The 109,188-nt window shown below is 46.5% G+C and overlaps 1 protein-coding gene and 1 non-coding gene across 2 annotated transcripts; both read right to left on the bottom strand.

The window, feature by feature from the left end:
• Positions 1 to 14,966: 14,966 nt before the first annotated feature.
• On the bottom strand, positions 14,967 to 101,834 carry RIN3 (Ras and Rab interactor 3). The gene is given in 12 exon segments (XM_029071473.2): positions 14,967 to 15,398; positions 17,933 to 17,956; positions 17,958 to 18,044; positions 18,046 to 18,078; positions 18,080 to 18,099; positions 24,119 to 24,250; positions 38,432 to 38,740; positions 40,782 to 42,380; positions 46,457 to 46,548; positions 51,482 to 51,554; positions 84,831 to 84,945; positions 101,621 to 101,834. Coding segments are annotated over 12 exon segments (3,003 nt in total). The 5' UTR covers positions 101,774 to 101,834; the 3' UTR covers positions 14,967 to 15,032.
• On the bottom strand, positions 99,963 to 100,035 carry TRNAT-UGU. The gene has a single exon. It is a non-coding gene; the product is annotated as a tRNA-Thr (tRNA).
• Positions 101,835 to 109,188: the final 7,354 nt, after the last annotated feature.

Below are 109,188 nucleotides of genomic sequence, written 5' to 3'. Positions count from 1 at the left end.
GGTGAGACAGACATTCTCCTTCAACTCTCACAGATCACCCCATCCCCAAAACCCCATTGAAATCATCTCTCTTTTAACAAGCCCAATCATTTTTGCTCTTTCCCAGGTTTTATTCCTGCCACTGATACCTCAGCACTTGTGATACTCCACATATGCCCTCCTGTAGCAAATATTGTACATATCTTATGAACTTCAAGCACTAATTCACAATCATATCCCTATTTTCCTTCTGTCTGTAAATTAATGTCAGTGTGTCTCCCTGGTTAGACAGAGAACTTCCTGAGGGTAGGGTCTGAGTACTACTGTATTGTCCCACGGGCCTTTAACACGTGCTTTGTACACAACAGAGGCTCAGTAAGAACAATAGATCAATGAACATTAATTGGATCATAAGGTTATTAGCAATTCCATGACTGAGTCAGTCCAATGACCCATTCATCCGGCCCTATGTGCCTCTCTGACAGTGTCAAGCAAGAGGTGTGGAGGAAAAACATGATAGTCCAGTAGAAACTGGGACCCATTCATGAGTTAATAGTGGGGGTGACTGAATTCTGTGGCTTTTGAATTTTCCATATATACTTTCCTTCCAATAGTCTTAATTATTTGGTATCACCCACATGTAGCTGAATCTTGCCTTGGGGAATTCCTGCTCTAGGTAGAGTCACAGATCAACGGCTGGGTGAAGTGAGGGTTGGGGGTGTGCCTAACATTGAAGGGTGCAATGTCTCCCAACCATCAGCAACCCCTCTCATTGCCACCTTCTCTCACACACACACAACACACACACACAGCTGAGCAGAAAAATATTGTAGAACAAGAAGTAGGTTGAACATAAAATCACCTGCTATAAAGAAGCAGTGTGGCCTACTGGAAAGAGCATGTGCCTGGGAACAGAGGGCCTGAATTCTAATCCAGCACTGCCACTTGTTTGCTTTGTGACCTTGGACAAGTGACTTCTCTGCACCTTCAGCTACCTAATCTATAAATGGGGATTACAAACTGAGCCCTATGTAGGACAGGGTTTGTATCCAACCTGATACACGCCTGGAACAAAGTAAATGCTTAACATCATACAAATGAAGTACAGCCCCATTCACAGCACTTACATTATTTATATTAATGTCTGTCTCCCCTCTAGACTTAGTTCTTTGTGGGCAGGAAATCCACAAACTCTTATATTGTGCAGTACTCTGCACACAGTAAGCACTCAATAAATACAATTGATTGATTGTTCTCAATCTGGTGAGAGATATTTATGCTTTCCTGCTCAGCAAGCATAAGAGCAGAAGGTGAGATAGTGTTAGATTACAAAATTGTGATACTTTGATAACTCCTAGAAACTCTTATTCTAAGTTAAGTATGCTGGAGTCCATCAGATTTCTGGCACACAGGATGGTCTCCTGACACTGGTTCATAATAGCAGAGTGGAAAGATCACATGCCTGGGAGTTAGAGACTCAGTTCTAAATTCTGATTCCTCCTGCCTGCCTGCTGTGAACTATGACAAGTCACTTAATTTCTCTGTGCCTCCATTTCCTCATCTGTAAAATGGGGATTTGTGATGCTCTTCTTTTCCTACTCCCACTCACTGGAATTTGGATAAGCAAAGCATCGCGTTGAGTGAAACACGTCTCTTTGTTTTCTCCTTTGAGACAGAGAGCTTTAGGAGAGAATCTTGCTGAGTTACACACTGTTCTTGACAGGGTTACATCACTGTTCTCCCTCTCCCTCCCTGGAAATCACTAGATGTTAGCCCCCATTTGGGACAAGGACTGTTTTTGATCAGTTTACCTCAAAGTTTAATACAGTGTTTCATCAATCAATTAATTGTATTTATTGAGTGCTTACAGTGTGCAGAGCACTGTGCTAAGAACTTGGGGAGAGTGCAATGTAACAGGGTAGACACACTCCCTGCCACACGAGTTCACATTCTAGAGGAGGAGACAGACGTTACTATCAATAAATTATTAGGGATATGTACTTAAGTGCTGTGGGGTTGAGTGAGAGGTGAATAAAGGGAGCAAATCAGGACAAAGCAGTGGGAAAAAAGGAAGTGAGGGGTTAGTCAGGGAAGGCCTCAGAGTAAGTTGTGCCTTCAGTAGGGCTCTGAAGGTGGAGAAAGTAATGGTCTGTCGGATAGGAAGAGGGAGGTGTTCAGACCAGAGGCAGGATGTGGGGCCAGAGGTCGGGTGGCGAGATAGACGATATTGAGGTACAGTGAGTAGGTTGACAATTAGAGGAACAATTGTGTGGGCTGGTTGTAGTAGAGCAGTGGAGGTGGGGTAGAAGAGGGCACAGTGACTGAATGCTTTAAAACCGAATGAATAATAAGCCCTTAAATACTATTATTATTCATTTCATGCCGTATTTGAATTGCTTATTGTGTGCAAAGCACTGTACTAAGAGCTTATTACTATTATTTTCATAGAAACTGAGCAGTGTTCTGCTTCAGAAGTTCCCTTATCCTTCTAAGTGCTGAATGTGGTGACATTGTCTAAGCAACCCCTGGAAATTCTGTCCAATCTGAGTTGGACCTCAGGGTGGATTGCCTTACCCGGGGTGGCTCAATCTCAGGATCCAATAGCTGCAGACCCAAACCAAAGCATGGCCAAGAGAAGACCTAGATAAAAAGAACTCGTCTAGCCAGAATGGTGACCAGTCATGCGGGAGAGGTGTGGGTGATGAGCGAAGGAGATCAGAGATAGCTGGGGCTAAGGGAGATTACAAGGTGCTGACTGCCTCTGCAAGCCAGGCACTTGAGGACAAGGAATGCCACTGCTGAAAAGACTGGGATAAATTAAGAAATAATGAAGCCTAAGGAAGTGAGACACATGACCACGGAAAAAGACTCTATTGTGGCCTGCAAACCTCGGCTTTGTACTTTCTTCCCAAGCACTGTGGAGAAACAAGAGTGGCCTAGCTGATAGAGCCCCGCCCTGGGAGTCAGAAGGTCATGGTTCTGTATCCCAGCTCTGCCACTGTCTGCTGGGGGCCCTGGCAATCATTCACTTCTACTGAAGCCTCATTTGCCTTCATCTGTAAAATGAGGATTGAGACTGGAGCCCCACGTGGACAGGACTGTGGTCCAACCCGATTTGCTTGTATCCAGACCCCGCTCATTAGAACAGTGCCTGGTACATTGTAAATGCTTAACAAATACTATAAACATTATTATTCTAATCCCAGCTCTGCTACTTATGTCTGCTGTGTGATCTTGAGAAAGTCACATAACTTCTCTGGGCCTCAGTTCCCTCATCTATAAAATGGGGAGTAAGACTGCAAGCCCCATGTGGGCCATGGACTTTGTCCAACCTGATTAGCTTGTAGCTGCCCCAGTGCTTAGTACAGTGCCTGGTACATAGTAAGTGCTTAAATACCACAATTATTATTACTGTTATTATTTAACACTTAGTCCAGTCCAAGAGGGTGTTCGCTAAAGATGAACAAGCCTTCTACTGCTGCCTGCTCTAAGCCACCTCTGGCCTAGGCGTGGCAGGGGAAGCCACTTTCTTAAAATTCACTGAAAAAGAGGGCATGATATTCATATACTTTAGCAAGTCAGTAGCTGAGCCTCATTTTTATTATAAGTAGTAGTGTTATCAATCATAATTATGGTATTTGTTAAGCTCTTACTAAGCACCAAACACTACACTAAGTACTGGAGAAGATACAAGATACAATAGGCTTACAGTCTAAACCTGGGATATCTCAACTGAGAAGCAGTTTCTGAATAGTGGATAGCGCACGGGCCTGGACATCAGAAGGACCTGAGTTCCAATCCCACCTCGCCACTTGTTTGCTGCGTAACCCTGGAGCAAGTTACTTCTTCTGTGTCTCAGTCACCCTGTAAAAGGGGGAATCAATATAAATTAATACTCTGAGCCCCAGATGGGCATGCGCTGTGTCCAACATGATTGTATTAATAATAATTATGGCACTTAAGTGATTTTGTGCCAAACACTGTTCTAAGCACTGGGGTAGATACAAGTTTTTCCAGGTGGATACAGTCCCTGTCCCACATGGGGCTCACAGTCTAAGTAGGAGGGAGTAGGCTTTAATCTCCATTTTATGGTTGAGGAAACTGAGGCATGGAGAAGTTAAGTGACTTTCCCAAGACTACACAGCAAGCAATTGGCAGAGTTGGGATTAGATCCCGGATCTTCCGTCTCCCAGGCCTAAGCTGTCTTCACTAGGCCATGCTTCTTAACATTAATTGTGGCTTGATTATCCTGAATCTACCCCAACACTTAGTACAATGCATGTCATATAATAAGCACTTAGTAAATACCATAAAAATAACAGACTAGCCCTGAATAATCCAAGCATTTCTGGTATTTCGCAGAGAAAGATTAGGTCTGTTTTACATTTTCTGGGGTATAAATTTCCACTTCTTTCCCAGTGTGGAGAGCTGTTTCCCTCCAGGGATAAGGGAGATAAGAGCAGAGTGTTGCAGCAGTGCAGAGTATAAGGCACTAAGGTAACTTCTTCTTGTAGTCTCATTTCCTCCCTGGGGTAGCCACTCAACAAATAATAAATGAGCCACCTCATGAGGAATGACTAAAATAAAACCTTCTCCACCCCAGGGCTACCAGAATCCTCTTTCTCCTTTTAAGGCAGTGGTCAAGGACCGTGAACACTGAGACACTTGCAAAAAAAAAAAAGAACCAGAGATGAGACACGATTTGACATGTCCAAAAGTCAAAAGGAGGCTTCCAGGAGAGGGGTGTGTCGAGAGATAAGGGAGGAACATCCTAAGTTTGGGAGTTCTGGGGACTTCAGCATGATATCATTACATCATGCAGCAGCATGGAAGCAGCTTGGTTTAGTGGAAGGAGCACGGGCTTGGGAGTGTGAGGACATGGTTCAAATCCCAGCTCCACCACTTGTCTGCTGTATGATCTTGGGCAAGCCGTTTAACTACTCTCTGCTTCAGTTACCTCATCTATAAAATGGGGATTAAAACTGTGAGCCCCATGTGGGACAGCCTGATTACCAGCGCTTAGAACAGTACTCAGATAGTAAGCGCTTAACAAATACCATAATAATAATTACTATTACATTACACACATCACAATGTGAGGACATTATGTTAAGCAGGAGGGAGAGACAATGACTTAGCATTGTCAAGGGTCTGAAGCCGACCCCGCAAAAGTCACGGTTACCCTGCTCTCAGGTAGCCCACTTCAGGGAGGGGAGGTGCGGGCTGGCCGGAGCCCTCTTAGGGCTTGCTCCCTGTTTGGGAAGAGTTGCCTGCCCACCACTATCTCCTCTCCACCCAATCTGAGGACAGACAGTGCCCTGGTACTAGATACCAGCTCTAAACCAAGAGTTCTCCATCCAAACTGCTATCTGTGGCTTAGTGGATAGAGTACAGGCCCGGGAGTCATAATGTCATGAGTTCTAATTCCTACTCCACTACTAGTCCACAGTGTGACCTGGGGCAAGTCACTTAACTTTTCTGGACCTCAGTTACCTCATCTGGAACATGGGGATTAAGAGTGTGAGCCCTATTCATTCAGTAGTATTTACTGAGTGCTTATTATGTGCAGAATACTGTACTAAGCGATAGTCCTATGTGGGACTGTATCAACTGATTAACCCTAGTGCTTAGAAAGTGCTTTGCACATAGTAAGTGCTTATAAAGTACCATTATTATTATTATCCTTGGATTGAAAATCTGGGTGCAGGCTGGGTTTAAGGGAGGTGATTTGGGTCGGCATAGGAATACTAACTGATCCCACTGTCTGCAACTGCATTCACCTTCCCAGGAAGCAGAATGACCTCCTGGTGCTAAATTAGGGTCAGTCGTCGCAGGGGTCAGATGTGAAGGAAAGTAGAGCACCTGTATCGCCCATGTCTCATTACAATACGGTACCGGATGGAGACCAGGCCTTTTGTTCTGGAGTGAACATGAACTTCTAAATGAAAAGCATCAATAAATATGATTGGCTGATTGAATGAGAAGGTTAAGATCAGTGACAGCTTAACAGTTGTCTGCAATTTGTTTCACTACAGGCAACCCACAAGCCCATGCACCTACTGAAGTGCTTAGTACAGTACTCTGCACATAGTAAGCACTCAATAATTACAATTGGCTGACTACTGAACTCTAAAGCATGGGCTATTCTTTTCAGACCTTGGAATCGCTCAGAGCTCAGCCTGGAGAGTCCGACTTTGGCTGGGAGACAAGATGTTTCATTAAGTTGAGTTTCTGGACAGTGTCTGGGGGGTGGGTGGATGTGTCTTTTCTCTCAGGATTGGGATGTGGTCTTCCAACACAGATTGGGAAGGAACAAGAAACACAGGAACTAAGACTTCTCCTTAGTTAAATTCCTAGTAGCCCACAGTGATAGTGGCTAGAGGAGACTCAGAAGTTGGTGACATGCTGGGAGAGAGAAAAAGGGGGAAAGGGAAGGAAGAGGCCTGGACAGCCAAGGAAGAAGGGGAATTGTGAAGAGAAGAGCAGAGGGAAAGATGTGGAAGAGGCAGGAGAGGAAAGGAAGCTGGTGATAAGAGGAGAGCTGGGAGTTCTCAAATAGGGAGCGGCCAAAACACTCGTCTTGCCACCAGGGACCAGGATGTATGAGCAGGGATTCATTCCAACTCTCTCTGTATCAACAGAAATTCCTCCTTATTGACTTCAGTTAATTTATTGACTTAATGAGTCAGAGCACTGTATAAGCCTTGGGAGTGCAAATAAAACAGAGTTGGTAGTGTGTTCCTTTCATATTGAGCTTACATCTAGAGGAGGTGGGACTCAACGAGATCAGTCAGTTCTTCCCATTACACCTCAGCACACTTCCTCTCCAACCTAACCTACTCATCTCCCATCTTGCATACACCTACTCTGTGGACTGCTATGCTGAAACTTCTTAAAATAACATGTCTCCAGGAAGCTTCAAGTTAATTATATTCTCCCACCTCTACTTTCCTCCGAATGTATCATCTACATACTTAGGTCCCATCACCACAGCTCTTACGTAGCTATCTTTACACTGCTATAACTTGATTATCTTCACCGATTACTGAATCAGCTCCTCCCTCCAGTCGTACTTCACTCTGCTACCTGGATCACTGATTCTAAACACTTTCAGCCTGTTCATCTCCTGTTCCATCTCTTAAGAAATTCCAGGTTGCCCATCCACTCTGAATCAAACAGAACATCTTATTCTTAGCTTTAAAGCCTCACATTTACCTCCTACTCACTTGCTACTCTCTACTGCACTCAGCCCTCACAATTGATCCTTTTAATGTCTAACTACTCATGTTACCTTGATCTCATCTACCACCTGCTGACCCCTTGCTCAGTCCTGCTCTGACCTGGCCTTTCATATCTGATAGACAATTACTGTCCCATCTTCAAAGCCTATTGAAGGTACAACTCTCCAAGAGGTTCCTGACTAAGCCCGCCTTTCTTCTTCTCTCACTCCCTCTGTGTCACCTTTGCTCTTTATTCACCTCCTCAGACACACGCACTTTATATATGTATCAGTAATTTTTATTTATATATTGCCTAGTCACCCTCTAGACTGTAAGCTCACTGTGCGAGGGGAATATTTCTACTGTTACATTATACTCTCCCATGCTTAGTACAGTGGTCTGCCCAGAAAGTGGTTGATACAATTGACTCACTGATCTATAACCTATTTTAACATCTGTCTCCCCAGCTAGATTGAAACTCCTCGGTGATAGGGAACCTATCAACTCTATCGTAGTGTGATCACTCAAGCTTTTATTACAGTGCTCTGCACACAGTAAGAGTCACTCTTGATTGTGAGCTCCTTGTGGTCAGGGAATGTCACTGTTTATTGTTGTATTGTACTTTCACTGCTTAATCCAGTGCTCTGCACACAGAAAGCACTCAGTAAATATGATTGAATGAATGAATTGAATGGTGAACACCATTTGACTGGATAAATAGGGGAGACTGGGGAACACTGTGTGTCAAATGCCTGGGAGGGAAGGATGCCCTCAGGTACTACCTCCTGGGCTGAGAGAACAGAGGCATGGGGACTTTCTAGACTGGAACCTGCTCACACCCTCCACCCCCTCTCATTTCTCTACTCTCCCTACTCTCTTCAGTATTACCATCACCTCCCTGCCTCCTCACAAGACCCTCTCCCTTCTGCTTCACCCTGACTTACTCCCTCAGTGAAGCAGCATGTTGTAGTAGATAGAGCACAGACCTGGGAGTCAGAAGGTCATGAGTTCTAATCCCCACTCTGCCACTTGTCTGCTATGTGGCATTAGGTAAGTCACTTCACTTCTCTGTGCCTCAGTTACCTCATCTGTAAAATGCAGATTAAGACTGTGTGCCCCATGTGGGACAGGCACTGTTTCCAACCTAATTGGTTTGTATCCACCTGTTTTTAATACAGTGCCTGCCACACTGTAAGAGCTTAAATACAATAATTATTATTCATTATTATTATTCAACACCCCCCCAAGCCCCATAGCATTTATATACAAATATGTAATTTATATTAATGTCCTTCTAGACTGAGCCCGTTGCTAGGTAGGGATTGGCTCTATCTGTTGCCAAATTGTACTTTCCAAGTGCTTAGAACGGTGTTCTGCACAGTAAGAACTCAATAAATACGATTGAATTAAGGAATGACTGTCTTTCTCCCTTCTCTAGACCACCAGTTCATCGTGGGCAGGGACTGTGTCTATTTATTGTTATTTTATACTCTGCCAAGTGCTTAATACAGTGCTCTGCACACAGTAAGCATTCAATAAATGCAATTCAGTGAACACACAGTAAGCATTCAATAAATGCAATTCAGTGAATGAATAAAGAGGGGAGAAGGCAGCATCAGTAGGAAAGGGGATGCTGCTTTTCATGCTTCCTTCCTCTCCACCGCTGGGCTGTGGGTCCCTTGGTTTAGGCTCAGTAGCTCAGCCCAATTCCTTCCCTCAAAAGGGATTCTTTCTCTCCTTCTCTCCCTGGTCCAGGGCTAAACTGGCAGCATCGGGGACCCTGGGTTGCAGGAAAGATTTTACCTCAGGCCTGAAGGGGCAGAACTAAATTCTGTTTTTCTTCTTATTAAGACTGCCTAGGTAATGTCTTAACTGGCTTGTCCTACTTTCAGTTGTCTTCTCTCCATCCTAACCTTTGGCCTGCTGTACTCATTAGCAGGAAGTTAGATGGTGAAAAACTGACTTGATTAAGCCCAGCCACCAGTGTCTACCTCTCCAGAGTTTGTAGGTCTCCAGGCTTAAGCTGGAGAGGCAAGTCAGGTAACTAGGAAAGCATCAGGAACAGCAGGTTCATCTTTGGACTTTCCATCCTGCTCAATGGACTCGTGGCTTAAGGGCATTTCCTCCGGCCTGGTGCTGGAAGAGGAGGGGGATCCTAGGGATATGATACTCCCGGCTGGTGTGAGTGGCCAGGAGCAGTGTGGTGTACCGGGAAAGAACACGGGCCTCGGAGTCAGAGGACCTGGGTTGTAATCCCAGCTCTGCCACTCTGCCAGCTGTGTGACCTTGAGCAAGTCACTTAACTTATCTGTGTCCCAGTTTCCTCAACTGGGAAATGGGGATTAAATGCTATTCTCTCTTATTTAGGTTGTGAGCCTTATGTGGGATAGGGACTGTGTTCAACTTAATAAATATTTATTTATTCAACTGTATTTGAGTGCTTACTGTGTGCAGAGCACTGTTCTAAGTACTTGGGAGAGTACAGCAATATCACAGCCACATTCTCTTCCTACAGTGAGTTTACAGTCTAGAAGGGCAGGTAGATATTAATGTAAATAAACTACAGTTATGTGCATAAGTGCTGGGGGAGGAGTGGTGGTAGGGAAATGAATAAAGGGAGCAAGCCAAGGTGATGCAGAAGGGAATGGGAGAAGACCAAAGGAGAGCTTAGGAAAGGCCTCTTGGAAGAGATATGCCTTCAATAAGGCTTTGAAGAGGAGAGTAATTGTCTGTCAGATATGAGGAAGGAGGGTGTTTCAGTCCAGAGGCAAAGGTTTGCTGCTAGACAGATGAGATCAAGGTACAGTGACAAGGTTAGCCTTTAGAGGAGCAAAGTGTACAGGCTGACTGTAGTAAGAGAGTAGTGAGGTGAGGTAGGAAGGGCCAATGTGATTGACTGCTTTAAAGCCTAGGGTGAAGAGTTTCTGTTTGATGTGGAGGTAGCTGGGCAACCACTGGAGTTTCTTGAGGGGGAAATATTGTCCTGAATGTTTTTGAAGGAAAAGAATCTGGGCAGTAGAGTGAAGTATAGGCTGATATGGAGGGAGACAGGAGACTGGGAGGTCAGCAAGAAGGCTGTTACAGTAATCAAGGCAGGATGAGATAAGTGCTTGGATTAATATGATTGAGTGCTTTAAAGCCAACAGTGAGAAGTTTCTGCTTGCACACTGTAAGTGTTCCATAAATACGACTGAATGAATGAGCACAGGTATAGAATTCCCATTTTGCAGACGAAGTAACTGAGGCAAAGTGAAGTGCCCAGTCACACACAGCAGGAAAGTGGCAAAGCCAGGATTAGAGCCCAGGTCCTCTGACTTTCAGGCTTGTTCTTCTCCCACTAGACCACATTACTTCTCCCTCTAAAAAATACTCCACACAAATCTCTGCAGCCCCAAGTACTCACTGTTTCTTGATCTTCTCAGAAGCTGAAGCACACCAAAACATCACTAAAAACTCTCCCCCAGCACTCGTGGTCCATCCACTGGGAAAGACTTAATGGTAAATGATGGGTTGGGGAGGAGCCGGCTTTCATTCAAGCCCCCACACTCCTAGCGGCTCAGAATGATTGGCAATTGAGAGTTGATGAGAGCCCAGCTGGTTGCAATAGCCAGTGAAGTGGGGTAGAGCAGGAAACCTCTGCCTCAGCTCCCATTGCCCTTTGGGCCTCAGTTACCTTATCTGTAATGTGAGTAAGAGGATGGGTGTGAGCCCCGTATAGGACAGGGACGGTGTCCAGCCTGATTAACATGTATTTACCCCAGCACTTAGAACACATGTTAAGCACTTAACAAATACCATTATTATATCTGACAGCTCACCAGTCTGCCCTCCTTCAAAATCCTCCTAAGATCCCATTGCCTCCAAGAGGCCTTCACTAAGGCTTCATTTCCCACCTGCCCTCCCCTGTGTCATCTATGTACTTGGATCTTTACCCCTTAAGTGGCCCCAAAGTACTTGGGTACTCTTCCTTACCCTCTGCCATTTCTCCTTTCTGAAATTTATTTTAGTGTCCATCTCCCCTTCTAGACAGGTCTTTGTAGGCAGGGACTGTGTCTACCAACTCTGTTGAATCACTTTTCCCGAGTATTTAGTATAGTGCTCTGCACACAGTTAAGTGCTCGAAAAATACCATTGATTGACTTTTTAAAAATGGTATTTATTAAGCGCTTACTATCTGTCAAACACTGTTCTAAGCGTTGGGGTAGACAGAAGCGAATCGGGTTGGACACAGTCCCTGCCCCAAACGCTGAGCCCCCAGAAGCTGCCAAAGGTCTGAGCCTGAGAGACGTCCGTTGTGTATGGTTAAAGCTTATGCAGAAACCAGTTTTTTCCTACTTAATAAGATGTATTATTTGGGAAGTCATTATCTCCCTGCTGCTCGCTCCATTGGACAAACATCTTCACGTTAAGTGAAATTTGGAGAGGTGGAAGGACAGAAGAGCAGTAAGGGGCAGGGGCAGAACCACCGCCACTGAGTCAGGCCCCTTGTCTCCTGCAGGGCCACGATGGCTGGGGAAGCCAATCAATCAATGGTATTTATTGGGTGCTTCCTGGGTGTAGAGCACTGTACTAAGCGCTTGGGAGAGTACAACATAACAGAGTTGGCAGTCACGAGCTTATAGACTAGAGATCTTAGAGTCTAGAGAAATGGTATTCGTTGAGGGCTTACTATGTGCCAAACACTGAGCACTGGAGTAGATACATGCTAATTAGGTTGGACCGTCCTTATGCCACATAGGGCTCACAGTCTTAATCCCCATTTTTCAGATGAGGTAACTGAGGCACAGAAAAGTTAACCGACTTGCCCAATGCCACACTGCAGACAAGTGGAGGAGCAGAGATTGGAACCCAGGTCATCTGACTCCCAGGCCTGTGCTCTTCCCCCTAGACCACATATGGAGAGACCTGCCCCCTGGCGGCTGGATGAATTAGACATGGAAATGATATTTTGCAATTTAGATAGTTTAACGGAGAATAATAATGGTATTTGTTAAGCGCTTACTATGTGCAAAGCAGTGTTCTAAGCTCTGCGGAGGATAGCAGGTGATCAGGTGGTCCCACGTGGGGCTCAGTCTTAATCCCCATTTTACAGATGAGGTAACTGAGGCACAGAGAAGTGAAGTGACTCACCCAAAGTTACACCGCTGACAAGTGGCGGAGCCGGGATTAGAACCCATGACCTCTGGCTCCCAAGCCCGGGCTCTTTCCACTGAGCCACACATTTCTGGCTTTAAAAAAATCTATCTTCAAAGTCTTTATAGCCTTCTTGAAGGCACAACTCCAAAGGCCTTCCTGGGCTAAATCCTCATTTCCTCTTCTTCTGCATGGTCCTTGTATTTGGATTTGTACCCTTTATTCACCCTCTCTGAGCCCCTCAGCACTTATGTACATACTCATAATTTATTTACTAATGTAAACGTCTGTCACCGCTTCTGGACCATAATCTTGTTGTGGGCAGGGTATGTATCTACTATCTCTGTTTTGTTGTGCTCTCCCAAGTGCTTCGTGCAGCGCTTTGAACACAGTAAACACTCGATAAACACCACTGATTGATTGACTGATCATCTCCTGGGGAGAATAAAGTCGTTTCACTATTCACAAAGAGTTTTCCGGATGGTGGACTATTTTAGGGCTTCTATGATATTCCCTGTAGACAGTAAGTTCGTTGTGGGCAGGGAGAGTGTCTTCCAATTCTCCCAAGTGCTTAGTACAGTGCTCCGCACATAGTAAGTGCTCAATAATTGATTGCTTGATCCCCCTTTAGTGAACTGCATGCCATTCAGAGCAGAGAACGGCCAATAATCCCACACTGGTCTCTTGAGACAGATGCCAATGTGATACTATCCCTAAGTGGAGAATGCAAGAAGCCCTGGTCCTGAAGGTAAGTCTATTTTCTGACCTCTCCCAGGCGGAAGGCATTTTCCACCACAAGGTTGCAAGGACTATGCCAACACATACATGTTCGCCCCACTCGAATGGAGTTGCTTATAAAGATGGGGAGGACAGGAGGGGGGAGGAGGAGGAAATGCCGGCTGAGATGATGATGCCAACATTCTCCTGTAGCTCCCTTGCCCACACGCTCCTCCTCACGAATTGACCCGCTCATTGGCTCGGAGAACTACTACATCACAGCACTCTGGTATTACATAGCTATAAATTATTTATTTATATTAATGTCCATCTCCCCCGCCAGACTGTAAGCTCTTTGTGGGCAGGGAACGTGTCTGCCAACTCTGTTGTATTGGACTCACCCAAGCGCTTTGTACAGTGTTCTACACACAGTGAGTGCTCAATAAATGCCATTGATGATGATACATGGTAAACAAACCGCACAGCCTTATTTCTGCCCACACTCCCCACATACGGGGGTGGGTACGGTTTCTCTGGTGAGGGCGGTTCTGGATGCTTTCTCCCATCAGCAGGGCTGACCGCACCTCTGGTCGAGGGCACGGCTCCAGGAGTAGCCAACGGTCTCCTCTCTCTCCATTCCCTGGGCATTAGCCTGGAGAAGGGGAGACCAGAGAGGGTAGTGGAGGAAAGCACCCGTTCTTCCGAAGAACTCCACACACTTTCACATCTAACATCTTATTCTGCCCTTGTGGCATCCCCGGCTAGGACTGGGAAAGGCACAGGTCTTGTTGTCCCCATTTTACAGATGGGGAAACTAAGGGTCAGTGATTCTGAATGATGACGGTGAAGATGAAAGTGGATTAAATGGATTAGATCCTCTGTGCTGTCTTGGCCGCTACTGGGTCAGCCGAAGGCCATTCCCACGGCAGTCTGTCAGACACAGGAAAGGAAAGGTTTGGGGGGCATGGCCTCTTAGCTGAGAGCTGGGAGCTGGCCATGGCATCCAGGTTGGTGTGGTGCCCTGCCCTCAAGAAAGGAATTGCGTGTTTTGAGCAGGGACAAAGAGACAGAGGTGAAAAGAGCACCAGCTACACGGCGGCATAAGAAAAAGGACAGTGAAATAGTTTCAACTTCTTGCTCCTAACATACGGACTGGGCTTGCCGCTCCCCAGTTCCAAGGAGGGGGATGCCCATTATAAATGGATAGTTATAAAAGGCACTGTAACACGGTAAACAGCGCTTCCATCAGTGGATTTCAGAAGTCCTCGGGAGTTGATTACAGCTTGGGAAAAGTGCTTGTTGGGATTCTCTCCTGGGGTAGGGAGAGTTTGGGTGAACAGGGAGATAGGGTGGGGGGGTGGGGTAGAGTTCTGAGGGGCTGGGCCCAATCCTAGGGCCCGCATCTGTATGGTGGTGGTGGTGGGTGTGAGGGGAAGCAGGTATCAAGTTGGAACGGCTGAATTCTGGGGACTTTGGTCCACTGGACCCCACCTGGGCCCTTCATTGTCTAGTTGGGCGTTCTGATGTGGGAGAAGGCCAGGTCTGATGGGAGCCAGCATAGGACCAATCACATCTGATTGGTCCTGGACAGGCCCGGGACCTGAGGGACCCGCCCCCACCCCCAGCCGGCCAAACCACCCCAGGGGTCTGGTCCCTGTTTCAATTCCCCCTCTAAAGCTCTGCTGCATGCCCCTGCCCGGAGGTTGGGGAATAGGGGAGGCTTTCTTCATCTATTTCCCTTCTGGCATGTGTGAGGTCTGGATATTTCTGTGGTGATGTGATGTCAAGCTAATGTCCAGAGTGAAACGGTCAATGAGTGCCACCCTGCGTATTGCATAGGAAAAGCGGGGCTGACAAAAAGCCCGATGAGAGCTGTGTGTGTGTGTGTGTATGTAACACATCACAGTAGGTTTCCAGTCAGCCACAGGTCTTTGGAAAACACTGCATGTTGCTGAGATGGATGGCTCATTTCCCAGTGTCATATCATATATAACATATACACACATACACACTCCCATAGGTAAGTACAGAACCAGCCTTTGCCCTTATAGGAAGTTTGGTTCCTTGACGACAGGAGTTTGGGTTTTCCAGGTCCACTGTCTTATAAATAAATTGAAAATCGATCCTGGGCTCGTGCTTGAGCAAGTAGGCTTGATGAGGTGCGGGAGGGCATCGTCGGCGCCGGAAGCATCTGTCATCGACGAGAACGAAGAGGCCGTGATCCTGGGGCTGGGCCACCTCGAATTTCTCTGCACATTGAGCGCTCAGCTGCAGAGCCTGGGTGTCAGGCCGAGATGCCAGCGTCCGCAGCTGCTTGCCGGGCTCCAGGAAGGAGATGGAGATGAAATCCTGCCAAGAAGATGCAGGTTACTACCTGGGTCAGCGAGTCAGAGGCAGGGAAAGGGCTGGAGAGAAGGGGGCGGGGGAGATGTCTGACTCCCCTATTTTTTGGGTGCCTCTTCTCACCCACCCACCCTGCTGCATTTGTGCCAGGACCCTCAGCACAACCTGGGAAGGAGCGATTGGTCAGTGGGACCGACTTCCCAGTTCTGGACTTGGGAGTTCTGTCCTACCACTACCAGATTCAGAACACATCCCATTAGAATCCCAGTCTTAACTTGGGTGGCAGGAAGGAACCTGAAAGACATGGTTGTGGCTTGGCAGCAGAGGGTGTGGGGGAGGAAGAGGAAGAAGAGGAGGAAAAGAAGAGGAGGAGGATGAGGAGGAGGAGGATGAGGAGGAGGAGGAGGAAGACAAAGCAGAGTTACCACTTCTCTTCTGGGGGGACTGCAGTGACCCTACCACCATCCCTCTGACTGAGCTGGTTCACCCCGAGCCTATACCCTGGCCAGAATCCTTCTGGGAACCCCCACTGTCTGTTCAGAAGGACCAGTCCAGCAGGGCTGGAAGCTGCTGTTGGGGCCACCACTCTTGACTGAGGTAGCTGTTCCTCCCTTCCCACTGGTAAAACCGGTCCTCCTGGATGTCCCTGCTAGAATCAGCCCTGCTAGGACAGGCGGTAGCCCCAGGGAGGGAGGAGGAGGAGGAGCAGTGTCAGAAGGCAGAACAGTGTCACCCTTCCCTCTCTCCCTCTTCCCCTAGATCCCCTTCTCGTTCTTTCTCTTTTTTGCTCTCTCTCCCTCCCCATATTGCCTACCTTCACACCCCAAATAGGCCATCCCAGTGGGCGGTATTGGTCCCTCTCCTGGAATGCTCAACCCTCTCTCCGGGGCCAAACGACAAAATAGCTGGGAGTGTCTCTGCAGGCTGGTTGCCTGGTCGTCCCAAACACATGATATGAGCCAGTCGCCCTCTCCACTCCCTGGCCCTTCATGCAACCTGTGCAGCAAGACCACCCGGAAGTGTTCCGGTGCAAGGAGAGGGGGCGTGCGCAAGCTCAAATTCACTCCCAGACATTCCTACACTTTTTTTCCTGGCAGCAGGAGACAACGTGACCCACAGAATCCGGCAGCTGAACATGGGGCAGTGCAGGATGCCACCGGTGGATAGAGAAATTATTTCCAGTCAAATCTACCCAGGGCCCATATAATCCAAAGAAAATGCCCTTTTCAACTCCACCTCCTTCCCTATCCAACTGTAATATCCTCTGTGGTATTTTGCATAATACTCTAGGCAGTGGATACTGACCAGTCATTCCGAGCCCTAGAGGTTAATTAGTGTCTTTGTGTGGGCTTATTGTTCATTGCCCAGACTTCAGTGTACAAGCCAAGTTTATGACACAACCTGCGGCCTTGCTTCAAAGTCATGTCCCATCTAAATCTAGAGTGTGCCTGGGACGAGGCCTTTGATCCTCCCGCCTTGCTCCTACCACCTCTGCGTTCCTTTCTGGAGGTCCTGTAAGCAGGCACCGCTACTGAGCCATGCAATTCAATGGCAAGATTTACAGCTGAGGGACGCTGTAGGCATTTAAAACTTAAAAGACTGCTCTTAAAGGCTTTCAGTGCATAGTGTAGGGCAGAGATAGATCAGCACCCTAGCCAGACTAAGATCCCAGTCTCTTTCCAGCCTCAACTGGGCCCATTAATTCATTCAATCGTATTTATTGAGCACGTACTGTGTGCAGAACCCTGTACTAAGCACTTGGGAGAATACCATATAACAATAAACAGACACATTTCCTGCCCACACAAGCTTACTGTCTGAGGATGTGTTTCTATTTCATGCTTTTGTTACCAAAGTGCCTTACTTTAATTATTTACTCCCCACAACACCCCTATGAGGCAGGGTTCAAGTATTATTATGCCCAATTTACAGCTGAGGAAACTGAGGCACGGGGAGGTCAATTGGCTTGCCCAAGGCACACAGAGAACGGTGTCAGAGCCGGACTTGAACTCGGGAACTCCGACTTCCAGGGCGGCTCTCCCACCATCACGCTGTCTCCCCTGGCCCATTTGGTTGTTCGGTGGAGCCATGGAGGGTCTGGTTCAGGCTCATTCCCAGATGCCAGGCAGAGCCACCTGGTCTATGGGAGGGTTTCTGTGGTTTCCCCAACTCCGGGAGTCTCCCCACAGAAGGTGACTCTCCCCTCCGGAGCTGAGGGCTCTGAGCTCAGCAGAGACTCAGTGATGAGAAGCAGCATAGCGTAGAGGATAGAGCATGGGCCTGGGAGGCAGACGGTCATGGGTTCTAACCTCGACTCCACCACTTGTCAACTGCATGACCTCAGTTACCTCATCTGTAAAAATGGGGATTAAGACTGTGAGCCCCACGTGGGACAGGCACTGACTGTGTCCAACCCAATTTGCTTGCATCCAACCCAGTGCTTAGATATAGGGCCTGGCACATAGTAAAGCGCTTAACAAATTCCTGCAAAATTATATTAACTGTTATGACGAGGAAGCCGCTGAGGACGATTCACTGACCTGCACAGACGAGCGGGAGGCCCGGGGCCTTGTTGAGGGGTCCTCCTGCGTCCCAGCGGTGGATGGAGTCTTGAACCTCCAGGCTCAGCTGACGGGTGACCGTGATCTTGTCAATAGTTCCGGATGTGCTCCAGGGCCCCGTAGGTGGGTGGTTAAGTAATAGGAACCTGTTGGGGACAAGGGGGAGTTCATCACTCAGTGGCCCACGAGGAGCTCCGTGGGGTCAGGCTGCTGCTTGCCAAGCCCGATCACCCGCTCTGGGACACAACAAAAAACCAGGGCTTGCCAGCTTTTCTGGGCTTTGCCATAATCAATCAATGGGATCTGTTGAGTGCTGACGTATGGGAGCAGAACACTCTGTTTAGTGTTGGGGGAAAAGAAAACAGAAGTGAGCTCATTATTGGCCGGGAACAAATCTGATAACTCTGTTGTATTATACTCTCCCAACTGTTTAGTACAGTGCTTTATACATAGTAAGCACTCAATAAATACCACCGATGATGGTGATGATGATGACGAATAAAGTAAAACACACATCCCCTGCCTTCTGAGAGCTTTCAGTCCAGTGTGGAAAAACAAATGGATAAAAACGATTTACAAACCTACATGAGAACATAAATTCCCACATAGCCAGTGGGTAAGTTGATTTTTATTGGTAATCTTTATGGATTTTTACTGGGATACATTTGAAGCAGTCAGGCAACAGTATGAATGGAAGGGAGAGAGAGAAATAGAGGAAGGGTGAGAGAAAGACAGATATAGAGAAAGAAAGAAAGAGTGATAGAGGCAGAAACAGAGAGAAAGAGGCACCCAAAACTATGAATGGACCCAATATAGCCAGGTTTTTAAATAATGAGAAACAGGGTGGCCTACTTGAAAGAACATGGTGCTGGGAGTCAGGGGACTTGGTCAAGTCCCAATATCTTTATGCCTCAGTTTCCTCACCTGTAAAATGGGGATTTAATTCCTGTTCTCACTCCCTAGATTGTGAGTCCCAAGTGGTACAAGGGCCTGTTTTGATCAGTTGGACTTGAATCTGTCCCAGCACTTAGAGGGAGGTTTTTTTAAGGGCAGTTCCAACACTGCCTCTACCCCCACCTCCCAAACAGCTGTTCAAAGCCCTGAGCTCCTCTTTCAGGGTCAAACATTGCTTACCCAAGTCTTTTTCCCCCTGATCTCTCAGACAGGTTCATGCTAATGGAAAGAGCATGGGCCTGGGAATTGGAAGACCTGGGTTCTAATCCTAGCTCTTCCACTTACCTGCTGCATATGACCTTGTGCAACTCACTTAACTTCTCTGAGCCTCAGTTCCTTCATCTGCAAAATGGGGATTCAATACCTGTGCTCCCTCCTACTTAATCAGGTCACCGTCTACAGTGCTTGGCATATAGTAAGCACTTAAATACTATTATTATTATTACCAGGAAGTTAATAGTTCTTGGATTGTTCTTTGGAGGAAGAATGAGCAGAGCATCAATGTGGGAGAAGCAAAGAGTGCCCCTCTCTTATGAATCAACGCCTTATCGTGGCAGGAGAGTTGGCATATGCCTTTGAAGCTTAGAGCTATGCCACTGAGAGATATCCTCTCTCTTGGGTTACCCATAATGGAAAGGTCTAAGATGAAGCGTCAAAGTAGATTCACCTGTGCTGGACAGCAGTGGCATGGAAAAGAGTCAAAGGCAGATGATCAAGTGATCAAAATGTTGATCAAGGACAATGGCAGAGACTTAAGTTTTTACTGCTTGGAAGAAGACAATGATAAAGAAAATTCTATGGATTAAAAAAAAAAATCCATAAAGTCGCTATGAATTGGAAGAGACTTGGTGGCATTTGAAGAAAAAGAGTGCCTACTGGCAAGGAGGAAGGCCTAACCTGTCCAAGAGGAGAGCGGCCCTGTGGCAGGATGTCACCTGTGGAGGGTGGGTCAGGCCTCTTTACAATTGGTAACTCTGTTCTCACTCAAAATACATGCATGATGGTATTTGTTAAGCACTTACTATGTGTCAGCCACTGTTCTAATCACTGGGGTACCTACAAGTTAATTAGGTTCTCCTGCCTCCACCCTCTCACTCGGGCTTCCCTATCCTATCTGCCTTCTCTTCCTATGCTCAAACCCTACTGAAACCCCACCTCCTCCAGGAAGCCATCCCTGATTAATCCACGACATTATCTCCCTCTAGACTATAAGCTCACTGTGGGCAGGGAATGTGTCTTACCAATTCTGTTGTATTGTACTCTTCCAGCGCTTAGTATAATGTTCTGCACACAGTAAGTCAGAGAAGCAGCATGGCTTGGTGGAAAGAGTATGGGCCTGAGTGTCAGAGGACCTGGGTTAACCCAGCTCTGCCAATTGCTTGCTGGGTGACCTTGGGCCGGTCACTTAACTGCTTTATGCCTCAGTTCCCTCATCTGTAAAATGAGATTAAACCCTCCTCCCTCCAACTTCGACTGAGCTGCATGTGGGACAGGGACTGTTTCCAACATAATTATTCAGTATCTACCCCAGTGCTTAGAACAGTGTTTGACACATAATAATAATAATAATGTTGGTATTTGTTAAGTGCTTACTATGTGCAGAGCACTGTTCTAAGTGCTGGGGTAGACACAAGGGAATCAGGTTGTCCCACGTGGGGCTCACAGTCTTAATTCCCAAATGCTAAACAATTACATTAAAAAAATGCTCAATAAATGCCATTGATGATGATGATGATGACTCAGTAGGGAACAATACAACGCCCACCCTTAGCCTTTAGGTTTCATTTCTATCCTCAGCCCTCATGATCAGATGTGTATTTTAATGTATATATTTAGTGACACATTGAATTATTCATTCCACTGTTTTGCTGTGATGGGCTTGTACTGCTTCCCACCTTATCCTTCTTACTCCTGCTTTCACTATCTGTATATTGTTTTGTCTGTCTTCCCTGATCTTCAAATGTCAAGCTCCTTGAGGGCAGGGAGCATCCTCTAGATTGTGAGACCCACGTGGGACAAAGGCCTGCGTCTGATCTGATCATTTCACTCTACCCCAGTGCTTAGCAGAGTGCTTGGTACATAGTAAGAATTTAACGAATACCACGATGATTATTATGTGTCCAGCTACTGTTCTTCAAGGTGCTTAATGCAGTGCCTAGAACTCATTAGGTAATTATTATTATTATTATTAGCTGTTCAATAAATACCGGTGGGTAGCTGACTGATTTTCACTCACACTTGCCTATGGAGGGATGGGAGGCTTGCTTGGCATTCTGGGATTGAGAGGAACTCTGCTGAGGATGTCCTAAACAAAAGGCCTCCCCTTTGCTAACCTCGCCTCCCACTCCCCCTTTACCTCTCACTCTGACAACTAAGGATATTGGGGTTGGGGAAGGGGATTTGCCAGCCTGCTCACTTACTGCAGCATGGTCTAGTGGATAGAGCACAGGCCTGGGAATCAGAAGGACCTAGGTTCTAATCCTGGCTCGTCCATTTGTCTGCTATGTGGCCTTGAGCAAGTCATTTACTTCTCTGGGCCTCAGTTCCCTCATCTGTAAAATGGGGATCAAGACTGAGCCTCATGTGGGACATGGACTTTATCCAACCTGATTAGCCTGAATCTAACCCATTTCTCAAAACAGTGCCCGACACATAGTAAGTATTTAACAAATACTACTAAAAATACACACATACACCTATTGTGTGGCCCTTAATAGGCCACCTTTTGTCTTGTGGTTGAATAGGGTGGTCAGGACACTCACTTCTTCATGCAAGAGAGGGGAAAGCACTGAGAATGCTCTCTGTCTGGAAAGATATCCTGTAACATTTGATTTAAAGAACAAATCTCTCTAAAGTCTGGTCTGAGAGTGCTACTGGTTTGAGAGTTTTATAATGACTCCAAGGACCGCTAGATGGCATCTTGGTGCTCCCAAACCCCCCACCACATTTTATTTGGGGAAGGCAAGGAATGCACCTGCTGTTCTATCTCGCATAAGGGCCCGGGGGGAGTCTTGAATAAATGGGGGTAAGCAGAAATGTGGGTAAAGTTGTCGGCCCTCAGCAAAGGTCTTAGTCCGCCAAAGAAACGATCCATCATCGAAGTGTCCGCGAAAACCCAGCCTTCCCTTCCGGTTGATTCAAGTTCTCTCCTAGCTGGGTTTCCTGTTTTTCCAGGCTCCAGGGATCACTCCTCAACCGAAGGCCATCCACAGCCACATCTGTGCCCCTCTCAGAATGTGCAGCTGGGTTCATTTCCCCTCTCTCTCTGCTTCTGCGTTGCCCTTCCATGTGGATTTGCTTCCTTTATTCACCCACCCTCAGCCCCACAGCACTTATGTCCTCAGCTGAAATTTACTTTAATCGGTCTCCCCTTCTAGACTATAAGATCCTTGTGGGAATACAAATGCCAACCCTGTCGTACTGCCTCTCCCGAGCATTTAGTAGAGTATTGTGTACATGGAAAACACTCAATATATACCTTTGATTAGTTGATTGAAACCCTCTTGGATAAATGGGTCCCGAATCTGGACAGGTTAGATGGGAAGAAAGGGGCCCAAAAGGGGCAAAAATGGGGGGATCAAGAGAAAGGAAAGGTGGGCGGTAGGGGAGGAAAGGGACTTGGACTTTCTGGGCCAAGCACCTGGGCAAGGCCAGGAGCTGCTGGTCTCAGAAAGGATCCTGCCAAGGACTGGGCAAACAGAGTCTTTGGCCTTCCTTCGGCCACCCACACTTGGACACAGAGGGCTTCCCTCCTTGCCCCAGACATGCTGACACATCTTTTTTATCTTCAGTTTTTTGGGGACATTTGCCAGAGAAACTGAAATCCAGAGATGGAAGACCCCTGAATCCCACCTCAGTGGGGGTTCCGTCCGCCTAGGGAGAGGTATCCTTGCTGTGATGCCCCTTTCCCTGGCACCCCAAGAGGCCGAGGCACATAGGCAGCCACGCAAAGGTGGCACTCTGCTCAGGGGATCGAGCTAATGCGTATGCCTGGATGTTCAATACTTGAGCTCTTTGAATCAAACCGAAAGCCCAGATTGCTCAGCTTTCCTGCTACTCTTTGGTGGGAGCAGGAGCCTCAAACCCTGCCTATGAAAACAGCTATTGCTACTTGGAGATTTAATCACTAACAAATCTTGAAAGCAGGGGTTGGGGGAGTACCTATTAAGCCCAGAGAAGGTCAATCAGGTGATTACTTGTGTTGCGGGTGCCGGGGGTGCTCAGTGGTTCTGGGAAACCCAGGACCTTAGGCTGTCTGATGCAGGATGGATGCCTGACGTGGGTTAACGGGGCCTTGAGCCTTTACCGAAATGAAATGGGGGCGACGATTCCTTCTTCCATACCAGGAGAGATGGTGCGGGAGGAGAGATGGAAGTGATCTAATAATAATAATGGAGCTTATTAAGTGCTTACTATGTGCCGGGCACTGTACTAAGCGTTGGGGTGGGTACAAGCAAGCTGAGTTGGACACAGTCCCTGTCCCATGTGGGGCTCACAGACTCAATTTCCATTGTACAGATGAGGTAACTGGGGCACAGGGAAATGAAGTGACTTGCCCAAGATCACTCAGCAGACAAAATGGCAGAGCCAGATTAGAACCCATGACCTCCTGATTCCCAGGCCCATGTTCTATCTATTGTACCATGCTACTATTACTGTCCTTTCAAAGCGGGCCTCAATGCCCCATCCTTTCAAAAAGCATTTTCTACCACCACCAAGACTTCCAGAATGAATGTTGGCTCCCCTGATTTGGTCCAATCATCATCACCATCTGTACTGTACTAAGTGCTTGGGAGAGTGCAATAGAGTGTATTTTCTGCCTTCAAGGAGTTTACTATCTAGGGGGATTCCCTTGGCTTCTGGCTATTTTCATGGAATCATAGGATGATTCTCACATGTTACGAGTAAAGGGTGGGGTGAATGCCCGCCGAGGTAACCTTCAGTGGTCGTGGCCAATGCTCTGCTAGAACCTCAATCTGCCCTCCTAATTATTCTAGTTCCAAGTGTTCAAAAATGTTCACTTCAGTTTTAAAATTGCCAAGTATTCACCTTCCAGCAATGCTGCCTTGGGCCTCGGAGGCCGGTAGACCAGATGCCCGGGGCCTGGGTCCGGACCCGGGCTCGACACAGAAAAAACACTGAAGAGAAACAGGGAGAGAAGGTGGGGAGTCCCCGGAGCGAGCTCGGGGGGGCAGTCGATGAGTCTCTTACCTTCCCCCAGCTGCAGGGCGGGGTCCATGAGTTCCATCATATACTCCACGTTGAGAAGCATCTCGGTCAGGTTGCTGCGGGCCAGCACATACATGAGCACGGGCAGGAAGTCATCTGCGCCATAAGGTTTCCCTGGAACACAAAGGCATCGGTCCCGTCACTGGCTGCCTAGGGAGAACCAGGCGTTCCTGAGGGAGGGGCCCACCTCACCCCCAGCCTGGACCTCCCATCCACTGACTTTGGGCACACAAACACAACAGCCGGGAAACCCTCTGTGGGCTTGCCAACCACTGTTCCCTTTCAGAAATACCCTAAGCTCATTGCTGAAGTCTTTGTTTTGGTGGCAGTTCAGGGAACAGCTGAGGATATCACCCAGATGCGGAGGAGAAACATTTGGTATTTTTTTCCTTTCCCTTCCCACCCACAACCTGTCCAACGCTTTCCAGCTTTCCCTTCCATCAAAATTTCATCTCTAGAGGCACACTGGGCCTCTAGATTCACTGCTAGATTCTAGATTAAAGATTCTAGAATTCCTGATTTTCTAGACTCCCCGGCTGTCTAGTCACCCCACTTTGCTAGACTGCCTTGATGTCTAATACTCTGTGGCTCTCTAGACTCACTAGTTTTTTAGACTCACAAGTTCAGTCCCCCACAGGCTCCTTTGGGAACGGCCCAGGGGTTTATAATTCAGGACAAATGGCAAGTCCAATGATGGGCTATTCTTCTCACTAAGGACACATCTGGCCACAGAAAATTATTATTACAGTGGTATTTAATTGGGGGTATTTATTAAGTGCTTACTACAGGCCATGCAACTTATTAAGGGCTGGGGCAAATACAGTATATGCAGATCAGTCACAGCCCCTGTTCCACACCGGGTTCACAGTCTAAGTAAGAGAAAGACCAGGTGCTGAAGCCCCATTTCACAGATGATGAAACTGAGGTACAGAGAAGTTAAGTGACTTGCCTAAGGTCACACTGCAGACAAAAGGAAAAGTCTGGATTAGAGCGAACCCAGGTCCTCTGACTACCAGACCCGTGCCCTTTCCACTAGGCCATGCTGCTTCCATATCTAAGTGTTTACTATGTGCCAAGCATTCTGCTAAGCCCTAGAGTAGATAAAAGATAAGCAGATCAGACATAGTCTTTATCACACACGGGGTTCATAAGAGGGAGAACAGGCAACAAATCCCCATTTTGCAGATGAGAAAACTGAGGCACGGAAAATGAAGTGACTTGATCTAAGTCCCACAGCAGGCCAAAGGCAGAGCTGGGATTAGAACTCAGTTCCCCTGGCCCTCAGGCTTGTGTTCTTTCCACGAGGCCGCTCTGCTCCTCGGGATGGGAAGGATGATGTCCAGGGCAAGAACGGGTCTTTGAAGCCCTACTTCTCTACCACGGTCTCTTTCTGATGGGGTCCCCAGAAGGGCTGCCCCAAGAGAGGATCTCCTCACTTAAGAGCTGCTGGTGACTTCAGGGTTCTCCCGGGACCCTCCCAGCCACTGGGCCTCTTTCTGCTCCCAGACACAGGGACCAGAGACCCTCCACCTGGTCCTGGGTGGAAGCCGCTCTGAACCTCTTGGCTGTAGGGTGAAGGATGGGGCTGAGAGAAACCCCCCGGGCACAGCAAGGACGTGGTCAGCTGCAACTTACTCCCTGTCATAGACCGCAGTCCGGCATAGCCCGTCCTATCCAGCTCTCCTCCAAGGGAGCAGCTGCCTGAATTCATCGACTCAGAGGTCATGGGTTCTAATTCTAGCTCCGCCACTTGTCAGCTGTGTGACTTCAGGCAAGTCACTTCACTTCTCTCTGCCTCAGTTACCTCATCTGTAAAATGGGGATTGAGATTGGGAGCCCCACGTGAATACCTTGTATCTATCAGAGCATTTAGAACAGAACAGTGCTTGGCACATAGTAAGCGCTTAACAAATACCATAATTCTTATTATTCTTATTATTATTACTCGAGCCATTCCTGTCACTCTATGTGGTTTGTGTTATGATGGAGATTCCATAGGATTGGATGCAGCTTTCCTAGTCAGTCACGCTCAATAAACTCTCTCTGCCTTTGACCTGAGGGAGGCCTGGCAGGCCGACGGACCTCATTTGGAGGTCTGGGTTTTATGCCTAGGTGGGCTTAGGACAGTCTGGGGGGAGGGCGATGTGCACGTTTAGTCAGGAAGAGGCCAGCTTACTTTTCGACATCCCAGGTTTTATCCTCGGGGTCATTTTGCTATGAATTGTATCCAGGAGGGGAGGCAGCCTAATTGAGTCATTTCCCTAGCACCCCTGTGCCTGGCTAAGTGGCATCAGTACACTCTACTCTCGTCTAGTCTGTCCTTTTTAAAAGTCTTTTTCCCCTTTTATTTTAATAGGATTGCAGTGTTGAAATAGCACATTAGTCTCAAAACTTTAAGTTCTACTTCTGGCCCCAGAAAGGTCTCTCCGGGCACCCCTTGCCGCAGTCCCATGGGAGTATCTGTAATTTATTTATTTATGTATATTAAAGTCTGTCTAACCCCTCTAGACAGTAAGCTTATTTTGGGCATGGAATGTGTTAATTGTTGTACTGTACTTTCCCAAGCGCTTAATACAGTGCTCTGCACACAGTAAGCACTCAATAAATGATTGGTTGGATGAATAAAAGAAAGAGAGAGGGAAAGAAGGAAAAAAGAAAGAAGGAAAGAAAGAAGAGGTGGGAGGGCAAGGGAGAGAATAGCATAGTGGCTAGAGCATGGGCCCGGGAGTCCGAAGGTCATGGGTTCTACTACTGGCTCTGCCACTTGTCTGCTGCATGACCTTGGGCAGGACACTTATCTTCTCAAGGCCTCAGTAACCTAATCTGTAATTTGGGGATTGAGAATCTGAGCCCAACGCAGGACAGGGACTGTGTCCAATCCAAGCTGCTTGAATTCACCCCATTGTTTAGAACAGCACCTGGCACATAGTAAAGGCTTAACAAACACCATCAATATTATTATTATTAGGAATACGCTGCTGATTGGTCTTCAGTCAGGCCCACCAGCTGTGGGGTTCCTCTCTGCCCAGGATTTATATCATGTCACCCCTGATGCTAGCAATCTGTCTGCAGTCTCCTTTGTGGGGATGGGGAACTGGGAGAGGGAACCTTGACTCTCTGCCCTGTGGACCTAAATCTGTGGTTATCTAGGGGAATTTTCCCTGCTGCCTTTTGGGGAAAATTCCTGAGAAGAAACTGGCACTGCAGGGAAAATCCCTGAGAATTCAATTAAATTCAAAAATAAAATATAGGGAATCTCAGTGCTCTTCCCACACTGATGGAAAAGATGTGTCACAACACCTCTGTATGATGATGATGATGATGATGATATGGAATTTATTAAGAGCTTACTATGTGTCAAGCACTGTTCTAAGCACCAAGGTAGATTAAAATTAATCGGGTTGGGCACAATCCCCGTCCCACATGGGGCTCACAGTCAAAGTAGGAGGGAAAAGAGGAATTGAATCCCCATTTTGCAGATGAGGAAACTGAGGCAGAGAGAAGCTAAGTGACTATGTGCCAGGCACTGCATTCAACTCTGGATAGATACAAAATAATCTTGTTGGAAACAGTCCCCTGTCCTACATGGGGCTCACAGTCTTAATCCCTATTTTATAGATGAGGTAACTGAGGCACATAGAAGTTCAGTGACTTGCCCATGGTCACACAGCAGATGGGTGGAAGAGCTGGTGTTAGAACCCAGGTCCTCTGACTCCCAGACCCGTCCTCTTGCCACTAAGCCATGCTGTTTCTTGAGACAGGAGTGGGACTACCAAGGAGAAGAGATGTGATTAAAGAATCACTTGCTCAAATTTCTGGGTCAGATTGAGGCCAACAACCTACACACCAGGACCCCAGGACATTAGGAACTTTGCAGAGAAGTGGCACTCTGACTTGTGCTTAACGGTAATGATAATAATAATTATGGTATTTGTTAAGCACTTACTATGTGCCAAGCACTGTTCTAAGAGCTGAGGTAGAGACAGGTAATCAGGTTGTCCCATGTGGGGCTCACAGGCTTCATCCCCATTTTACAGATGAGGTAACTGAGGCCATGAGAAGTGAAGCAACTTACCCAAGGTCACACAGCAGACGAGTGGCACAGCTGGGATTGGAACCTACAACCTCTGACTCCCCAGCCCGTGCTCTTGCCACTAGGCCATGCTGCTGGTACAGAGAAAGGGAAATTTGGGAGAGATAGCTCCAATGATATACTTCCATGGAATGCCCAAAGTTTTTGACTGAAAAAGTAGATCATTTTCCCAAACTCACATCTATCAGCATACCACAGCAAAAAATCATACAGGAGTGGTCTCTCCAACCGTCTGCATGGCTGAGTGGAAGATCACAGGGCAAGGAGTCGGGAACCCAGGTTATAATCCCTGCTCTGCCACTTGCCTACTGTGTGACCTTAGGTAAGTCGCACTGCTTCTCCGTACCTCAGTGTCCAACCTGACTATCCTGTGCCTACTCCAGTGGTTAGCATAATAATTGCTGTAAGATCCTTATGGGCAAGGAATGTGTCTATTAACTCTGTTACATTGTATTTTCCCAAGTGCTTAGTCCAGTGCTCTGTACATAGTAAGCAATCAATACGATTTGATTGATTGATTTGCAAATACATTATTATTATTGTTATAAACGGATTCTGTGCCAAGGAGCTACTTGAGTCAGAAAAGAGGCCGATGCAGTAGAAGAGAAAGAACTTCTCATATCCTTTCAATCCCCACTCTCAAAATCCTTGCTGGGGTTTTCCCACTTAACAATGCTGAGGCACCTCCAATCTAGATCTACTCGGGGCTTCCCACCAGCTACTACAGCCCTGAACTTTGTCAAGACAGGGGCATTCCCTGCAAATACATGCTGTGCACCCGACACTACAGAGAATTTCAGTTTCATTCTTTCATTCATTCAATAGTACTTATTAAGTGCTTACTGTGTGCAGAACACTGTACTAAGCACTTGGAAAGTACAATTCGGCAACAGATAGAGGCAATCCCTACCCAACAACGGGCTCACAGTCTAGAAGGGGGAGGCAGATAACAAAACAAGTAGACAGGCAGTTTGCAAAGGAGAGCAGAGCCTGTTTCCTCCTATGGCTTTGGGAACACCTGTACCCTGCGCTTGTTAATCACTAGTACTTCCTGAGCACCTCCTATGTGCAGAGCACTGTGCTAAGCTCCAGGAAGAGAACAATGGAGGTAGAAGACATGATTCTTTCCCTCAAGAAGCTTATAGTCTAACTTTGGACCTAGCTTCTTGCTAGTTTTCTAGGATTGTCCGTAGCAAAACATCCACTCCTCTGCCTCTGGTAAGAAAACTGAAGAAGAAAGATGGGACAGACTGGCTGCCTAGAAGTACAGTGTAACAGAGTTGATAAACAAGTTCTCTGCCCCCAAGGACCTTATATTCTAGATGGGGAGACAGACGCTAATATAAATAAATAAATTACTGCTATGTACATAAGTGGTATTAGGCTGAGGGTGGGGTGAAAAAAGGGTATAAATCCAAATGAAAGGGTGATACAGAAGGGAGGGAGAAGAAGAAGAAATGAGGACTTCGTTGTGGAAGCCCTCTTGGAGATGTGACTTTAATAAACTTGTGAAGGTGGGGAGAAAGACGGTCTGTTGGATATGTAGGAGGAGGGAGTTGCAGGCCAGAGGGAAGACATGGGCAAGGGATCAGTGGTAAGATAGTTGAGAAAGAGGAAGAGTGAATAGGTTGGTGTCGGAGGAGCAGACGGTAGTAGAAAATCAGAGGGTTTAGCTATGAGAGGCTGAGCTGATTGAGGGCTTTAAAGCCGCTGGTAAGGAGCTTCTGTTTGATGTGAAGGTGGGCAGACAACCGCTGGGGATTTTGGGGGAGTGAGAAGACATGGACTGAATGGTTTTGTAGAAAAATGATCTGGGCAGCAGAGTGAAGTGAGGACTGGAGTGGGGAGAGATAATAGGCAGAGAGGTCAGCAAGGAGACTGATGAAATAATCACTGCTGAATAGGAAAAGTGTATTAGCAGTTTGGATGGAGAAAAAAGGGTGGCTTTTCTTGATGATATGAAAGTAGAACTGTTGGGATTTGGTGACAGATTGGATATGTGGGTTGAATGAGAGAAATGAGTTGAGGATAACGCCAAGGTTATGGACTTGTGAGAAAGGAAGGTTGGTGGTGCTGCCTACAGTGATGGGGAACTCAGGGAAAGGACAGGATTTGGGTGGGAAGATGAGGTGTTCTGATTTAGGCACATTTAGTTTGAAGTGTCAGTGGGACATCCTAGTAGAGATGCCCTGAAGGCAGGAAGAAATACAAGATGGTAACAAAGGAGAGAGATCAGGGCTGGAGATGTAGATTTGGGAATCATCCACATAGAGATGATAAGTGAAGGCATGGGAGCAAATGAGTTCTCCAGAAGGGGATCCTAAGCTGAGCCTTGAGGGACTCCCACAGTTACAGGGTGGGAGGCAGAGGAGAAGCTTGTGAAAGAGACTGAGAAGAAATACCCAGAAAGATAAGAAGAGAACCAGGAGAGGACAGGGTCAATGAAGCCCAGGTTAGATAGTGTTAATGTTAATAGAAACATTTCCACCACTCCTGGAGCCCACCAAAGCTGAACTCAGAACTGGACATGTCCCCTTCCTCCTGAGGCCTGGAGAGGTAGATGCTTGTGAGGCGTCTGGAGTTTGATTGCCAGCATTTACCAGTGTCCAGGGCAAGTTGTGAAAAGGTGAAAAGGAAGCACTGGATCCCTAAGAGTTGGAACCAGGTGTCAGCGTTTGGTTTCTGGAGTGGAGCTGGATGCAAGGACCTCTCTCAATAATAATAATAATTGTGGCATTTGTTAATCACTTACTATGTGTCAGGCACTGTACTAAGTGCTGAGGTGGATATCAGCAAATTGTGTTGGACACAGTCCCTGTCTCACTTGGGCTCACAGTCTCAATCTTCATTCCACAGATGAGGTAACTGAGTCCCAGAGAAGTGAAGTGACTTGTCTAAGGCTACACAAAAGACAAGTGGTTGAGCTGGGATTGGAACCCATGACCTGTTGACTCCCAGGCCCAAGCCCTATCCACTATGCCATGCTGCTTCCCCAGAGGCAGTGGGTTAACCACCCAAAGACAGAGACTTCTCTGCCCCTTGCCACCTGAGCCAAATTTCCCATCCTGGAGAAATTCACTGGGTCCCTGAGGTTGGTGTTCACACTGATAGTGGCAGGACCTCAGATCCACTGTCTCCTTGAAAAATCCCCCTTCTGTCCGTGGCCCTCTCACCCGTCGCTTTTCCCTCTGACAGTGTCACCTTGTTTCTTCTCTTTGGAGGCTGGAGGAGCCTACAACACTGGGGCTGGGTTCAGGAAGTCCCTGGGTCACAAAACTAGGACAGAAGACAGGGAGGTCAGCAAGGGGACGGATGCAGTAATCAGGGTGAGATAGGATAAGTGCTTGGATTAATGTGGTAACAGTTAAGATGGAGAGAAAAGGGTGGATTTTAACAATGTCGTGAAGGTTTAACTGATAGGATTTGGTGACAAGTTGATTATGCGGGTTGAATGGAAGAGATGTCAGTGATAACACTGAGGTTACAGACTTGTTAGGCAGGGAAGATGGGAAAGTCAGGGAGGATGTTTTGGGTGGGAAGATAAGGTCAGGGGCATTGCATAACTAGTTGGTGCGTCAGAGTCTCGTTCGTTATCGGAATCCCTATATTATTGAATTATTGAAGTTATTGAAGGCCTACGGATGAGATAACTGAGGCACAGAGGAGTTAGATGATTAATTGCCCAAAGTTATACGGCAGTCGAGTGGTAGAGCCACGATTAGAATCCAGGTCTTTTAGAGCCTGTGCTCTTTCCACTAAGCAACACTACTTCTCCATTAGAGTGGGACAGTGAGAAGTATTTTCCGTGACCCCAAAGTATATGTAGAATGGACCGCTGTACCCCTCAGTTGCAGGCCCAGAGCAGTGACTCCACTGCACTATGATTAGTCTGACCCTGAGGATGGTGTTTTGCCTCCAATCAATCAATCGATCACATTCACCGAGCACTTATTGTACACAGAGCACTATACTAAGTACAATTTAGGAGTACAATTTAACAGAATTGATAGACATGTTCCCTACCCACACGCCCACCTATCCAGAATTTAAATAATCTCTGAGACTGTATTGTTCCTCTTTTGGCTGCTGGGAGTGCTTCAAATCTAGCTTTTTATTGGCCTAGAGCCTGGTTCAGTGCCAGGGGTGTGTAGTGTAGAAGGCTCACTCAGTAAGTTCACTCAATAGCTGCTCTGTTGGCTTCCTGGCTATCGGGCTCAACCTAGTACATTTTAACCAGTCAATCGATCAATCAGTCATATTTATTGACTTACTATATGCAGAGCACTGTACTAAATGCTTGGGATCATACAGTGCAACTGAATTAGCAGATACATTCCCTGCCCATAATGGATAACTTCTAGAGAGTAGGGGAAGGCAAGAGCCAGGTTTATTATTTAACATGCCCTCTTGAGTGCTATGATAAAAAATAAATCTCCTAGACAATTTACTTGATCTTGACCAGATCTAAGAAGAGCACAGTATGCATGTGGGAGTTACAAATTTTTTATGATAAGGTGTGAGCAAGGGGCCAGGAAAAGTGGCTCCTATTATTTTCATGGATCAAGTATACACTCGTGCAAGAGACACTCTCTCAGATGTGCTCACATTCATGGATGCAGGCTCACTATCAACTGTACTATCTTTGAGTCAAAGGACAATGCTACAGTATATGAGATGGGGGGGGGGTGTACACATACCAACACACACACACACACACACACACAGTAACTGTGAAGGTTCAGTTTTCAATAAATCCACTTTTTACCCCAAATGATTAGTCTATTTCTCGAAGATACAAGTTTTCCACTTTTAAAAAGCTTGGTAAAGCCTTATGCCCAAGACTAATAAAAAGTTCCATGTCTCTGCTTCCTTTCTCCCTAACCCCCAATAACTTATTCTGCACCGAAGACTGCCAGGGGCACTTTAAGGAGAACTCTCCAGCTCAAGATTTTCTGACATGCCCTAATTCACATTACCAATAGCTTGCTTTTTCTGGAAGCCAGAACATTTCCCCCCTTATAAACTTCCATAAGAGGCTTACTTTAGGCCTTCTCCTCCAGAACAAATACACCCTCTTGCAAGGGACGTGAAATATTCTCGCCACCAGCTGCTGGGTGGATGACTGTTTAAAATGGAATTGGGATGAATTCAGTGCACGATCTGAACAAACTGCCTTTCTGCCTGTGTCTCCATAGAGGAATTAGGGTGGGTCTGCCTTTCTCTGCAGAGTGTCTGAATGACAGAACGAGGCCAAGGGAGGAGCAAATGACTTTTGGAGCTCAAGGCTTCCTTTTGGCTTCCTTTCGATTGGTTCAAAATTCAACCCATTGATGATTCTGCCCAAGGTCCATTCTGTTTGCTCCCTGAAAGCAGGGGGGCTGCTAATCACATTTTCCCCAGGTTAAAAAAAAGAAAAATAAGTATAAAACACACCACAAGAAGAGTTATGTAAGGTAGAACAGGACTGGAAAGTTGTTCAGCCAATATAGCTTCAGATGGATGGATGGGGCACATGGTGTTTGTATGTACTTCCATGCTCCTGGGGCCAAACCCAGAATATCAGAACCATTGGCTAAAACATTAACAGGACACATATTGGGTGCAGGGCACTGTACTAGGTACTGTTGGTATTCCTCAGGATATGAATTTTTTCAGTTTAAAAAAATTATGAGGTTTAATTTTTAAAACCTGAGCTGAAATTGGATTTGCCTTTCATTTTAGATTTCCCAAGATGATTTTCTGGTCCAGTAGCTCACCACAAAGAGAACCAGCCAGGGAGGGTGGCACGGATGCCACTTACCCGAGGGGGGAAAGATGCGGCTAGGGAGAGCGTAGCAGAGGCGGGGTCTGACACTGCTGGGACCTCCCGTGGTCTGGGCCACCAAGCCGGGGGAGAGTGGAGGAGGAGCAGGAGGCTCTGAGGCTGGCGGCAGCTGCAGCAGCTGGATCAGGGACTGGATCTTATTCTCAACTCCTCTATGATTCATCACTAGATCCCAGCCAAGTTCCTCAAAGTCCCTACATTCATACCTAACGAATTCCCACATCAAGCTGGCCTGGGCCGAGGACCCGGCCGAGAGCGCTGCGAAAGGTAGACTGAACTGAGGTTTTCCCAGCCCCCAAGAAAACGCAATCCACTCTCCAGGGATGTACCTCTCACTTGAAGACAAAACATCACTCTACCACTGGGAAGGGAGGGAGGTGGGGCAGAGGCTTTGTGGGCTGGTCAACATTTTGGGAGTCCCTGAAGAGGTTCTGGACCCCTCTGCCGGGCACTGCTGGGGCCCTGGAGAAGATTCAGAAGTTACAGTCCGGCCCTCGAGGAGGGCACAGTCTACAGAAGCGCCCTGTCCCCTACTTAGAATGTGGCAATCTACCAACCTCCTTTGTTGTCCTGGGGTGGCAATCCTTCCCCTAATTTAAAGGTTTCGAGGTCTTCAGATGAAAAGACGCTCTGAAAACAGCTGAAAGAATATTTGCCTAAATACAATGTTTTCACAGAAATGGGAAGAAGTCCTTTTAATGATACTCTTTGTTAAGCGCTTACTATGTGCCAGGTACTGTACTAAGCACTGGGGTGGATAGAAGCAAATCAAATTGGACACAGTCCCTCTCCTACGTGGGGCTCACAGTCTCAAGCCTCATTTTACAGATGAGGTAACTCAGTCCCAGAGAAGTGAAGTGTCTTGCCTAAGGTCACACAGCAGACAAAGGGCAGAGGTGGGAATAGAACCCAGACCCGTACTCTATCCAGTATGCCACGCTGCTTTTCTAAACTGAGGAACTCTATAGGAAGTGGGATTATTACAGCAGGCACAACTTTTCCTTGAGGGAACATTTGGATGGTCTCCCTCAGTGGCAGGGGGAGCCCTGCCCCAGAGAGCCAACACTCTGCTTCTTTCAGTACTTCTGTTCCCCTGTCCCCAAGAGCTCAGAGCTTGCACCCTGCAACAGCAGGCCATGTTTCTGGCAGCCACACCCCAGTGGGGGTTTGCTACTTAACTGAAACCTGCCTCCCAGCCCCAAGAAGGTATGTTCTTGTAGACCACGCTGATTGGCGGGCATAGGCTGTTTGTGGGTAGTGCTTTACTTCCAGCCGGCAGGCTGATCTCCCGTGGGCTGATCTGATCAGCAATCTCACAGGATTACACACAAAGGATTTGTCTGGTCCAGGGTTTGTACTGAGTTTTTGAAAATTTAAAATAAATATGAGAGAGAGAGAATCTGAGTCCTTTGTACCCGTGCAGGGGAAGGAGGGAGGAGAAGACCTGCTGTAGAGAAACCCCAGAGCTCAGTAAACCCAAATTTCACCACAAAAATCCCCCATTGGGTGTAGAACCTCAGCCCTGAACTCTAAAACCTTGAATTTGTATAGTGTTATTCCCCACCCACCACCAAAACACTTTTGTGAGCACCCTTCTGCCTCTAGGGCAGGGAATGTATCTGTTAATTCTGTTGTATTGTGCTCTCCCAAGCGCTTACTAGAGCTCTGCACATAGTAAGTGCTCAATAAATAACACTGATTGATGAATTGATTGATTGTATTAACTATGCATTTGGATCTGTACCCTTAAGCATTTGATATTCACCCTACCTTGGGCCTCTCAGCACTTATGCACATCTTCACAGTCTCCCATTTCCCCTCCCAGTTATTTATTTCATTGCCAGTCTCTTCTCTCCAGCCTGTAAACTCCTTGTGGGCAGAGATTTTGCCTACCAACTCCATTTAATTATACTCTCCTTACTGCTTAATATAGTACTCTGCACACAGTAAGCGATCAGTAAATAACACTGATTGGGCAGGTCACTTAATTTCTCTGTGCCTCAGTTACCTGATCTGTAAAATGGGAGTTAAGATGTGAGTACCAAGTGGGACAACCTGATAACCTTGTATCTATCCCAGTGCTTAGAACAGTGCTTGGCACAGAGTAAGTGCTTAACAAATATCATCATCATTATTATTAAGGTCACACAGCAGACAGGTGGTGGGGCCAGGATTAGAACCCAAGTCTTCTGACTCTCAGGCCCGTGTTCTTTCCACTGGGTCCCACTGCTTTCCACCTCAGCCCTCAAAGTCATGTGAGTCACTGTACTAACAGCTCATGTGCCATGATTCCGTGTCTGTCATGCTCAATGAGCTCCACCTGCTCTAGGAGACCGGGACACAGCACAACGCTTCCAGGTTGGTCAGGACCTTCCCTCACAGAACTGGGGGGCTCCTGCTTTCATTTCCTAGGGCAAGAGGCTGTAGCAATAGGAAGGTAAACCAGATGTCTGGCTTTCCTGGTCCCCAGTGCTGCTAACAGACCCTGTTTCATTTCACAAGTTGATGCCCCCGTGTGATTTATTTTTAGCATGTTATTTCGAAGTGATGTACAGTGAGCTCAGAACTGTTGGCTCCTAGGAAGGCTGTTAGTTCAGACGGCCATCAGCCGTGCTGGCTGTATTATTCATATTCTGGATGGTGACTCGGGGACAAAAGAGATGGGCCTGCTTCCCTACAGAGGGACTCTTTGGAAACGAACATAGTGGTTTACCATACCGCCTTATTAGTTTTTCAGCTTTTAGAAATGACCTCAAGCAAGTCACACATTAACACCAGAGAGTCCGCTCGGCTCTTGCAGCCAAGAGACATCTTGCCCCGAGAGTCTGAAAACTGAGTTTACACCATAGAACTAACCCAGGTGTTTCAACCTTTTTTGAGAAATTCTATCCTTGCCGTGTCGGGGTGTCCCCCGAAGCGCCCCCGCCCCTCATCTCGTCCCCTTCATTTCCAGGCAACCTGTGCATAGTCTTCCCCACCCCCACACACCTGCACCACCCACAGAAACAGTCACTGGAGGCAGAGCCAAGGTGGGGAGCAGGCACGGTGCAGCGGGGGGGACAAGAAGCTATTTCAGCAGCTGCAGCAGCTGCCATTGTCTCCCCACAAGGCCTTCCAACTTCAGGCCGGAGGGGCAGCTTCTTGCTGAGTGCCTGGCAGGGACAAGACTCGGGGGGAACCACGGCAGGATCAGGGAGGAGCTGTCATCCTCCTACCTGCTCTGCCTGTTGCTGATCCTTTCCTTGTCAGGCTCTGTCACGAGGAGTCTACGGCTCGGCCGCGTAATGGCCCGGCCCCTGGGGAACTTGTCCCTGGTTGAAAGAGCACGGGCCTGGGAGTCAGAGAACCTCTTTTTTTTTTTTTTTGGTACTTTATTAGACCTGGATTCTAATCAGGGCTCTGCCACATACTTGTTGCGTGACCGTGGCGTCTCTGACTTAACTTTTCTGGGTCTCAGTTCCCTCATCTGCAAAATGGGGAGTCAATCCCTGTTCGCCTTCTTTCTTAGACTGTTAGCCCCATGTGGGACCTAATTATCCTGTATCTACCCCATTGCCTAGTACACAGCTTAGACACAGTAAGCACTGAATAAATACCATAGCTTTATTATTATTACTTTTTCTTTATAGCTTACTGACCACTTTAAAGATTTCTCACACACAACACCAGAACTATGGCACTGGGGACAGAAATCTAAAGCGGCTGAAGACCCCAGTCATCTGGAGGAAGGACTGAAGCTGACTGGAAGAGAGAGTGCTGGGAAAATTTTAGAACACCAGCCAAGGGAATGGAAGGTTCGCTTCGGAGTCTAGGGTCCTGAGTTTTAGTCTGGGGTCCGAGCTCTAGTCTCAGATGGCTGGCTGTGAGGGGCTAGCCAGGCTATCAAACCACTCTGTGTCTCAGTTTCTCCCCAGTGCCTCAGCCCTCTCCCACCTCCCAGGTATTTCATGAGGAGACAGGAGACCCCAGAGGTGAGACAGCAGAGCTCTTCAGAAAAGAGGGAAACAGTGTGGCCTAGTGGATAGAACACAGGCCTGGGAGTCAGAAGGCCTAGGTTCTAATCCCTGCCCCGCCACTTGTCTGCTATATGACTTTGGGCAAGTCACTTCACTTCTCTGTGCCTCAGTTCCCTCATCTGTAAAATGGGGATGAAAAACTGTGAGCCCCACATAGGACATGGACTTTGTCCAACCTGATTATCTTTTATGTACCCCAGAGCTTAGTACAGTGCCAGACACAAAGTAAGCACCTAGCAAATAACCCCAAATAAGGGCCGCTACAAGTCCAGTGGCCGATCTTAGAAACTCAGGGAAACCAGCTAAAGTGGGACAATCTGATCCCAGTCCAGAATGGGGAGGAAGCCCCCACCCTTTCCTACCTGGGTTTCCGAGTGCCATGGAGTCGTAGATGAGCTTGCAGGACTTCAGCAGAATGGCGATCTTCTTCTCAGGGGAATAGGCCTTGTGCATGGTGGTGAACTTGTGGAGGATTTTGTCCATGATCGCCACCTCAGGAACACTGGTGGTGACCCCGAGGTCGGTGGTGGTCGTGGCCAGGATGACCAGCTGGTTATCCTTCAGGAGCTGGAGGGTCCCATCCTTGTGGTGGATGTCCTTGAGGAACGAGTAGATGGCTTCTTTCAAAGGCTTCAGGACGCATTTGTACAGTGCTGACTCCACGATCGCTTCTGTGGGGTAGGGGGAGGAGAAAAATGTGGAAACCAAGTCAAAAGGAAGCCAGTACAATGATCTTGTTTCTCAATCTCTCCTTGAGCAACACCCCATATCTTCTCCCTGCCACCTTCCACACCCCCTTGATATCTATCTATCTGCATACAGATACACACACATATGGCCCACCTTTCAGCTCTCAGAGGACCAGATGTTGAGGACTGAGGCCTGGGAGGTATGACCAGTAGGCCTTCATGTGGCCTCAGGCTTGTGGGAAGGGAGATGCCTGAAGCCTCTGAGTCCATCATCTTCCTGCCTACGGCCCCCCGGGCCTCACTGTTAGAGGCTAGGGATCATTTCTACCAACACTACTGTCCTTTCCCACAGCACTTGGTATGGTCCTCTCTGCACAGAGTAAGTGCTCAAGAAATATCACTAATTGAAAATAGTGTGGCACAGCCCTGGTGCAGAGGGAAAAAGGAGCTCTGTGCCCATGAAGAAGGGTGAGTTCTCAGTCTAATGCCCAGGGTAGCAATAATGACCATGCTGGAAAGCAATGGCCACCAAGCCTATATGTAGATATATGCAGATGCACATATGTTATGTCTTCGTACACACACACACACACACACACACCTGACCCCAAGTATGATCAGGCTGAACAGTGCAAGGAATCGGGCTGAACAATGCAAGAAAGGAAGGCATGCCCTTTCCCCCACTGCAGGTAGTTCACTGTGGCTGGCCCATCAGGGATGCTCACATTAGTGCCCACCTGAGGCTACCACCACTTTTCCGCCTCTGGGACCCCAGGGCAGGTCCTGAGGTGGGAGGTTTACTGCTAGGCAAACCCTGCTGACTCTCCAAGAAGATCCCATTCACAGTCTGGGGTCCAGGCCCTTCCATAGGATCTGCCTGTCTCCATGAGGAAGGCCACCTACCCTCCGGCTCTCAGGGGACGCGGTGTCGAGGACTGAGGCCTGGGAGCTATGACCAGTGGGCCCTAATGAGGCTACAGGGCTGGGGGATGGGAGGAGCCCGAAGCTTCCGATTCCATCACCTGTCTGCTCAAGGCCCCCCAGTCCCCACTGTTAGAGGGTAGGGGTCATTTCTACTAATACTATTGTCCTCTCCCAAAGTACTTGCTACAGTGCTCTCTGCACAGACTGAGTACTTGATAAAAGTCACCGATTGAAAATAGTGTTGCCCAGCCTTGGTGCATAGGGACAGAGGGAAGAAGGAACTCTGTACCCATAAATAAAGGAGGGTTTTTGCCCTGGAGCTCAGGGTGGCAGTAGTGACCACGCTGGACAGCAGTGGCCACCCAGCAGGTCTGCAGTGGCATCAGCCCCCACCCAGCAGGGCCTTTGCTAGGGATCTTTCATCTCGAGATTGGAAGTGGTAAAGGAGAACCAGAGGCAACTCTCGCACCACAGGCTACACCATCCCCCTTGGATAGAGTCGGCAGCGGCGACTTGCCAAGCTTTCCCGAGGTGACAAGTCCCCAAAATACCCAGAGACCATAAGCACTTTCCTCAGCTCTCTCCCAGTCTTTGTGGGAAGCTCAGAGGGAGGAGAAGCAGCATGGTATAGTGGATACAGCGTGGGCCCGAGTGTCAGAAGGTCATGGATTCTAATCCTTCCTCCCCTGCTTGTCTGCTGTGTGACCTTGGGCAAATCATTTTACTTCTCTTGGGCCTTAGTTACCTCATCTGTAAAATGGGGACTGAGATCAGGAGCCCCACGTGGGATAGGGACTGCGTCCAACCTGACTTGCTTGCATCCACCCCAGTGCATAGTACATTGCCTGGCACATAGTATAAGCACTTAACAAATACCACATATTACAGTTATTATTATGGAGCCTGGCACAGGGGGAACCATACCAGTCCCCACGTCAACCTAATGCCAGCCCTGCTCGCTGGGTTAAGATTTCCAGCTCCGGCTTCCAACCCCACCCATCGTGGCATGAACCAGACCCTGCCTCCCTCCCGCCACTGGTCATCTCGCCCCCCTCCCTCCCTAACAACAAGGGGACACGACTGGTTTACGGACACTGACCCAGTCCCTCTTCTGAGTGCAGGGCCGGATCGACCAGGGACTTCAGCTCTGTGCTCTGGAGCAGGTAGCTCTTCAGCTGGGTCATCATCATGCGGATCTCTTGGAGCATCTCCGTGCTGGAGCTCTGCTTGGACATCATGTCCAGGCTGTATACCCTGTAGTCTTGCACCAGGTTGCCAAAGTACGAATTCTTCTCCTGGGCCAGCTCTACGAGCTTCTTGTGCAGCTTGCGGTTGTGGGAGAGGAAAGCGGAGAAGACGTTGGAGATGTTCGCGAAGGACAGCCGGTGCTTGGCCTTATCCAGAATCATGGAGGGCTTCTTCTTCACCGAAGTGCCCAGGGGGTCGGCGTCTTCTTCCGTGCTGCTGGTGGAGTAGGAGTCCTGCTCACTGGCGAGGGCCAGGGTCCCCAGGCTGTCTGTCAGGGACAGGGCAGAGCCCTGGAACTCCGGGGAACTCCAGCGCTGGGGCTCGGCTCTGCCTCTCTCTCGGGCCGAGCCCACGGTGGGCTGAGAGCCACTTTTGGAAAGGGCCTGAGGAGGCCGGGCTCCAGGCTGCACAGGGGTTGGGGGCAATTCTGGCTTTAGAGAGGGGGTCAGGGCGGGGGCGGGGGCCAGCTTCTGGGTGTTTCTCTTCTTCCTCGGAGGTGGGACTGGGGGAGGTTTCGCTGCCTTCTCTGGGGCCTGTGCCTGCGGTCCAGAGAGGTCCCTCGTCCCAGAGACCCGGGCCTCCATCTTGTTGTCCTTCCCTGCGGCCCTCCGGTTCTCATCCCCAAGGGCGGGGGTCACCTTCCCAAGCAGCAGGCTGTTGGGGGTCTCCTCGGAACGGCCGTCTGGTTCCCCTTCCCGCTGCTTCCCTCTGGCCGGAGGTCCCTCTCCCGTCCCGATGGTGTGCCTCTCCTCCGAAGACCCTTTCTCGGACAGCCGCCTGCGTGGTGGGATGGCAGGAAGGGAACAACTTTTCTCCAGGGCCGCGGGGAACTGGAACAGTGGGCCTGGCTCCGGCCCCTCCTCCTTCTTCATCTCCTCCTCCTGGACCTGTCCTCCGTCCTTGGAAGAGAGCTGGTCCCTTCCTCCGGCCGTCCCGGGCTGCTTGCAGAGTTCGGTGGGCAGTTCTGGGGCATGAGAAGGGATGAGGGGGGAAGCAGGAAGAGCCAACGGAGGAGAAGCAGCAGGAAGAGAAGCCAGGGGAGAAACTTTAGGAGGAGAGTGAGGAGGAGGAGGGCGGGACAAAGGAGGAGGAGCCAGCTGGTGGGGAGGAGGAAGAGGTGGAGAAATAGGAGGGGTGGGAGGCGGGGGAGGGGGCCGCTGGGGAACACACTTCGAAGTCAATGAGGTACAAAGGGAGAGATCAAAGTTCGTGCCGCTTCCTTCAGTGGGAGGGTCCTCTGAGGGGAACGAACTGCCACAGTCCTCTATAAAAATAGGATTCACAAACCACAGCCTGTCATTTCCAACTGACAGCTCGATTTCACATGAACAGTTTGCGTAATCTGGAGTGGATCTGAGGCTGTTGGCCCGGGCACCGGCAGCGGGCTCTCTCGGCGTCTCGGGGTCTTCTCCGACTCTTCTCCGATGGTTTAACGAGGAGTCCCAAAAGCCTGCGGAAAAAGTAACAGGGGTGAGAATGGACCCAGTTTCCCCTAAACTGCACCACCGAACTGAGAACTGAAGCGGCGGTGTGACGGTCTCTCCAGGGCCGTGGGTGGGGACAGGGTGGGTGGGTGGGGCAGGGCGGGGTGCCCGGGGGTAGGGCGGGGAAAGGAACTTTGACAAACGACTTGCTTGACTTGCTTCACTTCGCAACTTTCTTCAAAAACAACCCTGTCACTCACAGCACTTCCTGTCCTTAGAGGTAAGTCAGAAGCAGCCACCTCAGGCAGAGCATCTGTGGGGTATCCAGTTGTGGAGTGAGAGTGACAGCATAAAACAGAGGAGGATGCCCTGAGTTTCATACAAAACACCTTGGGCCCGCTGACCCTGAATCCCAGAAAACAGCAGCTCAGAACTTAGTGGGGGGAACTCTTCCACAGTTGATACTGCCCCTTCGCCAGTCCCCTGCCGGGGGGGCTGTGGAGGGTGGGGTCCACCCCCTTATCCAAACAGCCAGCCCCGTTCCTCAGGTCTTCTCCATTTCCAGACATCCCCAGGAATCTCAGGGGGCCCAATCCAGTGCCCTACCGGTAAATCAGGTAGATCTGACCTGTACCTGCTCTCAGTAAAAGCGAATCCACGGTCTTCCTCAGAATGCCAACCCAGTGTCTGTGGCGCCAAGAGAATATTGGTACTGAGCCATCTCAATGGGGCACTTGCGCAGACTTAACTTTCTTGCAACCAGCGCCAGTATGCTAAGCCAGGCATGCTGGGATGGACACACAGGCTGGAAGGTTCATTCAGTCGTATTTAAATTATTTACCCATTACTTCATCCTGGCATTTTTTACGCTATCTTTTTTATCTGTGTTTAATCGAGCCATCACTCGTATTTACTGAGTGCTTACTACGTGCAGATACTGTACTAAGGGCTTGGGAGAGTACAACACAACAACAGAACAGACACATTCCCTTCCCACAATGAGCTTGTTCTTTCTCCTGCTCCCACTCTTTATAAATGAATTAGGCCCATCTTTCCCCAGTAGATTGCACACTCCATGAGGGCATTTTGCTTCTGATGTACTTCCCTCAGCAGCTGGTACAGTGCTTGGCTCACAGTAAGCTCTCAATAAATACCGTTGATTGGCTGATAGACAAAGGGATTATGGGGTGTAGCCAGTGGGGGCCACCAGACTGTGATGCTTTTCTTGGAGCAGGTGTACACCAGTTTCAAAGGTATTGTCAGTATGGAAAATGGCAGAGGGAGGGCCCTGTTCTTCAGAAAGCCTCAGCTGGTGGAATCAGGCCCAATGAAAATCCCAGCTTGACAGAACCAAAATCTACTCTTTTAGATAATCTCTCAGACTTTGTTCTAGTAACAATAATAATAATGATAATAAATTGTGGTATTTGTTAAACACTTTGCGCCATGCAGTAACCTCATCTGTAAAATAGAGATTAAAGCTGTAAACTCCATGGGGGACAAGGACTGTGTCCAACCTGATTAGCTTGAATCTACCCCGGCACTTAGTACAGGGCCTGGCACATAGTAAGCACTTAACAAATACCACAAACAACAACAAATGAAAGGCCAAGAACTAATGGCCTAAACCCCAAACTCGAAGGGTTATATAATGGGACCTTGAGCTTAATCAATCAATCAAATCAATTGTATTGATTGAGTGCTTACAGTGTACAGAGCACCGTACTAAATGCTTGGGAGGGTGCAACATAACAATATAACAGACATGTTCCCTGTCCACAACAAGCTTACAGTCTAGAGCTTAAGCTGCATGACTGTTATGGGAGAAAATGAGGGTCCAGTTCATTCAACCTGCTTTGGCACAAAAATAATTAGCTCCTTACCAGAGACCCCAGGTATCCCAAGACAGCTGGCTGGCCCACGCTGAGCCTTCCTCCTCTTTCCCAGTCTTCGCCCTCACCACCTCCAGCCCACAGGAGTATCGGGGAAGAGGCAGTAGATCCCTGTTTAACCTTTAGCTTCTCTTGGGCTGGGAATGGGTCGTGAGTTTAGCGCTTTGTACAAGGTGCTCAGTAGGTAGTAAAAGTAATATTAATGCTACCACTACCTTCAGGATGCCCCCGGACGTCATTTGCCATTTTGCAGAAGTGTGGCTGGGCCCCCTCAGACTTGAAGTGCTTCTCCAGGAGACTCTGACCCCACCTACTTGTTTTAGAGAGACATCGCTTTCCCTTCCCAGGGCTGTGTGAAAACAGCCACCATTTCTAAGGATGAAGAGGGTGACCGCTGCTTTGGGCTATGCAGCCCCCTGCTGACTCAGGTTTTCCAGCCCCACTGTAGCCCAAGTTGAACCCCAGCCACGTCTGAATCGTGTGGACAGAGCCAAGAAGGGGTGAGTGCGACTGCAGAATGCAGCTGATTGGCTGGAAGCCATGAAGCACTTCTTGCAGCCCTTCATGGTGTGGGAGAGGCGTGTCTGCGAAGTGATCCACAGCTCTAAGAAAGGGGAAGCTGGTGGCTTTCCTTCCAGAGGGGAAGCAGAACAGCACCGTATTCTATAATGGGCACTAACAAACCCAACACGCAAAGGAGAAGGCGGCCCAAGAAGCCTTTGATGTTGGCACGTCAGTCTCTCTGGCTGCCGGACTTCCCCTTGGCCACTGGCCACCTCAGTGCCTCTCAAGGAATTCCCAGGACACCCTGCACCTCCAAGGGCCCAGAGGCTTGGGCATCTCCATTACATGGCTTCAATGCACCCCTCCTGACTCCCCTGGCCGGCTGGAGGATTGTGATGAGAGTTCTACCGGGCAGGCAGCCCTGCTGATCGCAACTGGAAGGAGGGAGAAGGAACAGCGTCGTTCATGACTCGGTGCCCGGGGCCATCCAAAAGGTTCAGCTCCCAGCTAGGCATTCCCTCTCTCCCCTGCTCTCCTGCAGCTAGCCTGGCACGATTCAGGTCACAGGTCCGTTAGCAGAGGGGGACAGGGATTTTAGGGGGGTGTAAGGACCAGGAGGGGACAGACCCTCAGAAAAAACTTCCCTTGGAATTCTTTCCCATTAGGAAAATAAATTGCAACCTGAAGGTTTTAGGCTGGCGATGAGGAAGAATATTCTGACCAGTACGCTTGGTTGAAGGATATTGAAATGGGTGATTTTTTTTTTAATGGCATTTATTTATGGGAAGAAGCATGGCTTAGTGGAAAGAGCACAGGCTCTTGTCAGAGGACAAGGGTTCTAATCCTGGCTCTGCCACTTCTCTGCTGTGTGACCTTGGGCAAACCGCTTAACTTGTCTGGACCTCAGTTACATCATCTGTAAAATGGGGATTAAAACTGTGAGCCCCATGTGGAATAACCTGATTACCTTGTATCCACCCCAGCACTTAGAACAGTGCTTGGCACATAGTAAATGCTTAACAAATACCGTAATTATTATTAAGCAGAATGCCCTAGTAGAAAGAGCATGGGCTTGGGAGTCAGAAGACCTGGGTTCTAATTCTGGCTCTGCCATTTGTCTGCTGTTGAACCTTGGGCAAGTCACTTAAATTCTCTGTGCCTGGGTTCCCTCATCTGCTAAATGGGTATTCAACATCTGTTCTCCCTCCTACTTAGACTATGAGCCCCATATGGGACTTGATTATCTTGTACCTAACACCACTGCTTAGTACGATGCTGGCTTGGCACGTAGTAAGTGCTTAACAAATACTATTATTATGGGGTCTTTAAAAGCAGGTTAGAATTTCCTTCGTCTGGGATGGTTTAGACATGGTCCTGCCAGCGAGGTAGGGAAATGGATTCGCTAACTACTCGAAGTTCCTTCCTGCCCTATCATCCTGGGACTCTTTACCCACTTTCAGAAACAACAAACACGACCATCCAGAGTCTCTAGCTCTCTCTAACCTGGATTGTGCGCCCCAGCAATTCTGAGCCCTGAATCTAGAACCTATCTTTTAAAACTCCCAAATACATCTTAAGAGCAAAGCTACCCAGGGGCAACAACAAATCTAGTTTATGGCCCTTGGTCCCACTAGCTGGACACAGGGTCCTGGAGAGGGAGAGTCTTTTTCTCCATCTGAAGCACCAGCTATCTCCAAAAGACTTACCTATTCCCAGATTAGAGATGGTTTCAAGGTCTTTAAAGCTGTTGGCCTCCAATATGGCTTGAGGCAGCCTTAATGTATAGGGCAGCAAATCCCTAAATAATCACAGTGGAGTAAAAAGATGAAGTGACGTCAGAAACTCAGACACTCAAAAGTGGCACTTTCATTCATGCTTACCGTGTGCAGAACACTGTACTAAGTGCTTGGGAGAGTACTATGCAACAATAGTCTCATCTCGTCCTGTCCCTTCCTCATCCAGTTATCTCTTTTCCAAAAATCTGCTCTGGGTGGGGTGACTCCCACCATCCAAGAACAACTAAGCCCTGACTTCTGCCTAAGGAGACAAAAAGATGAAACAGGATTTGCAGGAGTGTTCAAAACCTGTTGGCAGGGGTGCTCCTACCCTGCCTAAAGCCCTGAATCTTTCCAGGGGAAGCTGGGCCCTGTGAATCTTTCTGGATGTTCCAGCATCGGAGACAGGAGCTGCAGCTATGTTCTCTGCGGTCCTTAGTCTTAGAATTTCTGGGCTGGGAAGGCAAATTAGGTGGAGAAAGGGGTCATGGCATCTTGCCTCTGCCACTATTGCTTGTCTGTGGAGACAGTGCTCACCCTGATTCCGGTTCCATCTCTATCTGTGCTCCTTCTCCTCTCTCCCCATCTTCCTGGGGACATGCTTGGGATTGACTCCTGTCAAAGGGCTACTTTATCAACTCTGGAGTGGACATGCAATCAGTCAAGTAATGCCATGCCATCACCCCAAAACCCACATTCTCACAGACCTCTACTGATTTTCTTTTTTAAATCTTTACTTGGAACTCTCCATAGGCTCAAGAGGATTCCGGTAAATTCATGGATAAATTCACAGAAGTTATATTGAGTGACTAGAGGGAATGTTAGGGATTTGATGTGGCACTTATCTCCCTAACTATGAGGATGGATGTCATGGAGGGAAGCCTTACACAGTATCACTTGGCAACCATCCCCCTTGAATCCTGTTGCCATGGTTGGAGGCAGAGCCCTGAGATATTGGCCCAGTGATCTGACCCAGCATTGGCTCTGCTGAATGAGTCTCCTGTTCTAACCAGCGCCAGCCCAGACATAAGTCTGCTGTAACCCTGATGTGCCTGGAAGCGGTTAAAACAAATTCCTCCCTCCCAGTTCCACCCAGATCTGTGCCTTATGGTTTGTCAACCATCAGAAACTATTGGTTCATTTCCTCTTTTTCCACTCCTCTCTGAATCATCCTGACTTGCTCCCTTTATTCACTACCACCCCCACTTCCCAGCCCCACAGCACTTATGTACATATCCATAATTTATATATTTATATTAATGTCTGTCTCCCTCTCTAGACTATAAACTCATTCTGGGCAGGGAATATGTCTGTACGTGTGGGAATATGAATGGAAATGTGTGTTGTACTCCCTTAAGCGCCCTGCAGACAGTAAAGGCTCAATATAGTATGAGTGAGTGATTGACTGGTCAGGATTTTTTTTATATTTAAACCTGAGAAAAAGCGTGGCCTACCTAGTGGAAATAGCGCAGGCCTGAGAATCAGAAGGACATAGGTTCTAATCCTGGCTCTGCCACTTGTCTGGTGTGTGACCTTGGTCAAGTCACTTCACTTCTGTGCCTCAGTTCCCTCATCTGTAAAATGGGAATCGAGACTGTAAGCCCCATGTGGGACAGGGACTGTGTCCAAGCTGATTGCTTAGAACAGTGCCTGACACACAGTAACAAGTGAAAAAAACTAACCATCTGCCAAATGGAGGAGATGGGGGGAAGAAAGTCAATATCTTGTTATTATATTAGTGGAGAGTTAGATCTGGGAGAAAGTTGATGGAGCTGGTGGGCAAGGGAGGTCAAAGTGAATTACAGAAGGAAAAAACGAGACAGAGAAGGTTGTAGGAGGGGGCCTTCTGTTAATAGAATAGCCTGCTTGTCAGACCTTGTCAGCCAAGATGGCAGGATTGTGCTCACTGAAACTTGCATGAGAGTTATTGTCTCAGCTAGCTTGCCATTTATGCTTTTAAGGAAACAGACTACATCCCATTCTCCCCTTCTTCCCCACACAGTTTTTGGTTAAGGGTAAACAAGAACCCCTGATTTTCTTAGGGAGAGAGGGGGCTGGGGAGAGGACAGGAAGGTGCTTTACTACAATGATTGGCAATCCTGGAAAACCCTTCCAATCCCTTTGGTTAGGTCTTAAAAGACACAGAAGAGGTCCCAGTCCTGTTCTGTAATTGAGACAAAGGCACAAAAATGCAGGGGCAAGAGTGAGAGAGATTCTCCAAAAGTGGGTAAGGTGAATTTGCAAGGCAGGCCAGAAGGAGACTAGTCGTTCCCCTTGGGGGAGGAAGACAGTCTGGCTCTGGCACCTCCTCTCCCAGGAACGATAAACTTTTCCTTGTAATTTGTAGATCATCATTTTTCAGAGACTAAGCAGTGGTCCCTAAATCCACTTCCTGGGGCCTCATACTGCTCAGGTAAGCCTTCCCACAGCAAGGAAACAGTCCATAGCCGGTGTTTCTCCTAGCTACCTTTGGAAGGCAATCCTCTCTGTCTAGATCCTCCTCGGGGGTGCCGTGGGAATCCAAGGGAAAAGCTATGAAATTGAAAGAGGAGATTTTAGGCAGGTGGAGGTTTCACATAAGAAAGGGCTTTCCAGGAAAATCTTTCCACATACTTGCATTCTGGACCTCTTGATGACAGGGTGGAGAGGAATAGAGTTGAATGGTGCCTCATACTGGGACTGGACTGCGTTTCCTAACAACCCCCTCTCCCGTCGCTTCTTTCCTTATCCCCTCCACTTTTTCATTTTGTAAAAATTGTTATGACACTATACTAAATGCTGGGGCAGATATCAGCTAATCGGGTTGGGCACAATCCTTTGTCCCACTTGGGGCTCACAGTCACAGTTCCCATTTTATAGATGAGGTCACTGAGGCCCAGAGAAGTGAATTGACATGTCCAAGTTCACCCAGAAGACAAATGGCAGAGCTGGGATTAGAACCCAAGTCTTCTGATTCCCAGGCCAGTGTGCTATCCTTCAGGCCATGCTGCTTCCCCTTTAAATATATATATACAATATAATAGTAATGTATTTGTTAAGTTCTTACTATACACCAAGCACTGTTCTAAGCACTGGAGTAGATACAAGGTAACCAGGTTGGACACAGTCCCTGTCCCACATGGGGCTCACAGTCTTAATCCCCATTTTACAGATGAGGTAACTGAGGCATAGAGGAGTTAAATGTAGCCCAAGGTCACCCAGCAGACAAATGGCAGAGCTGGGTTTAGAACCCATGACCTCTGACTCCCAAGGCCTTGGTTTTGCCACTAGGTCATGCTGCTTAAATGAAAGTTTGCCCTCCTGGACCAAAGGCCCAGGGGCACCTAACCCCAAGGAAACTGGCATCTGTCTCAGCTACCCTTTAATAGAGGGCAAATCCCTTTGAGTAAAGGCTGATGACAGTGAAATCCTATCTACAACGAGGCAGACTGGGCTGGCGCTGAACTGGCAGCAGGTAGGAGGGAAGAAAGGAAAAAACTTCTCTGCCACTGATTCCATGGAGTGGGTAAAGTCCTCTCTGCCCCATCCCTCCTCAGATGCCACACTCTCTGGGTGCGCACTTGAATCTTAACGGAGCCCACATACTTCATTCATTCATACAATCATATTTATTGAGCGCTGACTGTGTGCAGAGCACTATACTAAGTGCTTGGGGGAGTAAGATATAACAATAAAAAGACACATTCCCTGCCCACACGAACTTACAATCTAGAGGGGGTGGCAGTGGTAAGCATGTGGCTCACTTCTACCCACTGGGTCTGCCTGACTGCCCAAGGTGTCCCCTGCCTGTTCCTTTAGACAGCGTGTGAGGAGACAATAGGACCAGGATCCTGGTCTTTGAGCCATGTGCAACTCCTACCATCTACCTTTCCCTCTGTCACCAAGAATGGAGCAAGTTGTTTTTAACTTTGCTTTTTCCAGACACCAAAGTGGCCCAACCCCCTTCCAGTTAGGTGTGGCACTACCTACAAGCAAGAGAATGAACCGGTTTATCCTGAAACCAGTTATTAATGGATCAAGCGGCATGGCCTAGTGGAAAGAGCATGGACCTGAGAGGCAGAGGACCTGGATTCTAAACACAGCTCTGACACTTGCCTGCTGTGTGACCATGGGCAAGTCACTTAACCTCTCTGTACTCCAGTTTCCTCAGCTGTAAAATAGATATTAAATGCTGCTCCCTTCTTGTCTGTCCGTCTCCCCCGATTAGACTGTAAGCCCGTCAAAGGGCAAGGACTGTATCTGTTACCGATTTGTACATTCCAAGCGCTTAGTACAGTGCTCTGCACATAGTAAGCGCTCAATAAATACTATTGAATGAATGCTTATATTGTGAGCCCCATGTGGGACAGGGACTGCATCCAGCCTGCTTAACTTGTATCTACCTCAGGACTTAAAACAGTGTTTGACACATAGTAAGTGCTTAACAAACATAATAATAATAATATTAATGATAACAGTAATAATACTAATCAAGACCAGCCAGAGTAATAGTCACACAAGTACTCTCTCCCTAGGTTGTTTCCTGAATTGGTCTCAGACATATAGAGCTACTTCTCCTGGGAGAAGTGATCTTAGATGCCCACCAGGAATTTATTATTCCTGAAAAACTATTTAGATTGTGAGCCCCCTGAGGGACAGAGACCATGTCTAATTCCCACCTGTGTATTCTTCCCTAGCGCTTAGCACAGTGCTCTGAACATAGTAAGCACTTAATATGAACTATTACTACTGTTATTCTGTTGGCTGACCATTATCGATGCAGGCATGGTTGTCCCCCAAGCTACTAAAGAACTGCTTGAATTTGATTGCCACGATCATCATCATTAACATCAATTGTATCTATTGAGTGCTTACTCTGTGCAAAGCACTGTACTAAATGCTTGGGAGAATACAGGTCAACATAGTTCTAGACAGATTTGATGCCTATCTAGCCCGAAACAGTCGAGTTCCACTCACCTACTGACACAGTAGAAAGCTATCAGTTTGAAGACATCCTCAAACACGAGAACGGATCCTTCCAGGTACAGTACTGGAGAGAGACAAGAGAAGCATTTCAGTGACAGCCTATGCTATGCAGGGAGGAGAAGGGCTTGGGGGCTTGCCTTTCCTCTTCCTGTTAACACCAGAACCACTCCTGCAGGCTAGAAGGAAGTCCAAGCTGATTGGCTCCCTGCAAACTGATTTCTCAGAGAAACAGAGAGGGGAAGCAAGTGTGTCTTCATTTTAGATAGTTAGGCCATGGATGGATTTTGGAAAACAGCAAGAGCTCCTGAAATGAAAAAACCTCCTTGAGAACTGAATTCAGAACTGGATTGTTCAGCCTGCCCAAAGAACATCATCTGGACACAGAAGCAAAGGATTCCGGGCTTGGAAGGGAATGCCCCAGGGTCACATCACCCAACTCTCTTGGCTAGCTAGAATAGCACTTGTAAAGCCCCCCGGCAAGGAGATTCCATCAAGTTCACTGGGTGCGCATGGCTTGTCAGTCAAGATCCTCAAAACCTAGCATAAATCCAGTGTTCTCTAGACTTCATATTAGTTCTGCCTCCTTTACTTTGCACAGATGGAGACTGAGATGAGCCCACACCTCACTTACAGCAGCTTGTTAATAGCACAGGTCTCCACCATTAGTTGGTTATGGCATTTGTTAAGTATTTGCTACATATCACACAGTACACACCCAAGACAATACAAGGCATTCAGATTATATACAGTGATGGAGTGCAGAAATTGAAGGAATCAGGAGAAATGGAATAGTGGGGAAGGGACCATATAGCCATAGCCATGAGAGGGGAAGAGATGATCGTTAAGAATGTAAATCCCTCCCACCTCCTGCTTCTGTTATGGTATTTGTTCAGCGCTTACTATATGCCAGGCACTGTACTAAGCACTGGGGTAGGTGCATGTTAAGTCAGTGTGGACATAATCCAAGTCCCACATAGGCCTTACAGTTTTAATCCTCATTTTACAGATGAGATGAGGCATAGAGAGGTGAAGGTGAAGATTTGCCCAAGACCACAGAGCAGACAAGTGGTGGAACTGGGATTAGAACCCTGGTCCTTCTGATTCCCTGCTGACACAACCTGTCCCGGTCCCACATGGGGCTCACAGTCTTAATTCTAATTCTAATACTTAATTAATATAGTAAGATTAGACTGTAAGCCCGTCATAGGGCAGGGACTGTCTCTATCTGTTACCGATTTGTACATTCCAAGTGCTTAGTACAGTGCTCTGCACATAGTAAGTGCTCAATAAATACTATTGAATGAAAAAAATAAATACTACTGAATGAATTCCCCATTTTACAGATGCAGTAACTATCCACCAGGCTATGCTATTTCTAGAGGGTCATGATGTGCATTGTGGGGGTAGTTTTCAGTGGCCAGTTTGTCCTTGCTGAGGTCGTTAAACTCTGAGAGGGTAGAGTGATGGCCAGAAAAGAACCAACATCTGAGTCGATCCCAAAGAGGCTGGACATCTGAGTAGAATCTTCTCTAAGAATCTTCTCTATGCAGAGGCCTTGGCCAGCTTGGGCTCACGGCTGTGCCCTGAGTAGGATTAAGCACAGGACAGGACTAAGGATGGGTCCTCTAGAATGTAAACTCATTATGGGCTGGGCAAGACTTGCTGGATGCAGAGCACTGTAATAGCTGTAATAGTGTTACAGCACTGTAACTGTAATAAATAAGCTCGTTGTGGACAGAGAATATGTCTGATACATTGCTATATTGAACTCTTCTAAGCGTTTAGTACATTGCTCTGCACACAGTAAGCACTCGATAAAATATTGTATTCTACTCTCCCAAGAGCTTAGAACAGTGCTCTGCATATAATAATTGCCCAATAAATACCATTGATTGATTGACTGAGATGAATGGATGTAGAGGAGATACCCAGCTTTAAAATAGATAAGAGATTATGTGTTTTGACGTTTGATTCTGATACATCCTTGCGGGAAGCAGGGAAGTGGTTCAGATTTAGAACAAAATGTCATTGGCAAAAACCAAAATCCCTGCCCCACCCCTGGCAGAATGTTTCTTCTCATTTGTCTCCTCTGTACTTCTCTCTTCCGCCCTCTCTATGTGTCTATCCCCTCTTTCCTCTTCCTTTCCATATTATTTCACTTTATTCATTTTTGTTCTTTTTCTACTCTGCTCTATCTCCCTTTTCCCTTTGCACTACTCGTCTTTCACTTCACATATGGGGGAGGAATTCATCAGGAGAGGCCCTATGAAGGAGATTTGATTTTAGATAGGCTGTGGAGATGGGAAAAGATTAGCTTGGGAAGAACACAGTGTGAGCAACAGTGTGGAGTGGGGGAAGAGGTGGATCAGCAGAAGAGAGAGGGCTGTTTGAGTGTCTTAAAGCCAAAGGTCAGGAGAGTACTTGATGCAGAAAGGAATGGGCAACTGTTAAAAGCTTCTGTGGAGTAGGAACGTGTGTTCAGAATGACGCTTTAGAAAAATAATCCAGGGAGCAGAGTGAGGTATGGATTGCAGAAGGGAGAGACGGGATGAGGCAGGGAGACCTGTGAGGAAGCTGATTTAACTGAGGAAGCTGAGGAAGCTGACCTGAGGAGCAGCATGATTTAGTGGATAGAGCACGGGCCTGGGGAATCAGAAGGACTTGGGTTCTAATCCCAGCTCCGCCCCTTGTCTGCTGTGTGACCTTGGGCAAGTCACTTCACTTCTCTGGGTCTCAGTCATTGCACCTGTAAAACGGGGATTAAGACTATGAGCCCCATGTGGAGCAGGGACAGGTTGGGTCCAGCCTATTCATTCATTCATTCAATAGTATTTATCGAGCGCTTACTATGTGCAGAGCACTGTACTAAGCGCTTGGAATGAACAAGTCGGCAACAGATAGAGACGATCCCTGCCGTTTGACGGGCTTACAGTCTAATCGGGGGAGACGGACAGACAAGAGCAATGGCAATAAATAGAGTCAAGGGGAAGAACATCTCACAAAAAACAATGGCAACTAAATAGAATCAAGGCGATGTACATTTCATTAACAAAATAAATAGGGTAATGAAAATATATACAGTTGAGCGGACGAGTACAGTGCTGAGGGGATGGGAAGGGAGGGGGGAGGAACAGAGGGAAATGGGGGGAAAAGAGGATTAAGCTGCGGAGAGGTGAAGGGGGGGTGGTAGAGGGAGTAGAGGGAGAAGGGGAGCTCAGTCTGGGAAGGCCTCTTGGAGGAGGTGAGTTTTAAGTAGGGTTTTGAAGAGGGGAAGAGAATCAGTTTGGCGGAGGTGAGGAGGGAGGGCATTCCAGGACCGCGGGAGGACGTGGCCCAGGGGTTGACGGTGGGATAGGCGAGACCGAGGGACGATGAGGAGGTGGGAGGCAGAGGAGCGGAGCGTGCGGGATGGGCGGTGGAAAGAGAGAAGGGAGGAGAGATAGGAAGGGGCAAGGTGATATAGAGCCTTGAAGCCTAGAGTGAGGAGTTTTTGTTTGGAGCAGAAGTCGATAGGCAACCACTGGAGGTGTTTAAGAAGGGGAGTGACATGCCCAGATTGTTTCTGCAGGAAGATGATCTGGGCAGCGGAGTGAAGAATAGACTGGAGCGGGGCGAGAGAGGAGGAAGGGAGATCAGAGAGAAGGCTGACACAGTAGTCTAGCCAGGATATTAACAAGAGCCTGTAGCAGTAAGGTAGCCGTTTGGGTGGAGAGGAAAGGGCGGATCTTGGCGATATTGTAAAGATGTATCCGGCAGGTCTTCGTAACGGATAGGATGTGTGGGGTGAACGAGAGAGACGAGTCAAGGATGATACTGAGAGACAGGAAGGATGGTCATGCCATCCACGGTGATAGGGAAGTCTGGGAGAGGACCGGGCTTGGGAGGGAAGATGAGGAGCTCAGTCTTGCTCATGTTGAGTTTTAGGTGGCAGGCCGACATCCAGGTGGAGACATCCTGGAGGCAGGAGGAGATGCAAACCTGAAGGGAGGGGGAGAGGACAGGGGCAGAGATGTAGATCTGTGTGTCATCTGTGTAGAGATGGTAGTCAAAGCCGTGAGAGCGAATGAGTTCACCGAGGGAGTGAGTGTAAATGGAGAACAGAAGAGGGCCAAGAACTGACCCTTGAGGAACTCCAACAGTTAAAGGATGGGAGGGGGAGGAGGCACCTGTGAAGGAGTCCGAGAATGACCGGCCAGAGAGATAAGAGGAGAACCAGGAGAGGATGGAGTCCGTGAAGCCAAGGTGAGATAAGGTATGGAGGAGGAGGGGATGGTCGACAGTGTCAAAGGCAGCAGAGAAGTCAAGGAGGATTAGAATGGAGAAGGAGCCATTTGATTTGGCAAGAAGGAGGTCATGGGTTACCTCAGAGAGAGCAGTCTCGGTAGAGTGGAGGGGACTGAAGCCAGATTGGAGGGGGTCCAGGGGAGAATGGGAGTTAAGGAATTCTAAGCAGCGATTGTAGATGACTCGTTCTAGGATTTTGGAAAGGAAGGGTAGTAGGGAGATAGGGTGATACCTGGAAGGGGAAGTGGGGTCAAGAGCGGGTTTTTTTAGGATGGGGGAGACGTGGGCATGTTTGAAGGCAGAGGGGAAGGAGCCATTGGAGATTGAGTGGTTAAAAATAGAAGTTAAGGAAGGGAGGAGGGCAGGGGCGATGTTTTTAATAAGGTGAGAGGGAATGGGGTCTGAGGCGCAGGTGGAGGGGATGGCTCTTGCGAGGAGGGAGGAGATCTCCTCTGAGGATACTGCAGGGAAGGATGGAAAAGTAGGGGGAGGGTTGGTGGGGGGGAGGGGAGAGGCAGAGGGGTGACTTTGGGGAGCTCAGACCTGATTGAGATGATTTTTGTGATGAAGTAGGTGGCCAGATCATTGGGGGTGAGAGATGGGGGAGGGGGAGGAACAGGGGGCCTAAGGAGAGAGTTAAAGGTCTGGAACAATTGGCGGGGGTGACGGGCATGGGTGTCGATGAGGGAGGAGAAGAAGTTTTGCCTGGCAGAGGAGAGGGCAGAGTTAAGGTAGGAAAGGATAAATTTGAAGTGTGTGGGGTCGGCTTGGTGCTTGGACTTTCGCCAGCAGCGCTCAGCAGCTCGAGCATAGGAGCGTAGGAGGCGGACAGAGGAGGTGATCCAGGGCTGTGGGTTAGTGGAGCGAGAGCGGCGGAGGGAAAGGGGGGTGAGAGAGTTGAGATGAGTAAGAGGGTTGAGTTGAGAGCGGAGACTTGATCGTCGAGAGTGGGAAGTGAGGACAGAGCGGCAAGGTGAGGAGAGATGCTTTTGGAAAGACGGATGGAATCGAGAGAGCGGAGGTCTCTGTGGGGCAGTAGCGAAGATTTGCAGGGGGAGGGAGTGTGAGAGATGAGGCAGGTGGAAAGGTTATGGTCAGAGAGAGGGATTTCAGAGTTGGTGAGGGAGGAGATAGTGCAGCGGTAGGAGATGACGAGATTGAGGTTGTGACCGAGTCGGTGAGTGGGCGCGGTATGGTGGAGCAGGAGGTCAGCAGAGTCGAGGAGGGATAGCAGGCGGGCGGCGGAGGAGTTATTGGGTACATCCATATGGATGTTGAAGTCTCCGAGGATCAGAGTGGGCAGAGAGAAGGAGAGAAGGAAGGTGAGAAAGGGGTCTAGGTGGTTGAAGAAGTTGGAGGTGGGACCAGGAGGGTGGTAGATGACAGCGACAAGTATCTGGAGGGGGTGGTAGAGGCGAATGATATGGGCTTCTAAGGAGGGGAAGGAGAGGGAGGTGGGAGGAGGGATAGTGCGGAAGCGGCAACGGGGTGAGAGGAGGAAGTCAATGCCTCCTCCCTTTCCGGTGAGTCTGGGGGTGTGGGAGAAGGAGAGGCCTCCATTGGAGAGAGCAGCGGCGGAGACCGTGTCTTTGGGAGTGAGTTTCTGAAAGGGCGAGGAGGAGGAGAGAGCGGGAGAGGAAAAGGTCATGGACGAAAGGTAGTTTACCTGTAATGGAGCAGAGCCTATTTAACTTGGTATCTACCCCAGCGCTTAGAACAATGTTTGGCACATAATAAGCACTTAATAAGTACCATAATTACTACAACAGGATATGACATGTGCCTGGGCCATTTGGATGGGGAGGAAGGGACTGATCCCAAGATGTTGTGAAAGAAAGCCTTCACAGTAGTTAGAGGCAGACAGACAATTGGAGCCAAAAGTACCATTTTATTTTTCACTCTCACTTTTCTTAACTTGTTTATCCCCATTTAGATTGTGAGATCTTATTATCATGCTTAGCACATAGTGTTTAATACACTTCACCACAACTAATTCTACTTAATAAACTGATAGATTGCTTTGGTAGTCTGTGTTCAAGAGTAATTTAGACAGAAAAGCACTTGTAAGCATCTACTGTCTCATTTCTCATTACAACAACTTTGTGGGTGGGGTAGTAGATACTATTTCCCCTATTTTATAAGTGGAGAAACTGAGTCCCAGAGAGGGTAACGGATTTACCCTAGGGAACCTAGTAAATCAGAATTAGAGCTCACATCTCATAACTTGTATTCGGGGCTTGATTCCCAGACTATGTGAGTCTAACTTTGAATAAAGGGAAAAAATTCAGAAAGGTGTGGTGGTGGCGTGGGCCTTTTCTGGTAGTAATGTGACTTGGATTCCAACTAATCAGTCAATCAGCGGTATTTATTGAGGGCTTGCTGGGTGCAGAGTACTGTAGTAAGTAAGCTCGTTGTGGGCAGAGAATATACCTTATATATTGCTATACTGAGTTCTTCCCAGAGCTTAGTACACTGCTCTGCACACAGTAAGCACTCAATAAAAACGATTGAATGAATGAATGAACATTACCAAGAATCAATCTATCATTGGTATCTACTGAAAATTTACTGTGTGCAGAGCACTATACAAAGTACAATAAATGTAAAGATTGGAAAAAGCATCTATTTATTTATATTTATTATTTAACAAAAAATATTTGGTGAAGGAACCCATAACCATGTTTACTCCAAATTACCTTCCCTGGAACAAAATGATGCTCAACACCACCCTCTCTAGTGAACTCAACTCATTCGCTCCCCTATCCCTTCGTCATTCTCGTACCACTAAACCACAGCCTTGGATCACCTGCACAGTCTACCTCCTTTGCTTTTGTGCATGAACTGCAGAGCGTTGCTGCTGAAATCTAAATATCAGGATGACTTCATCCACTTTAAGTTTATCTTTGCATGCATTAACTCTGCCCGGCAAAATTATTTCTCTACTCATTAACACCTATGCCCATCACTTTTGACAGTTGTTCCAGATATTTAACTCTCTCCTCAGGCCCCCTGCCCCCGACCTCCCCCATCCCTTACCCCTAGTGAATTGATCACCTACTTTATTAAGAAAATTGACACCATCAGGTGTGATCTCCCTAAAATCTCCCCGTCCCTCCTCAGTCCCTCCCCACTGCTGCCCCTTCTTCAACTTTTCATCTTTCCCAGCAGTATCAGTAGAGGAGATCTCCTCTACCCCCACAACCTGAGCATCCAACCCCACTCCTTCACACCTTATCTTCAACTGGTCGCTCTCCAATGGCTTCTTCCCTACTGCTTAAAAACAAGCCCATGTCTCCTCTATCCTCAAAAAAACTCCCTCCCTTGACCCCACAGCTCCCTCCAGTTATTACCCCATCTCCTTCCTATCATTCCTCACCAAACTCCTTGAGCGAGTTGTTTACACCCACTGCCTTAAATTCCTCTCCCCCAATTATCTCCTTGACCCCTTCCAATCTGGCTTCCATCCCCTTCACTCCACAGGAACTCCCTCCTCAAAGTCCACCAGTGATCACCTTCTTGACAAATCCAACAGCCTCTACTCCATCCTAGTCCTCCTCAAACTTTCATCCGCCTTCGACACTGTCGACTACCGCTTTCTCCTGGAAACATCCAACCTCGGTTTCAGTGACACTGTCTTCTCCTGGTTCTCCTCTTATCTCTCTGGCTGCTCATTCTTAGTCTCCTTTGCAGGTTCCTTTTCTGCTTCCAACCCCCTAACTGTAGGGGGTCCCTCAAGGTAGAGTTCTGGGTCCCCTCTTTTTTCCATCCACACCCACTCCTTCAGAAAACTCATTCGCTCCCATGGCTTCAACTCCTATCTCTATGAGAATGATACTCAAATCTACATCTCCAGCCCTGACCTCTTCCTCTCTGCAGTTTCACATTTCCTCCTGCCTTCAAGACATCTCTACTAAGATGTCCTTAAGCTTAAAATGTCCAAAACAGACTCTGTCCTTCCCCTGACATTCCCACCACCGTAGGCGGCACCACCATCCTTCCCGTCTCACAAGCTGGTAGCCTTTGCGTTATCCTTGAGTCCTCTCTCTCATTTAACCCACATATTCAATCCATCACTAAATCCTGTCAATCCCACCTTTATAACTTCGTTAAAATCTGCCCTTTCCTCTCCATCCAAGCTGCTATCACATTAATACAATCGCTCATCGTATCCCGCCTAGAGTACTGCATCGGCCTCCTTCCTGACCTTCCAACCTCCAGTCCATACTTCATTGCTGCCCAGATCATTTTTCTACAGAAATGCTCAGAACATGTTTTCCCACTCTTCAATAACTTAAATACCACAGTTCTTAAGGCAGTAAGGCACTTCTGAAAGCTGCTGTCTTTGTTCCCTAAAAATAGGTAAAACTTCCTAATTCTTTTCAGTTCAGGGGTGTTAGGGTTCAGAGTTTCCTTTTTGTCTTTCTTTTGTGAGATTTTTGCTTTCTGGCTGAACAATGCCTAGGGAACTGCTGGCAGTTAATGCTTATTAACATATAACCAAGTAATTCACCTAGATCCAGCAACTGTCAAAAACTATCGCAGTGAAAGATATTTATAAGTGAACAGGATGGACGATTCAGAGATTATCTGATCAAAAGCAGATTGAGCAACATTCTTGCCTTTCTCCCTTATGAATAGACTCCCTCAGTTTCAGAAAATCCTTGATAACAATGGTCTGCATGACATTCTACAGCAAATACACAGTGTCTGTAAACTAGAGATGCATCCTCTTGGCACAGTAATTCAAGCTCCACAGGGGGAAGCTTCCCTTTCTTTTCCAATTCATTCGTTCATTTAATCACATTTATTAAGTGCTTACTGTGTGCAGACCACTGTACTAAGCATTTGGGAAAGTACAATATAACAATAAACAGTGACAATCCCTGCCCATAATGAGCTCATGGTCTAGAGGGGGCAGCAACAGACATCAATAAATATAAACAGACATCTATACAATTCTGGTTATCCATGGATGTGAGCAACTTCAGCTATTAATGGCTGCTTCTACAGCACCATCTTTAACAGTGGCCCAAGGTTGAATGTATTAAATCACTGAGCATCCAAAGGAAAGTTAAAATTAAAATTCACAGTAGACGACTTTCCTATTTCAGAGGGCACATAATTGGCCAAATAAGCTGAGAATTAATTTTGCTAATTTGTACTTGAACATTGAATAAATTTCCATATGGAGACTGTTTCACCCAAAACCATCTAGGTACATAAAGGCCCAAGTTATACAAACAGGTCATACCCATATCCCATTATGTGCTGTGGACTTCTAAGTTCAAAAGCACTTAGTTCTTCCTGTCTGTTTTGGTAATGTCTGTAGAAGAGGGGAGGAAGTTAATCTATTCTGGGAGAAAGGGGACTCCCATCTGACCTTAAATTTTCTAGAGCCAAGCATCTTCCCTGGAGGAAATGGAGAGCTGCGAGTTTAGGTGGAGTTTAATAACAGAAGTTAGTGCAGAAATTTCCTTGAAGAAAATGGAGAGCTGAGAGTTTAGGTAGAGTTGAATAACAGAAATTAGTGCAGCCGAGAAGAGTTCAAGCTAGGGGCCAGTGCAAAGTGTCCTCCGGAAGCTGTGGGCAGGACCAGACAGGCTGAGGTGTCTAATGGTACAGAATGAAAAAAAAAAGATGGTACTTGTTTAGCTCTATGTGTCCAACACTGTTCTAATGTGTCTAATGGTACAGAATGAAAAAAAAAAGGTATTTGTTAAGCGCTTACTAAGTGTCAAACACTGTTCTATGTGCTGGGGTAGATAAAAGTTAATAAGGTTGGACACATTCTCTGTCCCACATGGGGCTCACAGTCTTAATCCCCATTTTACAGACGAGGTAACTGAGGTACAGACAAGAGAAATGACTTGCCCAAGGTCACAAAGCAGACAAGTGGTGGAACAGGGATTAGAACCCAGGTCCCGACTCCCAGGCCCGTTCTTTACCTAGTAGGCTAGAGTATGTAGACCAAGGGAGGTTGGCTTTTCCGGCTGTCCCCTCTGCCTTGTGAGGCCCTGAGCATTGGCCTCAATAATCATTCCAGGAACAGTCTTGCAGAGGATTAACTAGTTCCCCATTTTCAGACTTATACACAGATGGCTTTTCACAGGAACCCAGTGGCTCTGAGCTCACTGACTGCAACAGCCAGTGGTTTTCTCACCATGTACTGTAACAGCACCGTAACTATGGAAACCATCACTTGGTGTGGTTTAAGACTGAGGTAAAGAACAACTTGTTTTCAAATGTTACAAGACCCTTTCCAAAGGGCTGGCTTTTCATTTCTGTATGAGTGGTTTGTGGGAAATGTGATACAAAACTACTTTTCCTTGTTTCCTCAATTCTTGTTTGTTTGGCCGTTCGAAGCAAAATAAAGCTTCATTTTTCATTTTCATAAACTCCCCCGTTTTCATCCCCAGAACTACTGCATCAGCACCGCCTCGCTATGTTAGCATCTATGAATATTCATCAATCAATCAATAGAATTTATTGACCACCTACTGTTTGCATGACTGCACTAAGGGCTTAAAAGAGCACAACAGATTTAGAAAACACAACCCCTGATCTCAGGGAGTTTAGAGTCTAGTAGAGATGGGCACTTAAATAAATTACAGCTGGGGGAAGCAATAGAATATAAAAGATATGTACATAGGTATACAGGGTTGTCATGACAAGTATTTGGGTGATACAAAAGGCTGAAATGGCAATTGGGGGGTTCTTAAGTGGAGAATAGAGATTGCTTGGGAATCAGTGGTATTTATTGAGTGCTTACTGTGTGCAAAGCACTTGGGAGAGTCCAATAATTAATTAATTAATTAAGGATTTATTAAGCATTTACTATGTGTCAAGCACTGTACTGAGCCCTGGGGAAGACACAAGATAATCAGGTTGGACATGGTTCCTGATCCACATGGAACTCACAATCTAAATAGGAGGGTAGGATTTAAGCTCCTGTTTACAGATTAGGAAACTAAGGCACAGAGTCATTAAGTGACTTGTCCATGGACACACAGCAGACAAATGGTGGAGCCTGGATTAGAACCAGGTCCTGACTCCCAGATCCATGCTTCTATCACTAGGCCACGTTGCTTTTCTCTGCTCCTTCTCCATGATGCTCCTTGTTCCTCTCAAGACAAACTGCTCACCGTGCCACATTATTCTGTCTACCACTTCCAACCTTTTGCTCAAGAGCACTGTACTAAGCTCTCAGGAGAAAGCAATGCAACAGAATTGGTAGACACATCCCTTGCCCACAAGGAGTTTTCAGTCTAGAGGGGATGCCAGGCATTAAAATAAATTATGGAAATGTTCATAACTACTTTGGGGCTAAGGGTGGGCTAATCAGGTTGGACACAGTCCCTGTCCTCGCAGAGGGCTCACAGTCTTAATTCCTATCAAGTGCTTATGTGATACAGAAGGAAGAGGGAGTAAGAGAAATAAGGATTAGGTCAGAGAAGGAGTCAGAAGAAATGGGATCTCAAATATTTTAGATATAAAGGGGAAAAGAAGCTCATTGTGACTGGGGAGGGTTGGAGGGTATATAATCATCTATACCTTTGGTCCTGAACCCTTTAAGCATCTTGATATTCACCTCATCCCCAGCCCCACAGCACTTATACACATATCCTTTTACTCCACTATTTCCCCTGCTGTAACTTATATTAATTAATGCCTGTCTCCCACTCTGGACAGCAAGCTCCTTGCAGTCAGGGAACATGTCTACCAACTCTATTGCATTGTTCTTTCCTAAGGGCTTAGTTCAGTGCAGAGCACACAGTAAGAACTAAAAAAATATCATGGATTGATTATTCATTCATTCAATAGTATTTATTGAGCACTTACTATGTGCAGAGCACTGTACTAAGCGCTTGGGATGAACAAGTCGGCAATAGATAGAGACAGTCCCTGCCGTTTGACGGGCTTACAGTCTAATCGGGGGAGATGGACAGACAAGAACAATGGCAATAAATAGAGTCAAGGGGAAGAACATCTCGTAAAAACAATGGCAACTAAATAGAATCGAGGCGATGTACAATTCATTAACAAAATAAATAGGGTAATGGAAATATATACGGTGGAGCGGACGAGTACAGTGCTGTGGGGATGGGAAGGGAGAGGTGGAGGAGCAGAGGGAAAAGGGGAAAAAGAGGGTTTAGCTGTGGAGAGGTAAAGGGGGGTGGCAGAGGGAGTAGAGGGAGAAGAGGAGCTCAGTCTGGGAAGGCCTCTTGGAGGAGGTGAGTTTGGTTTGATTAAGAGTTTGATTAAGGTGAGTTTGATTAAGAGGTTGGTGGGGAGACACAAAAATGAGGCAAAGTGATTAAGTTATTTTTAGAGGACTAAAGAGTGAGTGCTGTGTGAGAGACAAACTGAAGCTGATCGAATGCCTTAAAAGCAATAATCAGAAGACTGTGTTGCCTGAAAAGAAGAATGGGATTTGAAAACTGGGGAAATGCATGCAGAATGATGTGTTTTTTTTTAAATAAATGATCCAGGCAGCTGAAGGAAGTATGGATTCTCATCTACCTCACCAGTGACCTCTCTCCTGGAATGCCCTCCCTCCTCATATCAGACAGGTAATTGCTCTCCCCCACTTCAAAGCCCTATTCAAGGCACATCTCCTCCAAGAAGCCTTCCCTGACTAAGCTCTCCTGTCCTTTTCTCCCAGTTCCTTCTGCGTTACCTTGGCTTGTTCCCTTCATTCATCTTTCCTTCCATGCCCACAGCACATATGTATATATCTATAATTGATTTCTTTATTTATGTATATTAATGTCTGTCTCCCCCTCAAGACTGTAAGCTCATTGAGGGTGGGGAATTGTCTGTTTGTTATTGTATCATACTCTCCCAATCACTTAGTGCAGTGCTTTGCACACAGTAAGTGCTCAATAAATATGATCGAACGAATGAATGAATGGTACTGTCAACCGTGATGGTAAAGTGAGGTGGAAAGGATTGTGCAGGTAAGATATACTGAGCTTGAGGTGCCATCAGGTCATCTATGAAGAGATGTCCTAAAGTCAGTAGGAAATGTGAGATGTCAAGGAGAGAGGTTGGTAGTAATCTACACAGAGGTAGGAAGTTGAACTGTCAAAGCAAATAGGTTACCCAAAGGAGGGAGTATACACTGAAAGGAGAAGAACATCCAAAACTGAACTCTGAAGGACATCCACAGATAAGGGGTGAGAGGAACAGGAAGAGCTGGAGAATGAGACTGAGGAGCAGCAGCGTGGCTTAGTGCAAAGAGCATGGGCTCGGGAGTCAAAGATCATGGGTTTGAAACCCTGCTCTGCCACTTGTCAGCTGTGACTTTGGGCAAGACACTTAACTTCTCTGTGCCTCAGTTACCTCATCTGGAAAATGGGGATGAAGTCTGTGAGCCCCACGTGGGACAACCTGATAGCCTTATATTTTGCTTGGCACATAGTAAGTGCTTAACAAATATCATTAAAAAAAACAACAAAAAATCCATAAAGGCTTCCCACCATGCCCCGATGAAGGTTATGATAGACTTGTCCTCCCATCTTTCCAGTTGCTTCCTCTAGACTGTAAGCTTATTTTTGGCAGGCGACGTAACTGCTAATTATTTTGTAATGTACTCTCTCAAGTGCTCTGCACATAGTAAGCACTCAGTAAACACTCAACTCAACATGGGCAAGACTGAGCTCCTCATCTTCCCTGCCAAGCCCGGTTCTCTCCCAGACTTCCGTATCACCGTGGATGGCATGACCATCCTTCCCGTCTCTCGGGCCCGCAATCTCAGTGTCATCCTTGACTCGTCTCTCTCGTTCACCCCACACATCCTATCCATTACCGAGACCTGCCGGTTTCACCTTTACAATATCGCCAAGATCCGCCCTTTCCTCTCCACCCAAACGGCTACCTTACTGCTACGGGCTCTTGTTATATCCCGGCTAGACTACTGTGTCAGCCTTCTCTCTGATCTCACTTCCTCCTCTCTCGTCCCGCTCCAGTCTATTCTTCACTCCGCTGCCCGGCTCATCTTCCCACAGAAACACTCTGGGCATGTCACTCCCCTTCTTAAACAACTCCAGTGGTTGCCTATCAACCTCCGCTCCAAACAAAAACTCCTCACTCTAGGCTTCAAGGCTCTACGTCACCTTGCCCCTTCCTACCTCTCCTCCCTTCTCTCTTTCTACCACCCACCCCGCACGCTCCGCTCCTTGGCCGCCCACCTCCTCATCGTCCCTCGGTCTCGCCTATCCCGCCGTCGACCCCCGGGCCACGTCCTCCCGCGGTCCTGGAATGCCCTCCCTCCTCACCTCCGCCAAACTGATTCTCTTCCCCTCTTCAAAACCCTACTTAAAACTCACCTCCTCCAAGAGGCCTTCCCAGACTGAGCTCCCCTTCTCCCTCTACTCCCTCTACCGCCCCCCCTTCACCTCTCCGCAGCTTAACCCTCTTTTCCCCCCATTTCCCTCTGCTCCTCCCCCTCTCCCTTCCCATCCCCTCAGCACTGTACTTGTCTGCTCAACTGTATATATTTTCATTACCCTATTTATTTTGTTAATGAAATGTACATCGCCTCGATTCTATTTAGTTGCCATTGTTTTTATGAGATGTTCTTCCCCTTGACTCTATTTATTGCCATTGTTCTTGTCTGTCCGTCTCCCCCGATTAGACTGTAAGCCCGTCAAACGGCAGGGACTGTATCTGTTGCTGACTTGTTCATTCCAAGCGCTTAGTACAGTGCTCTGCACATAGTAAGCGCTCAATAAATACTATGGAATGAATAAACACTATTGATCGATTGATCAGAAAAAACCAAGATTAGACCATGTTTTCAGAAAGAAGGAGTGGTCCACAATATCTAAGGCAGGTTAAAGGTGGTAAGGGATTAAGAGAGAAGTTCTTTAGATTTAGCAAGAAGGAGGTCATTTGGTGACCTTGGAGAGGGCAGTCTCAGTGGAGTGTTCTAAGCTCTGGGGTAGATACAAGGTAATCAGGTTGTTCCACGTGGGGCCCCATTTTACAGATGAGGTAACTGAGGCACAGAGAAGTTAAGTGGCTTCCCCAAGGTCACACAGCAGACAGGTGGTGGAGCAGGATTAGAATCCACATCCTCTGACTCCCAGACCTGTACTCTATTCACTACTTCATGCTGCTTCCAGTAGGCATTTAATCAAACTCTTGATTGACTAATTAATTGGTAACTAGAATTGGCAGGATTTCTGTTTGCAAAGGGCCTGTGAGCCATGGTTTATCAAGTCTGAGTATGTCTGGATTAATTGATCAATGGTATTTGTCAAACACTTACTCTGTGCAGACACTGTATTAAGTGCTTAGGATATTCCCTGTCAACAGGAGCAAGTAACAATTTGTAATTATTTGTGCTAATGGGGGAAAAATAAAATTCCCAGAGAATGCGAAAGCATCATTTTAGCCAATAGTTTCTACCTTCTCCTGGAAGAAATTGGGTGGGGCAAGTACAAACAACCCTATTCCTTTAGCTAATGTCTGTGGATAATGCAGGCAACTTAGGGGGAACTGGGATTTCTCCCTCAGGACAATGGTATCCTGTCTCCAGGAGTGCTGAGGAAGCTCATCAAGGACTGTTGGCCTCAAATACAAAAAGTTCTTTCTTAAAAGCTGATGCCTGCTTTCAAAAGAAAGCATTCTACACATGAGTTGGAATTTATCTGTATTCAGCATATCCATTTCTGATGTTTCCAATGGTTATTTTACAATAATTCTACCAGAGTAAACATTTGTATCAGTTTGTTTTCCTTTGTGGCTGTAATTCTCCAAGCAGAGGGTCAAAAACTGATTAGCATTTAAATTAATAGAATAAAATCTAATAGTGTGCTTATACACTTTCCAGTAGGAAAAGATAAACTGCCAAGAAACCACAAATATTTGAATTCTAAATGAGAAATGGTCTGGAGACACTGGGTCCTTTGCTCAGAAACTGCTTTCTAGTTATATCACAAATGTCCCTTCTCAAAATTTCCCTTCCATTAGGGGGTGGATGAATATGGGGGAGAGGGAGGTGAGTGAGTGAGTGAGTGTGTGTGTGTGAGAGGGAGAGAGAGAGAGAGAGAGAAAGAGAGTGTGTGTGTGTGTGTGTGTGTGTGTGTGTGTGTATGAGTTAAAAGAAAAATGAAAAGGCTGGAAAAAATTGAACAAATTTTCCAGGGTGTTGCCTTTTTGGACTGTGAGCTCGTTTTGAATTCTACAGTATGGCACTTGGCCCAATACCATGTAAATGAGAGCATGTCCAGTTAATTCTGCATATCCTTACACTCCTGTCCCTGTGGAGCTAACATGAAATACTTTTGTACCTCTGTTAAAATTCAGTTGACGTCCACAGTGGAGTCTGATGTAAAGTTTTCTATTTCAAATTAAATTTGGGGATGGAAAATGCCTTCTGTTTATGGGCCTAGGTGAAATTGGAATATTTTTGGATCAGAAAAAACAAAGACCTGCATGGCGATTCAACTTCAAATCCATTTTCTTTGCTGACTAAAACTCTTTTACACTCACTTTTTCCAATTTTCCTATGAGAATTTTGGAAACCTTTCAATCTGCAATGCATATTTATTTTTCTTATGCTCTTATTCCATATTGGTGATCTGCTTGGATTAGTACTTTTTTCAGTATAAACCAAGGAATATAAACTGTCGGTAACATGGAGAGACCAAAATAATCTTAAAGATAATATTTATAGGCTTAGAGAGCTAAACAGAAGGAAAGATGTCTAGCAAATTGCTAATTGACAAGAAAACCAAAAGAACGGCCAGATGTGGAAGCAGCTTAGTGAAGTGATAAAGAGTCAGTCTAGGAGTTGGAGGGCCTGGATTCGAGTGCAACAGTGCCGCTACACTGCCATGTGACTGAGAGTGAGTCACTCAATTTCTTTGTTCCTGAGTTTCCTCATCTGAAAAATGGGGATAATAATACCTGCCTTTCCTACCTACCTTACAGGATTGTTTGAAGGCAAAAATGAATTAATTAATGTGAGATCTTGAAAAGGTGCTATAGAAAACCAAGGAATTATTATTTTCTATACTCCAAGCTCCTTGTGGGTAGTGAGCACATCCACCAACTCTGTTGTAGCACATCTACCAACTCTGTTGTATTCATATTCTCCCAATCTCTAAGTGCAATACTTTGCACATAGTAAGCACTCAATAAATACCACTGATTGGTGTGGGTGCTTTTCTGGGTATATTCTCCCAATCTCTAAGTGCAATACTTTGCACATAGTAAGCACTCAATAAATACCACTGATTGGTGTGGGTGCTATAGAAAACCAAGGAATTATTATTTTCTATACTCCAAGCTCCTTGTGGGTAGTGAGCACATCCACCAACTCTGTTGTAGCACATCTACCAACTCTGTTGTATTCATATTCTCCCAATCTCTAAGTGCAATACTTTGCACATAGTAAGCACTCAATAAATACCACTGATTGGTGTGGGTGCTTTTCTGGGTATTGCAGCAGGGAGGTGAGACCGAGAAGGTTAGTGGTTTAAATTTTCCATACCCGACTTAAGTACAGAGACAGGCATCACAAGGTTCCACCTTGCCTCCTGAATGAATCACATATTCACATTCATATCAATGGGTCAACTGGAATTGTGGTAGGGGGCCTCTCAGCCATGGTGGCAATGATGGGAAGCAGCATGGCCTAGTAGAAATAGCAGGAGTCAAAAGATCTGGGTTCAAATTCTGACTCCACCATGTGCCTGGTGTGTGACCTTGGGCAAGCCTTTTAACTTCTCTGTGTCTCAGTTCCTTCATCTGCAAAATGGGGATTCAATACCTGTTCTCCCTCCTACTTGGACCGTGGGGCCTTATTATGTCGTGTCTACCCCAGTGTTTCATAGAATGCTTAGCACATAGTTAGCGCTCAACAAATACCACAGTTATTGGTGGGAACTATGAACAAGACTGCCAAAGAGGCTCTTTCTCCTCTTCAGTGACAGAAGTTAGGTAGCTATTGCCAGCTGACCCTAATGGTCCTTGTTGGGGATATGCCTGAATAGGAGCTTGCATCTTGAAGCAGATGGAAACTCTTAAGCCTTCAACCAACAGTGGAGCCTAAGGAAAAGAAGACTGACAAGTCACTAATGATCGTGTTTGGGTTGTGATGGTGGGGCTGGCTCCAGGTGTATGAGCCCAGCCAGAGGCCATTCATTCATTCAGTCATTCATTCAATTGAATTTATTGAGCACTTACTGTATGCAGAGCACGGTACTAAGCACTTGGGAAAGTACAATACAACAACTAAGAGTGACAATCCCTGCTCACAGTGGTTCTTTATTGAGCACTTACCGTGTGCAGAGCACTGTAGGAGAAGCGCTAGGGGTACACTATAACAATAAACAGATACATTCCCTGCCCACAACAAGCTTACAGTCTAGATGGGGAGACAGACATTAATATAAGTAAATAGGATCTGAGAGGGGGGATGAATAAAAGGAGCAAGTCAGGGTGACACAGAATGGGGTGAGAGAAGAGGTAAGGAGGGCTTAGTCAAGGAAGACCTCTGGAGGAGATGTAATTGGACCGGGGTGGAGGGGAAAGAATAATTGTCAGATTTGAGGAGGGAGGATGTTCCAGGCCAGAGGCAGAATGTGAGCGAGGGGTCAGCGGTGAGATAGGCGAGATCGAGGCACAGTGAGAAGGTTAGCATTAGTGGAGTGAAGTATAGGGGCTGGGTTGTAGTAGAAAAATAGCAAGGTGGTAGGAGGGGGCAAGGTGATTCAGTGTTGTGTTACTGCCATCACTGCTTCTTCCCAGCGGCCCAACTACTTATTTCCTTTGCTCAGTCTTCTCCTATTTGCCCCTCTTCACTTAAGAGGCCATGTACCATAAATGGGAGAGGAGTTGCTGGCTCTTCCACTGATTCCAGTTCATTTCCTGGGCTATAGGGGGAGCAGATAAATCAATCAATTAATCAATGGTTTTTTATTGAGTGCTTACTGGGAGAGGTAAATCACTCAATCAACCAGTGGTTTTTATTGTGCATTTACTGTGTTCAGGGCACGTACTAAGCTCTAAGATGAGTGATTTAAATTTTCCATACCTGACTGGAGTAATAATAATAATGATGGTATTTGTTAAGCGCTTACTATGTGCAGAAAACTGTTCTAAGTGATGGGGTAGACACAGGAGAATCAGGTTGTCCCACGTGGGGCTCACAGACTTCATCCCCATTTTACAGATGAGGTAACTGAGGCACAGAGAAGTGAAGCGACTTGCCCACAGTCACACAGCTGGCAAGTGGCAGAGCCGGAATTTGAACTCATGACCTCTGACTCCAAAGCCCGGGCTCTTTCCACTGAGCCACGCTGCTTCTCTATTTGGAGTACAGAGACAGGCATCACAAAATGGTGGAACTTTCAGATTTTCAAGGTTCTACCTTGCTTCCTGAATGAATCATATAGAGACCCTCAATGGGTCAACTGGAATGGTGGTAGGGGGGCTCTCAGCCATGGTGGCAATGATGGGGAAGCAGCATGGCCTAGTGGAAATGGAATGAGTCTAAGGAGCTGGGTTCTAATCCTGATTCCACCACGTGCCTGCTGTGTGACCTTGGGCAAGTCTTAAGTTCTCTATGCCTCAGTTCCTTCATCTGCAAAATGGGGATTTTGGGTGAGTATAATACAGTGGAGTTGTAGACAAGGTCAATGCTCCTAGCTGGGGAGACAAACAGTAAAATCAATTACAGATATGCACTATCAGTGCTGTGGGGCTAGGGGTTGGGATGAGTAACAGAGTGCTTAAAGGCAGGTACTTAGGTGCGGGCAAAGAAGGGAGAGCAAATTGGGGAAGTAAGGACTTAGTCAGGGAAGGCTTCTTGGAGGAGAAGGATCTGGCTCTAATCACCTGTCTCCTGTGTGACCTTGGTGAGGTCACTTCATTTCTCTATGCCTCAGTTACCTCATCTGTAATATGGGGATTGAGACTATGGGCCCTCTGTGGGACATGGCCTACGTCCAACCTGCTTATCTTGTATCTACCCCAGCACTCTCCCATGAATCAACACCTTATCGTGACAGGAGAGTTTGCTTACGCTAATGAAGCTTAAATTTATACCATTATCCCATCGTAATGGAAAGGTTTAAGCCAAAGCATCGGATAAAGTTTATTTGCCTCTCCTGGGCAGCAGCGGCATGGAAAGGGGCAAAGTCAAGTGAACAAATGTTGATCAAAGACAACGCCTGGGACTTAAGTTTTTACTGCACAGAAGAAGGCAATGATAAACGACTTCTGTATTTTTGCCAAGAAAACCTATGGAAAAAGAACCATTTAGATGCTATGAATCAGAAACCATTAGATGGCTTCTAAGAAGAAGAGGAAGACCTCACTGTTTAGTACAGTACCTGGCACATAGGAAGCAATTAACATGTGCTTAGTACAGTGCTCTGCATACAGTAAATGCTCAATAAATGAGATTAAATGAACAAATCCACTATTATTATTAGGAGACATGATTTTAGAATGGCTTTGAAGATGGGGAGACTGGTGGTCTGTTGGATGTGATTTGGGAGAGAGTTGTAGGTAGGAGGTAGGATGCAAGCAAGAGGTCAGTGGTGACAGAGACAAGATTGCGGCAAATTAAGTAGGTGGTCTTTTGGCTGATTCCAAAATCTGGAGTCACATCACCCTAGATAACATTATGAAACTATTCAGTCCATTCACCTCACTTCTCAAAAACCTCCAATAGTTGCCCATTCATCTCCGTGACAGAAACACCTTACCATTGGCTTCAAGGTGCTTAGTCATCTCTCTTGCCTTCATCCTCCCTTTTGTCGACCTCTCCCCACCCTCTTCAGACCACCACTCTCCCCATCTCCAAAGCACTCCTAAAATCAAGGCTCTTCCAAGAAGCCTTCCTTGACTAAGCCCTCTCTCCCCTAGTCCCTCTTTGCTTCACCACTTGGATCTGTATCCCTTAAGCACTTAAAATTTACCTCAGCCTCATAGCATTTATGTACATATCCCTATACTCTCCCATTTCCCCTATCTGTAATTTAAATCCCTGTCCCTCCTCTAGACTGTAATCTCCTTGTGGGGAGGGCTCTTGTATATCAAATCTCTTTTATTCCACTTTTCCAAGTGCTTAGTTCAGTGCTCTGCACACAGTAAGCATTCAGTAAATACCATAAAATAAAAAACTTCCACAAGTCATCTGGTCGCAGGCCACGGGCTCCTGTTAGTGACTTTGTGAAGGTCCAAATTAAACTTTCTATTCCAACCCACAACCTACAACTCAGAGGCCTCCATGGGCACCTGGATATGCACTGGGCACCAGTTTACTATACTGACAAGACTCACTTGGTTGGCACTAAGGGAGTTCTGGATACTTTTGGTTCAAAGGAAAACCTTTTGTTTTCAGAACCTTTAAGAATCTGGAGATGAAACAGTAGTTAAACTTGGAACCACATTTCTGCATTGCAAAGGAAGGCAGGAAAGGAGACTTAGAGGGGGGAATTTAGCCTAACAATGGAAGAGGTTTGAATATTCAGTCGAGGAGATTGGATAGGTTTGAAGCCCTCAAAAAAAGGGTTGCAGGTGAAGGTTATCAGTGTAGCCAATCAGATGCTGATTAGTCTGGACGACCCGAGGTCACCTTCTAGTGGATATGCTCAGGTCTGGGGAACTGGGAGTCCTTTTTCTTCCATTCCTCAGTGGGAAGAAAGCACTGCGGAGCAGGTAAAATTCCCATGGTCTGCTGCCCTCTGTGGACTGCTCTGGGACATGTCTGACTTCAAGTGGCATCTTATCTGTTTTGGAGCTCACAGCAAAGAAGCCACTGGGAGCCATTTAAAAGACCAGTGGACAGAAGTAAGGGAACTCCAATCTCTCTGGCTGGTCATTCTCGGTCTCCTTCGCAGGCGCCTCCTCCCCCTCCCATCCTTTAACTGTTGGAGTTCCTCAAGGGTCAGTTCTTGGCCCTCTTCTGTTCTCCATTTACATTCCCTTGCTGACTGTGGGGTACTCCCTTGGTGAACTAATTCACTCTCACGGCTTCGACTACCATCTCTATGCAGATGACACGCAGATCTACATCTCTGCCCCTGTCCTCTCCCCCTCCCTTCGGGCTCACATCTCCTCCTGCCTCTGGGATGTCTCCACCTGGATGTCGGCCCGCCACCTAAAACTCAACATGAGCAAGACTGAGCTCCTCATCTTCCCTCCCAAACCCGGTTCTCTCCCAGACTTCTCTATCACCGTCGATGGCACGACCATCCTTCCCGTCTCTCGGGCCCGCAATCTCGGTGTCATCCTTGACTCGTCTCTCTCATTCACCCCACACATCCTATTCGTTACCGAGACCTGCCGGTTTCACCTTTACAATATCGCCAAGATCCACCCTTTCCTCTCCACCCAAACGGCTACCTTACTGCTACGGGGTCTTGTTATATCCCGGCTAGACTACTGTGTCAGCCTTCTCTCTGATCTCCCTTCCTCCTCTCTCACCCCACTCCAGTCTATTCTTCACTCCGCTGCCCGGCTCATCTTCCCGCAGAAACACTCTGGGCATGTCACTCCCCTTCTTAAACAACTCCCAGTGGTTGCCTATCAACCTCCGCTCCAAACAAAAACTCCTCACTCTAGGCTTCAAGGCTCTACGTCACCTTGCCCCTTCCTACCTCTCCTCCCTTCTCTTTCTACCGCCCACCCCACACGCTCCGCTCCTCTGCCGCCCACCTCCTCATCGTCCCTCGGTCTCGCCTATCCCGCCGTCGACCCCCGGGCCACGTCCTCCCGCGGTCCTGGAATGCCCTCCCTCCTCACCTCCGCCAAACTGATTCTCTTCCCCTCTTCAAAACCCTACTTAAAACTCACCTCCTCCAAGAGGCCTTCCCAGACTGAGCTCCCCTTCTCCCTCTACTCCCTCTACCGCCCCCCCTTCACCTCTCCGCAGCTTAACCCTCTTTTCCCCTCATCTCCCTCTGCTCCTCCCCATCTCCCTCCCCATCCCCTCAGCACTGTACTTGTCTGCTCAACTGTATATATTTTCATTACCCTATTTATTTTGTTAATGAAATGTACATCACCTTGATTCTATTTAGTTGCCATTGTTTTTTGTGAGATGTTCTTCCCCTTGACTCTATTGCCATTGTTCTTGTCTGTCCGTCTCCCCCGATTAGACTGTAAGCCCGTCAAACGGCAGGGACTGTCTCTATCTGTTGCCGACTTGTTCATTCCAAGCACTTAGTACAGTGCTCTGCACATAGTAAGCGCTCAATAAATACTATTGAATGAATGAATGAAAACAATCCCCTGTCACATCCTCTTTTAACTAAACTAAAGAAGCAGCGTGACCTAGTGGAGAGCATGGGCTTGGATTCAGAGGATCTGAGTTCTAATTCCACCTCTGCCCCTTGTTTGCCGTGTAACCTCAGGCAAGTCACTTCACTGGGCCTCAGTTTCCTCATCTTCAAAATAGAGATTAAATCCTACTCTTTCCTACCAGTGTAAACCCTGTAAGGGACAGGGACTGTGTCCAGCCTGATTACCTTGTAACTACCCCAGTGCTTAGAACAGTGTGTGACACACTGTAACCCCTTAAGAAATCCCATAATTAATTGTCTCTGAACCCCACAAGGCTCACATTATTCTTGACTACTCCCTCTTTTTCAAACTCCATCTTTGTTTGGTCACTAGATCACATCAGCTTTTCTCCAACATTTTAAGGATCCTTCCTGACAAAGGAAACTATCGCTTCTTCTTTTCCATGAGAAGCTGGCTCTTTTTCCACGATTGTATCAGTCAATTTTGCCTCCATATCACAACTGCAGACTCCTAGGGTAATTCCAGAGTTCTTTAGATTATGAGATCATCTTTTAATATAGAAAGTAAAATGAATACCTTCTGTGGATTATACATTGTTCAGAAATCTCTCTCTCTCTCTCTCATCCTTGCACTGCTCCCCTCCCATCCCCCTTCCTGCCCCTCCCATATCCAGTTCCTAAGGAAATTTTTACAATTTTATTGAGTGATATCACTATGGCCAGACTTCCTTAGGAGCAATCAATGGGGAATTATTCTTGTTGTTTAGACCAGAATATGGTTCCCAAGCTCAAAGCCCACTGGAGTAAAGAATATGTTAAAAGAATGTGAAGCTGTGTGAATAGGGGGTGACTGAGTTAAAGGAACATTCCTCCATATGGGAAAATTCCACAAGGCTGAGTAAGCCTAAAGTTTCCACAATTGAAAACCAAGACTGAAACAGCTAAAGAGAGGACACTCATGAGATAGTGGAAAAGCTCCCTAGGTAACCAGATTATGACTCAAATCCACGAGCACAAAGAATCTTTGACCCTTTAGCGGTAAAAAGATGTTCACAGTAATAACATAAATAAACCTTAAACTGTCTGTTCATATCTTTGGTACTTTCCAGAAAGCAGGTTTTTTCCTCTAATAGCTTACTTACTGATTGAGGGTGGGGGGTGGAGGGGAAGGGGAAGTTAAGCACTGTAAGGCAGGTATACCTCAGTTTCCCAAAGCAGAACAACTTTGGAGTAAGACTGCACCAAGGTCAAGCAGAGATAGTCTGGGAAAGGGGTCCTTTCTTTGGTCTTCCCAGCTCTGGGCACAGAATCTTTAAATATTTATCGGGATCATGGACAGTGCTGTCTTGAGTTCCTATGACTATCCAACCCCTAAGATTATTTAACACGGGTGCCAGAGGCAACAGATTTGAGTGCAGTAAGAGGGGAGGTACAAATTTCTCCTGAGAAACTGTCACATTCTCTGGTCTTCTGAGAACCTCCAATCTTCTGAAAAGGCTAGTGATCTGAACTGGTGGTGGTGCTCTTCACACAGTAAGTGCTCAGTAAATACCACTGGGTTCTAACACAGAATCTCTTTGAGGCACAGACAGGTATTATTATCCCCATTTTTACAGAGGAGAATCAATTAGAGAGATGTGAAAAAGACTTTCCCAAGTCACCCAGTGAGCCAGTGGAGAGTTAAGGCTAGATATCATATATGCTGATTTTCAGTCCAGTACTCTGTCAGTAGACCTTCCTGCCTCTAGATACAATTCAGACTTACCTCTAAGTAATACCATGGCTCTCCATACAGCATTTTAGTTCTCTTCAAATGTCCTGAAAACCCAGTTTACAATAATGTATGAAAAGAAAATAGATCAGATTTGCTAACTTTCCCTGTAATAACAACAATTATGATATCTGTTAAGCTTACTATATGCCAGGCACTGTACTAAGCACTGGGGTGTATATAAGTAAATTGTGTTGGGCACAGCCCCTGTCCCACATGGGGCTGGCAGTCTTAATCCTCATTTTACACATGAGGTAACTTAGGCACAGCATAGTAAATTGACTTGCCCAAGGTTCCACAGCAGCCAAGAGGCAGAGCCGGAATTAGAATCCATGACCTTCTGACTCCCAGGCCTGTGCTCTATCCACTACGCCTTGCTGTTTCCCCAACATTTTCATGGCAAATCCTTAGCCACCATATTAAGGAATTAATTGCAGCCCTTTAATTTATTAACAAAGGTCTATCCCAGAGTTCAGATGATGTTTTCCCTCCAAGGGCCCAGACAAAATAAATAAATAAATAAACTAAGGGTTAGCTTGCTATGCAAATGGACTAACTGTGGAGATATGGCCAATGTATAAGTTCCATCACATACCCACCAACCAAAATAACTGTAAATAAAATTGGCCATGACTGTGTCATTTTCACAGACTGTGAAAACCACTGGTTACAGGGTCTGACTTTCCAGAGCGGATATCAACATACCTGTAACACCCATCCTTCCTTTGTCTTTATTCCCTTGGTGGGCAGCAGAAGACAATCTTAAAACTACATACAGAACACTGTGCAAGTTGGTTGCAGGGACTCACTGGAGAAGTCAAGAAAAGATTCCAGATTCCTGATTCCTGCTACAGGGGAGTGAACAATATAATGGCACTCTAATAATGTTGGTATTTGTTAAGCGCTTACTATGTGCCGAGCACTGTTCTAAGCGCTGGGGTAGACACAAGGGAATCAGGTTGTCCCACGTGGGGCTCAGAGTCTTAATCCCCATTTTACAGATGAGGTAACTGAGGCACCGAGAAGTTAAGTGACTTGCCCAAAGTCACACAGCTGATAAAGTGGCTGAGCTGGGATTCGAACCCATGACCTCTGACTCCAAAGCCCGTACTCTTTCCACTGAGCCACGCTGCTTCTACTCTGTCAGCAGGGGGTGGTAAGGGGCCGGTGATCTGGTTTTAATTTTTGAACAATCTGACAAAAATCTGACCAGAGTGTTTTCCTCTTTCTTATAGCAAAATGTCACACCTTGGTCTTGAAAGAATGGGTTGTGGAAAAAGTAACAGAAAAACTCAAAAGGCCCTTTATACATCACATGGCTCTTATCAAGTGGTGTTTTAATGGGTTTTATGTAAATGGACCCGAAATATTTAAATATAATTTATCTGGAGTCACACGGGGACATGAAGGAAAAGAAACTCGTAGCATAATGTGTCTTAGATTTAGCAGAACTGAAAGTGTTTGAAAAAAGATTTGAGCTGTTTCACTGAGCTCAAAATAGAGAACTGGTAATAAACTTTGTGATTTGGATTTGGATTGGGGGAATCTAGATGTCATTTTCAGAAAGAATCAAGAGTAATGTTTCTTCAAATCCGCTCCACCACAAATTTCATTTCCTCTCCTCTACTGGACCTCCTTACTTGATGTTTTCAGAGCTGATTAGCATTTCACCACAACCCCTTTAGAATAAGAGCAGGGCAATGGTTGTGACTACAGCAAGTTGGGAAGAACAAAAAAGCGTCAGTAGGTTCGATAAGGGAGAAGATACATTCATGGATGTGAACTGGTAATGGCCGACTAAAGGAAATGTTAGGAGTGTGGAAGAAAAGTTAAGGGTGTCAGATGTATGGATGGATGATTAGGATCTATGTCAAGGAAGATAACTAGCATGTAATTCTGCCAAGCATCCCACTATATTGGAAGATTTCAGAGAGTAGGAATCGTGTTTACTAATTCCATTGAATTCTCCCATGAATTCATTCATTCATTCAATAGTATTTATTGAGCGCTTACTATGTGCAGAGCGCTGTACTGAGCGCTTGGAATGTACAATTCGGCAACAGATAGAGACAATCCCTGCCCATTGACAGGCTTACAGTGTAATCAGGGGATCAATCAGTGGTGTTTATTGAGCACTTACTGTGTGCAAGCTACAGTACTAAGTGCTCTGGGAAAATATAATACAATAGTTGGTAGATGCAATCCCTGTTCACAGTAGCTTACAGTCTTCAGGGGCAAGACAGGCATTAAAAGAGATTATGGATAGGGGAAGTAGAGTATAATAATATTTACATGGCTTAAGTTCAGTGCTCTGGACAAAGGAGAGAAGCAGCATGGCCTAGTGGCAAGAGAATGGGCTTGAGAGTCAGAGGATGTGGGTTCTAATCCCGGCTCTGCCACTTGTCTGCTGTGTGACCCTGGGCAAGTCACTTAACTTCTCGGTGCCTCAGATACCTCATCTGTAAAATGGACATTAAGACTGAGCCCCACGTGGGACAAAATGATTACCTTGTATCTGTCCTAGTGCCTAGAATAGTGCTTGGCACATAGTAAGTGCTTAACAAATACCAAAATCAATAAATAATAATCAATAAATGCCAGCAATGGATTGATCACTTTTAGCCCTGTCAGTGATAGAATATTGGGCTGGATGGACCCACTAATGGCATTTCCCATTTTCTTTTCTTTATGTGGAGGGACTACTTGGGTAGGAAGGAGGATTTTAAAAGGCATAGACTTGATGGCATAAGACAAGACAAGGTATCCATTGTCCATGGGGAAATTTCCTCTCCAGCTTCCAGGGAAGGTGTTAGTTTCAACCATTCAAGGGTGTTTACTGAGCCCTTACTTTTTGCACAGCACTATAGTAAGCACTTGGGAAACTGCAATACAACAGAGTTGGTAGACATGTTCCTTGCCCTCAAGGAACTTAGGAGAAGCAGTGTGGTTCAGTGGAAAGAGTACGGGCTTGGGAGTCAGAGGTCATGGGGCTCTGCCACTTGTCAGCTGGGTGACTGTGGGCAAGTCACCTAACTTATCTGTGCCTCAGTTACCTCATCTGTAAAATGGGGATTAAGACTGTGAGCCTCATGTGGGACAACCTGATTACCCTGTATACCCCAGTGCTTAGAACAGTGCTCTGCACATAGTAAGCACTTAACAAATACCAACATTATTAAGGAACTGACTGTCTGGAGGAGGAGCTTACCATCTCATGTCTCTTGCCATAGGCTAATTCAGGTGTTTTACTTGAATGAAGGGTGAGGGTGATAGCACCATTCAAAAATAAATTCTGCCCAAATCCTCTACCTGCCCACCTGCTCTTTTTACATGAGTCCTCCAGATCATCGGTCAACTTCCAGTTGGGACCAAAGCATCCCCTCTTTTCTGTGGGAGCAGAGAGTGGCAGCAAGTTACTCCCGTGCAGGCCTGAGTCCCCATGCCTGAGTCCTATACTGGCCACCATAGGAACCACATGGAGCAAGTGAGCAGCCTGAGCAAGGACCTTCTGATAGTGCCATATTTAGAAATTATGCATTATAAATTATTCATTTATGTTAAAATCTGCCTTCTTCTCTAGACAGTTAAGCTTGTTGTGGACATGGAACGTGTCTGCACACTATGTATTCTCCTAAGCGCTTAGTACAGTGCTCTGAATGTAGTAAGTGCTCAGTAAAGACCATTGATTGATACTAATTCTATTGGATTCTACTCTCTCAAGCACTTAGTATGCTGTTCTACATACAGTAAGTGCTCGATAAATACCATTGATCGATTGGCTATCTCATTGTTTATTGTAACAGTGATATCTTGGGCTGTTGAAATTACAATTCATCGCCATTCTCAATGCCTTCTTATTGTTTTGTGCAGGTTTTCCTCTACTGAGATTGTGAGCCTCTTGTGGGATAAGGACTGTGTCTGAGCTGATTCTCTTGTCTTCACCCCAGATTTTAGTACAATAGTTATTATATAGTAAGTGCTTAATAAGCACCAATACCACCTAGCCTGAGCTATCATTTATTCAATAGTATTTACTGAGTGCTTACTATGTGCAGAGCACTGTACTAAGCTCTTGGAATGTACAGTTCAGCAACAGATAGAGACAATCCCTGCCCAATGACGGGCTTACAGTCTAACTGGGGGAGACAGACAAAAACAAGACAACATAATCACGATAAATAGAATCAAGGGGATGTACACCTCATTAACAAAATAAATAGGGTAATAAAAATATATACAAATGAGCACAGTGCTGAGGGGAGGGGAAGGGAGAGGAGAAGGAGCAGAGGGAAGGGGGCTTAGCTGAGGGGAGGTGAAGGATGGAAGGGGGGAAGCAGAGGGAGCAGAGGGAAAAGGGGAAGCTCAGTCTGGGAAGTCTGGGAAGTCAGTCTGGTCTATCAAGACCGGAGCTATCAATAAAAGGTGGGTTTTGGAATCTGAATTTTATTGTCATTCAAAATGTATTCATATTGGGCTGTCTGATCTGCTAGCATCATGATCTTAGTCTCAGTGCGCACTCCTACTGCCTGGGTTGTTTCCTGCTAGACACCCACAGAGGGCAGTAAGGATTTACACTCCACTCTATTGGTAAAATGGTTAAGCTGCAGAGAAGAGAGCAAGAAACTGTGGCAGGGCAGCACTGGTGTAAGGACCTCAAACCATTTAAGAACAAAGAAGGTTGCCTCACAGGCAGAGATGTGGGTCACCAAAATTCAGTAGAGACAAAAAAGACCCCACTAGAGGCAGCATGGCATAGTAAATAGTTGCCTGGTCTGGGAGTCAGAAGGCCATGGGTTCTAATCCCGGTTCGCCACTTGTCTGCTATGTGACCTTAGGAAAGTCACTTAACTTCTCCCTGCCTCAGTTACTTCATCTGTAAAATAGGGATTGAGACTGTGAGTTCCACATGGGACAGGGACTGTGTACAACCTGATTTGCTTGTATCTACTCCAGTGCTTAGTATAGTGCCTGGCACATAGTAAGAGCTTAACAAATATCACACTTATTAATTACTTACTATGCACCAAACATAAAACCCTATGAATTGACACCTTATCGTGGCAGGAGTTTGTGTATGCTGACGAAGCTTAGAGCTATGCCATATAGGGCTATCCAGAATGGAAAGGTCTAAGCCGAAGCGTCAGTTGATTCACCTGTGCTGAACAGCAGTGGTATGGGAAAGATTCAGAGGTGGAAATGATCAGGTGATCAAAATGTTGATCAAAGAAAATGGCAGAGACTCAAGTTTTTACTGCATTGAAAAAGGCAGTAAACCACTTCTGCAAAACTCTAGGGACACTACTCACTGTACCCAGTCCTTGTCTTTTCCAACTCTGCTCTCTTGCTCATACGCTCCCCGCTCACCTGGAATTACATCCTCCTCTTTAGCCGACAGACCATAGCTCTCCCCATCTTCAACATCCTTCTGAAATCTCACTTGCTCCAGGTCTTCTCCAATAAATTTCTAATCTCGACAGATTCTATACCCTCAGATACCACCTGTGCACTTGAGCAACTCACAATTTGCCATAGCCCTCATGTACTTATCTGACATATCCATTACTTTTGCACTGACCTAGGACAATATCCCCTTTCCTTCTTACCCCCATCTTTAAGTTAATGTTCTTCTTGCTCACTAAACTTTAAACTTCTTGAGGGCAGGGATCATCTACACGAATTCTATTGTACTCTTTCCAGTGTTTAGTACAGTGCTCTACACCTAGTGGGCACTCAAGAAATAGTAGTAGTACTAGAAGTAAATGCTTAGTATTACTATTATTATTATGATGGTATTTTTTAAGTGCTTACTATGTGCCAAGCACTGTTCTAAGCACTGGCATAGATACAAGGTAATCAGGTTGTCCCATGCAGAGCTCACATTCTTAATACACATTTTACAGATGAGGTAATTGAGGTCCCGAAAAGTTAAGAGGTTCGCACAGACAAATGGCAGAGCCGGAATTAGAACTCATGACCTTTTGACTCTCAAACCCATGCTCTTTCCACTAAGCCACGATGCTTCAAAGCAAAGTCAGGTTGGACACAGTCCATGTCCCATAAGGGGCTCAGAGTTTTAATTTCCATTTTACAGATGAGGTAACTGAGGCACAGAAGTTAAGTGACTTGCCCAAGGTCACACAGCAGACACGTGGCAGAGCCGGGATTAGAACCCATGCACTTCTGACTCTCAGACCCATGTTCTATCCACTAGGCTATGCTGCTTCCTCTCTGATTGACTGGTTGTTAGTCTGCACATTTATAGAATTCTCAGGTGTGGACAACATCTTTATGAAGCCTGGGGAACATGTCTACTTCTGGGACTTCTTTTGGGCTGGAAAGAGGCCAGGAGATATTGTAGAAGTCTTCTGGGAGTTAGGATTGAAGAGAGACCATTTGGGGACACTCAGGCTGCACAGTCAAACAAGGAGAAAGAAGAGAAAATGGCCCTCCACCCCTCACGAGCCAGAGATTTTCTAGTTACAATCAATCAGTGGTATTTATTGAGTGCTTACTATGTGTAGAGCACTATACTAAGCACTTGGGAGAGTATAATACAACACTCAACACCTCCCACCCCCAGTATGCCTTTGGGAGGCTTCTACTGCATTGTGGCAGTGTTTCTTCTTTTTGTGCTTTTAATCTCAACTTGGATCAACTTCTGAATTCAGGTCTGCTCCAGGGCATGTAGAAGGACTTTGTTCTGGTCCAAATTTTACTTCTATTGGATGCTCCCAAATGTCTCTTTTTAGTGCTCTGTTCAATCAATACCAACCACACAGAGGCTAACCCAGCCCCTAAAGTTCTTCGGGTACGCAGATGGACAGGAGCTTTTTTGACCCAATGTGGAATCTCCAGCCCAATTACACAATCCAAACCAGAGGATCTTTGGTCTGGCCCCGGCCTGAACCAGTATCCATGGGGAGGGGAATAATGACAGAGCAAGCAGGAGGCAAGATGACGATTTCCTGAGTATCCTTCCTTTAGCTTGGATGCCCAGTAATTCCCCTGCCTTTCCTGTGTGGCTGGTAGCTCTGTGGACTTCATAATGTTGGGGCTGAATATTCTTCAGCTGAACTCGTTTAAAAGAAGGGTGGTCTTATTTGAGAAAGGTTGGTGTCCCTCCACTCATCTCTGAAGGTTTTCTGCAGGTAATTTTTCAGTGTCTGGGGACGGTTACCCTTGTTGAAACGTGGCATGGCGTAGCGGATAGAGCATGGGCCTGGGAGTCAGAAGGTCATGGGTTCTAATCCCAGCTCCACCCCTGCTTGCTGTGTGACCTTAGGCAAGTCACTTCACTTCTCTGGGCCTCAGTCACCTCATCTGTAAAATGGAGACTGAGACTGTGACCCCATGTCGGACAGGGACGGTGTCCAACCCAAAGTGCTTGTATCCACCCTAGCGTTTAGTACAGTGCCTAGCACATAATCAGTACTTAACAAATACCATATTATTATGATTATTCGCCACATGTTCAAGTCCCATCCCTATGATCTGACAGGAAAAATCTTCATGCAAGTGCTCAGGTTCCTTATTCAATCAATCACCCAATCATACTGATTGAGCACCTACTGTGTGCAGAGCACTGTACTAAGCACTTGGGGAGTACAATACAAAAGAGTTGGTAGACACGTTCCCTGTCCGGAGAGTTTGCAGGCTAGTAACATGCCCTACCCAGGAGGGTCTGTGAGGACCTCCTCTAACTGAGACCCAAGCCCTCCTGCTTATCCTTTGCATGCTGCTGTCTTATTACCCAAAGGAAACTCTGATGAAGCCACGGTAAAGCAAAAGGAAATAACCCCTGACACTGGGGAGCGGAAATTTGAATTCAGCTTTGAACGGTGCATCAAGATTAAAAGCAAACTTATCTTGACCAGAGGCAGGGTACAGCTGTAACCACACCTGATTGCTAGAGGATTAAAAGACATTTATATTTAGAACAGTTTTTATGCCCATGAATGTGGTCAGAATGTGTAAGCGCTGTTTGGTCTGAGGCAGGTAAAAGAAAGATTCACGTACTTACTTGATTTTTCTTCTTTAATGTTGTATTCTAGTATGTCAGAAGCATCATTCGAGGAGGGAAAGTGGACCAAGAGAATCATGTTTTTTAGATTTCCATCCCGCCAAACCAGGAATATCTGAAAGAAAGACAGTAGATGAAGAAGAGACACTGAGATGAGCTATGAATTTAAAATATATCTCATTGTAAGAGATCTTAGATTTCACCCCTACAATATTTTATTGCAATTCTATTATGAACAACTGCAACAAATATCACCCAGCTAAGGCAGGATGGTAGGCATTTTACATCTTTAGGAAAGCAACAGAGCATAGATTTGTTGAGTAGAGATTCTTTATTTCTTCTATATTTCCCCTCTCCACCCTCCCCTCTGCTTTAACTTTATGCAGTTGGCTGCATAATCCTTTAGCACTTTGATACTCACCACATCCCCACAGTTCTTATGTAATTATTCTTATACTCTATAATCTTCCTTATCCCTAATCTACTTCAATGTCAGTCTCCAGCTGAAGGCTGAAATCTCCTAGTGGGCAGGGAGTGTGCATATCAACTCTGTTGTACTTTACTTTCCCAAGTACTTAATACAATGATCTACACATAATTATGGTATTTGTTAAGTGCTTACTAGGTGCCAGGCACTGTACTAAATGCTGGGGTGGACACAAGCAAATAGAGTTAGACACAGTCCCTGTCCCATGTGGGGCTCAGAGTCTCAATTGCCATTTTTTTCAGATGATGTAACTAAGGGACAGAAGTGAAGTGACTTGCCCAAGGTCACACAGCAGACAAGTGGCAGAGTTGGGATTAGAATCTATGACCTTCTGATTCCCAGGCCCAGGCTCTATCCACTACACCATGCTACTTCCCTAGAATATGCTTCAGGTGAAGACTGAACTCACAACCTCAGCATTACTCATGCCTGTACTGCCAGATAAGTACCCAAGCTACCCGGCTACACCACTGAAGCCACATAGTAAGCACTCAATAAATGCAATTGATTTACTGATTGATTCTTGACCTAACTAAAAAATAAACATAGAGATGGGCGGGGTAGCCAGAACACTGAGAAAGGCACTATAGGGTGATATTACCTCACGGACAACACATATAATAAAGTTTCAGGAATGCAAAATTGATAGTCAGGAAACTCCTCCCTTAGGAAAAGGTAGCAGTGTGGCTTAGTGAAAAAACTATGGGCTGGGGAGCCCGAGGACATGGGTTCTAATCCTGCTCCACCTGCTATTTGACCATGCCTTAGTTTTCTCAACACTAAAATGGGGATTCAATAGCTGTTCTTCCTTCTACTAAGGCCAGGAGTACCAAGTGGGACAGGGACAGTGTCTAATTTGACTAGCTTGTATCTACCGCAGCATTTAGAAAAACACTTGACATAGAGTCAGTGCTTAATAAATTACATTTTAAAAAACCCCAAAGGTACGCTCACTTAGTATTCCAGTGGCCAAATAAATTGATATGATTCATCTGTATCACAGGAAGGAGTGACTGCCTTTAACAGTGGCATTGGAAGTAATGAAAACATCTGGTTCAATGGTCTCATTGCACATAAAACACTATTAAGCAAGGGAAGCTTTGCCCTTGAAAATTACCAGTACATCCTGAACTCTTAATTGTCATTTTATTTATTGTGGACATCCCTATCCATCATTCAAATTAAAACACAAGGATATAAGCAATGCCACTGCAGGATTAGATCCCAGACGAATGGTCTACAAAGACTAATTTTTCTCTAACAGTGGTGGTAATAGGGTTACTTGGACTGGGTGTCCCTATTGAAGATGGTTAGGGAATATTCTCTCTGTCAAGCCACGCACATAAAAGCTACCCTCCTTGACAACCACCCTAACATTTAGAAAACACCAGCTAACATTTGTAATTTTCCCTCTACATCTCTTACTTTTCTTCTAACTATCCTCCAATACTCTACTAGTCTCGACTATGAGAGTCAAGCCGAGGCATACCCATTCTGTTCCTAGCTTGGGCAGTGACTAGTGAGTGGTAGACAATCTGCTACAAGTCAAAACTCACTTGTGCTGGGCAGCAGCGGCATAGTAGAGAGTCAAGGGCGGAGACTCAAATTTACTGCGCGCAAGAAGGCGACGGTAAAACATTTCTGTATTTTTACCAAAAAAACTCTATGGATACACTACCAGAATGATTGCAGATGGAGGGGGGGACTTTCTGGGACAGATGTGTCCATGGCGTCGCTATGGGTTGGAAAAGACTTGACAGCATAAGACAAGAGACCCTTTATGGATCATGTATCTAAACCTCTAAACCATAATAATGGGCTTGTGAGGCAGGGATGATGGTGGTGCTGTCTACAGTTATGGGAAAATCAGGGGGAGGTCAGGGTTTGGGTAGGAAGATGAGGAGATCTGTTTTGGTCATGTTTAGTTTGAGGTGTCAGTGGGACATCCAAGTAGAGACGTCCTGAAGGGGGAGGAAATGTGAGTACAGAGAAAGAGAAAGATCAGGGATGGAGATGTAGATTTGGGAGTCATCTGCTTAGAGATGGTAGTTGAAGTCAGGGGAGTGAATAAACTCTCTGAGGGAGTGGGTATAGATGAAGATTAGAAGGAGATCCAGAGCTGAGACTTGAATCTCCCAGTTAAGGAGTGGAAGGTGGAGGAGGAGACATGTTTGAAAGCGGAGGGAAGGAGCTGACAGAGAGTAAGAGGATGAAGAGAGTAGTGAGGGAAGGGAAAGAAGATAAGGGTCAAGAGGTGCAAGATGAGGGTGTGGAAATGGAGAGCAGGAGGGACACCTTCTCTTGAGAAACAGCAAGGAAGAAGATGAAGAAAGAGGAGACAGTGGTACTGGACTAATCAATTAGGGAGGGGTGATGGAAAACCACTGGGGAGATTGTGGATATTTTTTCAACTTCACCGTCTCCCTCTGGACTGTAAGCTCTTAGTAGGAGGGAAACATATCTATCAATTCTGCTGTTATTGCCCTCTACTAAATGCTTAGTACAGTGCTATGAACACAGCAAGTGCTCAATAAATACCACTGATTGGTTTACCAACAGAGTAGGTGGCAAGGTCATCGGGGCAAGGGAAGGAAGCAATTAAGGGTACTGGGCACTTTAAGTGGGAGTTGAAGGTTTCATCCCCTTGCCTTTACCACACAATCCAATTACTAGTCCCCATCATCTACCGCCCCCCAGGTCCCTCCAACTTTCTGAACCATTTTGATCCCTTTCCCATATTCCGTCTCTCGTTCTCCATCCCTACATTGATCCTTGGGGAATTCAGTATTCATATAGATGGTCCCAGTGATCCTTTCACTGTCTGCCTCCTCTAATTCCTCTACTCCAATGACCTCATGCTTGACCCCACCTAACCAACTCACTAATTTGGGCATATACTTGATTTTATAATCTCCAGTAATTGTACAATCTCTATCCTTGCCAATTTTGAAATTCCTCTGTCTGACCACTTCCTCACCTGCTTTTTCCCATACACTCACCCCTTGTAAATCTGTCCTTTTCACTTATAGAAATCTCCATTCTTTTGACTCCTTTAAGTATTCTATAGCCATCTTACCCCATTCAGTCTCCATACCCAAACTACCTTTTCCTGATGCACAAATCAACTTTACACTACCCTCTCCACTGAACTGAACTCCCTTGCTCCCCTATCTCTTCGCTGGTCACATACCACTAACCCACAGCCCTGGATCATATCCACAGTATGATCCCTCCACTCCTGTGCCCGAGCTGCAGGGAGCTGTTGAAGAAAATCCAGACATCTCTGACCTTGCCCACTTTAAATTTATTCTTATAATAATTATGGTATTTGCTAAGCACTTACTATTTGCCAGGCACTGTACTAAGTGCTGGGGTGGATGCAAGCAAATCGAGTTGGGCACACTCCCCGTCCCATCTGGGGTTCACCATCTCAATCCTCATTTTACAGATGAGGTAACTGAGGCACAGAGAAGTAAATTAATTTGCGTGGTCACACAGCAGGCAAGTGGCAAATCCAGGATTAAAACTCATGACCTTCTGACTCCCAGGCCTGTGTTCTATCCACTACACCATGCTCCTTCCCCATCTGCTTCAATCTGGCCCTCTCCACTGTCCAACAACAAAACTTCTCCTTCCTAATTCACTCCAATACCCACTACCCCTGAAAGCCGTTCCAGACATTTAACTCCCTTATCAAACCTCCTGTTCCCCAACTCCCACCATTTCTTTCCCCTAATGACCTGGCCACATACTTCATAAACAAAATTGAAACCATCAGGTGTGATGTCCCTAAAATCTCCCAAGCTCATCTCTAATCCCCCCTTCTCCTCCACCCTCTTTGACTCTCTTTATCATCCCTCTAGATAAAATCTCTCACCTCCTCTCTAAATCTACTTGTGCTCAATCCTATCCCTTCATACCTTTTTAAAATACTTATCTCCTCCCTTCTTCCCTCCTTGACTGCCATCTTCAACTGTCCACGCTCCAACGGCTTCTTCCCCACTGCTTTCAAACATGCTTATGTCTCCCCTATCCTAAAAAAAACCCCTCCCTTGACCCCATGGCTCCCTCCAGTTATCTCACCATCTCCCTCTTACCATTTCTCTCCAAATTTCTTGAGAGAGTTGTTTACACCTGCTGTCTCCACTTCTTATCCTTCAATTCTCTCCTAGATCCCCTCCAATCTGGCTTCCACCCCATTCACTCCACAGAAACAGCCCTCTCTAAGGTAACCAATGACCTTCTTCTAGCCAAATCTGATAGCCTCTACTCCATCTCTCTACTCCAAGCTCTTAGTATGTGTGCAGAACAGTAAGCACTCAATAAATTACCTTGATGGATTGATTGATTGGAAGAACTGCTGGAGAAGGTTGTGGGAATCAGTCGCTAAAGAAGGAATAGTAGACTGAGTTATAGTAAGGCAGAGTGAACCCCAGATGATGGATTTCCACCAGCTGTGTTCTGACACAGGAGCAGGATAAGCAGACTGTGATGGTTACCCAAGAGACAAGGAGAACGCTGATGACAGTGGGGTGGAGGCTGAGGCTGACTAGGAAATCATACTGTTCCCCAGGGGGCCAGTCAGTCGTATTTATTAAGCACTTACTGTGTGCAGAGCACTGTACTAAGTGCTTGGGAGAGTACAATACAACAAGGTAACAGGCACATTCCCTGCCCACTATGAGCTTGCCATCTAGAGGGTAACTCTTCCTTGCTTATAGCCTAAACAAAGACAACGCATGTCATCTCAGACACATTTCTCCTATCTAGTCTTCTCCTATCCACTGCTATTCTGCAAAATCATTGAACTTGGGACTTCCATGTGCCTGAAACTGTGACATATGGAGATATTTTATTCTCTTTCAAATCTTCTGAGATTCAGGCTCACTGACTGTATGAGCCCCAGTGACAAAGGACAGAGGGATAAATGAAATATTGATGGCATGTTGTGCCACAGCAAGCTCCCCGTGCCTGCAAGAGCCCTGCAGAATGGAACAAAGTGACAAAGAAGAGAGGACCAGTGACATCTTTAGGGAGGAGGTTGATGAAGCGGAGCCTAAGCCTCTTGTTCTCCAGCAGGGGACTCAGCTGGCAAAGTCTGAGCATAAACTAAGCCAGGGCTTTCATCTTCAAAGTGAAACTGGCCATTGAAATGTGATGTTCAATGGGGGGGGGAGTTGGGTGTGTGCGTGTGTATGTGTGTGTTGGTTTGTGTATGGTGGGGCCGGTACAGGGGTGTGTGAGCGCCCTCCTGGGGCTGACACATAAAACGAGTTGAAACCTATCAATTTGTCATCAATCAATCAATAGCATATATTGAGCATATAGCATATATATTATATTCAGTATATACAGCAGCAGTGTGGCTTAGTGGAAAGAGCACAGGCTTGGGAGTCAGAGGCCATGGGTCTTAATCCCGGCTCCACCACTTGTCAGCTGTGTGACTTTGGGCAGGTCATTTAACTTCTCTGTGCCTCAGTTCCCTCATCTGTAAAATGGGGATTAAGACTGTGAGCCCCACGTGAGACAACCTGGTTACCCTGTATCTTAGAACAGTGCCTGGCAGATAGTAAGCACTTAACAAATACCATCATTATTATTATTATTATTACTGTGTGCAGAGAATGGGATTTCCTGGGACTCTGTCATTCTCTTTCCCCCAGTCTCCATTTTCCAATCTAAAGGTCAGACATTTCTATTAGGTGGGGATGTCATGTCCTTGGGTGTTCAGTTCCATGTCTCCCAGGCCCAGGGCAGTGACAGTGGCAACAGCAGTGTCTCTGGCTGCCCTACACCCACTAAAGAGGAGGAAGAAGTGCTGAGCTAGCTTTTCTCAGACAGGTGACTGGCAGTGCCTAGTGAAGCAGGATAAAGGTTGCCTCCTGGGCTGGAACTGCTCTCAGCAGCCTGAGAGGCCAGGTCTGGGCAACTAGATGGCTGCCATGATGGCCACTGACTTCCGGCCAGTCCCACGGAGCCCGGCTGCCCCCTGGACCCCACTAGTTCTCTGGGCAGGGTCCAAGAGTGCCCTCCTTGCTAGCAGAGGAATCTCCAGGGCTTGGTGGCAATCCTAGCACTGTGCTAAATTCAATAATTGGGGGTGAGGGTATGTCTGTAATTCTGTCTGGATGTGTTTGTGCTACCCATGCCCACTGTCCGCCCAGCCCAATCTTTACCTCTTTTCATACCCATCTATCCTCCCTGTCTCCTATCTGCCTCGCTTTGTCCTTCTCTTTCCCTCTTTTCATTTTTCTCCCTCTCTGAGGGCTCTCTCTGTCTTTGGCTTCCTATCTTCCTCTGTTCCCTGCCTTTTCAGCCCCATGTGCTAACCCACTGGCCCACTATGAGTTCTAAAAATTCTGACTCCCTTATCCCCATCCTTCCCTATCTCTTTTCTCCTTTCTCCCTTATTTTTGCTGGTGTGGCCATACATGGCATCTCCAGCTTTTCAGACCTTACTTTCCCTATTCCTAATCCACTTTACTGTCTGTCTCCCCCTGTAGACTGTAAGATCCTTGTGGGCAAGATCACCTTTTCCAACTCTGTTGTACTACACCCTTAGCACCTAGTGCTCTGCACAAACTAAGTTCTCAATAAATGCCATTGATTGGTTGATCGGTTGAGATGCTCTTTCAGTTTAGGGGCGCTAGGGTCAGTTGTCCTGAGGTGGGGAGAAATTACCACACTGGCTTATTCCATATAACGTCATCCCACCATGCTGCATGCAGGCAACATCCATGTGATGTCATTGCATGTAACAATGTCATATGGAACCTATTTGAATGTGGATTTTAAGAGTATTTCTCAGGGGAGTCCCATGACCCACCCCATTGTTCCAGAGCCCCTGCACCCTTCTTCCCTTGATGCCTGCTATCATAGGTGCCCCTTCTGACTAGGCCAGAAGCTTTAAAATTTGAACTGCCAGCGTGCCCACTACTACCCCTGTCCCTGTTAACACCACTCCGTGAGGTAGTTGCCTTCTTTGCATACCATGATAACGGTAATAGTAACAACTGTGGTATTTGTTAAACACTTACTATATGTCAGGCACTGTATTAAGCGCTGGGGTGGATACGAGCAAATAGGGTTGGATACAGTCCCTGTCCCACCTGGGGTTCACTGTCTCAATCCCCATTTTACAGATGAGGTTCCTGGGGCACAGAAGTAAAGTGACTTGTCCAAGCTCACACAGCAGATGAGTGGCAGAGGCAGGATTAGAACTCATGACCTCCTGACTTCCAGGCTCATGCTCTCTCCACTACACCATGATGCTTCTCAATTTCTGATGGCCTTGGCTGTGGGCTTCCTGTGGTAGACTTCTGCCCATTCTCCTTTCCCTTTGTAAGAAGTTGGGGGTGGGGAACCCTCTTCCTCTGCATTTGGTGGGTGGGAAGGAGGGCAAGCCCTGGACATTTCCTCTCTTTTCTCCCATGGTCCCCAGAGGCCTAGGGGTGACGGAGGTGAGGGTGTCTCCCACCATTATTATTTCTCATTTCTCCCCCCACTCCCTTCTGTGTTGCCCTTGAACGTGGATTTGTATCCTTTTTTCACCCCACCTTCAACCTCATAGCACCTAGGTACATAACCATAATCTATGAACCCCCTCCATTCATTCAGTCATATTTATTGAGCGCTTGGAAAGTACAATTCAGCAATGAATAGAGACAATCCCTGCCCAACAACAGGCTCACATTCTAGAAGGGGACTGTAAGCTCATTGTGGGCAGGGACCTTGCCTACCAACTCTATTATATTGTACTCTCCCAAGCACTTATGATGGTGCTCTGCATACAGTAAGCGCTCAGCATGGTCTAGTGAATAGAGCATGGGCCTGGGAGTCAGAAGGTCATGTGTTCTAATCCTGGCTCTGCCACTTCTCTGCTGTGTGACCTTGAGCAAGTTCCTTCATTTCTCTGTGCTTCGGTTATCTCATCTGTGAAATGGGGATTGAGACTGGGAACCCCACATTTGGACAGGCACTGTATCCAACCTGATTTGCTTGTATCCTCCCCAGTGCTTAATACAGTGCTTGGCACATAGAGCTTAACAAATGACACAATTACTAGTATTATTATTATTATTATTATTAATTGACTACTGTGGTATTTACTGAATGTTTACTTTGTTCCCAGCAGTATCTGAAGCACTGCAGTCAATACAAGTTATTTTCCTCACAAAGAGCTCCCAATCAAAGTATCAATCAATACGGATGTCGTACCAAACTGACGCCAACGTTGACCTCTACTCTCAACTTAGATTTTTAGATGTACAGAAATGTCTAAAAACTCTTTTTTTGTCCTCCTTCCCCTTACCCCCTCTGTTTTCTCCGATTAGATCATCTGCCCAGGCTTCAGGGGGATGCACCTGCATGGGAGTCTATTTTGGTGCAAAGTCCTTTGGGGGGGGGTCCCTCCCCTTGTTGACCCCAGCCCTTTTTGGGGGTCCATTGGAGCAAACAGCCATCCAGTTACCACTGGCTCCAGAGGCCCTGTCAAACACTTCTAATTTAGCAATGAGATTCGCTGTCACATTCGTTTGGCTGGGTGGAAGCTATTTATCTCCTGAGGAGGAAATTAAGAAGTAGAGAAGTTAACTGACTCAACTCAGTACACTATGTGAGTCAGCAAACGATCAGGATAGACTTTTTTTAAATGGCATTTATGAAGCACTTATTATGGGCCAGGCACTCTATTAAGTGCTTGGGTAGATACAATCCAGTCAGGTCGGACCCAGTACGTGTCCCACGTGTGGCTCATGTTCTTAATACTCGTTTTACAGATGAGGGAACTGAGGCACAGAGAAGTGAGGTGGTTTGCCCAAGGTCACACAGCAGACAATGGCGGAACCAGGATTACAGCGCATGAACTCCTGAATCCCAGGCCCATAGTCTATCCACTAGGCAACACTGCTTCTCTGGTCATTGAGCTCCTGGTCAAGGCTCAGTCCCCTTCCATCTTGCAAGGGTTCCTGTAGTCTTTTGGCCAGTTACTCAAGCCCCCAGCCATGGCTAGGCAGGAGCTCAGTACCCTCATGCTGCCCTTGCTGTGAAGGCACAGATGGCATAATATTTGGATCAAGGTGCCCAATCACTACAGCAGTGGCCAAACCAGTACTTGTGACCCACACTGGTGATACAATGAACTTGTGAACACGTGGCCCTCCTGCTTCTTGACCCCCACCTTTTCCATTCAAGATTGAGAGCACCTGTGTCCCCACAACTCCCATCCCCACCCCCCCTTGGTTGTGGGTGTTGCAGGGAGGCGTCGGTGGCACCTTTCTGCTCCACGGACCTGCCCTTAAAAATAAATAAATAAATGGTAGTATTTGTTAAGCGCTTACTATGTGCAGAGCACTGTTCTAAACTCTGCGGGATACAAGGTGATCAGATTGGCCCACGTGGGGCTCACAGTTTTAATCCCCATTTTACAGATGAGGGAACTGAGGCCCAGAGAAGTGAAGTGACTTGCCCACAGTCACACAGCTGGCAAGTGGCAGAGGCGGTATTCAAACTCATGACCTCTGACTCCTAAGCCCGGGCTCTTTCCACTGAGCCACGCTGCTTCTCTCTCCTCAACCATGACTCTTGGGGTTGTGGAGGAATTTATGAGCTCCCCTGAGGCAGGCCGAGAGAGAAGTCGAGATGGGCCACGTCCGGGGAGGGCCAGCATAGAATGACCGATTATAACAGAACCAGCCCAATCTGACTGACGTGACCTCCTGGACCACTTTCTATCACCCGCTAGGCGAGGAGAAAAATGGAGACTAAGCACCTGCTGCAGGCAGAGCCTGAGGCAGGCTGATGCAAAGGAAACAAGACGCTTTGGTCACTGCCCATGAAGAGCTAAATAGTGTAACAGGAAGGGTTTGGTTGGCCACCTCTGCTTCTTCTAATGTTGCAGAACTGCAGATCCTGAAAGCCTTAAACCCCCACCTCCCTCTTCGTGAGGCAGTTGGGTCTGATGCAAAGAAAAGATGCAGGCACTTGTTGCTACTCTGCAGCTGGTGTGGACTAAGGGACTTCTCCCTTCCCCGGCTGGTAAAGTCAGTCCTCAAAGACAGTGAGAACAACTGAGAAGAGAAGCAGTGTGGCCTCACAGATAGAGCATGGGCTTTGGAGTCAGAAAGACCTAGGTTTTTTGTTTTGTTTTGTTTATGGTATTTTTTAAGCACATACTCTGTGCCAAGGACTTTTCTAAGCGCTTGGTTAGATTCAAGATAATCAGGTTGGACACAGTCCTTGTCCCCCATGAAGCTCACAGTCTTAATCCCCATTTTACAGATGGGGTTACTGCTTGGCACATAGTGTTTAACCAATATCATAATTTATTATTATCATCATTATTATTACCAGCAAAGCCTGAGAGATTTCTAAAAGAGTGGATAGCATGAAAGAGTGCACATATTCTAGAAGTGTATATTGATAACTTCTTTATTTGTGTCAGAGGTCCACCCAACTCTCAGTTATTCAATTGCTTTTTTAATGGTATTTGTTAAATGTTTACTACATACCAGGCATAACACTAAGCACTGAGGTATGCATATCAAGTACAGTCTATGTCCCACAGGGGCCTCACAATCTTAATCCCTATTTTACAGATGAGGAAAGTGAGGCACAGAAATGATGCAGACAAGTGTTGGAGCTTGGATTAAAACCTAGTTCCTCTAACTCCCAGGCCCACACTCTTTCCACTAGACCACACTGCTTCTCAATTAGAGCAATTCTAATAATCCAGCTGGTGGATTCCCCAGAGTCCTTACAGTCAATCAATCAGCTGCCTGTCTTTTGTTCATTTCACTGCTTGTAAGAGCATCCAGTAGGAGGAAGGCATGGTAAGGAGTTGCAACTCTAACTAAGTCATTCTGCCACTTTTTAAAAGCTGGGATGAAAGCCGTAGTAGGGAAGAAGTTTGCAAGTAGGGCTAAACTGGATTTGTGGATTTTTCAGGTTAACCCTGATCATACATAGATAATCGTTTAGAACGGTGCATGACATTGCTACCAGTGGGAGCTCAATGAATTCCATCACTGTTACTCCTAATAGGAGTAAGTTGTCCTAAGAGGGGGTTACTTTCCACCACATTTCTACTGGAAAAATATGAAACTGGAAGAAAAAAAACCCAGAAAGGGAGAAAGCCTTAGACAGGTAGAGCCCTGAACTAATATTAATTTCAGCCTTCAGTTGGAAAAGAAATGTTTTTCCAGGAAAATAAAAGTCGACTTGGAATGACTATCAAGGAGAGGCATGTGGGTGTGCTGGAAAGTTCTAAAGCCTGCTAGGGAATGGTGTCTTTGATTTCTTTTGGCCTGTTCCTCCGGACTGTGAGATTCAAGTTTGCAAGAAGTCTGCTGGGCAAATGCATAAAATTACTAAGAAAGGAACTTACTTTTTTCAGGGGATAAAATTTTGCTTTCAGCCCCCCAACTTAGGGCTCAGACCTATATCAGCTCCCTGAGGAGGGTGACTTGATATCCTAGCAACTAGTTGATCGCCAAGAACTGTAGAGGAATCAAGAGATGTTGATGATGATGAAGGAACAGAATGAAGTCCAGGTGGCTCTTGCACAAACCTGGAGCTTCAAAATGCTGGGAGAGCAAGTGTGAAGGCCAGTCTGAAAACATGCTCCACTGACTCCCGGGCTCAGAGTCTGTGGTTGGGAACAGGGGCCCATCAGCATCAGAGCTGCCTTTCGGCTAACCATCCTTTGAGGATTGATGCATTGTTGCGATCCATCAGTCAATCTATCGATCGTATTTATTGAGCACTTACCATGTGCAGAGCACCGTACTAAGCACTGGGGAAAGTACAATACAATAGAGTTGTTGAACACATCTCCCCGTCCCCAAGGAGCTTACAGTCTATTGGAGGAGAGCTACACTAAGAACCAGAGCCACCCACCATGTCCCTTCCTCCTGACCCCCCGGGGGAACCTTCCACCTGAGGTTCACATCAGCCCCTGCTCTATCCCAGAGTTGGGGACGACTCAACCAACTGCAGATTGAGGTCTTCTCTATTTTTAGAACATTGAGGTCACCACCATAACTGCAGTAGTGACCTCGGGGACTGACAGGCCTGAATGTGCCTGCTCCTTGTGTTTATCGTCACCTTTGTCTTTTTAATTTTTGTTCTCCTTTTCTGCCATCAACTACCTTCTCTTCCCTACTCTTCAATTGTGAGTCCCTTGCAGATCAAGGATTGTGTCTATATCTCATCCATAGTAAGCACTTATAAATCAATCGATCCTATTCATTGAGCACTTCCTGTGTCCAGAGCACTGTACTAAGCTCGTGGGAAAGTACGACAGAGTAGGTAGACATATTCTCTGCCCACAACGAGTTTACAGTTCAGCCACTGCTATTACTACTGTTACTACTAACCAGTGCTGAATGACCACACAGCGGTTGGCCATGCATCTACCACTTTGGCCTCCTTGAACATCTCAAAATGCACCATGAGTGAGAGACCTGAGGCTGGTTCATCATTTTCAATGGGAGACGCCAACTTTCATGAAAGTAAGTAGGTCTCCTCTAAGAGGGAGTGGAGCCTGACCGGGAAACAGTGATGTGGGATTTGAATTTCAGACCTGGCTCTGCCTCTGCCTTCCTAGGTGGATCTCATCTAACCTACTTGGGGCCAGGCCTTATCTATAAAGAGGTATATGTGATACTGCACAGAAAGACTCTTGCAAGAAATAATTAATTAGGCTGAAGGACTAAAATATAATCCCTGGGACGTGTGGGTCAAAACCATTAAATGGCAACTATATCGATAGAAGATATGTTCATAGATGAAAACTTTCTGCTCTGAAAGGCCCATCAAGTCTTATGAGAGACTGGCCCCAAGAGTCAAGAGACCATAGGAGGTAAAAATATTCCCCATCTGATCTATTTTTAATTTGAAAATGGTTCATTATTCTAATGATGGCCAGTTTGCAAGCCAGTGGGTAATTCCTGGATTTCCTTCAGGCTAGGGTTAGTGCTTGATTATACAGAGGCCTGAAGTTTGATGTTGTAATGCTGCCTGTGAATTATCCAGTCATGGACTTCTCTTTTTCCTCCTACTTCTTCGTCATCATCATCATCACCACCCTCCTCCTCCTCCTCAAGCTTCTCCTTTTTGTCATCTCTTTTATCCACTGCTTCTCTTTTTTGAGAAGCAGCCTGGTCTAGTGGTCCTGGGAATCAGGAAACCTCGATTCTAATCCCAACTCTGCTACTTGCCTGCTGTGAGACCTTGGGCAAATCATTTAATTTTTCTGCCTCAGTTTCCTCACCTGTAAAATGAGGATTCCACCACTTAGACTGTGAACCTAGTGTGGGACAGGGACTGTGTCTGATCTGAAAATCTTCTATCTACCTGCAGCACGTCTTAGCACAGTGTTAGGCATATGGTAAACTCTTAATGCCAATTATTATTTTGGAGAACCCTAGAAGAGAATGACTATGGGAAGGATTAAGACGGCAGAACTCAAACAAGTTAGTTTCTCTCCTCTTTAATGGCTCAGTAAAAATTTGGTAGGATGTCAAAGTCATTGGCTAAAGTGAGGTCTAGTTTTCTTTTAATAACCTGTCTCTTGCTAAAACTTTACCAAAAATAATTCAGAGTGGATAGGATAAAGGAGAGTTGGCATCTGGCAGCACCACTCTGAAACTCTTTAAGAGTGAAGACTTGGGATTCCCTTCTGAACTTGAGGCATTTGTTAAGCGCTTACGAGGTGCCTAATGCTATACTAAGTGCTGGGGTGAATATGAGGTCTGACACAGTCTCCATCATACATAGAGCTCCCAGTCAAAGTAGAAGAGTAATAATAATAATAATAATGTTGGTATTTGTTAAGCGCTTACCATGTGCCGAGCACTGTTCTAAGCGCTGGGGTAGACATAGGGGAATCAGGTTGTCCCACGTGGGGCTCACAGTCTTAATCCCCATTTTACAGATGAGGGAACTGAGGCACAGAGAAGTTAAGTGACTTGCCCACAGTCACACAGCCGACAAGTGGCAGAGCTGGGATTCGAACTCATGAGCCCTAACTCCAAAGCCCGTGCTCTTTCCACTGAGCCACGCTGCTTCTCCACAGTGCTCTGCAATAGTGAGCACTCATTAAATATAACTGATTGATTGCTCCTTCATGGGAGGAAACTGAGGCACGGAGAAGTTATTAATGATGATGATAACAATAATAATGAGGGCATTCGTTAAGTGCTTACTATGTGCCAAGCACTGTTCTAAGCACCAGGGTAGATACAAGATAATGAGGTTGTTCCATGTGGTGTTCACAGTCTTAATCCCCATTTTATAGATGAGGTAACTGAGGCCCAGAGAAGTTAAGTGACTTACCCAAAGTCACACAGCAGACAAGTAGCAGAGCCGGTATTAGAACCCATGACCTCTAACTCCCAAGCCCCTGCTCTTTCTACTAAGCCACGCTGCTTCTCGTGACTTGCCCAAGATCATTCATTCAATAGTATTCACTGAGTGCTTACTATGTGCAGAGCACTGTACTAAGTGCTTGGAATGTACAATTCGGCAACAGACAGAGACAATCCCTGCCCAATAACGGGCTCACAGTCTAAATGGAGGAGACAGACAACAAAGCAAAACAGGACAAAACAAAACAACATCATAAAATGAAGTATCAAGATCGATGCAGGCCCTGGTGAGATTTGAACTCACAAGCCCTGGTTTACAAGACCAATGCTCTAACCCCTGATCTACAGAGCCTCATTAATGGAGCAGTGTGACTTTAATCATTTTTCCTGCCTCCCCCCTGAGAAGAAAGAAGCTGTTGGCAGCTTTCTGCACTCCCTGGCTTCCTGCAGACCCAAGCCATATCCCAGCAGTCCACCTCCTTCCTCGGCCAGCGGCAAAACTGTGTTTTCCCCACACCATAGTCTTCCGATGGAAGTTCAAACTTGGGAAACAAAGACCTCCTTTTTCCAAAGGAAAAATAACACAAAACTTAAAAAAACTGTGAGCTCGTTGAGACTGCTCTATTTTGCTCAGGGCAGAAATTATTCTCAATTTCATGGGAAGGAGAGGGTAGCAACCCAGGTATTTCTGGAGGATTACCTGCCAGAATCAACACCAGATTTCATATTTCAACCTCGCCATTTATTCCATCTCCCTCAGTTACTAATGAGAGGCAAAACACTGCATGAGGAAAAAAACAAAACAACCCCCCTTCCCCCAGCAGACTTTTGCCTACAGGACCAATTAGTTCCCCAGATCTAAGAAAATGAGAAACTCACATATACTGAACTCCCATTTACTGAAGGTCTAAACGTGGTCTGGCCGGGGGCTGCTGGAGCCACCGACCAGCGCCTCCCACCCCACCTGACTAGTTACACAGGAAGAGATGGCAGTCCTGCTCCTGGCCGTACAGCCCCCAGCAGCATTTCCCCGTATGCAGACCTTCCTTTCTTAATTAGAAGGTCCTCCTCTTGCTTCTGCAGCAGCAGAAGAGAGGGCAGAGGGCAGAATGTTGCCTCTCTCCTTCTTCTCGGAGGTCAGTGCTAGTTTGCAAAGGCAACATCAAAAATTGGAGCTCCCGTTGCAAAACATCATAGGTTGGCTCTCTCTGTCCCCAAACTAGGTTAAGGAACACACCCTTTCCCAAGGGGTTGGGAGATGCCAGGATCCCTGTTGGGCTCAGATGGGGACTACCACCACACACCACTATGCCAAAGCTACCTAAGGTCTTACAGCCTAATACAGAGAATATTCCCGCTCCAGGAGGACATGGTCTGGGGAGATTGGGGAAGGCTTGGGGAGAGGCCAAGGGCTCTCAGAGCCAGGAGTTCTGCTCTCAAGCTGTCGCATATCATGAACTTATTCTTCTGATGGCATGGCTTCTCCAGAAAGAGCCATAGAGCCACACAACCATGTTTATCGTAGCTCAACCGAAACGACCAGCCCAGCAGACAATGTGGAAGACAATGTTTCCAGAGATTGGAATAAACCACCAAAAGTGATGACACAACCAATATCAGAGCAGAGTGTGAGCGCAGCCTTCTGCAACAGAAACTACCTTGCCATGCCTCATCTCGCAAGCAGGAATGAGACACTGGGCCAGCTTCAGCTCGTTAACATCCTGGTTTTGCCCATGTCTGCTGTGTTACCTTGGGCAAGTCATTTAATTTACCTCATCTGTAAAATGGGGATTAAGAGTGGGAGCCTCATGTGGGACAGAGACTGTGTCCAACCTGATTAACTTGTATCTACCCGAGCACTTAGAACAGTGCTTGGCATACAGGAAACCTTTAACAAGTACTATAGTTATTATTATTTATTATTAAAGCCCACTCACCCCAGCCATTTCCTGATGGAGGATCTCCTTGGCTCGTTCCCGGTCCATGCCCAGCTGCAGCCACACCGGGCAGGTTTTGATGAGCTTCTCAAGGACACTAATTCCTCGTAGATTCAGACATTGCTTCATGGGGGTGAGAGGACCTGACTCCATCCTTTCTTTGTTCTTCTCCTCTGTCTCCTCTTCTCCCTCCCCTTCACCAAGATCTGTAACAGGACTGAGAGGACAAAATGACATGGTCATCATTGAGCAGAAATCCTGAAGGAGAGTATTATACAGGCATTTATTGAGCACCCACTGGATGCATCTCCCTTTCAGGCTTGGAACTCTCCACTGCTTTTTGCATTAGAGATTGTGATCAATACTTTTTCTTATGGTATGTAAGCACTTACTATGTGCCAGTCACTGTACTAAGCCCTGAGGTAGATTCAAGGTTGGACACAGTCCATGTCCCACATGGGGCTTATAGTCTTGTCCCCATTTTACAGATGAAGTCACTGAGGCCCAGAGAAGTTTTCTTGCCCAAGGTCGCACAACAGACATGGCCTTATTTAAATATGTTTTATTAATTGGCTTATTTTTTACATGTATCTGTATGAGCCAAAAATAACCAGAGAACTGAACATAATACCATAATCAGACTGATATCACCTTAACATTTCTTTCTGTACAAGACAGAACCGAGTTTACTTGCTGCTTTAACAAACCCAAGGTCTTGTGGGTAAGATAACTGTCAATATCCTAAAACTGGTGGCTTCACTGTAGTCACCAGTGCCCACTGAAAGATTCTAATAATGACTAGGTCTGAAAACAAGCTGTTCTCAAGGTTTCCTGGGACAGACAGGGATCATGCTGGTATGATGATATATAATAGGGAGATATTCACTCTTTTGGGGCTGAAGAGGGAAGTTTAGAATACTGAGTCCCACAAGTAGTGTTGTATTGGCTCATTTTCTGTGGTAGACAACACTTGAGCACTCCCTATGTGCTAAGTGCTGGGGTAGGCACAGGATTATAAAATTGGACACAGCCCCTTTTCACACAGAGCTTGCAATCTATGTGATCCCTTTTGCGGATGAGGAAACAGAGGCCCGGAAAGGTTAAATGACTGGCCCAAAGTCACATAGTCAGCCAGTGGCAAAGTTGGGACTCCTGGTTTCACACTCTTTCCACTAGGCCTCACTGTTCCTACTGAAGCACTCTGTTATATAGAGAAGCAGCGTGGCTCAGTGGAAAGAGCATGGGCTTGGGAGTCAGAGGTCACCACTCCACTTGTTAGCTGTGTGACTCTGGGCAAGTCACTTCACTTCTCTGAGTCTTAGTTACCTCATCTGTAAAATGGGGATCAAGACTGTGAGCCTCAAATGGGACAACCTCATCACCTTGTATCCCCCAGAGCTTAGAACAGTGTTTTGCACATAGTAAGCGCTTAACAAATGCCATCATTATTATTATTAAACCTGTTACAAATCACTAACCCTCATTCAATCCCACCAAAATGATGAAAATGAAAGCTAGTGGCAAAGGGGCAGACCTAGCTCCATCAAGCTCTGGTTCACACCACTGCACAGAAACAGACTGCTGAAAGATTTGGGGAAAAATAAGCAAGGAGGCCTCTCTCAAGATCACACCTAGAGAGTTTCCAGTACACTACTGGTCTTGGCTATGGGAGGGAGAGTCAAGCAGAGGCATACCCATTCCTTTCCTCGCTTGGCCAGTGGCTAGAGAGTGGAAGGCAATCTGCTATAACTCAAAACTCACCTGTGTTGGGCAGCAGCAGTATGGGAGAGAGTCAAGGGTGGAGACTCAAATTAACTGTGTGGAAGAAGTCAGTGGTAAACCACCTCCATATTTTTACCAAGAAAACTCTAGGGATTCACTGCCAGAGTGATTACAGGTGGAGGTGGGGCATTCTGGGAGAGATGTGTCCATGGAGTCGCTTTGGGTCCGAAATGACTCGACAGTATCAGACAAGAGAAGCAGCGTGGCTCACTGGAAAGAGCACGGGCTTTGGAGTCAGAGGTCATGGGTTCGAACCCCGGCTCTACCACTTGTCAGCTGTGTGACTTTGGGCAAGTCACTTAACTTCTCAGTGCCTCAGTTACCTCATCTGTAAAATGGGGATTAAGACTGTGAGCCCCACGTGGGACAACCTGATTCCCCTGTGTCTACCCCAGCGCTTAGAACAGTGCTCGGCACATAGTAAGCGCTTAACAAATACCAACATTATTAAGAGAAGAAGCAAGGAGAGATGTGCCATGCACTCCTGACCTATTCCTGACCCAATCGCTGCTCCTCAATGCCATCACCTAGACCCTGGCTCACTTCTGCTCTCTCCTAAGAGGGTCTCACCTTCTACACCTCACCCTTTCACCCCTACCCCTCCTCCCAACTGACAGGGAAGAGAGAGGAGTCAGCCAGCTCATGGTCCCACAATTCCTAGTGTGGCCTAGTGAATAAAGCACGGGCCGGGGAGCCAGAGGATCTGGTTCCGCCAATTACCTGCTGGGTCACCTTGGGCAAATCACTTAACTTCTCTGTGCCTCAGTTTCCTCAGCTGCAAAATGGGGATTCAATACCTGTTTCCCCTCCTACTATGTGGGACTATGTCTACTATGTGGGACAGGGATGGTGTTCAGCCTGATTAACTTGTAACTACCACAGCATTTCAAACAGTACCTGACAAACAGTAAGCACATAACATATACTATAAAAAATGCCACCTTCACATTGTCAGCTCTCCTACTCTATCCCTCCCCTTCTTTTCCTTTCTTCCTCATCCACCTCTATCTTCTAATCCAACTATTAACTGCTGTCACCTACCTCCCTGCAGCCTCACCTCCAATATCCTAAGATATTTTGACATTTCATACTTTTCTTCTCTCCTTCCCCATCCTAATCCGATCCTTGGAGAACTTCATAACCCTGTGAACATTCTAACTTCACCAACTCTGGAATCCCACTCTTTCACCACAAACTTCTAACCTGCTGTGTGTCCCCCACAATCCCTTCCCGTAATTGCCCGCCCTCCTCCCCACCCTGACCTGGAGACCTCTGATCATGAGACATGTTTCACTTCCCAAAACCATCATGACCCATTTGAACTCTTTATCCAGTCTCCCCTATTTTGATGCACAAACCTACACCCTCAACTGGGTCCTATCTGCATGCTCCCCTGTCCCTCTGTTGATATCGTACCACTGGCCCACAGACCTGGACCACCTCCACAATTTTCTTCCTCTGCTCCTGTGTGAGAAAAGGAAGGGCTACTGGTGGAAATCCAGGCACCAAGTCAAAGTCAACTCTGGCCACTTCAAATTATCTTTACAAGCTATAATTCTGCCCCTTCGTCTGCCCAGCAACACTACTTCTTCTCCCTCATTGACTCCCATGCCTATTACCCCACCAACTATTCCGGACCTCTAACTCACTCCAGGAAGCCCCAGAACCCCCCTTACTGCTGCCACTTTGTTCACCTTTTCTTTCAATCGTATTTATTGAGCGCTTACTGTGTGCAGAGCACTGTACTAAGCACATGGAAAGTACAATACTGCAATAAAGAGACACAATCCCTGCCCACAATGAGCTCACAGCTTAGGGGGCGGTGGAAAAGAGGTAATGGAGCCTCATTTTGCAAATGAGGGAACTGAGGCTCAGATTAATTAAGCAACCTGTCCCAAGTCACACAGCAGGTACATGATAGCCCCAGAATTAGAACCCAGATCCTCTGACCCTCAGGCTCTTCCCACTAGGCCACACTGCTTCTCCTTGAACCAGGGTCCTGTCTAATAATAGTAACCATTATGGTATTTGTTAAGCACTGAAAACCAGCGTGGCTTAGTGGAAAGAGCACGGGCTTGGGAGTCAGAGGTCATGGGTTCCAATCCCGGCTCCACCACTTGTCTGCTGTGTGACTTTGGGCAAGTCACTTAACTTCTCTGTGCCTCAGTTACCTCATCTGTAAAATGGGGGTTGAGACTGCAAGCTCCATGTGGGACAATGTGATTACCTTGTATCTCCCCCAGCGCTTAGAACAGTGTTTTGCACATAGTAAGCACTTAACAAATGCCATTATTATTATTATATGCTCTTATTGGGGTATTAAAATGTACAAGGGACTCATCTAGGATTAATCTCGAAAGGTTGCCTGGTCCATGAAAGGCCATCTTTTTTTTTGGATTCAGTCTCCTTCAGATATTTCTGAAGGAAAATACTTTAAGGCCATATTTCACCATACTTCACTCTTCTACCCAAATCATTTTTCTAAAAAAAAATTCCGTCCATGTCTCCCCACTCCTCAAGGACTTCTAATGGTTGCCATCCACCTCTGAATCAGATAGAAACTCCTTATCATAGGTTTTAAAGCCCTCAACCAGTTCTCTCCCTCCTACCTCACCTCAATGATTTCCTACTACAACCTAGTCCCCACACTTTACTCCTCTAATGCCAATCTACTCACTGTGCCTTAATCTCATCTATCTCACCACTGACCCCTTGCCCACGTCCTTCCTCTGGCCTGGAACTTCCTCTTCCTTTATATAAGACAGGCTACTACTTTCCCCACCTCCAAAGACAGTCTTACTAAACACTCATCTTCTCCAAGAGGCCTCCCGAATAAGTCTCATTTCCCCTACTCCCTCTCCTTTACTGTATTCTATATACACTTGGATCTGTACCCTATAGGCAATTGATATTCACCCATCTTCAACCCCACTGCACGTCTACCAAGTCTACTGTATTACTGCAATAATAATTATATTATTAAATACAGTTATTTAATAATAATAATTACAATTACTATTGTTGTTACTGTATCTGTTAAGCACTTACCATGTATGATGCACTGTTCTAAGCACTGCAGGAGATACAAGCTAATCAGGTCAGACATAGTCCCTGTCCCTCATGGAGCTCATTGTCTAAGTTGGAAGGAGAATAAGCATTGAATCCCCATTTTACAGATGAGGAAACTGAGGCACAGAAAAGTTAAATGACTTGTGCAAGACCACAAAGCAGACAACTGGGATTAGAACCCAGGTCCTCTGCCTGTTTATTGTTGTACTGTACTTTCCCAAATGCTTAGTACTGTACTCTGTACACATTACGTGTTCAATAAATATGATTGAACGAATGAATGACCCCCAGACCCATATTCCTTCCACTATGCAACATTGTTAATAATACTAATTGTGATATTTGTTAAACGTTTACTACATGCCAGGCACTGTACTAAGCCCTGAAGGTGGATACCAGCAAATCGGGTTGGACACAGTTCCTGTCCGACATGGGGCTCACAGTCTCAATCCCCATTTTCCGGATGAGGTAACTGAGGCACAGAGAAGTGAGGTGACTTTGCCCAAGGTCCTACAGCTGACAAGTGGCAGAGCTGGGATTAGAACCCATGATCTTCTGACTTCCAGGCCTGGGCTCTATCCGCTATAACACTATAGTTTCCCAAAAGCTTAGTAATCAATTGTATTTACTGAGTGCTTACTATGTGCAGAGCACTCTAGTTAGCCCTTGGTAAAGTACAATATGACAGAGTTGGCAGACACATTCCCTGCTCACGAGCTTACAGTCTAGAGGAGGAGAAGGAAATTAATGTAATTTATAATATACAATTTGAAGATCTGTACATAAGTGCTGTGGGGTTGAGGATGGGGAGAATATCAAATGTCCAAAGGTCACAGATGCAAGCATGTAGGTGACACAAAAGGGAGCAGGATTCTGGGAAAAGCTTCTTGGAGGAGGTGTCATCTTAATAAGGCGTGGAAGGTGGGGAGAGTGGTGGTATGGAAGGGGAGGGAGTTCCTGATTTGGGGGGCAATGTAGGAAAGAGGTTGGCGGTGAGATAGGCAAGATTGGGGCACAGTGAGTAAACTGGCACTTGAAGGGCAAAGTTTGAGGGCTGGGCTGTAGGAGGGGGGAGAGCTGACTCAGTGCTCTTGTAAGCCAAATCAGACCCATCCCTGCCACAACTGAAACAGAAAAATCAGAATGATCAGAATCGAAACTTCAGAAGCCAAGAAGACTGTAAACCAGTGCAAGATCTTTTACTGAGCAAGGGATTCTACAGAGTCCATTTTACTCACATCTACAGCGCAGGGCAAAGACTGAGCTATTATCAAATAAACAAACACCTCACCACGAAGGCAGAGACTAAATCTCTTGTAGTTTTGAGCCCTACCAAGATTTTAGGTTTGTGCCTAATTGGATTGGGATTGAGGATTGGGAGTCCTCAGAAAATCATTATTTAATTTTTGACTCCCATTTTTTTTTTTTAGCTGTGGTAACAAATGCACGGGGGAATCCCAGATTGCAAAATTCCAAGTTTTCCATTTGCAGAGTTTCGCAGAATCTATTAATGCCTGTGTCCTTGCTCAGGAGACACCCTCGGTTAATGAACCTGTATTTGAAGTCCACAGTTCAGGAAGTGATACCTCAGTAATCCATTGCACAATATAGCACTGATAAACAGAAAAGGGAAGATTCTGTCCTCTGCTGATAGTTTCACATTGCTTAAGAGTTGTCCTAATAGCTGCATTTCATCCTCTAGACTGTGAGCTCATTGTGGGACAGAAACGTGTCTACCAACTCTGTAGTACTATCCTCTCCCTAATGCTTAATACAGGGCTCTGCACACAATAATAATAATAATAATAATGATAATGTTGGTATTTGTTAAGCGCTTACTATGTGTCGAGCACTGTTCTAAGTGCTGGGGTAGACACAGGGGAATCAGGATGTCCCACGTGGGGCTCACACTCTTAATCCCCATTTTACAGATGAGGTAACTGAGGCACAGAGAAGTTAAGTGACTTGCCCACAGTCACACAGCTGACAAGTGGCAGAGCTGGGATTCGAACTCATGACCTCTGACTCCAAAGCCCGGGCTCTTTCCACTGAGCCACGCTGCTCCAATAAGCATTCAATACTGGTTGATTTCAGAAATGGCTGAGGCAGATCTTGTGCTTATGTCATAAACTCCTCCCGATCCTTCAGGGTGAATGGAGAACCCAAGGACCAATTTTCTTGGCAAAGAACAGCTTCATAATCTCTGACTCATTGAACGGATGCTTTATAGCATATCACATTGGTGATGTGAAAACAAATGCTGCCATTGTCAGTGTCTCCAGGGCAGAGATTCGGTCTTTCATGCCTGTTGTCCTTTCCCAAGCACCCGGAACAGGGCTCTGGATCCAGTGTTCACTCAGTGAGGGGTCGATGGTGAGTAGGATGTCCAAGGAAAATCTTCATCCTCAGCTGATATGATGTTATAGTGTGGACAGGCAACAGCTTGGCCCTCACGGTGGCAATGGGGACTGTGCTCCCCAGAAAAGCACCATGGCTTAGTGGATAGAACACGGGCCTGGGAGGCAGAAGGCAGCTCCGTCACATGTCTGCTGTGTGTACTTGGGCAAACCACTTCACTGGGCCTCAGTGACCTCATCTGCAAAATGGGGATTAAGAGTGTGAGCCTCCTGTGGGAGGAGGTTGTGTCTACCCTGATTAACTTCTATCTACCCCAGTGCTTAGAACAGTGTTTGGCACATAGTAAGGGCTTAACAAGT

Source organism: Ornithorhynchus anatinus, chromosome 1, assembly GCF_004115215.2.
Source record: "Ornithorhynchus anatinus isolate Pmale09 chromosome 1, mOrnAna1.pri.v4, whole genome shotgun sequence".
Classification (NCBI taxonomy): domain Eukaryota; kingdom Metazoa; phylum Chordata; class Mammalia; order Monotremata; family Ornithorhynchidae; genus Ornithorhynchus; species Ornithorhynchus anatinus.
Note: the sequence above shows the minus strand (reverse complement) of the source record. Positions and strands in the feature narration are given on the sequence as shown.